The following is a 129757-nucleotide window of genomic DNA, read 5'->3' on the forward strand; positions in this document are numbered from 1 at the left end:
GTATGGGCATCTAATTTGTTTTGATTCTCGCCCCCCCCCCCCACGTGGGGGGGGGCAAAATGGCTGCATTGGGCTAAAATAAAAAATCCTGGATTTTTTTTTTTTTTACTTATAAAGTGACCTTAATTTGGTTTCTATTCAAAGATTTTTAAGGGTGAAGAAGTATATCGGGAAAAGTTACAAGGACCCAGAAATCCAAGATGGCTTCCAAAAATGGAGTTTAAAATGGCTGTTGATACTTTAAATGGACATAGCACATTTTATATACCTGAGATGGATGGAATCGGTGTCTAGATCACGGTTTCAACGATCATAATTGGGACAAGAATACCGTTTCCTTTCTTTATTTATTTAACTTTTGGAGGCCATCTTGGACTCAACATACCGGGACAGTCGGTGGTCCGGTATGTTAAAAAAATCCAAGATGGCTTCCAAAAATGGAGTTTGAAATTGCTGTTGCTGCTTGAAAAACCGATATAGTTTGTTCAATATCCGGGAATATGAATGTGTGTGACTACCATGGAAAAGTGAGTCTAATAATACATTAGAATAAGTTACAAGGAGAGTCGTTGGTCGAGTATGTTAAACAATAGAGTATAAAATAGCCACCGTTATTTACAAGTGGACATGTAATATCCTTTAAGAATATGGTTTCATGTTTAAACCATGATTTTTAAAGTCAGAAAATTAGTTAAAACCGTTCGAGTGTTGTGGCCCCTGTGGATTGGTCTTTTGACTTTGAAAGGGTCGTGGGTTCGAATCCCAGCCATGGCATAGTTTCATTCTGCAAGAAATTTATCAATATTGTGATGCACTCAACCCAGGTGAGGTAAATGGGTACCCGGTAGAAATTCCCTGAATGCGCGAAGGAATTCAATGAATGCTAAAGCGCCTAGGCAGCCCATCTAAGGCAGGGGTAATGATAATGGCAAGGCCCGCTGGGAGAACAGTTTTTAGAACTGAAGTGGCTTCCCTATGTAAATATACCTATATTATTAATATTACCATATCATAACAAGGACAGTCATTGGTCTATGTCGGAAAATCCAAGATATCGTGAAGAAATCTGAGTCTAAAGTGAATGCTGTTACTTAAATATGAACATCGTTCATTTAAAATTCACCAAGGACATATGATTTTGGTGTCCACTCAATGGTTTCATGATTATAATAATAATTTCGATTAGTTACAAAGATATGCACTTGTCCATTTTGCCTAAAAATCCAAGAAAGTTTTCAAAATGGCATCTAAAATGATTCTTAAAACTTATCAATAATGTTCAGAGTTTATACAATATTAATATGTGAGGAATAATTTGGATGTCTACATGGTGGTATAAAGGGTTAGATAATACATTCAACAAATAACAAGGATATTTAGTTTTCCATTTTGTCTAAAATCCATGGTATATTAAAAAAATTCATCAAGTGGGTGCTATTAAAATCTCATGAATCAATATGATGACTTATCCCATACATATAAGTGTAGGCACCAAAATATTTCTCACAGGTTGGTATTGTCTGAATAATGTCTCCACTTTTAAGTAACAGTAGTCATTTTGGAACACATTTTTTTAAAGCCCACTTGGATTTTAAGGCAAAATGGATAACTGCATAGTCATTGTAGCCAGTCCTTAATATGTATTTTTAATTTCAACTCTTGAAATACTAGTGTAGACACAAAAATAATATCCCCAGGTGTATGTTTAATGTTCTATATCCACTTTTAAAGTAATAGCAGTCATTAAGCAATCTTGGATTTTTGACATCCGACTGTTCTTTCAACTGTTCTTTCAACTTGAAACAATACTTGATCCTTTAAACTCTAGACACCAAAATCAAATCCACGATGTGCATTTCTAATGAACTATGTCTACTTTGAAGAACCACAGTCAATTTAGACCCTGCATTTTGGAGGCCATATCGCATTTTTTGACATAGCAGACCACTGACAGCCCTTATTTACTTATCCAAATGTTTTATTTGACCCTTGAAACCATTGGTTTAGACACCAAACTGGGGGCCGTTTCATAAAGCTGTTCGTAAGTTAAGAGTGACTTTAAGAACGATGGTGATCCTTTCTTACGCGCTAAACCATCCCCTATGGTGTATACCATTTACCAAAAGAAAGGATCACCAGTCGTTCTTAAAGTCGTCTTATCTTATAACAGCTTTATGAAACACCCACCTGTATCTCCTAGGCCGATATGAAATGAACTTTGTCCGCTTTAAGTATCGGCAGCCATTTTAAGATCATTTTTTGGAATTCATCTTTGATTTTTGGACATACCAGACCACTGACTGTCCTTGTAACTTATCCTATATTACACTCTAAAAATGAAGTGCTAATTTGGCTCTTAAAGAGTGTGTATAGTGGCTGCACTTCGGACTAGACAAATCGGCACTCCGAAGTGCAGTCACTATACACGCTCTTTAAGAGCTAACTTAGCACTTCATTTTTTAGAGTGTACTTAACCCATACTAGTGGTTTAAAATTGAACATCGAAATTACATTTCCATGGACGATATGAAATCAGCTATATCTACTTTAATTTTAGCAGCCATTTCAGAATAAATTTTTTGAAGCCATCATGGATTTTTGGACCAACCAGACCACTCACTGTCCTTGTAACTTTTTTCCAATTTACTACTTCACCCTTAAAATCATTGAATCAAAACCAAATTGCGGATTTTTAGCACACGGCAGGCTTTTTTGATGTCATCTTATATTTCCCAGGTATGCTGGGGTCCTCATATTCACTCTACCCTGTGTCAACAAATTATTTTAACTCCTCGACCATGGAGTATGAAACTAACTAGGATTCTAGGGTGGATAATGAGTGAGTCGTATTCATTAATTTTAAGTGAATGGTGGCCATCTTGGATACTATCTTGAAAATAACCACTTTCCCTGATGCAGATTTTGGTAGATTTTTAGTATATTATTCCTGAGGTCAATTAGTACTAACAACTGCTGAAAAACAATGTAAGTTCGGAAGTTCTCTAAACATCACATGTTATTTCAATAATGAATATGTGCATATGTGCGCGCGTGTGTGTGTGTGGGGGGGCTAAAATTATATTTTATGTATTTTTTTGTCTTTCAGTAATTGGAAATTAGCCGAGAAGTACATAATTGACAATTCGAATAGAAGTCCTTTAATCGTAAATTCTACTCTAGAACGAGTGGCCGAATGGTGAAAGTTGTATGCCAGTCAGTTGGGGGGGGAGTAGGGAATATGGTTGGTAGGATGCTCGTCCAACTTGAAGCCTTCAGATATAGGCATTTTAGCTGTCTAGGAATGATAAAATACCATAAAATAATTAATTGTTTAACCGGGCGCAAAATTACTAATACTCCTGATTTTAGTGGGTCTCGATATAGGTGACCCCACCCTCAGGCAGTGGGTGAGGGTGGGGAAAATTGGAACCCTATCATTTCGTGATAGATTGGACCCAAGTGAATAAAAAAAAAACTGTGTCATGATATACCGTACCACACTAATATCATCATGATAAGTTATGGCGCCCTCTAGTGTTGTAGTTAGGTTTTCACTGCATAAAATCCTGAAACGGGGGTGACTTTTATATTAATTTACCAATAATAATCATATAAATTACATGTGATGTATTCCTCTGTTATTGGACTGTACAACAAGACATATGCACTTCATTTTGTAATCTTTTTGTCCTAATTCTAGTGCCAAAAAGGGGGAAAATTACATTTTTGGGGTAATAGTTTACAATTTTGGGGCATTTTTCGCAAAATCCGCCCCCCGTATGGCAAAAGTGAAAAAATATTGACTTCACAACATCATCAAATATTCATTCTTGTACACCTCAGACAACTTAAAAATAAAATTGGCGAAGAAAAGTGAGAAATAAGGTTGAAAACAATGGATTATCCTATTGGGCTTTGTACAGGCCAATATGGCGCCAAAAAGGACCCCCCACAAAGGGAAGGAGGGGTCTGAAAATTTGACCCCCATCGTTTTTGGTCTAAGGGGACCCTATTGAAGCCAAAACAACCAAAAAATCAATTTTGGCACGCTAGTCCTACGGGATGACACACCATACCACACTAATACAGAAGAAAATACCGGTATGATATTTTCAACTTTTGGTATGACGGTATTTCGGTATTGAAATTTCAACGGCGGTATCCATACCGGTATGACTTTCATATCAAACGGTATTACTAATACCGGTATATGGAAAAAGCTTACTTACCATGATTATATGGATGAAGGTCTAACGAGTGGCAGTTTTTCTGACATCTGGGCACAGACTGGAACCTCAAAAAACGAAAAGTTCTCTCCTTCCCACGTAGCGGGCGGGAGTTCCCTGGGTTAGTGTGAATGCAGTTGGAAAAACACTCCTTCCATCGGAAAGGACACAAATGTTGGTCCCATGTAAAGGAGAGTCACAACTTGTGCACGTTAAAACCAATTGTAGACTTTATATACACTATTCGTCAAAGAGTGGGGTGTTCACCCGGTGTAACTATTGCACCGGCCGGTCCCGGCAAAATTCAGGTCAAGTCAATCTTGATGTTCATATGCGATAAAAATCAAATGTTTGTGGGCATAAACGGAAAGACAAGACAAAATCATGTTTTTCTAGTATGAAAAACACATGGCCCAAGTGGTAACACCGCGCAGGTGCAACCATAACCCCCATAGGCAGTGTTAGGGAGGAAGATAACACAAAATTTGGTATTCTGAAAATGGTGTTAGCTAAAATTTTGTTCAAAGATAACACTAAAATTTAACATTGCGTTAGGAGAGCTAGTTGGGGATGACGAACATTTACGGGCATATAGCCATCGTCTGGCAGAATTTACTCTAATTTTCTTTTATTTTTCCAGCTTTAGTATTTTCATACATACATGTATAACATAAGGTTACATAAGGTTCAGTTCTGGATGCAGGATATTCTGTTCCTCTATGTCCAGCTCCTGGTGATAAACAGTGACATCTGAAGAATTAGCACGGTCCAGGGGAGGAACCTTATAATCAAATTTTTTAATTTTCCATCTACCTTTCTCTCTATACTAACAATGATTAGAGTTTTTTATTCAAATTCAATTCGGTTTTATTAAACAATACTCATCAAAAAGTCCGAAGACTAACAATGTGAGTTTACATTTTCAAAAATACATAAAGAAATAAATAAATACACAACATGCAGTGACCATTAAAGAGGAAAAAATATATACATTATGTTTAAAATGCAATAATAGTATAAAAAATAGTATGAGCAGATGCATGTAATAAGACAGATTTAATTTAGGGCCTATATATAAAAAAAAAACAGCTGAGGAGCAAGAAAGGGGAGAAAGAATGGCAAGAGTAAGCATGTAAAAAGTGAAATACGGGACAATCGACAAAGTACGCTGCACCGTGGGGGACCTGCATGTTATGCTGCAGTCAGAGGTCACATGGTAAGGTCAAAGGTCATTTTAGGTCAACATTAAAGTTTACATGCAAGACTCTCTTATGACACCTAACACTTTTCAACCAAACTTGGATGGTAGATGAATTTGGGGTACCTGCATGTTATGCTGCAGTCAGAGGTCACATGTTAAGGTTAAAGGTCATTTTCAGGTCAACGTTAAAGTTCACATGTAAGACTTTCTTATGACACCTAACTCTGCAACCGTAAGTCACTTTTCAACCAAACTTTGATGGTAGATGGATTTGGGGTACCTGCATGTGGGTGATTCCATACGTGTCGTACGGGACATTTAGAGAGCATTTGACAGTTTTTGACAAGAAGAGACAAAAAATATTCCAGTAACTATAGGTTATCATCAAGTACTACCAGAGTGTTAGAAAAACCAAGACTTAACATGACTTGAATTCACATCCTGTATAATACAGATTTGAAATAGTAATGTGTCGTACGGACGCAGAAAAAGTGGCTTTTTTAGAAACCTCAAGTTTCACTCAAAAGTCTGTGAGTTGAGCAGATAAGTTTCATAGAAATTTAACTCAAATTGACACTCAATTACCCAAGAACAAACACATTTATAAAAGAAAGCAAAATAAACATTCATGAATGAATTAAGCAAATTGTAATTTTCGAGAACATTGTGGCGTACGGGACATTCAAAATGTGTCGTACGGGACATCTCTAAATTGAAGCCAAACTTTCTTACTTTATGTCTCTTTGACTTCTTCAATCACATTATTTGACTGATGATAATGATAATCCTATCAAACTAAGACATTCATTAGCTTAGAAACCACTATTAGATGAATATTTCTGTCAATATATCATAAACAAAATAATGTGTCGTACGGGACAATTGTGTGTCGTACGGGACACTTGTGTGTCGTACGGGACACTTGTGTGTTGTACAGGCACTTGCGTGTTGTACTGGGCAGCCTGAATAAAAAAAATGAACTTTTTATCAATCAGAAGGAGCATTGCCCCCAAATTTTTCCTTTTTTATCAAAAATCTTTTAATAAGTAGTCATTCAGGACAATATAGTTATAACCTCAGTATATACAATTTGGAGCAATATGTTATAAATTTTTTCATGATGGGAAATGTACAAGTGTTCACAGCATTTCTACGAGCTGAAAAACTTGAGGTTTTGTGTGAAGTTATATTTTAGGGAATTGATTGATGATTTCCAAACACTATCTAAACAATGAATGAATTAAACTTTATGTAATTTATGGGGCTAAGATGTTATATTTTTTATATAAAATGTATATCTACATGATATATGTCACAAATGTCACTTGTAATTCCCCATTTTTTTTTTTCTAAAGAAATGCGGTTCTACTTTTTCAAACCCATCTACATTTCATGAAACCATATGGTTTGTCTTATTTTCCAGATTTTTTTTACAACTTGAAAAAAGTAAGAAGTTTCAATACTGTATAAAAAAAAATAGTGATCATCAAGGGAAGTCCAAATAGATGATCATGATGATTGATATGTATTTTTTTTTACATCTTATAATAATTCCACATTAGCATGCAAGAGGAAGTCATCTTCCAGGCTAGGTTGAAATAATTATAAAAGTTTTCTTTTCATGCTCAATGAAAATAAATTAATCTGCTCTGATCAGTGAAAATCACCAGTTTAGCTGAAGGGATTCACAAAAGAATAAGCCTACATGAAATCAATTAAAATGTTTAGAATCACCTATTTCATGTTCTATGGAGATAAACAAAGTACTTTTTCAGTTCACTTTATGTTAAATCAATTAAATGAATTGAAATATGCCTACCATTTATATTTTCTGAATCCTACTCCTGCAATTAAATTCATTATTATATTGTGTGTCGTACGGGACATGTCCCGTACGACACGGCGTGTGTCGTACGGGACAACTTTCAATAGGACAATAATTGAAAAATGAAGGGCAGTAATTAAATCCTTATGGGATAAATCGATCACCCATGGGTCAAACAAAGAGAAACTGATTTTATGAAATTGCATCATCAAAAATAAAATTGTAGGAAAAACTTTTGCATTGTCATGTGTCGTACGGAACATTGCCAAAAATAGGTTTGGAAAAATAAAGGCTGCCCCTATTATGGATCATGAAAATTTTGTAGATATTATTTGGAACCATCAATGATATATTATTCTATTGACCTTCAATATTTTCAATCTTCTCTTGCTTTGCAAATAATTGTTTCAGGCAGTGTTTGTACTTGACTATTCAATGAGCAAAATTATTGAAAATTTAAAATTCCATTGTTCCCCCCAATTAAAACTATATCTGTCTTCACGTTTGGTTAAAACTCATAATTTTCATAAAATTTAGGTATCATAGTGAAATATTACACTACTTATGACTTATTGAAAGCATGTTGAAATTTATGATATTATTGAAGTTCTAGTGTGGAATCGCCCATGTTATGCTGCAGTCGGAGGTAACATGGTATGGTCAAAGGTCATTTTCTGGTCAACATTAAAGTTTACATGCAAAACTCTTTTATGACACCTAACTCCGTAACCGTATGTCACTTTTCAACCAAACTTGGATGATAGATGGACTTGGGGGACCTGCATGTTATGCTGCAGTCAGAGGTCACATGGTAAGATCAAAGGTCATTTTCAGGTCAACTTTAAAGTTTACATGCAAGACTCTCTTATGACACCTAACTCTGCAACCGCAAATCACTTTTCAACCAAACTTGGATGGTAGATGGATTTGGGGTACCTGCATGTTATGCTGCAGTCGGAGGTCACATGGTAAGGTCAAAGGTCATTTTTAGGTCAACGTTAAAGTTTACATGCAAGACTCTTATGACACCTAACTCTGCAACCGCAAATAACTTTTCAACCAAACTTGGATGGTAGATGGATTTGGGGTACCTGTATGTTATGCTGCAGTCGGAGGTCACATGGTAAGGTCAAAGGTCATTTTTATGTCAACGTTAAAGTTTACATGCAAGACTCTCTTATGACACCTAACTCTGCAACCGTTAAGTCACTTTTCAACCAAACTTAGATGGTAGATGGGTTTGGGGTACCTGCATGTTAAGCTGCAGTCAGAGGTCACATGGTAAGGTCAAAGGTCATTTTCAGGTCAACGTTAAAGTTAACATGTAAGACTCTCTTATGACACCTAACTCTGCAACCAAACGTCACTTTTCAACCAAACGTGGATAGTAGATGGATTTGGGGTACCTGCATGTTATGCTGCAGTCGAAGGTAACATGGTATGGTCAAAGGTCATTTTCTGGTCAACGTTACAGTTTACATGCAAGACTCGTATGACACCTAACTCTGCAACCGTAAGTCACTTTTCAACCAAACTTGAATGGTAGATGGACTTGGGAGACCTGCATGTTATGCTGCAGTCAGAGGTCACATGGTAAGGTCAAAGGCCATTTTCAGGTCAACTTTAAAGTTTACATGCAAGACTCTCTTATGACACCTAACTCTGCAACTGTTAAGTCACTTTTCAACCAAACTTGGATGGTAGATGGATTTGGGGTACCAGCATGTTATGCTGCAGTCAGAGGTCACATGGTAAGGTCAAAGGTAATTTTCTGGTCAACGTTAAAGTTTACATGCAAGACTCTCGTATGACACCTAACTCTGCAACCGTAAGTCACTTTTCAACCAAACTTGAATGGTGTAGATGGACTTGGGGGACCTTCATGTTATGCTGCTGTCAGAAGTCACATGGTAAGATCAAAGGTCATTTTCAGGTCAACATTGAAGTTAACATGCAAGACTCTCTTTAGAACTCCGCAACCACAAGTCGCTTTTCAACCATACTTGGATGGTAGATGCACTTGGGGGACCTGCATGCTAGGGTCATTGTCGCCATGATAATAGTATTTGGGGGTCAAATTTCTGTGTGAGCTCTATATTATTGCAATGACGGATGATGCCATGGGTTCGGGGGATACATGTGGTCGGCTGCGCGACCCGCTGAGCATCTCTAGTTATTTTGGTGGAAAAACTGTTTATCATGTAAGATTGTTTGCACCATTGAGAATCTGCTCCGATCCTACATGCCGAGCTAGTATAGCCTGCCACACACAGGCAGGATGCCAGTTCATTTGGTTAGCAAAAAAATCACAGCAGAACTTGCATAAGTTTACAGTTATCGATTTTATTGTTCTCTGCTTCTATCTGTTGGTGTTTTTATGAAAATTCTTCACTTTTAAAATAACTACATGTACATGTATATTTTGTTCAATATTCTGAAATACGGGACAAATAGTCCCGTGAAGGGCTTGTCGGGATGACGGGACAAAGGAGCAAAATACGGGACAATCCCGGGAAATACATGTACGGGACATCTGGTCACCCTGCCCTTGAGTGGTGGTGTCGCAATGTTATACCCCTGTCTCATGAGTTTGTATACATACATGTAGTTTTGTGAGGCTTGTCAGGCCTCCAAGAAAAAAGTAATAAAATTTTGCTTTGTTATCAATCATTGGGTGTTCTGGAAAATTTTATGATATGAGGTAGATGGCCATGATGTTGCACGTCCCCCAGTCTTCCCCAGCTGGAGCTCAGAATGAGTGGAACGTAAAATACAAAGGGAGATCTAGCAATTCATTATTACATGTAAGGTACACAAAAGTGAGAAGTTTTCTTCAAATAATCTTATCAAGTTACCATCCCCCAAAGAAAAGGTGCTTTAAAAACATAATAAAATTGTTAATGTTTCTCAAGAAGCCTTGTCATAAACTCTACCCATATGTGCAGATCACATGCACACATAATTTGCAGGGGTATGGGTTGTTGCAGCACACAATGATTGCTTGAGAAACTCCTTGAAACATATGTACTATTTAGTTTTTTGTCTCACCTGCGAAGCAAAGTGAGACTATAGGCGCCGCTTTTCCGACGGCGACGGCGGCGTCAACATCAAATCTTAACCTGAGGTTAAGTTTTTGAAATGACATCATAACTTAGAAAGTATATGGACCTAGTTAATAAAACTTGGCCATAAGGTTAATCAAGTATTACTGAACATCCTATTAGAGTTTCATGTCACATGACCAAGGTCAAAGGTCATTTAGGGTCAATGAACTTAGACCATGTTGGAGGAATCAACATCGAAATCTTAACCTGAGGTTAAGTTTTTGAAATGTCATCATAACTTAGAAAATATATGGACCTAGTTCATGAAACTTGGACATAAGGTTAATCAAGTATCACTGAACATCCTGCATGAGTTTCACGTCACATGACCAAGGTCAAAGGTCATTTAGGGTCAATGAACTTTGGCCGAATTGGGGATATCTGTTGAATTCCCATCATAACTTTGAAAGTTTATGGATCTGATTCATGAAACTTGGACATAATAGTAATCAAGCATCACTGAACATTTTGTGCAAGTTTCAGGTCTCATGATTAAGGTCAAAGGTCATTTAGGGTCAATGAACTTTGGCCGAATCGGGGGTATCTGTTGAATTACCATCATAACTTTGAAAGTTTATTGGTCTAGTTCATTAAACTTGGACATTAGAGTAATCAAGTATCACTGAACATCCTGTGCGTGTTTCAGGTCACATGTCCAAGGTCAAAGGTCAATGAACTTTAGCCGAATTGGGTGTATCTGTTGAATTACCATCATAACTTTGAAAGTTTATGGATCTGATTCATGAAACTTGTACATAAGAGTAATCAAGTATCACTGAACATCCTGTTCCAGTTTCAGGTCACATGATCAAGGTCAAAGGTCATGTAAGGTCAATGAACTTTGGCCATGTTGGGGTTTTTTGTTGAATAACCATCATATCTCTGTAAGTTTATTGGTCTAGTGCATAAAAAGAGGACATAAGAGTAACCATGTATCACTGAACATCTTGTGCGAGTTAGAGTAGTATGCAAAGTCAGCACTGCTGCTATATTGAACCGCGTGATGCAGGTGAGACGGCCAGAGGCATTCCACTTGTTGTAAATTCATGTTACTATTCCAATTCATTACTAAATTATATGAATGTGTCCTAAAACAGATATGATGTGAAGGATATTAAATTTGTATATTTTTGTTTACCAGATAAAACCGATTTTACATCATTTTTTTTTATGATTGGGTGCCCGATAAAAACCATTATTCTCAGCTCAAAATGATTACCCTGGACACAGATAGGCACACACTGGCATGATTATTGCTTGTATACACTTTGATCAGTATATACCATTATTTGATTTTCGTTCAAATTCATTTTTAGATTCTTTCAAATGTCATTTATGTTAGTCCCACAAATATCTTTTCAGTGTCTCTTGGTTTCAATATACAGTGTGTCTCAGAAAAAAGGAAATCGTTATTCAGTGTATATTTTTCTTATCATGATCATAAATTCACTTTTAAAATATTCATGAATGGAAAGATATACTTCTCTTCTTTCATTTGTGACCAATCTCAATGTTCATAATGCACATATGACTGAGTTAGAACAATGAAAAGTGGTGGTATCAAATTTCTATTTGCATGAGCAAATTATGTTTTTGAGTTAGTTTTGCTGGCTTTTACAATTACATGTATCTATTCGGAAAACAAATTTTACAACTTGAATATCCATCATTTTCTTTTCCATATGAGACCTTATGCGTAAAATATGAATGACTAATGGTCAAGAAAAAAAAAATCATGCTTGATTTCTACCTATTTGACGGATCGTTGAAAAATAAGCATTTAGTTTTCCCAAACAAAGCAGCAGACCATAGGCAATGCTGTTCAGGTCGGGGAAGGAAACTGGAGTCTATGCATGGCTGTGAGAATTCAATGTGACAATCGTAATAATTTTGATAAGTTTTATCTCAAACTTCTCTGTTGTTTCATTCGTGGATGGCAGAAAATGTTTGAAGGGGGCGGGGTGCAGAAGAAAAGGAGCAAGTCACTTTTTACAATTGTAGGAGAGAAAGCCATTATCTTGTTTTTCTTAAGTGTCTTACCCCCTCCCCATCCAATATTCCACCGCCCCTGCCTCATCGCATCATTTCAAGCAATTTTTTTACAAGCTTTACAAAAAGAATTCAAACATACATTCAAGGCAACCATAAAATCACACTCGCCTCACATTAACTGGTAGCCCATTTTCTGCCACTTTGTTAGAAATGCTTGTTTTTCAATGAATCATCAGATAGGTAGAAATCAAACATGTTTTCATCTGAACTTTTTCTCAACAATGTGTCAATCATATTTTATGCACAAGGTGTCATATGAAAGATGAAAAAATCAGTATTAAAGTTATGAACATTATTTCCTGAATACATAGCAGTAAAAGCCAGAAAAACTCACTCAAATTCGTAACTTTCTAGCACCACTTGCAACTATTCTAACTCAGTCATACGTGCATTATGAACGTTGAGATGTGCTTCAAATGATTATGAAAGAGGGGAATTGTATCTTTTCATTGATGTACATCTCATGAAGCAAATTCATAATTATGATGGCAAAAAATTACACTGAATTCGGTTTTTTTTTGTCTGGGATGTACTGTATAACCAACTTTCACTTATCTGTACCTTTAGCCTTAATTCTCATAAATCTTATTCTTAATTTGCCTTGCTGTTTCATTAATTACACACAATTATTCCCAAATACATGTAAAGCTGATGATATACATTTGTTAATCTATGTTTTCTTACACACATTGCACCTTATGATACCAAAGAAAATCATAGTGGGTAATTAATCATATTTTGTTCTTAAAAAAAATGTATGTTGCAAGTAAATTAGATTTACATTGAACATCTCTCTTCATTTTCAGAGGACTTTGCAAGGTGGCAATAGGAGGAGGAGCACTTTATATATCGGTAGAACAAGGCATCTGGGGATCTTCATTTGACGGTTCAAAAACAATGAATAAGTTGACAGGCACACTGCAGAGACAGGATGAATATCTTAGACAGGTATTAAACATTTTAATGTACTACTGAGGAGGACTTCTGAATACTGCGACTTCTATGAAAAGCCATCTTACTCTTGTAATTTGTTCATTATGTTTTATAATAATTTCCATGAACTTAAAAAATAACAATCATCAGCCATATATAATGGGTGCATTGATCAATATGTGAGATGAACTTTTGTATAAATAATAACTTGACCTGTATGTGCACACATTTTTGGAAGAGAGCACATCCTTTATGTGGATTATTTCAGTTAGAAAATTAGAAAGATGGCATATTGGAATGCAGATATTTTCCAAGTTCCTCTAAAATGAAAGCATCAATGCCAATTGATCAGCTTTGTGTATTTCCTATACATATATGAAATGAAAATATTGCTTCATAATAGATACAGTATGTTATTAATTATTTTTCAGATACCATCTACCGAGCAAGTAGCAAGTAGTACAAGGCAAAGCTGGAATTCAGGTACATACCGTTTATTAACCCATATTTTCATTCATTGATCACAAACAGGCCTACTTGTATGTAAAGCCCAACTTATTCATCTCCTCAAACGAGAATAAAAAGGCCTCAATACAAGATTTTCTAAAAGAATGATATGTATGAATGGCCAAGAAAGGTAATGATACATTTTGCACAGTTTATTATACTGGTGTTTGATACATGTATTATTGATTTAGAATTTGCATTAACCTGACTATGCTGATGAAAATCTTTCCTTTATATTGAATGCTTTGTTAGCAAGTAAATAGTGTGAATTATAATTCTAGTATCATCCAATATTGCAATTATAAGTGTAAGGGCCATTAGGTCTTTTTTCAACTGCTAGAATTCATATATGGCATTGTTGAATGTAGCGTTCTCTTTCGGTGTTATTTTTCTTTTAAAAAGGATCTTTAAGCGCTTATCTTACAAATCTAGTAAATAGATATCAATCAGAAAGTAAAAACAAAGAGTATATCCTGACATTTTCAGCTCATTTAAAAAAAACAGATCTGGCCTACATGTAAGTAGGCCAGAAAGAAACACCGGTATTAAGCGCCTTATAAATGTTAGGTATTTTTATTATCATAATTACTAATATATTTTGATCAGGCACCCAATTAAATCAAATTTCATGTAAAGTCACTGAATTTATCCCGTAAAACTCCTTCACATTATAACTGTTCTAGGGCATATACACATTCAAATAATGGAATAGTGAGATGCCTTTCTTTGCGGCAGTTTGTTTGATGATATTCAAGTATTTTTTATTATTATTGGTATTTTTTATTTGCTTCTTGCTCACTCAGGTGTAAAATGGACCTTTTCATCATTAGCAAGAGGACCAGAGAAAGTTAAAGAACTTGGCAGTCAAGCAACAAATTACATCAGCAGATCTACAAAGTGAAATGTGAATGTATTTCTTACAAACACTGTCCTGGTATTGCCTGAACTGGAAATGTTGTTGTATCAGCCTAATTTTGTTGCCATTAAGCAGGTTATATTGCACATCAAATGTATGGATTATGGACTGTATAAAGAACATCAGTTTGCAGCAATTTTTCTCACTTTATTGAAAAGCGTATTTATTCGTTTTTTATTTCTTGTGTATAGTCTATATATTCAAATTACTAAGCGTTTCTTCCATATCAGTTTTGCATAAATGCCTTGGTTGCCAAGAAGTCTTGTTGAAAGCAGAACTGCCTGAATTTGAACATGGGAACCATATTCAACCTGTTATGGTTTTGAGAGACATACATGTATAACTAACTCAATATACCAAATTTGTACACTTCTCTATTGAGACTGCATTATCTTAACAAGAGGATAATGTTTTATCGGTCCCATATTTCCTTTTTTGGGGGGGGGTATTCAATTAACCACAAGATCATTTCCTCCATTTTACCCATAAATTTTTCAAATTATTATGGGTGGGGTAATTTTTTTTTTTTTTGGGGGGGATGCAATCATTATGTAAATAAAAATGATCATATTTTGTTGTAAAATCCTACATGTAAGTTATAAAAGATTGGTAGCAGTACCTGACAGAACAAGTTACAAGAGCTATGCATTTCATTTGATTAAAATTACCTAATTCTCACAAAATAATTGGAGTTGCAAAATGTGAAATTGAATTCATGTAATTATATGTTGTCATGGTATGAATAAATAAACAAAATATATTGATACGGAAATGATGAACTGGGAAGAAATCTCATTGAAATATGATTGACCATTATACAAATGATCACAACAGTCGTATGGCTTCTCTTGAGATTGTTTGCACGAAAATTGGCATGCATATTTTTTCTTTGAAAGTTGCTATTTAATGAATTCCTTTTATTTGATAACAATACATTACATTTGAATTGAAGATCATGTGTCAGATGTTTTATGCATAGTTAGTTGGCAAAATTATACTTTTGCTTCAACTCACAAAATATAGCTCCTAAATGTTGTTTTCAACAAATGCTTGTGAAGAAAATTGTAATATCAGGGGAGCGTTTCATGAAAGTTGTCAGCACTGACAAGTTGGCTTTCTCCGACAGTTACCATAGAAACAGAGGCAAGTGCCTCACAGCCAATCAAAACCAAGGATATCACTGAAATTGTCAGCACCGACAATTTAGTCAGTGCTGACAACTTTCATTAAACACCCTCAGATTGTTATATGTTTGTTTTTAACTCACCTGCATAGGCTTAGCAGAGTGAGACTATAGTATATGGGCCAAGATTAGCATTAGGTTTAAAATGGAAATTTCTGGTACAAGCTGATTTTTTTTCAGGACAGGTCCAGGAATATTTCTACAATAACATACAAAAGTCCTCATAAATCCTACTTGAGGGTTTTCCGTAATTCATGATGGCACCAAAAATAGCCGCCATTTACAGAAAATGGACATACCTCATTCATCTACCCTCGACATCCAGTTTTGATGCATGTTTCATAGTTTAAAGGGATTTAAAAAAGCTATTGATACAGGTTAGAGTGAGTATAAGCAGACAAGTGTACCTAAAAATCCAAGATGGCGGCTAAAATGGCTGCCAAATAAAGCCTAAAAATCCACAATTCGATCATCTATTACTTATTTTAGTGTCCTGAATTTTGTTTCTATTCAATGGTTTTAAGGGTCAGGTAATACAGTGGAACAAGTTAAAAGGACAGTCAGTTGATCCTCTATGTCAACAAATTTAAGATGGCTTCCAAAACTGGAGTACTGCTCTTGACTAAAAAATTGATATACTTGAAAATTGATATATTGAAAATCCACCTGAGAGGTATGATTCAAGTGAGTCCAGTATGTGCTTCTGAAATGGAGTCTAAAATGTCTGTTTTTACATACATAAAAATGGACATAGACACCAATCTCTCTACCTTCCTAACACAAGTTTACTGGAATCTAGTTTAACGTGTAATGAGAAAGGTTGAAGTGATCTTGGAAGCAATGTTCCAAACCAGTTCATAAAACCACCTACAGTTTTTGTCTCACCTGCGAAGCAAAGTGAGACTATAGGCGCCGCTTTTCCGACGGCGGCGGCGGCGTCAACATCAAATCTTAACCTGAGGTTAAGTTTTTGAAATGACGTCATAACTTAGAAAGTATATGGACCTAGTTAATAAAACTTGGCCATATGGTTAATCAAGTAGAGTTTCATGTCACATGACCAAGGTCAAAGGTCATTTAGGGTCAATGAACTTAGACCATTTTGGAGGAATCAACATCGAAATCTTAACCTGAGGTTAAGTTTTTGAAATGTCATCATAACTTAGAAAATATATGGACCTAGTTCATGTAACTTGGACATAAGGTTAATCAAGTATCACTGAACATCCTGCATGAGTTTCACGTCACATGACCAAGGTCAAAGGTCATTTAGGGTCAATGAACTTTGGCCGAATTGGGGATATCTGTTGAATTCCCATCATAACTTTGAAAGTTTATGGATCTGATTCATGAAACTTGGACATAATAGTAATCAAGCATCACTGAAAATTTTGTGCAAGTTTCAGGTCTCATGATTAAGGTCAAAGGTCATTTAGGGTCAATGAACTTTGGCCGAATCGGGGGTATCTGTTGAATTACCATCATAACTTTGAAAGTTTATTGGTCTAGTTCATTAAACTGGGACATTAGAGTAATCAAGTATCACTGAACATCCTGTGCGCGTTTCAGGTCACATGACCAAGGTCAAAGGTCAATGAACTTTGGCCGAATTGGGTGCATCTGTTGAATTACCATCATAACTTTGAAAGTTTATGGATCTGATTCATGAAACTTGTACATAAGAGTAATCAAGTATCACTGAACATCCTGTTCGAGTTTCAGGTCACATGATCAAGGTCAAAGGTCATGTAAGGTCAATGAACTTTGGCCATGTTGGGGTTTTTTGTTGAATAACCATCATATCTCTGTAAGTTTATTGGTCTAGTTCATAAAAAGTGGACATAAGAGTAACCATGTATCACTGAACATCTTGTGTGAGTTAGAGTAGTATTCAAAGTCAGCACTGCTGCTATATTGAACTGCGTGATGCAGGTGAGACGGCCAGAGGCATTCCACTTGTTAGAGTAAGTGAGGACAACCGTTCTTCGGGAAGCGATCTTTGCACATTTTGAGCGCATTACTCCACACACTATGTAGAATGCGATTTTAAATTTGTTATGAAGTGTGTCGCCCCACAGAGCATTCCCATAGCAACAAGATCGCTATACGTTAGAAAACCACTTTCAGGTGATCAAAAGGGAACACTAGCAAAGCGATCTTTCGAACTGGTATCCTAAACCAATTTCCTAAACCAGTATTAACTAGTTTTAAAAAGTGCAATGAGAAAGGGGTCATAATTCATCTAATATCTACTTGGCAGATATGATTGTGGCGTTTAAACTAGTTTAAATTCCTGAATCGTCCAATAGTCATTTAGTCTAAAAGCTAATCGGTCCAATAGCCATTTTGTCGAAAACAAATTGTTGCGTTATCCGAGAGGGGGAGGGGCGAAATTATACCTTAAAATTATTGAAGCTGAAAAATTATTTTAAATAATCATGATGATAACTAGGCCTACTATCAGGAATGGAATGATACGGTACCGCTGTACAACACCACCCCCCACCCCCTGCTCGTGCTCTCTCTATCACAGCACGCACATAAAAGGGGGGATGGAGTGGTTAAAAATGATAAAATAGGTTCCTTTGTTTTGGAATTTACCCTCTTTTTTATAAACAAGTGCACACCTAAAATTGATAATTATTCATCATCATCATATAACAATGATAAAATAATAATAGTAATAATGGTAATATAATGGTATATGGTAATAATGATAACAACAGCCATTGGTGGCACAAAAAAAGGGGGGAAAGGGACGAGAAAAGTGGAAAAGAAGGGTGAGAAAAGGGAAAATGGGTGAAATAAGACGAGGAAGACCTGGAAAATATAACTTCTTCCATATATTTTTTTGCTAGATTGTGCTTTGCGCTGGCATTGCCTGTTCGATGAGAATGTGGGTGTAGTTTTAAAGTCAAAATTTACAAACATATTTGTGCTCGGGCACCAAGCTCTTATTGATTAACATGTGATTTTAAAGAATTAAAATGTCCCGTTTTAAGATTGTATAAAAAATTTCAGCTTGTGCTCGCATTATTTTATTTTTTGAAGTACCTAAACTACCTATATCCTCTTCATGATTGTATTCCACACTGTTCAGTTTTGAAACATTTTTTTTTTATCTAGCACTGCGTTCTTCCATTGTCATTGATGAGATATGTATAATTTCATATTAATTTTAACAATGATTTAAACCTGCTTCGCGCTCGCATCGATCGTTAAACTGATTCAACATGCATCATGTCTATTATTTCAAAAAGCTTCCAAAATATCCCATTACACATTGTTATAGGCCTATTTGATTAATGAGATACATATGCTGCTCAAAGTTGATTTTTTTTCCCTTATAAATCAACCTAAATATATGAAATAATCTAATAAGCCCTAATTAATTTGTGCGAGCGGAAGCGCCAGCTTAAATTTTTGGAAATTCTATGTATTTTCTCCTGAATTATGTTTCTGATCCTGAAGAAGATGTGTATGTGACTAAAATAAAAACAAACAGACTTTTTTAAATATACAGTCTGCCCGGGGGGGGGGGCACTTCCATTGACGAGTGGATATACCATGCGCGACCATGGGGTCTCGAAAAGCACCCTAAACACGTATTTTCAATATTTTGGAAATGCAGCCCTAAACAAGTATTTATGAAACCCTACCCTTAACAAGTATGGAATCAAAACGATACTCTTGGCAACTATTCCCTGAATCGACCCCCTAAACAAGTACCGGTACAGCGTTATATCAGTGACATCGGTCGTCGGTATATAGGCCTACCTACATCATTGGCCCGAATTCACAAAGGTGGACTCAACAAAATCCGTGGATTAATCCGTGGATTTTGCAGAATCCACCTTTGTGAATTCGGGCCATTGGGTTTAGTACAGCCCCACCTCCCACATATCGCGCAAATCGTACTCTAAACACGTAGCGTTGTCTCTTGGGGAAATTAGTACATCCCAGGCGCGTACGCAAGGGGGGAGGGTTTAGGGGGTTCAACCCCCCCCCCCCCTTTCGTTTCCTTTTTTTTTTTTTTTTTTTTTTTTTTTGCTTGTCCCCCCAGAGGTCGGTCTGGTCAAGGAGTTATCGGGCAAGAGCCTGATAACTCCTTGGTCTGGTTACGGACAGTTCCCCTACCCAATAATGTATATGACAGAAAAAATGAACAGAATCTCATGTTTCCGACGAAAAACACAGAAAAAATTTCCGCTCGCTTCGCTCGCTTCATTTTATTATATCTTTTATTTCCGCATGTCGCCGACATGATCACGGTATCGCCATTAACAAGGCCATACATGATTATCATGATGTATACTTATGAATACAAGTGAACCAAGACAAAGACATACGTTTTCTTACAAAATATGTTTACCAATATGAAAACCAAAATGACGGAAAACGCTAAAATGTCGGTTAGCTCGCTCCGCTCGCTCGTAATAATTTATGAAATTCCATAAGTATCTAGTCTCCTGTTCAAGGCCGTATTATGAGTGTTACGAATAGAAGGACATGTAGCATCGACTAATACTTGATTTACTAACAGACTAATTGACAAGAAATGTATGTTTTGACGGGAAAACGCGAAAATTTCGGCTCGCTCACTCCGCTCGCTCGTAATCATTTATGAAATTTCTTAAGTTTCTAGTCTCTTGATCAAGGCCATATCATGAAATCATTACCAACAAGCTCAGTGGCGTAACTACGGGGGGGCACGTGCCCCCCCCCCCCATCGGCTGGCCAAAAAAAAAACGGGGAAAAGGAGAAAAAGAGGGAAAAGGGAAGAGAAACGTAGTGGGGAAAGAATAAATTATTGTTCATTATAATGTTATATTATGTTATATGTTATGTAAAATAAGAAGCATTTTTTCATAGCTTTATAAAACATTATTTTCTTCATTGTGTCTTCATTGTTCATGTTGTTCCTGGTGTTCGCATAGACTGTTTAACTATATATAGAATCCCGTTGTACTAAAACCTCCCGTTTTCAAACCAATATATTTGTTGTATATTGGTTTGAAAACATGACTACTTAAAGTGATTGCCCTATTTTAAGGTCTTGATATAAAACATTTCCTGTCCGTGCTAACGTTCGCATAAGTAGATTGGTGAGATTTTTGCTCTTTGTTAACTTAAATCATTAAAACATCAATTTTTCTGATCTGAATATAAAAAATGTTCAGCTCGCGCTTTGCGCTTGCATCACTTGGTTAGTGAAATACGTAGGGTCTTAGTGAATTTCTACAAACAAGCCTTAGAATGCCCCTCTTCAGGTCTGAATTTCCTACATAATTTTCAGCTCGCGCTTCGGGCTCGCAGTATTTGATTAGTGAGATGCATATGATAATCATGATTACAATTACTTCAAAAAGTACTTCATGTGTTTAGATGTAATTCTAACAAAATCAGCAAGCGCTTGGCACTTGCATTAGATGGCTATGGTGAGATAATTATGTATACCCTTAATGAATTCCTAAAAAACATAGTCCTTAAAATATTTATGTTTGGGGTCAACATATACAAAAAAATTAGCTCGCGCTTCGCGCTCGCATCATTTGGTTAGTGAAATATTCACGGTCTTAGGGAATTCCTACAAACACGCCTTAGAAAACCTCTCTTCATGTCTGAATTTCTTAAATTTTCACCTAGCGCTTCGCGCTTGCAGTATTTGATTAGTAAGATGCGTTTGATAATCATGATTACAATGACTACCAAAGGTGCTTCATGACTGTGTTTAGATGTAATTCTGACAAAATCAGCAAAGAATGGCACTAGCATTAGATGACTATGGTGAGATATTTATACTCCTAATGGATTCTGAAATATAGTCCTTAAAATTTCCTTGTTTAGGGTCAATATATACAAAATTTTTAGCTCGCGCTTCGTGCTCGCATTGTTTGTTTAGCGAGACATTTACGTATCATGATTAAAACAAAATTGCTTATATGTCCCTTTTTAGCTCTGAATATCAAAAATTTTCAGCTCTCGCTTCGCGCTTGCATTATTCAATTAGTGAGATACAAATCCGTTTAATGGCACTGCATGTCCATAAAATATCTCTATTAGGTCAATATACCTGACAACTGAGCGCGCTTCGCGCGCTCCCTAAGTGACTCAAAATTTTTGCTGGTGCCCCCCCCCCCATGCCGTGACCCACGGTACGCCACTGAACAAGCTATTGAGAAGAATTGTATGTTTTGACGGAAAAACGCAAACATTTCGGCTCGCTCGCTCCGCTCGCTCGTAATTATTCATGACATTTCTCAAGTTTCTAGTGTTCTGATCAAGGCCATATCATGAGTGCTACGATCCGAAGGACATGTAGCATCGACTATGATACCAACAAACTATTGACAAAAAGGTTATGTTTTCAACGCAAAAACGAGAACATTTCTGCTCGCTCGCGGGTCATGACCGCACTGTTACATACCCCATCCCCACTTAAATGTTATTGTCTTATTTGCAGCGCTGAAAAAAAAAGAAAAAAAATCATAAAATCATCACCCCCCCCCCCCCGCTCTTCACTTTTTAGAGACTGGGCGGGAGATTAAAAAAAAAATCAGCTCGAAACCCCCCCCCCCCTTTCAAAAATCCTGCGTACGCGCCTGGTACATCCTTTATAAAACATTTTAGTCTTAATTTTTTACACCCTCGCAAATTAGACCCTAAATAGTTCCTAGTGAAAATAGATACCCCTTTTTCATTATTCTAGTGTTTGTGACACCTTTATTACGTTACGTACGTAACGTGCCCTATCTTGAAAAAGGCATCCTTTTAATGTGTTTTTTGGTCGTGCATGGTATCCACTCGTCAATGTAAGCGCCCCCCCCCCCCGGATGGTCTAATCTGGTCAAAAGGGACCTGTTAAGGACTGATTGCAGTGGGGACATCCCGATAGACCGCGGATCCTATAGTCCGCGGGTCCGATAGACCGCCAGCGCGCTGGTCCGATAGTCCGCAATGTGTGTATAATTATCAGATCAATGTCATCGAGAGGTCCAAAGGTCAAATGATACGAGACCATGGGGTTCTATCAGATGCGGATCCATGGGGGGCGAGGGGGGAACTGCCTCACACCCAGCTCAAAAAACAAGAGGAGGGAAGAGGGGAAAAGGGAGAGAATAAAGAGAGAGAGAAAGATGGGAAAGAAGAGAATAGAAAAGAGAGTAAGATGGAGAAAGGAAGAGAAGAAAAAAGGGGGAAGGAAAGAAAGAAAAAGGGAGAAGAAAAGGGGGAAAGAAGAGAAGAAAAGGGGGAAAGAAAAGAGAAAAAAGAGATTAGGGAAAAGGAAGAGAAGAAAGGAAAGAGAGGAAAAAGAAGGAAAAGAAAATATTCAAAGAGAGAGGAAGATGGGAAGAAAGAGAAGAAGAGAGAGAGAGAGGAAAAGATAAGAAAAAAGAGAGAGGGAGGGGGAAGGAAGGAAGAGAAGAAAAACGAGAAAACAAGGAAAAAAAGAGAAGGAAATGGGGGGAAAGAAATGATGGGGAAAAAGAGAAGAAAAGGGGGAAAGGAAGACAAGAAAAAAGAGAAGAAAAGGGGAAAATAAAGAGAGAGAGGAGGAAAGAGAAGAAGAAAATGGGAGAGGAAGAGGGGGAAAGAAAGAGGAAGGAAGGGGAATGAGGATAAGAGAAATAAAGAAAGAAAAGAAGATGACAAACGAAAGAGATGTTGACCCGGACGTCGATTTGATGTTCGAACTAGGCGGCGCCAAATTGATGTTCGAAATATGAGAGCGCCGAATTGATGTTCGATCTAGCGGGGCACAAAATTGATGTTAGAACTAGGGGAGCGCTAATTTGAATTTTGACCATAATGCAACAAATACATGTTTCAGAGGGGGGGGGTGGCAAAATTATATTTCACATGGGGGCACCAAGTTTATGTTCAACCGAGGGCGCCAAATTGACCTTGAACTTAGGGGGCTTCATGCAAATTCATTTTCGACCGGGGACGCAACATTGCTCGTATTGCCTGTTTATAGTGAAATATATGTCCTGCCAAAAAAGCTTAAATTAATGCGGCTGAATTAAAATATCCCATTTTTACAACAATAGACAAAAACAATGTTTTCTAGTTTTAAGTCTGTTTAGCGAAAAAGATATCCTGTTCAGGGTCACAAAAAGGGTTATCAAATTCAGCTCGCGCTACGTGCTCGCAATATTTGATTATTCATCCTCTGCATCAATCCCACATGTAAGTGATAGTGTTTTTCAAGTCAACGTATATAGGCCTATCCAATGGGCCAAAGATTTTGCCCCCCTCCATGGTGGCGCAAAAAAGGGGTAAGAAACAGAAAAAAGAAGAGTAAAAAGAAAAGCAATTAGAATAGGAATTATACCTTAAAAGAGTCCTTCTTAAGTCAGTATATAAAAAAAAATGAGCTCGCGCTTTGCGCTGGCATCAATGTTTAGTTATATACGAATCCCGACCTCACAGTTTTTTTATGCGAACGAGAAGCACAAGCTGAACATATTTTATATTCTAACCTGACAACTGAAAACGTATTTTTCATTTCGTCATCATAAAAGCTTTCAGCTAGCGCTTCGCGCTCGCATTCATTTCTTAATAGATATGCTTCGTGTTCATCATAACAACTACTAACATAGGCGGATCCCCCTATTGACAAAGCAAATAAATTGGGAAAAACGGGGGAAAAAAGGAAAGAAAGGAGAAAAAAGAAGACGAAACATAAAAGGAGGAAGACGATTGAATAAAATAAGGTCAGGAGAAGACTTGGAAAACAATTTTTGAAAATATTTAATGTCACTATATAAAAGTTTCGCTCGTGCATCGCGCTCGCATTGCCTGTTCGATGAGATCTTGCTCAATAGCACTAGCTTACCTACGGGGGGGGGGCAAGCTGCCCCCCTGACGAGCCACAACCCATGCAAAGGACGTATCCCTGCCCCCCTGACGAGCTTGAAGACTTTTCTTCCCCCCCTGACGAGCTTTTTTTTTTTGCTTGTCAATTTTTTGGGCGGACGTTTTTGCCCCCCCCCCCCTGTGGAAAATCCTAGGTACACCACTGCTCAATAGGCTGATATGTAGTTTGAAATATCAAGTTTAGATATCAATATACAAAACATAATTCAGCTCGGACATCGATCTTTCATTATTTTCTTCGATTTACCAATTGATTTTTTTTTAGTGCTCTGCAAAATGTCCGTTTTATGGTGTGAATCAACATTTTGTGCGCTCGCACTATTTGCCAAGTAGGCCTACCTTTTGTCTTTCTGTATTTCATATAAGATTCTCTAAATATCCCTTTTCAGGTGTCTCCATTGTAAAAAAATAAAATAAAGGCCTATGCGCTCGCATTTTGATTGGTGAGTTATGTATACCTATATATTAATTCCATAACAAACTACTTAACTTCCCCCATTAAAAAAAATCCGGATCGCGATTTGCGCTCGCATTATTTGCTAAAAATATATCAACCTATGAATCCTATTCATGAATACAAAAATACTTCAAATATCGAGTTTTCAGGGTTCATGCACTGTCAACAAATTTTACACACTCATTAGGCTTAATAGATTAATAAATGTGAAATAAATATTTGTATGAATTAATAATAACTAAATTGTCCCTTTTTCAGAAATGAATATCGACAAGTTTTAGGAAAAGAAATGGAAGATAGTCATCATTCTTATATGATGACAAAGTGTCCTTAGGCCTAAAATGTCTCGATCCTAGGTTAAAATAATAATAAGATATCAGCTCGCGCTTCGCGCTTGCATCATTTATATAGTGCCATCAAATTTCCCTATATACATGATATACACAATGCTGTAAACAGTGCTTAAATTGACCCTTTTCATATCGGAATTTCAAATATTATTTTCAGCTCGGAATCTGCGCTCGCATTATTGATTTTTATGATGAAAATGAAATGTATTCAGAATTCCAGGATTTTGTCTAACTCTAAAACACGCGCACGCATGTTTTTTGAGATACAAAGTTTGATCGTATTAAAAACGTGCTAAAATTATCCAGTTTCAGATCAGAATATCAAAAATATTCAGCTCGCGCTTCACGCTCGCATTATTTAATCGTTGAAATATGTATCGTCTTAATGGCTAACTGCAAAACATCCTTAACAGGTCCCTTTTCGACCAGGCCAGAACGAATATTGAATATTTCTGCTCGCGCTTCGCGCTCGCGGTAATTATCTAGTTACATACGCGTCCTGTTCAGGTTCACAAACGTTGCCCAGAATGTTTAATTTTCAGGACAAAATACATGAAATTTCATTTTCAGCGTTCATAGGGCTAATTAGATTATTACACATTTATGTTCCTTATAAAGTAATGCTAGGAAATGACTGTTAGGACATGGGCGTTTCCCCCCCCCCAAAAAAAAAAAAAACCCGAGAGAGAATCAAGACTAAGAAAAAATAGAGAGAAAAGGAAAGGGATTAGGATGAAATATAATATGTCAAAATCTATCACAACCTTGTATTTTTTGTAATAAAAATGTCAGCATATTTGCTTGCTCCCTTCGCTCACTGGCAACTTCTTCCCCCTGTGCCACCCCCTCCTGGATCCGCGCCTGTCATTTGATTTGTTTTACAGAGATGAACATAAAACATGTACTTGAATACTGACCAAAAAATATAACTTATTTATATATAAAGTCGAAGGAGCCCCCATCATCTCTTCCGGTTTGATATGTCCCACTTGGCCTCTGGTGGTCAGTCCAGTGGCCTCCGCAGCTGGTGATGTCTCAACCCCATTTTTTTTTCACCTAGTCACAAAAATGAGGGGAAATAATGGTAATGATGATCGGTTATAACATTGCAAACTTAGTAATAACAGTAATCTTACAGCAATCCCAGCGAAATTTTGAATACTGCTTATAGGCCTACCCAAATGAAATTTTACCGAGTTACAACATGGTGATGAAAGGCGATGTGGGTAATGTTGAATGGTTTCCATTGGTTATAACCTTGTAAACTTAATTGAGTAATAATAAATATCTTACAGCAATTCCTGCGAAATCTTCAATTTCAAAAAAGTTATGTAATCACCCTGATGAAACGAGTTATAACAGGTTGATAAGGGGCAATGGGTAGGGGAGATCGGGGTTAGTTGGAACGCGGGGTAAGTTGAAACCCGGGGTTGAAACATAAACATCGTAATTTTCTGGGGTATTTGGGTCCCACATGGGGCCCAGATGGAAACGAGACCTCCAACCCATGCGGAACTTGTTAATATTGGGTAAATGGAGTAATATCAGGTGGTAATATCAGTAAAATGCTGGGAATATTAGTTACCCATGAATATTGGTTTAAAATTTTAGCTAATATCGCTTAATAATTAATGTGTTTGTCTATGAAATGATTCCACGTAAAAAAAATCAGAAAAATATGTTGTTTATATATCATATTATTCATTATCATGACATTTAATTTTATAAAATTGTTTTTGAGGGGTAAACTCGCTCAATGACAGGATTCGGTGGATAGGTGTAGGATAGGATTGGGATGTAGGATTTTAAGATAGGATAAGATGATATGGCTTAGAGTATAAGGAGTTTTAAAAATGTGCTTAAACAACCTTAATAATCAGGTGGTAATAGGCCTACCATGAAAATGCTGGAAATAATAGTTATATCATACTGGTTAATATCAATGGACGGTCAAGTGGTAATATCATGAAAATGCTGGAAATATCAGTTACCTCATACTGATTAATTTTGGATAAATGGTGTAATATCAGGTGGTAGTCAGTCGGCAAGCCCTAAAAAAGTATAGCTTCTTGTATCCAAGTGATATGACTAGAGTGTTTTTGCATTTAATGAGCTTGGTGCGGACCAAAACACCTCTTTTCGTTCTGCCATTGCTGCTCTGAATTATTGACCAAATTTCATGTTTTTGGTATCTTAAGAAGAAAAATCATTCTTTCAGGTCATATCTTTGGAAATGTTGTAATAGGGAAAATTTTGATCTAAAACATGAAACAAAATAATTATTTTCATGCAAAAAAAGTTGTTGTTTTTACACTTAATTCTGTTTCAGCCCAAATGATGTTTAGATTATACGATAAAGCTGAAGATCTAAGCTTTGATTTTAGATGGATCAGCAGCCAGCTTTGCATATACTGAAAGTATACGCACGAATATGCTCATTAAACCATTCTATCTTTGAGTCGAGACAAGTAGTCACATCGCTTTCTTAAACTTTTGGTAGGTGAGGGCCTCGAAAAAAAATTGAGGGCCAAAGTGGTCCTCGAGTAAAAAAGGTTGAGAAGCGCTGCTCTCTAAATATATATATTTTGTTATTTATTTGTAAGTTCTTCACTTTTTTCTTTCTCTCGACATTAATATGCATTTTTTTTTCACTCGGTCCTCGCCGCTCCCGAAAGCCAAACCAGATTTTAATAAACAGACAAAACCTTTTAGATGAAGACTTCCCCTCTCCTGTTGACCACATATTTTTTATGATCTGAGAATCGAGCCGTAGCCCTGTAGATATGTCACTGCAGGATTGGGAAATAAAAAATAGCCTTAATTGATATAAGCCTAAAAGCCTTGATATAAGTCTAATTTCGCGCTCTGTGTGCATGACGTCCATCGTTAGCCTGTCTGGCCTGGTACGGTGAGCATACGTTTGCCACCCGATGCTACCCCGGGGACGTCCGGACGTACCATGCACCATTGATCCATACCTGCCCGGCCCGCATGTGCGTAATCTTCTTGTTTACGTTTTCATCATGAATGCTGTCGCACAGGTGCTGCTCGTGGCAAGAGACAAATTTTAACTTGAAGTTTGATGTTAAACAGATGAAATACTGGTTCCCAGACTGTTGGTGTAGTGATTGTGGATTAAATGAAATCGACAGAAAGCAAAACCTGGTGAGTTTTACTTTAATTCTTCGAGGTTTCGGAAACTTTCGGCATTTTATAATAGTTAATACGGTACGGAACCGGTACTCACTATTGCCTGGACCTGGTATTATTACCGTTTAGGGATAGGCCTAGTCCACTCATTCAATGAATACATCTCTATGTGTGGCAAAATAAGGTTGATGTTTGGATGATTTTCTCTTTTTCTTTTGGAAAAATGCTTGATTTTTTTTATACTGTCAGTTTCCATTACAGTTTTTCATTATATAACTTGGCTCTTATTACTAATACTAGTAAATTTGATTCTTTTAGACTTTAGTATTTTTTCTTTAAATTATTAAAAAAAGAGCTTGAAAAATGAAAATTTTCTTGCCATATTACCGTACTTTCTACCAATAGAGGGCTTACACAAAAATATGCCCAAAATTCAAGTTTTTGAGCGCTCTGGTCAATACAAAAATGAAAATTGAATTGCAACTGTATGGAAATTAATAATTTTGTATCGGGAGTTATTCACACAGTACGTAGACAGGAATAACCGTTGTTTCTGGGGATTTATTCAACAATTTCTGACATTTTACTATAATCCCCATTCACCGATGGTAATGTGTCAGTACGAGCCTGCATGTGTAATCTGGTCCGACAATTCGGCGGACGGGTTTTGTCCAGATTTTTTACTTCTTTTAGATTCTAAATGACATATTGTCTTGAACGAAGGCCCACTATTTTCGTTAGACTCTTATCTTTCTATTGATGCTATATAAAATTTATAATAATATTTCAAAAATGTACGTTACCGTCTTACCGATGAGTTATTCCCCGGGTTATTCCTTATTTTTTTATTTTCTGCCGGAGAGGAAAATATGGCAGCCGTCAACGAGTTGTGCTTTTATCAAGGCTTTCCGATTAAATTTTCGATATCTTGGCCAATCAATACGAGCGACACTCATCCTACGAACGAGGTCATAATATAACCTCGTTCTCGGCAGTATACAGTGCTATAGTGCAATTATACATTGCCCGTTTTTTCCACATTCCTAGCCCAAACCATCCCGAATCAATACATACTTTAATGTATGCATAATTAAAATTGTTATTTTGACGGGGAGGCCATCAAAATAAGCAGTATAATTTTAAAAAAATGAATAAAAACTCACCGATTTCTCTTCCGTGAACCTCGTCCAACTGCCTCCATTACGTCTATGGTGTTCGACAGTGACAAACCGAAAAAGAAAAAAGATCTCACGAAACCATAGAGGCTCATCAACCCGTTTGGACCACTGACCGTCGAGGTTACGACGGAACTTTGCTCGTAATGCATTCTGGTAGGGAAGTCTTGATAGCCTCAATCAAGACAAATTTGCAATTTTGTTTTGTATCGATACGAAGTCAAAATCGTTTAAATTCCCTAGGATATGTTTTCATTGATTTAAAATCCAAACCTAAAGGATTTTCATTAATAAATAAATAAAGTTAAAAATCTCTCACCACGAAGGCCTGGCAGCTCCAAATTTTCAAGGGGGAGGGAAGTTTTGAGTTAATTTAATTGATTTCAAATCCAAACGGATTACAATGATCAAATGAAATACAAAAATGTAGAAAAATTATCACACATAATGGATGCTCTGTTAGTGGCTTTCGAGGGGGTGGGCACGAGCCTGATGTGCTCCCCCGATCCTGGATAAATGAAATAAACTCATTAAAACTAATTGGAACGTAATTACATGTATGTTCTGTTTTATCACTTTATATTGAGTTCCTTTCCCCTTTCATTCTTTTCATATTTCACCCTTAGATTTATTTATCTATTTCCGTTCAACAATTTTTTTTTTCAAAATATAATCAAAGTAGCAATACATATTCAATATAATCGATAATACAGACAAATCAATGAAATTTTATAACAAATGTTGTATATAAATTAAACAAAACTACAATGTGTTGCAAATTTGTTTATATATGAAAGGAATGTAGAAATGAACGGACGGGACTTGCCAAGAAAAGAAAAGCTAGCTTGTAGAGAAGGCAAGCCCCTAAACTTACGGTTTCAATACTAAATATTAACAAACTATATACAAAAATCAAGATGGACATACATGCAGAAGACAAGCTTAAAACAAGTAATCCACAAATATCAAAATAAAACAAATAAGCGACAACAAAAATAAGAGAAAGTAGTCCAAATAATTACGCTTTACCCATATTAATTCCAGGACGGTACAAATTGTGGGCTTACAGAAGTGATATGATGATGAAAATGAATATTTAACAACAGTATGAAAAATAATAGATAACCAAAATAATAAGATTAATAATCATCCCTTACATTACAATGATAGCAATCAACAATTCTTGTGTATAAAATAACTTTAAATATAAAATAAAATATTGTGTGTCAGGGGAGAAAGAGACTACTATCGCTGGATCTGGAGATGTGAACATCAACTGACGTTGATGTTTACATCAACGGGACAGACGTATCCCCATACGAGTGACGAGCGACAAGTTCCGAACGCACGCACATCAATATGTACAAGCGCAAAGCAGCGGCACAAATCGTGATAGGTAGCGACTGGTAAATACGTCTGTAATGATGATGACGTCATCCAAGATGGCAACTTACGTTGACCAACGAAAGGATCGAAGATGACGATGTTTCGATCATCATTTCAAAAGAATTAGCGGTAACTGCGGTCTAATACCATGGTCACATTTGCTCTACGGCGGCCGTACGGCGAGTCGACAACAGCCGTTTCAACATTTTTTGTACCAACTACATATAGGTGGTTTGAATTGAAATTAATAAAACGGCTGTTGTCGACTCGCCGTACGGCCGCCGTAGATCAAATGTGACCAAGGTATTAGGTACGATATTTCTGAATTTTAAACATTTTTTCGTAAATATGGATGTGATTTCTTTTCCATAATGTGACATTTTATGGACAAAAAACGATCGGAAAATCGGGTTTCCGCTGTTAGATCTAACGTTACTGCTAAAATACGTTGTCTGTACGTACGGGCCTCCAAGCTCTTCAGTCTATGTATTGGTGGGTGAGCCAACGCAGTTCAGCGGAACAACCAAAATACAGAGACTGAAGCTTTTGGTCTACACAGTACAGTACTGTGACTCCAATGTAACCCGACACATGCTCCGGCGACGATTTCTCCGATGAAAAATGCTCCCCAAAATGCGACATTTGCTCAGCCGACATTTGCTCTGCTGATACTATAGTTGCTCTGCCGACAGTTGCTCCGCTGACTGTTGCTCCGCCGACAGTTGCTCCGCCGACAGTTGCTTCGCCGACAGTTGCTCCACCGACAATTGCTCCACATTTAGCGACAAATGCTACCCGAATGACACATGCTCCGGCAACAGTTGCTCCGCATGTAGGGACAAATACTCCGCTGATAATAGCTCCGCTGAAAATGTCATCCACCAAAAAATTATTGTTTTTCTTTGTAAAACTAGCAACTCTTCTTCTCCAAAGCTGTATGGTCATTATCATTCTATATACTTTTAACATTTCTATTTGAATTGCTCAGCGAAAAAAAATAGTTTAGCTCAAATTAAATTTACCATCAGCGCTTTTATCTCGATCATTTCTCCCTTTTTTCCTTGAAAACCACCTTCTCCCCCGTCCCTCTCTCCTGTTTTAAATCTTTTCTCTCGCTGCATTCCTAGTAACTTCTGTTCCTATTTCTTACCTCTCCCTTCTATCTCTTTTTTCTCACTCTAATGCTATTTTGGTCTGTTTTCACTGTTTATTCTTCTAACTTTTCCTACCCCCTCTAATGGAATTGAAAACTAGTAAAGTTTTACAATCTTGTTAAAAAGGTGTTTCCTGTCACTTTCACTCCATTTTCTTTTATTATTTTTTTCCCTTCAATTACGTGCAGTGTGAAAACAACTCTCCTCTTAAAGGACATGTCCACCACAAGAAAAAGTTTACTTGAATAAAGAGAGAAAAATCAAACAAGCGTAACACTGAAAATTTCATCGAAATCCGATGTAAAATAAGAAAGTTATGATATTTTTAAGTTTCACTTAATTTCACAAAATAGTTATATGCACATCCTGATCGGTATGCAAATGAGAGAACTGATGATATCACTGACTCACTCTTTCTTTTGTATTTTATTATAAGAAATATACAATATTCAAATTTTCTCCTCATTTTCCTGTGAAAAAAAGTTTTATTTCTCCCTGAACGTGTGGAATTATGATTGTTTAACATTTCTTTGAAGGGGTAGTCCTATAGTCACTTCTTAGCTTTATTCTTATAAATCAACATACACTGTAAGTATACGCAACAAAAAAGTAAGTCCCCCCCCTAAATCAAATTGCTTTAACTTTTGAACAGAATTATTGGGAGATATGATATTTTGTAGGTGGTTTTCTACATTCATTAAGCAACTCCTAGAGAAAAATGAGATTGATCGGTCAAGTCATGCATGAGTAATAAAAGATTGAATTAAAAATGACCATTTTTGAAAGTCACAAGAGTCGTTTTTCAGATTGTGCAAATACAAAGTTGGGCAAAAGGTGTTGTTAGGTGAATTTTATGGTGTTAATTGTGTTTACTATCTATCATTTAGCCACTCCACACACAATTCTGATATCGTATGTTCATGGTTGAGTGAGCACAATGTTGCAGGGGCCGCAGAAGCGCGGGGGGGGTTGCATGGTCAGCCCCCCCACACTTTTGGCTAAGCCCCTCCCCCACACTTAGAAAACCGTTCCGCGGCCCCTGTATTGTGATGTATCATCATAGGGTTTTTTTTGTAGCATCCTCTACAACTTGTTAGGTCATATTAAAATTTGAAAATGTTTGTGGCTCCCCCGATTATAGGCCCCTCCCCCATTTTTAAATTCTGGATCCACTCCTGATTTGTCCATAAATTAAACTGATCATGATAAATTGTTAAGGAAAAGAATACATTTATGCAGTATAAAGAGTATTCATTCCTAAATTTTCGAATGTGCTCGATCAACCATGAAAATGTTGAAAGTTTGGAAAGTGTGTGGTGATAGAAATGATGGATTCATAAAAACAACAGCAATTAAAGTCACATTTGAAACCGAAATTGCCCCCAATATTCACCTAATTAGCCTTAAAAATGAGTCTCTGACATTGAAAATACCCATTTTCCCACTTTGATGCATGCTCACTCATCCATAATAAACAAATCGATTTTATTTTTGCATTGAATTCTGCCCATAGGTTGATAAACATTACTGCCAAATGACATTGCTAAAGACAGCCTTGAAAAAAAGTTCCACCATATTGAATAAGAGGTTACTTATTCTTAAACACATGCACCCATGTACAGTGTACAAAAGTCTATGAGAGAGGAAGTAAAAATTTTAACAAATATGAAATAAGGGTTAGTTTCATGGACGGTTTTTGTTACTTCTGCCAACAGTTATTTCATGAAACTTCGCACATGGCTTCACAGTAACACTATCCAAAAGGCGCGCACACCAAAATAACAATTCGATACTACACAGAGTGTGGCCAAGGCCTTGAACTTTCTTCTAATTTGCATGATTTTCGAATATTGTGTGCTCACTGATGCATTAAACATCGGGATTTTCATAAAAAATCAAATCAAATGAACAATGCAAGGTGGTTTGTGACAGATATCCATAGTTACAAATTGCATTTTTTCCAATAACGTAAAAAAGAGCTAATCACATTCCCAGGCCTTGAAATAGGATTTTGGGGGGGCAAGGCCACTTTTTCACTCAGGCCAGGCAGCAGAGGGCACCAAGGCCATACAGAGGGGCACCAAGGCCACTTTTTAAGGGGCATGTAATAAATTATTTGTAGGTGTTACAGTTTCGCGGCGTGGGGGGGGCTTTCCATAGTCGATGTTGTACATCAGATTCATTACCAAACCACATTATTTACTTAAGAAAAAATGAACTTTACGCACGACTGGTGATACCTTCTTGAGCTACATGTAATTAAATGTGAATCTGATTAGCACCCAAGAAAGTATCACCGGTCGTTCGTAAGTTGCTCGTAACTGACGAACAGCTTTATGAAACACTCCCATTCAAAGTACTGTACTTACGCATCGCGCGCGGTCGCCAGGACAGTACAGCGCGCGCGACATTTGTGTAGTACACATACGGAGCTCGCGCTCGTCCATTCTTGTGCTGCAGCTTACATAGCATATGTAAAGCGCGCTAGCGGCCGGCTGGCCGGCCAACTGTGTATAGCTAGCTCATCGTTCGGCGCGGCTTCGGACTAGACTGCATACATGCACTGGACGTCGCTGGTAAAGCTAAGGTATTGAATACTTTTTGAGATCGGAGAAAAGTTTTCCTCGCTTAGAAAAAAAGGTGCAGACTTTCAAAAGGGGTACATTATATATCAGAAAAAGGGTACATTTATGAGAAAAAAAAGGGCACCACAGCCATATAAAAAAGGGCACATTTTTAGTGGCCTTAACTTTTAGCAAAAAGAAGAAGGGCATGACGGCCAGTAATGGGGGCATCGACGGCCATGGCTGTCGATTATTTCGAGGCCTGCATTCCACATGTTCATTCAAGATTCATGCGTGAATGTTTAATTAAACACCTTTAAATCATTGTAGCATGTTAATTGGTCATGAACATAACGAAAAAGTTGATAAAAGATCAGTTTCAGTTACCAAAATGAAACGATACTTGCCTATGATATTTGAAAGACGTATTTATTGTTTTCAATAAATGTTCATTGAACCGTGAAACAGTGAATATTGTTGAAGATACAGTCCGACTCTCTTATCCGGCCTCTCTATTATCCGGATGCACACTTGCCGAGATTTTTTATATTTTTCTATTCAATCTAGTACGTGAGGAAATGAGATTTCAATCTAAACTCAATCCTATACGTAATCTCACTTTGATTACATATATATCCCAATGTAGTCAACCTACAAAAAAATTAATTTTCATGAAATTATCTCACCCAAATCACAAAAAAAACTTAGGTATTTCCAGTAAATCAGGGTGCAGTGCAAACATTTCGTCACATTTCTCTTTTTGCTTCGCGGGAAATACAACACATGTCTCGCTAGCTAACGTTAGGCCTCAATGTGGACAGCGCCATCATGTTTGAGCCTACAGTCAATGTAACAATGGCTGACATTGCAAAGCTGCGATACCCGCCGCGATGATCCAATTGTAAAACTTGGTTTCATTGAGTCATTCTCTTTCGAGGTATGCTCGATGTATACCTCAGTCATTTTAGCAGGTAAATTATCCAAGAGTTTTGACCATTGATCCATTTAATTTCTGTAAAGACACTGCCTATAATTTGCAATGATACTGTAGTGAATACTGTCTGTACGCCCACTACAATAGTGTAGCTACCGCCGTTGGCCTAGGGAGGCAACCGGCAGCGCAGCTGCGTGTATTTGATATTGGGTCTCCCAGATCCGGATAAATCCCTTATCCGGATTGGTGCTGGTCCCAACGTGTCCGGATAAGAGAGGTCGGACTGTACTCTTCCCAAAAATAACTGTCATCATATTCTATCATTTTTATTGATAAAAGTGTGTAAAAACCAATTGTAGCAAATTAGGACTTGTGTTTATTCAACCGTTAAATTTAGGCAAAAAGTTGTATCGTCTTTTAGAAAGTACCTTTTAGAAGCCTTCTGACTATTTTTCATGATGAGAATGTGGAATCAGTTCCAATAAAATGGAATCAAAGTCATGATATTTGGCTTGTGACTTTTGAAAAGTGACATTTTTGCCTTCTGACGGTGCTCACTGAAGCATGATGTAAAATACGTCCATAGCATTTACTCAGATGGTAGCTTATAAAATTACCTACATGCTCATGTAAATTATTGATGTTTGTTCAAGGGGGACTTACTTTTTTTGTTGTGTATATATGATATCATAATCCTTATTTAAATAATGCAATCGCGAGCGCGAACTATTTTTTTTTTAATTTTATGTGTTTTGTCCTAAAATTTGAACATTCTGGACAATGTTATCATGAAAAGATGTGTATGCAACTGGATAAAAACTACAAATGCGAAGCACGAGCAGAAATTGTTAATACACACTTGAACTGATTAAAAAGGTACCTATTAAGGTTTGCCTGCAGTTAGCCATGAAGGAGTTACCAATAATGCGAGCGTGAAGCGCGAGCTGAATTTTTTGGACATTTCTAAAAAATAGAAATTCTTAGCACTTTTTGTGATTTCAACAGGATAGGTATACAACTAAACAATTGATGCGAGCGCGAAGCACGAGCGGAAATTTCAAGATTAAGACCTAAAACGAGATACTCTATTCACGTTTTGCAAATTATGTGAAGGATGAGTAATTGGGGATCTTCCTAACACTAATAATGCGAGCGCAAAGCGCAAGCAAATTTTTTTTTATATACGTTTTGAACTGATCGAAAAGGTACCTATTAAGGACTGCTTGCAGTTAGCCATGAAGACTCTACATATTTCAGTAATCGAATAATGCGAGCGCGAAGCGCGAGCTGAACATTTTTACCTTTCTACCTAGAGAATGAAAAAATTCAATAAATTTCTTTAATTGTGAACACAGGCCTTGAAATAGGATTTTGGGGAGGCAAGGCCACTTTTTTGAGGGGCACTTTTTCACTCAGGCCAGGCAGCAGGGGGCACCAAGGCCATACAGAGGGGCACCAAGGCCACTTTTTAAGGGGCATGTAATAAATTATTTGTAGGTGTTACAGTTTCGCGGCGTGGGGGGGGGGGCTTTTCATAGTCGATGTTATACATCAGATTCATTACCAAACCACATTATTTACTTAAGAAAAAATGAACTTTAATAGTCTGACAACACTCACTGTATGGTGTTTCATAAAGCTGTTCGTAAGTTACGAACAACTTTACGCACGACTGGTGATACCTTCTTGAGCTACATGTAATTAAATGTGAATCTGATAAGCACCCAAGAAAGTATCTCCGGTTGTTCGTAAGTTGCTCGTAACTGACGAACAGCTTTATGAAACACTCCCATTCAAAGTACTGTACTTACGCATCGCGCGCGGTCGCCAGGACAGTACAGCGCGCGCGACATTTGTGTAGTACACATACGGAGCATACGCGCTCGTCCATTCTTATGCTGCAGCTTACATAGCATATGTAAAGCGCGCTAGCGGCCGGCCGGCCGGCCGACCAGCTGTGTATAGCTAGCTCATCGTTCGGCGCAGTTTCGGACCAGACTGCATACATGCACTGGACGTCGCTGGTAAAGCTAAGGCATTGAATACTTTTTGAGATCGGAGAAAAGTTTTCCTCGCTCAGAAAAAAAGGTGCAGACTTTCAAAAGGGGCACATTATATATCAGAAAAAGGGCACATTTATGAAAAAAAGGGCACCACGGCCATATAAAAAAGGGCACATTTTTAGTGGCCGTAACTTTTAGCAAAAAGAAGAAGGGCATGACGGCCAGTAATGGGGGCATCAACGGCCATGGCCGTCGATTATTTCGAGGCTTGTGAACAGGATAGCTATATAACTAAACGATTGATGCAAGCGACAAAATTCGAAATTTAGTCCTAAAAACGAGACATTCATGTTTTGTAAATTATGAATAGGATGAGTAATAGGGGATGTTCCTATATTAAAAATGCAAGAACAGAGCACGAGAAGAAAATTGTTGATATTGTAATCTGAAACTGGATAATGATTTAAATAGAGAACAAGTTGCGTATCTGATGAAACATGCTCGCGTGTGTTTCATATTTAGACCTAGAAACTAGGCATTCTAAATCTATCTTTTATCATGAAAATCAATAAAAAAAGGGTGTACATGTATAGGGACAGTGATTTTCCGTTTCTAAAAATTGCCTTTTCCGTTTCAGAAAATCTCAAATTCCGTTTCAGCATGTCTGGAAACGGAAATTCCGTTTCCCCATAGACTTTGTGTACAAGAAAAATTGACAATTCCGTTTACGTAGAAAACCAATACGCAACGAGTAGCGATGTCAAAATGCTAGCGCTGCTCAAAATTTGCATCTACCAATGTACTAACATCGCTTTAAAATCCATTTTAATCGAAGAGATTCGAGCTAAAAAAGAAATTAGGGAATTTGGGGACTTTTCGGACATCGTTTTGAGCAGTCGATGACTTCCGAATATTTCATTTTGGATTTGATGAATCACCGTGATCATTATATTATGACCGAACGCAGAGGGCATCAACACACTGCAGGATTCTGCCTTCTATGCGGACGTAAGTATAAACTAATTTGGATACGCTCGAGTGATGGAGAGGCTCGACTGTAGTTACGATGTGTTGATTGTCATGATTGTTGTTGCAAAGTGAGATCGTGTTTTTTCAGTTGATATTAGTATTTTGTTGAGGATTTGGGATTAATTTCTGTTGCTTTTTTGTGCATTTTGAGAAAAAACGTGTTTTCCGTGATTTTCCGTTTGAAAAGCCACTTTCCGTTTCAAACAGCCGATTCCGTGAATTCCGTCCGTTTTCCGCGATCGCGGAAAATCACTGTCCCTACATGTATTTCAGCTCTATATATTTCAAGCAATTTGTAGGAAAATTGTGAGGTGGATATGGATCGTACTTAAAAAACAGCTTATATTTTTCATTATTATTACTTTAGGTTTTGACAAGAGACCGGGACAAGTCATCACATGATCTTCCTATTCCTCTTGCTAAGTGCGAGATGAAACAAAAGGGACAATTTAATTATGAAATTATTTATCTTATTTATTAAGCTAATAGCCCAAGTAGGGCACGAAATCATGGCCTGAAAACTGGACATTTAAAGAACTTTGGTAATTATGATAAAGATGCATGAGTAAATACATTTTTAACAATTAATGCAAGCGAAATCGCAAGCCGAAACTTTTAAAAGACTCTCACAAAATGTGGATTTTAAGAAGTTTGTTGTATAATCAATATTGAGACATACATTACTTGCAAATCAAAATGCGAGCGTGCAGCGCTAGCTGATACGTTTTGACAATCAGATCTGCAAAGGGATATTTTGAAAACTTTATGGAATACACAAAAATGATAAAGGTAACTGATAAGTTAACATTTGCAAGTGTGCAGCACGAGTAGAAAATATTAATGTTCAGATCGTAAAACTAACATTTTTAGGAATCACTCTAAAACAATCAATTTGTAAATTTATCAAACAAAAGAATGAAAGTTCGATTTCCGCGGTGAAATATCTTTTGCATATTGACTTCCAAACTTGATATTGAAGCTGAACAAGATATGTAAATCAACTAACAGGCAATGCGAGCACGAAGTGTGAGCGAAAATTTTATATAGTGAAATATGAAAGATTCTTTTTATTTTCCAAGTCTTTCACTTGTCTTCCTCTTCTTTTTTCTCTCTTTTCCCTGTTTTTCCCCCCTTTTTTCTCTTTTTTTTGCTCCACCAATAGGGGGGACCCGGGCCCCTCACCCCCCTGGATCCGCATATGATATAAAGTGGCACAACTTGAATGGTAAAACATAACAATACAAAAAAGTATGGAACGCAAAAGGATGTAAGAAATATTTTCGTCAGAACAAGTGTCTTGTCTTCCTTTAGGCCTAGTAACTGTTGGTAGAGCAGTCGTGAGTAGAGAAATTGTTATTCGAGGAGCATTTGTCGCAGGTATTTTATTTTGGTCTGATATTTATTTTTTTAAAGCAACATGCCGAGAAACTGTTGATGGAGCAATTGTGGACGGAGCATTTGTCCCTACATGCGGAGCAATTGTCGCCGGAGCATGTGTCGTTCAGGTAGCATTTGTCGCTAAATGTGTAGCAATTGTCGGTGGAGCAACTGTTGGCGGAGCAAATTTCAGCGGAGCAATAGTCGGCGGAGTAAATGTCAGCGGAGCAAATGTCGGCGGAGCAAATGTCAAATTTTGGGGAGCATTTGTCACCGGAGCAATCGTCGCTGGAGCATGTGTCATGGATTTGATTCCACACATGACGTACGGGACATTAATTAGAGGACATTTGACAGTTTTTTGATGAGAAAAACAAAAAATATTCCAGTAACTATGAGGTGATCATCAAGTACTACCACTGGTTCACTGCAACCATCCTGTCTGTGGGGAATGCTGTACATGTTCATAGCACACACTTTAAAATCATTAAAATATCACTTTTGTGACCAAAATTACTAATTTCCATATAGTTGCAATTTATTTTTCATCAGTTGGGAATAATTTTTGTATTCACCAGAGCGCTCAAAAACTTAGATTTTGGGTATATTTTTGTGTACGCCCTCTATTGGTGGAAAGTAATATGGCAAGAAAATTTTCATTTTTCAATCGCTATTTTTAATTAAGAAAAAATAATTCAAAGAAATTTACATAAGAGCCAAGTTATATGATTAATAGCTCTGTATTATGAAAACTGACAGTATAAGAAAATCAAGCATATGTCCCATAGAAAAAGAGAAAAAAAGCCAAACATTCCCACCCTTATTTAGCCACACATGGTGGAGATGTAACTGAGAACAAGGTTATGTCATAACCTCGTTTAATGAATGAGTGAGTACTACTACTACCAGTACCAGAGTGTTGGGAAAACCAAGACATAACATTACTTGAATTCACATCCTGTATAATATGAGATTTAAATAGTTAAGACTGTGTCGGACTCCGTCGTACGGATGCAGAAAAAGTGGCTTTTATAGAAACCTCAGCTCTCAAGTTTATACTCTAAAGTCTGTGAGTTGGACAGATCATTTTCATAGAAACTGAACTCAAGCTGATATTCAATTACCCAAGAACAAGCACATCTAATAAAGAAAGCAAAATAAACAATCATGAATAAAACCTCAAGCTACAAATTGTAAGTTCGTGCAGGCTCCACTTTACTACCGCTACACTTTACCTAACCAAATTTTGGGACCGTGAACTCGTCGGATACCCCTAGAGGCAAAGATGGGATAAAAAAGTTATTTGTTGTAAAAATTATAGAAAACAAATACGAGAAAGAAAATTAGTTCAATTCCTTACTCTACACCCGTATTTCATTCCTTGTCCATCCTCCGGTTATCCTCAAAGTTGGTGATTTTGGGCCAGAATCTAATTCCTCACACGTATTATTCACGGCCGATTTCAAAACATCGCATGTGATCGGTCGTCGCAGGTCAAACAGCATAAATATTTATATTATATTGGATGGCTCAGAAAATACCAGAAATATTCTAAGAGTTTGGAAAAATATTCCACTCTAGAGTCAATCCACGTCAAATCAACCAATTTTCAGACAATTTGTCACCCGACCCTGTACGATTTTCTTTAAATTCGCACCAAATGTTGCCCCAAGTGTCTGACGGAAAAATCTGAAAATATTGACCCAAGGGTGTGCGTCATTTTCTTGTAGGGCGCCCTCAAAGTTGGATTTTTTTTCAAAAGATCAAGGTTCAAGGTCACGGATTACCTCCCGTCCCATTTTCAAGTGTTACTTGAGAAATTTTGCTACCGGAATGTTTAGTGGCTGATTTACGCATTCCAAAATAGTCGTAAACACCCTAAACTTAAAGGTCAAGTCCACCCCAGAAAATTGTTGTTTGAATCGATAAAGAAAAATCAAACAAACATAACGCTGCAAATTTCATCAAAATCTGATGTAAAATAGGAAAGTAATGACATTTTTAAGTTTCGCTTATTTTTCACAAAACAATTAAATGCACAAATCAGCGATATGCAAATGAGAGAGTCGATGACGTCCATCACTCACTATTTCTTTTGTTTCTTATTGTTTGAATAATACAATATTTCAATTTTTACAGATTTGACAATAAGGACCAACTTAACTTAACCATAAACTGTTAAAATAATGGTAATTCCACATGTTCAGGGAGAAATAAAACTTTGTTTCACTTAACAAGGAGGAGAAAATTAGAATATTTCATACAATAAAAGTCATCAGTCTGCCAATTTGCATACCGACCAGGATCTGCATATAATTGTTTGGTGAAAGTAAGCGAAACTTTAAAATGTCATAACTTTCTTATTTTGCATCCGATTTTGATGAAATCTTCAATGTTTTTTTTTTTGTTGTAGAATTTTTCTTTTTTTTTTTCATTTAAATCAACTTTTTGTTGGGGTGGACTTGCCCTTTAACCCTAAATCTCCCGGGGTATTTTGATTCTTGTCATTCCGCCCCCCCTTAAGATCTCAGCCGCGGATTGCACGATCACAACGAAAATTTGCATGATGGTAGAGAAAGACGTAATCTACGCAGTTGCATTGGTAAATTTCACTGAATTCATATATTTTTATTTTATATCAATTAATTATGCTAATTTATTCATGAAATCATACTTTTTGCTCAGATTCACTAAATAAAGCTCCTAGAATGCTATCTTTTGGTGAAAATATTCTTTATAGCAGTCCTAACAATTGTGAATGAAAAAATTCCGGTACAAAGATCGATTTCTTATGTATTTTATTGGGTTTTTTTTTAATTTCTGATGTATTTCTTTGTTTTTTTACTTTTTGTTTTTTATTGTTTTTTCAATGGAAATCGTTCCAGACTTAATTCTGATCATAAACAAAGCAAAATTAATTATGTTAAATCAATAAAAGTAGAAATAATGATATATATATGAATTTCGGCTGAATACACAATTTGCATTGGATTTGTACATGAAATCACATTTTTGAGCAATTTTCGGTCTGACTTACATAATGTTGCGTAATGTCGTAACCGCGTACCCGGGCGTCACAAATTTGGTCTCAAAATTTGCGCGAGACTTTAAAGTAAATTGTCTATGAGCAGCGAGGTCAACAAATTTTGCGCAGCAGATATATCGCGAAAATTGTCGAGGCAGAATTTGGGTTAAAGGAGAATGAAACCTTTGGAAAAAGATAGCTCGTGTGAAAACAGAAAAATCAAAGAAACAGATCAACGAAAGTTTGAGAAAAATCAGAATATGAGCATTTGAATTTTGCGATCACTAAGGCTATGGAGAACCTCAAATTGACAATGCGACAAAGGTGTGTGATGTCACTTGTGAACAACTCTCCCCATTACTTTAGCATACATGTATATTTCACTTGAATTGCCTCTTTTATCACATCTATCAGTAGATCATGTGTTCTTCCTAGAGGAGGGCATCATGGATAAAGAGTTTGTATCACAATAAGTAAAAGCAAATAGAAATATTTTGAGGGTAATTTATAGTCCAAAGGGAAAGTTATGTGACATCACACATCCTTGTCGCATTGCCAATGGGAGGATCTCCATAGCATTATTGATTGCGATATTCAAATGCCCAGTAACTTTCTCATTATTTGTCCGATTTTTCTCAAACTTTCTTTGTTCTTTGATTTTTGTGTTTCGACACACGTCGACTTGTTCTAAAGGTTTCATTCCCTTTTAATGTTAAATGACACATACATGTAATGTTGTAAGTTAGAGCAATTACGGGATTGGAGTTTGGTTCAGAAGTTTTGCTCCTAAAATCGAAATCGGTTCGGATATCGGATCGGAAGATATTCAAAAACAAAAAGATACATCAAAATTTGTATGTGGCCGGAACGTGGACAAATGCTGCATGCTACACTGATGGCAGAATTTGTTTTGATCTCCGACAAAAGCGGAGGAAAAAGATAATGATTTGTTTTGATCTCCGACATATTCGGAGGAAGGAAAAGAAGATAATGACTTTCCAGCACGCGACACTACCGCCGATCATCGATAGGCCTCTTCTCTACAACATCGTGGTGATGGCGGAGTCCGTTGTGAACGTTTAGAGGTCGCATTACTTACCGAAAAGGACGCACTACTATCAGAAGTTGTTTCCGATGATATTCACCTTCTCTACAACATCGTAGTGATGGCAGAGGTAACCGTAAACTCTTAAAGGTCACATGACCTCCCGACAGCGTCGGAATTACACGGGGGCGACGGGCGATTTCGCCCCCATGACAGCCCAAATCGCCCCTAAAAATTCTCAAAACCCAATGGTTTGGGGCGACTAGTTATTTTAGAATCGCCCCAATAAAATACCATCGACAATGCAAAAAATACTTCACACAATTAAGTTCCCCGGCGGAGCAAGCGCATCTTTTATATCGCCCTTGCCAGCTTAGTTCAAGTTGCAATATCCGAGCCTTCCGCAACACCGAAAGCTTCGCGATCGTAAATAAACGCGCAATGCAATATGGGATGCGGAGTACGCATAGTCTTTAGCACAGGCTTTTTAGAATTGTTGACGCACTTGCCGCATGGCTTATGTATATGTATGCGTGCACGATTAGACTGCACAGCTGGTAACGAGACCGCATGCATCGTGCGGTATGTGTACTAGGCGGTGTAAGCAATCAGCTGGTGATTGTGACAGCTCTGCTTATCGACATCGTCCAGTCTGAGAGCGAGATGGATAAGCAGCGAAGCCATATCGTACATGTATGAATTTAAATATCTGGAAAGCTAAAATCAAGTAACTTTCAATTTACGATAAGTACAGTTTCAAATTGCCAAGTGCGTCTCTTTTTCAATAGCATGGTTTCTCCATACTTCACCATGTGCAATATCTAATGCACACATTTCCCATTTAGGATATCACAATTCTGTGATATCGTAATTTTAATTGCTCAGGAAATAAATCCCTGTTCACAGCACATACGATTTGCAAGTCTTTTATCCTCACGGTCGCTGTCTTTGCTTGTCAAAACGGAGCCTTAATAATCCAAAATCACTTCGCTTATAATTGTGAATTATAACTTTTTAATTTCTTTCTTGAGGAGGGGTAAATATCAGACAATAAATCATCAAAAAAGGCTCAATCTAAAAAAAAAAAATAGGACGCCGTGCGCTTGAGTGTGGTACTTGCATGCTGTTAGCTAGCCAGTTAGAGCTCATGTTCTGTGCCAGAGCTCTGGGTGAGAATTCTATCAGTAATGGCGTAAGTGATGGTGATTTTCTGTTTTAGATAGAGTTTATATTTCATGTTAATTTTTGAAAACTGTCCAAATACTTTATGATTTCTTCATTGTGATTAATATTTAAGTTACATGTATTAATGAATACATTTTCACCGATTTTAGACTCTCCCAGAATGAAAGGAATTTTCTGTGGAGATCTGCGTTTTCAAAATAACTTGCGAAAAACTTAAGGTACATGAACCTACAATATTATGTACATAGCCTGTGGCTATGTGTCGGAATTTGAATAGACTGAGTAAGATATTGATTTCATTTCTTTAACATAATTCATATGCAATCCAAGTGCACTTCATAGTCACAATCACACACAAACACTCACCCACACCCGTGATTTTTTTAAATGTATTATTTGATCTGAATTCTCTTTCCATCTCTCCCTCTCTCCTTTATGTTTGTTTTATTCATTAATTTTATTTAGATTTTTTTTTTTTTTGGGGGGGCGGCGGGTTCATTGTTCATGGTTCATTAAAGATGAAAAATAAATAAGCCCATGTGTGTGTGGTTGTAAAGGGGATGTGGAGTGAGGGTGTCAAAACATAATCATTTAAATCTGATTTCTTAAATGTTTGAATAAGCCATTTGGGGCCTCGATTGGCTCAAATCTGAAGTGTGTGAAGCTGATTATTGTAAGGCCTGTAGGGCATTCCCTCACCACCAAGAGATAAAAAAATAATGTTCTGAGCTGTTAGGCGTCACAGTGAGTCTCGTAATGTCAAAAGGTAATTGCTGATATGCGATAAAAAAAGTAGCCCCATGAATTTGAAAATAACCCCAAGATATTCAGTGGTAGCCCCAATGTAAAAAAAAAGTAGCCCCTAAAAAAAAAAAATTAATTCCTACCCTGCCTCCCGAAATAGACGTACTATTATCCAAAGTTGATATAGATGATATTCACCTTCTCTAAAACATCGTAGTGATGGCGGAGGTAATCCTAAACTCTTAAAGGTCGCATGACTTCCCGAAAAAGACGCATTATTATCCAGAGTTGTTTACCATGATTTTCACCTTCTCTACATTGTGGTGATGGCGGAGTCCGTCGTGAACTTTTAGAGGTCGCGTTACTTACAGAAAAAGACGCACTACTATCCAAAGTTGTTTCAGATGATATTCACCTCCTCTACAACATCGTAGAGATGGCGGAGGTAATAGTAAACACTTAAAGGTCACATGACCTCTAGAAAAAGATGCACTATTATCCAAAGTTGTTCTGATGATGTTCACCTTCTCTTCAACATCGTAGTGATGGCGGAGGTAATCGTAAACTCTTAAAGGTCGCGTGACCTCCCGAAAAAGACGCATTATTATCCAGAGTTGTTTACGATGATATTCACCTTCTCTACAACATCGTAGTGATGGCGGAGGTAATCGTAAACTCTTAAAGGTCGCGTGACCTCCCGAAAAAGACGCATTATTAGCCAGAGTTGTTTACCATGATATTCACCTTTTCTACAACATCGTAGTGATGGCGGAGGTAATCGTAAACTCTTAAAGGTCGCATGACCTCCCGAAAAAGACGCATTATTATCCAGAGTTGTTTACCATGATATTCACCTTCTCTACAACATCGTAGTGATGGCGGAGGTAATCGTAAACTCTTAGAGGTCGCATGACCTCCCGAAAAAGACGCACTATTATCCAAAGTTGTTAAAGATGATATTCATCTTCTCTACATCGTAGTGATGGTGGAGGTAATCGTAAACTCTTAGAGGACGCATAATCAGATGGTCGTAAATATTACCGTGCATGTCAGCGTGCTCAACTAAATCTTATTTTCCTCCGCTTAAGATCAAAACATCATCGCCTTCTTGTTGTTTTTCTTCTTCCTCCATTTTTATCGTAGATCAAAACAAATTATCACCAATTATCATCATCTTTTTGTTCTTCCCCGATTATGTCGGAGATCAAAACAAATCATCTTCTCCTCCACCTCCCTTTCCGCTAATATCGGAGATAAAAACAAATCATGATTTTCTTCTCTTTTAATTGTTAATTGTTTTAATTGTTTCATCAGTTACGTCTTTTATTCAAAGAAACGCTTTCCAACATTTTTCTGTTCAACGATTCTGTATTTTTATTTAATCAATTACATCGACTCGTTCATTCCAAGTACCAATAGATCCCCTTTCCATCATTTTTCTCTTCATCAATTATGTTTTTTCATCAGTTACGTCAAAGAACGAATAGATTCGCTTTCCATCATTTTTCTGTTCATCAAATCTTTTTTTTTTCATATTTAATCAATTCTGTATTTCTATTTTATCAGTTACATTGTTCATTCCAAGAAAAAATTTATTCCCTTTCCATCATTTTTTTAGTCCCCAAAATTCTGTTTTTTGTTTTAATTGTTTCATCAGTTACGTCTTTTATTCAAAGAAACGCTTTCCAACATTTTTCTGTTCAACAATTCTGTATTTTTATTTAATCAGTTACATGGACTCGTTCATTCCAAGTACCAATAGATCCCCTTTCCATCATTTTTCTCTTCATCAATTATGTTTTTTCATCAGTTACGTCAAAGAACGAATAGATTCGCTTTCCATCATTTTTCTGTTCATCAAATCTGTTTTTTTTTTTCATATTTAATCAGTTACTTTGTTTATCCAAAGGACTGGTGGATTCGCATTTTCTGTTCATCAGTTCTGTGTTTGTTTTTTTTTTTCATCTACGTCTTTCATTCAAAGAACATGTAGATTTGCCTACCATCATTTTCTGTTCATCAATTCTGTTTTTTTTTAATCACTTGTATCCGTGGTTCATTCAAAGAACGAGTAGTTTTACTTTCCATAATTTTTCTATTCATCAAGACAGACATTGTACCTTGCAGCACTTAAGAGGATTTGAATAGTAAATGGAAATGATCAAAACAAATTTTCAAAGCCTTCATTTTCTGAAAATAATAAATTGTTCAAAAATGACGTGATAAGTAATTTTCCTATATTTCCAAATTTTCACAACATAATAAAGCACCCTATCAGTAGATATCATTTTCAAGAGACCAAACATTTTTATGGAAAGAGGGGTGCGATATTCCAAAGCTGGTACATGTATCATGTCGTAAAAAATTGTAATAGGCCTATCTGTATTTTGGTGTATTTTTGGGGGGTGGAAGTCTGATTAATTTTAAAAATATTGTGTTTGATATGATGAGTGTTAAGTCATATCTATTGGCATGCATGAATACATGTAAACTGATCATTTTATCCTGCTTAATGTTGCGGCATAGACCCCAACCGCCCTTCAAATATCATATTTTGTGCGAATAAATCTTTCATCCACCCAACTAATGTATAGTGAGTGGAATATAATGTGTACAACTTGTTATAAAGTTTCGTATATTTTTCTAACAACTGCGGATCGAATGCTGAGAGAGAAGAATATTGGGGAAAATGGGAAATAAAATGCAGAATCGTGTGCAGGACACGGAGAAGATGACGAAAAGGACAACTCCATATTCCGTATATACGTCCGACCGGGACATTCATGAAATTTTCTGTCCTTGATTTCTTTTACTTTTGACAGTCTGTGCACTGCAAAAACTGTGGTGTTAATTCAACACCAGTCCGGAATCTATATATGACCACACTAGATAAGTGTTAAAAAAACATCTGTCTGGTTTTGGACTAATTCCAAATATGCGTTTATACAACACCAATTATTATTATTAAATCAATTTAAATTAAAGGCGGTGTTGTTTCAATACTTCTTTCGTGTGGTCATATATTCCAGACTGTTGTTCAATAAACACCGCAGTTTTTGCAGTGTGTTCAGTTTATGCAAATGAAGTAAAACTTGAGAAAAAAGGGAATCGGACATACAAAAAGGTTGATAATTTTTTTGGAATTGTCCAAAAGGAAGGGAAATCAGAAAGGACCAGGTTCAGGACATGGCTAAGAAGTCGAAGAAAATTATAAGGAAAATAAAAAAAGAATAAACTACAAAAGAGGAGGAAGAGAAGAGGAAGAAAATATTTCGCACTGTGCAATGGTCTCAATCAAAATGAACGTCTCTTTTATTGCAGTAAACATGGTAAATGCGTTTGTTTCAGAACAATTTTGTTTTGGTGCCTTCTTCAAGATCTCAATTCACAAGTCGTAACGAAACTTATTTGAAAAAAAAAAAATTTTAGAAAAGGCAAGTATAACTCGTATCTTTCAAATGTTAGGGATGATTTCACGTCGTATATCATATTTATGTGATTATATTTTTACCTCACAACTCTTTACGAATACGAACCTTCAACAATTCTTAGATTATCATTTCTTATACCTCTTTACCATGCCGTGTGCTCCAAGATCCAAGCGAATGTCGTATTATTTCAAAAGTGAAGTATCCGAGTTTACGTTATAAATGATATCGATATGATATGATTTATACTTCAATACATTTTACGAATCCATATGTTGAAAACCTTCAACAATATTTCTAGATTATTCATACTTTTTATCAAGCCAGGGCGCTCCAATATCCAAGCGAAACTCGTATCTTTCGAAAGCTAATAATGATTTTTTAACTCCAATTTAACTCCAAATTCTTTACGAATATGTTAAGAACCTTCAACAATTTTACATTATCATTTTGTCTCACCTGCATAGCAGAGTGAGACTATAGGCGCCGCTTTTCCGACGGCGGCGGCGGCGTCAACATCAAATCTTAACCTGAGGTTAAGTTTTTGAAATGACATAACTTAGAAAGTATATGGACCTAGTTCATGAAACTTGGCCATAAGGTTAATCAAGTATCACTGAACATCCTGCACGAGTTTTATGTCACATGACCAAGGTCAAAGGTCATTTAGGGTCAATGAACTTAGACCATGTTGGAGGAATCAACATCAAAATCTTAACCTGAGGTTAAGTTGTTTTTGTCTCACCTGTGAAGCAGAGTGAGACTATAGGCGCCGCTTTTCCGACGGCGACGGCGGCGGCGGCGTCAACATCAAATCTTAACCTGAGGTTAAGTTTTTGAAATGACGTCATAACTTAGAAAGTATATGGACCTAGTTAATAAAACTTGGCCATAAGGTTAATCAAGTATTACTGAACATCCTAATAGAGTTTCATGTCACATGACCAAGGTCAAAGGTCATTTAGGGTCAATGAACTTGGACCATGTTGGAGGAATCAACATCAAATCTTAACCTGAGGTTAAGTTTTTGAAATGTCATCATAACTTAGAAAATATATGGACCTAGTTAATGAAACTTGGACATAAGGTTAATCAAGTATCACTGAACATCCTGCATGAGTTTCACGTCACATGACCAAGGTCAAAGGTCATTTAGGGTCAATGAACTTTGGCCGAATTGGGGATATCTGTTGAATTCCCATCATAACTTTGAAAGTTTATGGATCTGATTCATGAAACTTAGACATAATAGTAATCAAGCATCACTGAACATTTTGTGCAAGTTTCAGGTCTCATGAATAAGGTCAAAGGTCATTTAGGGTCAATGAACTTTGGCTGAATCGGGGGTATCTGTTGAATTACCATCATAACTTTGAAAGTTTATTGGTCTAGTTAATTAAACTTGTACATTAGAGTAATCAAGTATCACTGAACATCCTGTGCGCATTTCAGGTCACATGACTAAGGTCAAAGGTCAATGAACTTTGGCCGAATTGGGTGTATCTGTTGAATATCCATCATAACTTTGAAGGTTTATAGATCTGATTTATTAAACTTGGACATAAGAGTAATCAAGTATCACTGAACATCCTGTGCGAGTTTCAGGTCACATGATCAAGGTCAAAGGTCATGTAAGGTCAATGAACTTTGGCCATGTTGGGGTTTTTTGTTGAATAACCATCATATCTCTGTAAGTTTATTGGTCTAGTTCATAAAAAGTGGACATAAGAGTAACCATGTATCACTGAACATCTTGTGTGAGTTAGAGTAGATTTCAAAGTCAGCACTGCTGCTATATTGAACTGCGTGATGCAGGTGAGACGGCCAGAGGCATTCCACTTGTCATATATTTTGATCGGGCTAAGGTGCTCCAATATCCAAGCGAAACTCGTAGCTTTCGAAAGCTAAGAAACATGATTTTACGTCATAGATCACATGGATATGATTACTTTCTTCCTTAAAACTTTTTATGAATAATTATGTCAAGAACCTTCAACAAAATTAATAGATTATCAATCATTTTCATACGCTTTAATCCGACCAAGGAGCTCCAATATCCAAGCGCAACTCGTATCTTTCAAATGCCGAGTATGATAATTTCATGTCATAAATCATAGCTGACATGATTACGTCATAACTCTTACGAAGAACCATCAACAATTTCTAGATTATTTTTGTACCTTTTTATCAGGGTCTGTGCTCCAAGATCGAAGCGAAACTCATATATTTCGGAAGTAAATTTGAGAGATTTTAATCATATCGATATGATTATATTTTAACCTCAAAACTCTTAATGAATTTGTTAAGAACCTACAATTATTTTTAGATCATCATTAGTTTCAAGTCGTAAATGGGTGATTTCAAGTTCGGTGTTGACCTTTTGGTGTTGGTGTAAGGTCAATTTTTACATGATTATAACACCAAACATAAAATGAAGATGGTCCCGAAAAGTCAATCACTAGTTGTTGAGATGACTATAATGTGATCTGAATCAGTTATGCAAACTTGAATATTTTTTGGAGTTAGGGGAAGCAATCAAAATTTCAACACCAACACCATCAGGGCCGACACCGGACTTGAAATAACTCAACCAGATGATTTCCATTTCATAACTTTTTACAAATATGTTAAGGAACTTAACCATTTTATATATTATCATTTTATACCCGTTTGTGTCACGCCGGGATGTCTCTATTGTTCCGAAAATGCGTCTTTAATATTTCTTATCAAGAACATAAATTCTGTTCAAAATGTAAATGGACATCTGAAATTATGAAAGCCTCAAGACAATCTTAAAACATGTCCCACCTTATAATCATGAATAAGATTAAGAAGGGTTTCCTCTTTACAAAAAAAAACACATTTCGGATATTCATTGAATGATCTGTGAACGAAACACGCAATATTCATGTCAGAGTAAAAATGAATTAGCAATGAAAGTCGTCAATACAGTTACATTTCCACTTCAATCCTTTTTGTTCAGTTTCGCAAGGGTGATCATTCCCTTTAAAATCATTTCCAGTTGTTGTCTCGCCTTTTAAAGGTGCGCGCGCGTGTCTTGAAACAAGCTTGCGCATACTTCCATTGTGCAAAAACGCGCATCAAACCAACGGGATCTCGATGGAAGCATGGAAATCACGTTAGAAGCGGGATGAAAATCACGACCGCGCGCACGATAAAATCATGACTGAGCACGCTAGAATTTGCGTCGCAGTTTTGAGTTTCCCGCTACAAATCCGTTCAAATCCCGTTAGACCATCCTGCACATTTGCTAGCGTGTTTCATGATCCCGAATGCCAAGTTTCTTTTTCCCCGTAGTGTACGTAGTTTTTCACTTTGCCTATCTCACAGTGCGCGCACATTGCAGAAGCGCGTGCAAACACAGCTAGAGCGACAACACATGCAAATACAATGCATGCTGCGTCGTTGCGAGCGCGAGTATACCTCGCTGCTAACCCAGGGAGCTTCGGCCTGTGCCGGGTTATACCGACGGGCCGGACCTCCGTGGGTTACCGCGCTGCAAGTGCATTTGGTGCAAACGTAAGATCCAGCTCAACGATCGTCGGATTAATGGCCAAAGGATATAGTTTTCCGTGAAATTTTAAAGCCAAAATTACAAATTTAGTGTGTGGAAACTAGATACTGTCGCCAATGCGTCGTTTGGATTGTGAATGTGAGTTGTGACTGTGATTCCAATTTTTATACAGACAGTGGGCAGTGACTGAGTACTGGTACCTAGCCCATTCACGGGTCGGAGCTCCCTGGGTTAGTGAGTACCGTACCGGTGCATTTGCAATTGCATAATTTAACTTCTAAGTTCATGTGTAAGTTACATATGCATTTAGACTGTTAGTCTGTTTTCGTGAAATAAAGCCAAAATTATTTAGAAATACAAGGAGTATTCTGAGAAATATCCAGTTGTTATTTTAATGGAAATACATGTTTTTTAAGTCAAATAATTTGGTACAATTTCATGAAATGAATCCTGTTTATTTTCCTGTTTCATGTTTCATTACACTGGGACAAAATTAAGATATTTTTCTTTGTGGACAGGCAAAAGGCACTTCAAAAGTGAAGGAAAGTCCCCCATTTCATGTTCTAAAATTCCAAAAATTTCTAACCGTGGCTGGGGGCTACCCCCAGTCCCCCACACCCTTCTCGCGCAAAATGTCACACGCTCGTTACTCTGCGTGAAAATTGGATTCCTCTTTTTTTTCCCTAAAGTTGGCAAGTATGGACTTGTGTTTCTGAAATTGCAAAACGCCCTTTGCACTGACAAGTATTCTTATGATGGATTCTTTTGCAGAGATATTTTAGACATCAGCTATTTTGGATGAGTATTCATATGAATTTCTAGTTAAAGTAAAATAGTAAAAGCTATAGCCTATTAACCTCAGGTTAAAGGTCACCAAAGGTCAACAAAATAAAAATGTTATAATGCTGTCTTTTAGTAGGAACATACATGCATACATTACATGTAATGTTTGCTAAAAATCAATATAAACTACTTTTTTTCTTTGTAGGTGTTCAATTGCTTTAAGTCACTCCATAGCATTCATGTGAAGTCTGTCCTGATGCTTGTCAAATGATATTGAATCCAACAAATTTCAGGTAGGTGTGTTTTCTTTTCTCAAATAAGATGTAATAATCAGGGCAATAATGAAGTAATGAAATAATTCACCAACTCTCTGTGTTTCAAATTGCAAGCAAATTGGCACGCATTCAAATTGTTCCAAATATTTTGCATAAATTACATATTATATGGCTGTACATGTAGGTTACAGTACCTAATGGTGCCTCTTTCCTTTAAAGAATCATATTTCCCTCATCTAAACCAGGTCCAATATATGGTTTTCCCCTCAAGGCCAGTCAATATTATAAAATTGTTACTCCTTTCATAGGCATGTTATGCGAATGGTTAGAACAGTATAAAGCCATTAATATGTATTTGCAAATTTATCATTCATGATATTTCATTAATTTTATTGACCACATTTTGTTTTATTATTTTCACTGCAGGTTGTATCAACATAATGAATGTATTGATGATCTCTAATGGAAGAAACTATAATGTAGCTGAATTCATAATGTGAAGTAAGTGTAAGATGACAAGAAGAATTGCTCTATGTGTCATGTCTAAATTTCTATTCTGCATCTTTCATATTTATTTCATTCTCCCGATCTATGCAATCCTTTTAGGAACTAAACCACTTGATTAATCACTGACATACAGATGGGGAGGGGGGATCTTATCCCCCCCCCAAAAAAAAAAAAATTCTTCATGACCAACTAAGAAATAGTTTTGCTCTTTTGCTTTGCTTCCTCACAACTTAATTAATTTTATGTAATCATCTACATGTAACCTCCTAAAATTTTTGTAGCTCATTATGCCACAAACCTTCAAAGATCAATAAAAAGCTTTATCCAATGAGTATCCAGAATTGTGTGAACAGAATTTGGTTCATTCGGTTATTCAAAGGTCATTTCAGGCCAATTCACTTGCATTAATTATTTAAACAGTATGAGATCAAATTTAAAGATAATGGTTTTAGTGACTGATGTTCAACCCCAGCTGGTCAAGTCCACTCCTCCCTCCCCTCCCCCCCTCCCCCCCGGCTGTTAAGCTCACTCAATGCGTTTAATATGTTTTTAACCCTATCTAGGCCGGGGTATTTTCGGAGTTCATATGGCCGGGGGCCCCCCCAGGCCCCCCTTGAGATCTCGACCGCGCGATCGCGCCGAAAATTGGCACGCAGGTTGTCTGGGATATAATCTACAAAATTGTATAGTTATTTATTTTCATGCGAATCGTTAGTATGTAATTATGCTAATTTATGTGTAATTAGTATGTGAAATCATACTTATTCCTGTAACTCCATAAATAAAGCTCCAAATGTTCTATTTTTTGGCATAGAAACTCTTTTTTTATGTTTTTAGCAAGTATATTTGAAAAAATTGTGATATCAGATCAATTTCTTATGTATTATATTGTTTTTTGCAATTTCTTATGTATTTCTTTGTTTTTTAGACCTTTTTTTCATTGTTTTTTCAATGAAATTCGGTGGGGACTCTTCTAAGATCATAAACAGCATAAAATACATACATTAAGCCAGCAAAACTAAAAATAATCATACATTTTAATATGATTTTTGGTTGAAAAGACAAATTACATTGACTTTGTACACGAAATCACGTTTTTGAGTAATTTTTGATCTGACATGCACTACATAACGTTGCGTAATTTCGGAACCGCGAACCTGGGTGACGCAAAATTGGTCTCAAAAGTTGCGCAAGACTTGAAAGTAAAAAGTCAGCGAGCAGCACAGTAAAAAAAAAATTCGCGGCAAAAATATCGCGCGGCCTCCCAGGCCCCCCCCTCCCCCTGGCCTAGATAGGGTTAATGGTGCTGCTAGAATGCAATTCAATTGCTTATCAAAAATCACTATTATTTTTAAAGGTCATACAAAATATCAATTGAGAGTCATATACAGTATAAAAGAATACACATTTCAAAGTTTATTTTCAGAAATGTAGGCCTGAGTCATTATGTTATTTTGAATTTTTTTCGTTATTTATAAATTAGGCTTAATTTAAGGTTTAAAAAAAAAACCTTCACCAAAAGTTGATAAAATTTCATATTTTGCATCGTTAAATCCACAAAATGGTTAAATGTTTGCCGTATTTCCTAAGAATTGTTTTGATTTATTTGGAAACTAAAGAAACCAGTGGAAAATATTCAGCTCTTTATTGACTCTGATAAAGATCGGTTTATGATGTTAAAAAAAAATCAAAAGTGGAGTGGCTAAAATTTCACATTTTGCATCTGTAAGTCCATGAAATGGTACCGTAATTTATTTTCCATATTTCCTTGAATTTTTTTTAATTAGTTGGAAGCTATCAAGAAAATTAAGAATATTCTCCTCTCTCTTGTCTTTTCTTCATCATTTTATGATACACTCGGTCAATATTTTTTATTGTAGTCCCGCACGTAGACTTACCTGGGTTTTTTTCATGGTGTTGCAGCATTGATGGTTGATCGTATCGTTTGATCGTTTTACACTTGGTCAACACCATGATTGTCTACATGTGGGCCACAATAATAAAAAACATTTAGCGAGTGAAACATGATAAATCAGAGTAAAGAAAGAGAGTCAAGAAAGAGCTGAATATTCTTCATTTTTTCAGTAGTTTCCAACTAAATCAAAACAATTTCAAGGTAATATGGAAAATAGATGGCCATTTCAAGGATTTTTGCAAGATGTGAAATTTCAGTCACTTTTGGTATTTTTTTTTTTTTGGGGTGCATCGACAAATTGCTCAAGTAGCGCATGTGCAGTCATTGCACACATAATATAATAATAATATAGGTGCTCAAGGCGCTCCTATATTACCCGGCTAAGCTAGAACGTAAGACGTGATGGCACAGTTTTTCGAACGAGGTAACTGGCGATAAATTATTGGTAATTGGCGCTGATTTTACATCAGTTTCCACTGTTTTTTTTTTTTACTGGTCTGACATAATATGAAAGATAGTTGTGATTAACTAAAAGATATTGAAATTTAGAGGTTCTATTGATATTTTATTTCCAAAACAACCACTTGCCCGATCGGGCAATGGACTTCTTGCCCTCACGTCATTTTCACTTGCCTTGTGCAAGCGGGTTTGTGGCGCCCTGACATGTATATTCATTATTGACGAAAACAAAGAGAATGTTCTATGTATAATGTTGCAAAATTACTGCTATTTTTAATTTTGTAATGCAAATATGGATAGTTACATACCTGGAGCATTCCTCTTGTATGCTTGATTTACATGTATTTTTGAAATAATTATTGTTTTAAAATGTAAATTGAAAATATTTATTTTTGTTTATTTTACCTTGCAGATTGACGGTTTTTTGCCTGTGTTGATAGTACAGGCTTCATGCCAAAATGGATGGTTCAGAGTTATCAAGCTGCTTTCAAGCAAGTGAACCTCATCCTAGAAGCCCAATATCTCTGCCAGTGTCTTCTGAAAGTCTTGACAATTCGGCAAATCCTCCCATTAATATGGAAAAAATAAAGCCAGATGAGGACCAAACAGAATCAACTCACTCACTCACAGCAACTGCTCAGATGCAATCAAAACCAGGTCAACAGATGGAATTTAATACAGACACATCTGCACGTGACCAAATGGGTTCTAATGAAACAGTTACTCCAGTTGATTGGAAAGCAAAATCCAGTGAAACCCACCATGCAAATGATCAGATTGTCAATGTCACAGCACATGCTTCAGATAGAGAGACCAAATCTGATCAACCAGACATTGTTGCTGACAAAGGAACTCGTAGTGAAGCTCTTACTTCTGTGGTCAGTGATATAGCACAAAATGCAGATAGAGAGATTGTTTATCACACAAAGGTTGCAGATAACATGAATACTGATGCTTGTGACTTGATAGATGAACAGATGGCCCATGATGATATTGCAGATGAATTAACCAAGGCTGATCAACCAAAGATTGTTGATGAGAAAGCAAATTCAGATGAAGCTAACAAAAGAGATGAAAAAATAGTCCATGATAGAGAACAAATAGCAGATGAACCCACCAAATCTGATGAATCTGTCATTGCCCTTGAGACAACAAAGCATGATGAAGCTCAAGTTCTTGATGAGAACACTTTGTCTGATGACTTACTTATTGCTGATGAGGAAAAAAGATGTAATGAAGATAACACTGATATGGTCCATGATACAACACATCAAGATGATGCTGGAAAGACTAACTGTCAAGTAAAAGATGGCCATAATACAGCACATATTGCAAACAAGGAGACAATTTCCGATCAAGCATGTATTGTGAAGAATGCAGACTTATTACATGTAGCAACTAATCATGATCATTTAAATACCCAGAATTCCAGTGATGTAGCACAGATTGCAGTAGAAGAGACCAGATCTGATGAGCCAAACATTGCTGAGAATAGAGACTATGCAGCTGTTGTCATGGAAGATGATCAGATGGTCCGTGATGCAACATATGATGCAGATGAAGAGACAAGGTCAGATCAATTACACATTGATGAGAAAACAGATGATAGATTAGCAGGCTTTAAAGATTACCAGATAATCAAAGATACAGTGCAGAAATCTGAGACAAGCAGAACAGAAATGACTCATTCTATGGATAACTGCATTGCATATGAGACACTACAGAAAGCAGATGAAAAAATGGAGTCAGTTGAATCATCTATTGAAGATCACCAAATAGAGTCAAATACAGCACCCATCAGGTGTGAGAGAATGGATTTGAAATGTTCACAAAGTTTATGCAACAAGATGAAATCCAACCCAACCTCCTTTATAGAAGAGAAAATGGGATCTGATAAACATCTCAATGCACTAGAACCAATGGAGTGTGATTTACCTTTCATTACGAATGATAATAGAGAAGCTGAGAACAATTACCAAGTAATCCATGATAGCACTATAATTTCTAAGGTAGAAGGAACATCTGTGAGACCGTGTGTTACAGATGACCAACCTGAATGTACAAAGTCACTTTCTCCAGATTCTGAGACAGAATCATGTGGCATATTGCAAGTTTTGGATGATGAACTAGAAATCGATAAAAAGGTCAGTCATGCTGTAGTAGCAACTAATACAAATGGTGAGCGTGAACTTGATATTAATGCACCCTTAGATAGAGAATCTGTTGGAGGAGGCATTGTTGATGATTGCATGGAATGTGATACAGCATCTGTTGCAGAAGAGCATGAAGAAGCATACAAACCTGGAATTATAAATGAGACTCAATTTGCAATGAATGACTCAGAGTCTGCTGTGCCATGCCACTCTGATGAGCGGGCCAAATTTGATTTCAGAGGAGGGACAGCTTCAGATAAAATCCAAGCTACAACTGAGATGGAATTAAATACGGTTCCTCTTTCTGACTTGAATTCAGAAGAGGAGGCTTTTAGGGCAATTGCAGATGCGATACCTACCAAAGAATCTGATGACGTGCCTAGCATGGATGATCAATGTGAACTGAAATCTGGAAATAAACTTTTGGTAGCAGAGCCAAAAAATTTAGTCAGTGTTAGTGTCACTAAAGATAATCTGATGCCATCATATGCAGATGAATGCTCTGAATCCAATTCTTTACGAATTCCAATTGAACAAGTGGAAATGGAAAGTACACTTGGTTTAGTCGAGCAGATCAAATGTGGTATATCTCAAATACCAGTTTTACATTCAGACTCTGGTACAGCATTTATGACTCCACAAAGGAAATCAGAGGTACAAATAGACACACAAGGAGAATCTGATGGACCAGTAAAAGACTCACAAGCAGAATCTGATGACCCAGTGATAGACATACAAACAGAGTCTGAAGGACTAGTGAAAGATACAAAAACAAAGTCTTGTGAACTAGTGATAGACATGCAACCAAAATCTGATGGACAAGTGAAAGACACACAAGCAAAATCTGAGAAATTGGCGATGGGCACACAACCAGAATTGGATGGAGTAGTGAAAGACAAAACAGCAGAATCTGGTGGACAGGTGATAGACGCAGAATGTGAATCTGATGGACTGGTGATAGACACAGAATATGAATCTGATGGACTGGTGATAGATACACATGAAGAACCAGATAGACTAATGATAGATCCACAAGCAGAATCTGATCGACCAGTGAGAGACACACAGACAGAATCGGATGAACAAGGGAAGGATACACAGGCGAAACCTGATGAACTAGTGATAGACACACAAGCAGAATCTGATCGACAAGTGAGAGACACACAATCAGAATCTGATGGACTATTAAAAGATACACAGGCAGAACCTGATGAATTGATGATAGACAATCAAGCAGAATATCATGGAAGAATGATAGACACGCAATCAGAATGGGATGGACTAGTGATAGACAGAGGGTATGAATCTGCTGGACTGGTGATAAATACACAAGAAGAATCTGGTGGGATATTAATGAACCTACAAGCAAAATCTGATCGACCAGTGGGAGACAGACAAACAGAATCTGATGAACTCCTGAAAGACCCACCAGCAGAACCTGATCAACTAGTCAAAGACACACAAGTAGAATCTGATGGACCATCAAAAAATTCACAAACAGAATCTGATGGACCAGTAAAAGACACACAAGCAGAATCTGATGGACCAGTGAAAGACACACAAGCTTCATCTGTTGGATCCTTAAAAGTCCCACAAACAGAATCTGATGGACAAGTAAAAGACTCACAAGCAGATTCTGATGTACAAGTGAAAGACACACAAACAGAATCTGATGACCTAGTGATAGACATACAAACAGAATCCGATGGACCAGTGAAAGATACAAAAACAAAGTCTTGTGATCCAGTGATAGACATGCAACCAAAATCTGATGGACTCTCGAAAGACCCACATGATGGTTATCAAAGATTAGCAACTCACAAAGAAGGTGTTTTACTAGAAAGTACACAGATTGAAGGTAATGAAGATGAGTCTGCAATAGTAATACAGGAACAACGCTCTGTAAGACAAGTGGCTGCTTCTCAGATTGTAGACTCCATTTTAGATAGGCCTATGATGGAAGTATGTGACAGAAAAAAAGCAAATAGTGATATCAGCAGTAAAAAATATTCTCCTGTCTCTATCGTGGATTTGAAAGGTGGTTCTGCTGTTATAGATCTTATTCCCAATCCAAGATTTGGGTTTGAAGGTGCTGATTCAGCGAAAGCTCTTATGAATTATTGTCATCAGAATTCGAAAAGACCATCACCAGAAAATGTAAGAAGTAACGCAAAGAAAAAGCTAAGACTCTCAGAAAATCATGGAACACTTTTTGGAACCCAGGATAGCTCAAGTGAGAATAGAAATGTGGATAAACAGTGTTGTGACCAGATACTGCCAACCACAAAGTCTAATGGTACAGATAGAGTTACAACAATTGCCAGAATTCAAACTTTTGAAACTCATCCAAAATTCATCAAAATGGTGGTTGATACTAAATATCAAGGATCAACTTCTTCACAATCCTCTGGTTCACTAGTGCAGAAGACATCTGCCAGTGTACCCAACATGTCAAGTTCAACAAGGCAATTGTGTCCTCAATATATTGATGAAATGGCTGTACCAAATATATCAACAGAATCTGTTCTTCCACGTACCAATGTGAGCACAGTCCAAAATCCAGTACCACCATTGCCACTACCGACTGGTTTTAACATTGTTCCAGTGGCAACAACACCCTTTCTTCCCACTCTGCAATATAATCTTCCAATGACACAAGTCCAAACAGGTATTAGCAATGTGCCAGTTGTGTCAATGCCTCCACTCACCAGTTTAAGCACTGTACCAACCAATTCCACTCAAATGAGTTCTGCATTTTCAAAACTAGGAATGGCTCTCTCCTCGACACCCCAGAATATTGATACAGTTGCCCCACTGCCATCAATTTCTGTTCAGGCTAGCACAAGAACTGTTTCAGCATCGTTGGACTGTAATTCTGCAAGAACGCAAACTGCATACAGTTCTATGAAGGTGCCATTACAGACATCAGGAGATACAGTTCAACCGCTTAATAAGCATCAGGTTGCACCAATCAGTGTATATCATATTGAGCCAGCAGTTAATCCAATTGCATCTATGCCCCCACTTGGCAGTTCAAGAATTCCACCAACCAATTTGACACAACCAAAATCCTCATTTTCAACTGTAAGATTGGTCCTTCCTCCAAAACTCCAAAATGCTGTTTCAGTGGCACCAGTACAGTCAATCCCTGTACAGACTAGCACAAACACTGTTTCAACAGTATCATCAGAATGGAAATCTTCAGGTCGGCCTTATGCATACAGTGCAGTGAATGTACCGCCACCAACTCCAGGAAAGGCAGTTGAACCACACTTGGAGTTTCCAATAGAACCAATCAATGGAATTGAAGCTGGGGCAGCAGTTAATCCACATTGTCCTGGAATTGTCCATCTAGGGTATAATCAATTACCCCCTAGTCAAAGGGATCAGGTTTTAACACCCTCCTTCTCTACGTTGCAGAATTGCCAAAGGCATGAAGGAAAGCAATGCATTCAACATGCATCAGCTTTAAAGCCCTGCATTCCATCAACCATCTCAAATCCTCAGTCATCTGTTCAAAATGCATTCTCGCTATACCAACAAGTAGCAAACGCCACAGTCCTTCGTCAAGTAAAAAGTAAGCCTAACGATCCCTCTCCTGTAACCAGAAAGAACCAAGTTCAAGAATGCTCACCAAGTATTAATAAGAGAGCAAAATCTACAGTGACTTCTGACCATACTCCCAAGTCTTCTTCACATCCTACTGCATCCTCTAAGATTTCAGCACCAACTACCCAGGGTTCCATGAAAGTTGAATTTACTACAGTCAAAATAGCGGTGCCAACCACTATGCCTGCATGGGTACTTGTGAATCCACATAACTTCAACACAACTTCATCTTCACATACTCCAATACTTGCTTCATCTCACACTCCCCCTTCGTATGTTGAAGCACATGTTCCAAGAGCAATTAGTACTCCTCATACTGTTGAAGACCATACCACTATGACCAGAGTTCAATCGCATATATCCCCTGCTCCTCGTGAACAAGCCATTGTTAACAAAGCTAGTATGAAACGACCTTGTGAGAATGTTGGAGGAGATCAAAGCAAGAAGCCACGACAAATGAGTGAGGGGGAAATCCTTGTGGAGAGACTGCAAAAAGTATCAGCTCATATGCTCTATGTAGTCTTGGAATTATTGCAGTTTGTTACTGCTAATCGGTATAGTCCATTGCACAATCCAGCAGTCTGTGATCTGACGTCTGAGGAGCTGAGTGCGCATGGTGTGTTGTTAGCAGCAGTATATGGTCAAAAGTTTCATGATACGTTAATGGTCAAGAAAATCATTAGTGAAATAGCTGATTTACCAATCCACAATATTGGTGAAGATGAACCCAGGAGAGTGCAAGAAGCAGTTGATTCTTTGAGTGATATAGGATTGGCTAAGACAGAGAAATTGAATAGGCTCTCTCAGGTACTGTTCTCTGACTATGAACGGGCTTTCTGCAGTGCCACTGGAAAAGCAGGCTTCCCACCATTCTGCAAGTCAAGGATGTTTGTCCTACAGCATGCATACTTACTTACAATTGGAGGAAATGCATCCAAACAGATTTCAGAAGGAGAAAGGATGAAGCAAGTTCTTGATTCAACAGCCAACCTTTTGAGGATGCAAATGACACAAGAAGGAGGGTACACAGATCTACAGCGAGTCAAAGATTGGATGAATAAAGAGCAAGAACGAGTGAAAACCATTCTCTGTGAACAGCAGAGGGAACTTGCTGAACAAAGGAGAAATGCTGGTAAGTTGATAAGTTATTCTTGGTTGTAAAATGTATATTGATAAGTGTGTGATGGGTAATGGTAGAAGACTTTCTACTGCTTCTACTACCATTAACCCTTTAACCCCAAAACGGGGAGGGGGGGAGCACGGAATCCACCCCCTCGACATTTTTTTATCAATAAACGCCGGTCACCGACTTTTTACTTTCATGTCTCGTACAACTTTTGAAACCAAATTTGTGATGCTCGGGTATGCGTTTACAAAATTATGCAACATCATGTAAGTGCATGTCAGACCCAAAATTGCTCAAAATGGAATTCATGTACAAATCCAATACAAATTGTGTATTTAGCCAAAATTCATAAATGTATCATTATTTCTTCTTTACTGATTAAAATTAATTGATTTTGTCTTGTTTATGATCAGAATAAGTCTGCAACAATTTCCATCAAAAAATAGTAAAAATCAAAAAGTAAAAAACATAGAAATAAGAAATCTAAGAAAACAATAAAATAAAAAGAAAAATTGCAATACCAATTTTTTTTATGTACATTTGATCAGAATCCTACAAAGAGTCTGAATGAAAAAAAATTAGCAATTTTGGGGCCATAATAATTTAATTAGAGCAAATGTTTTATTTCATGCATGAATTTGCATAATTCATTCATTGAAAAGTCTTTATTTTTTTCAAAAAAATTAATCACATAGCCTTGTAGATTTTATCGCACACTACTACTATGCAAATTTTTGCGACGTTCGTGCGATCGCAAGCAGAGATCTCAGGGGGGGCGGATTAAAATCATGACCCTCACCCTGAATTATGAGCAGATATCAAGCTTACCAAGGAGTACATGTCATATGAAATAATGATCACTTACTGTTATGATTCAAGCCAATCCATGTCAGCTGTACATTACTCTGCTGATACCCTTTCTGGCGTGGCTGATGTTGTTTAGCTACCCATACTCAAGATAATCTCGAATCCTGTCTCAGAATCACTAATTTGATGGCAGAAACCTCAACAATACCTTACGTGTAGTATGTATACGACTCGCCCTGCTTTATCGCATGAGCCGATTTGGTAGGGTAGGATATTTTGGTCAGACTAGAGGCGCCGCTTTTCTGATGGCAGCGTCAACATTAAATTTAAACAGAAGGTTAAGTTTTTGTTTTGCCCACCAGAGGTGAAGGTGATACTTAGGAATCCAAATGTTGTCCGCCGACTGTCCCTCACAAATCTTATGATACATACCTCCGCAACCGTAAGTCACATTTTAACCAAACTTGTATGGTAGATGGACTTGGGGGACCTGCATGTTATGCTGCAGTCGGAGGTCACATGGTAAAGTCAGAGGTCATTTTCAGGTTGACGTTAAAGTTTACTTGCAAGACTCTCTTATGATGCCTAACTCTGCAACCGTAAGTCGCTTTTCAACCAAACGTGGATGGTAGATGAACTTTTGGGACGTGCATCTTATGCTGCAGTTGGAGGTCACATGGTTAGTTCAAAGGTCATTTTCAGATCAACGTTAAAGTTTAAATGCAAGACTCTCTTATGACACCTTATTCCGCAACCATATGGGTCATTCCATGCCAATTCACCCAATGAAAGTACAATTTTGCACCCGACCCTCTCGGAATTCGTTGTAAATTGGTATACATAAAATTCACCATGGCCCAAGCACAAAACAAAAAAAAATAGTCAAATCGGTCCATCGGTTCTCGCGCTACAGCCCGCCCTTTTCTCCTTGTTTTGACAAAAATGGGTGTGACCTTCAACTTTCAATGGCCATTGTGTCGTAACGTGTTGACCAATTTTCACGAAACTGGTACCATTTAATAGGAAATTCACAGAGGAATCCAAAACATGCATCAAATAATGTATTGGAGCGATTTATAAGGTTGTGACCCTTGACCTATTCTTTGACCTTGAATTTGACCCCCGGACAAATAATATTTTGACTTGATTTTCGTGTATGTTAATTATTTGTATGATATTGACAAAATATGTTAAAACCAATGATGATATTTTATTTCTTCACCTTTAAAAACTCTTCCAAAGATATCATGAAATTTCACTCTAGTCCCACATATTGATATTCATGTTAGTAAAGTGTTCACCAGTTACATGATTTCTTCCAATCTTTAAGTCACAGTATGCAAACACATGATAAGAAATTAAGCTCATCAGTTCACAAATGAAACATAAAACATTTATGCTCATGAATAGGTATCTGTTTAGGCATTTTTATGTTCAGCAATATATATCATATATGTATATTAGGGATCCTTAAATAAGCATATACTCAACAATTTGATGATAAAAGTACCGGGTAAACACTTTACTAAGAAGAATATATACATATATGATATATATTGCTGAACATCAAAATGCCTAAACAGATACCTACTCATGAGCATAAATGTTTAATGTTTCATTTGTGAACTGATGAGCTTAATTTCTTTTAATGTGTTTGCATACTGTGACTTAAGATTAGAAGAAATCATGTAACTTTTGAACACTTTACTAACATGAATATCAGTATGTGGGACTAGAGTGAAATTTCATGGTATCTTTGGAAGTTTTTAAAGGTGAAGAAATAAAATATCATCATTGGTTTTAACATATTTTGTCAATATCATACAAATAATTAACATACACGAAAATCAAGTCAAAAAATTATTTGTCCGGGGGTCAAATTCAAGGTCAAAGAATAGGTCAAGGGTCACGACCTTATAAATCGCTTCAATACATTATTTGATGCATGTTTTGGATTCCTCTCTGAATTTCCTATTAAATAGTACCACTTTCTTGAAAATTGGTCAACACGTTATGACGCAATGGCCATTGAAAGTTGAAGGTCACGCCCATTTTTGTCAAAACAAGGAGAAAAGGGCGGGCTGTAGCGCGAGAACCGACGGACCGATTTGAATAATTTTTATGTTTTGTGCTTTGGCCATGTTGAATTTTATGTTTACCAATTTACAACGAATTCTGAGACGGTCGGGTGCAACCACTGGGTGAATCCAGATGGAATGACCCTTATGTCACTTTTCAACCAAACTTGGATGGTAGATGGACTCGGGGGACCTGCATGTTATGCTGTAGTCAGAGGTCACATGGTAAGGTTAAAGGTCATTTTCAGGTTGATGGTAAAGTTTACATGCAAGACTCTCTTATGACACCTAACTCCGCAACCGTAAGTGACTTTTCAACCAAACTTGGATGGTAGATAGACTTTGGGGACGTGCATCTTATGCTGCAGTTGGAGGTCACATGGTTAGGTCAAAGGTGATTTTCAGGTCAATGTTAAAGTTTACGTGCAAGGCTTTTATGACAAGTGTTATTCCGTCCCAGTCATTTCACAATGAAGTTTCGATACAATTCTGTTGCGTGCCCTTGCAAATCACAATATTTCTGGTTATTTCCATAACTGGGCGTGACACAAAATCGCTTTTGCCTTGTTAATGAACATTTGACCTGGAAATACAGTATCAGTGAAAAAAAAGGAAACCCTAAAATAAAGTTTTGTTAATTTTTCCTTTCTTACTTTCAGAAAAAGCTTCAGCCTGCCGGAATTACTTAATGGAGATCCACTTAGGCGCTTATGTGATGACTGCTTCTGAGAACAGAATGTTGGAAGAGTTCTGCATCTCTTATGACCAAGCTTTGTCAAGAGAGATACAACTGGCACATCTTCTTGAGGCAATCCTGTCTTATGATGAACTCTTGATCATCGCCAAAACAAAAGAAATGCCAGAAATTCCAGGACTTGGTGTGAAGTTTGCGTTCGTGCGACAAGCATATTTTGCAGTTTTCCACGATGGGTCTAGTACCTTGACTTCTCCAATTACAAAAGTGGATAGTTTGAAGAAATGGCTTTTAGGTCATGTACTCCTCAATGATATTCTTGCTAGAATTGAAGCAGAATCTGCAACTCTCAGGTGTCTGCTGCTTGAGACCAAGGTGAGGATCAAATCCCTTGCAAAGCAAAATGAGTCAAAAGGGAATATAAAGCAAGAATCATCATCTACCAACATGCCCCTCAAACAAGAAGACTTAAAACAAGCACAAGGTATCAAGAAAAGCAATGGTTTTGAAAATATGCTCCCTGGAAATCTAGGTGCCTATGTCATGAGTAAGGTAATTGCAGTTCATCTTGAGGTTGTGAAAGACATCACTGATACAAGCAAGAAAGAATCTATCCTGCAGCACATACTCAACAAGATTATCACAGAAGATGGCAATGTTCAGAATCCTCACCCAGAATATGAAGGGATATATCTTGCTTTTCTTAGACAATGCATGTTTACTGTATTTCCACATGACACTCAAGAAGTACAGTGTGAAATTTGGAAAAGATGTACGAAGTATATGATGTCCCTGCTTGGCAAGTGTTTGGTGGAAACACCCAGCAGCACATTATCAGTTGTGCAAGAGAAAATGGAGAAGAACCATGTGAGCAATATCAGAATCAAAGAAGAATATAGTAAGGAAGGTGCAAAATTATTCCTGAGATGTCCGTGCTACAAGGAGAAACTAGGCTCAACAGTGCTTTCTGCTGATGAAGTTGCAGAAATTCATCATATTAAAGACAACATCCATGGAAATTCTGATTTTCAAGCAAGAGAATTAGCTGTGAATGAGCTTATCAAGATTATATTTAGTGAGGATGATCTTGCATCTATTCCTGTTTGCCTGTCCATTAGAAAGCTTCCCTTCAAGATTCTCAAGCTTACAAAATTCAGATTGGCCTACTTCACCTTATTTCCATCTTGCAACTTAGTAACAGAAGAAAGAGAATGGGCTTGCTGTTGGTCTTTGTTAGCAAGAAGCGTTCACAGTTTGATGCAAAGTAACAGAAGGTTTATGTCTCTGATATATGTTCCTCGAACATCTCTTTGTCAGATGGACACACAACAACAGAATGAAAGAGATGATTCTGATGATGAAAACATGTTGGCTGGAGAAATGTCAAACTCCTCATCTTCTTGTTCTTCTTCAGAAGATGAAAGTGAAGGAAATGATGACTACGTTCCTTTTTTCATTCGTACTGGATCAGTATGGTCTGAACGTCCAAAGAACTGGAAATTGCTTAAGAATCACACTAATCGATTGCCATCTATGTTAACAGCAGAAACTGAGACTGGAAAGAAGGTACCACTACCGCTAGGTTGTCGTATGTCACTTGAAAAAATAGGATCTTATGTCATGACACAAAATGAAGAGAAATGGGAGGAGAAATTGAAACACACTTGCTATATGAAAAAACTGTCAAGGGAACAAGCAGTGCAGCTTATTGTAAAGGAACTGTACACTCAAGATGATGTCATGTATGCACATAGCAGAAAAACAAACAAGCAGATCGTTTTCTGCCCATTGAAGATGGCCATACTGCGACATGTTTACTTTGACTTATACTTTGATGGTAAAGTAGATCATGTGAAATTATGGAATCAGTGTTGGGCTCATCTTGCACAGGTCTTTGACAAGACGAGACAGCTAGCAAGGAACACATTGCTTGGTAAAGTTGTTGTGACTGATAAATACAAACAGCTAAAGGAGCTACAAATGCGCAAGGAAAAACTACGAAAGCATTACGAGAAGGAGCACTTGAGAACAGAGGAATCAGAACAGAATACTGGAAAGTCTTTGACAGATAGTCCCGGTATTTCAACACCAAATGCAAACCTCTCACCTGATCAATTGTCTCAAAAAGCCAGTGCCAGCAATACTAGCTCCACCAATAAAGGCCATGAACCATTCTTTGTCAAGTCAAGAAGTATTGATCCAGGTTCTACAAGGACAGATGTTGTCACATTACAGAGACCTGTGAGTAGTGATACAGAGAACAAACTATCTCATACTCTGCTAACAGAAGAGGGAGAGACAGTGGTGCTGATTCATGGGAAACCAGTTAATGAGTCAAATCTTGGATCACATGTAATGACAGAAGAAGAAGCTATCTGGACACAATCTCTGAAAGACATCTGTATCAAGAGAAATGTTGGAAAGGGGGATGCTGCCGAGTTTATTACACAGAATGTATACACTGTATCTGAAATCATCAACTTTCATGAAAGGAGGAGACAAAAGAAATTGCTGTTTGACAAGTCAAAAATTGCCATCATACGACAAGTCTTCTACACAATCTTCCCTCCTGAAGGTGATGAAGCACCCAGTGAACTATGGTGTTTCTTCTGGGCATACTTCACCAAAGCATGCCAAAGACTGGAAAAGAATGGAAGAACTCTGCCTAATGAAATATCAGAGCTTCGTCCTAGTGAAAGAGGTAAATCTGTAGGGAAAAGACCCATCCAGACGCAGTTTGTTGAATGTAAGAGACTGAAGCAAGGCAGCGAAGAAGGAAATGAAGATACAACTTACCAAACAAATACTCTGCATGGGAAGAGTATCTCACGGAAGGATGCATCATCTCGACCTACAGCTAAAAGAAGTGAAGCACTATTCACTTTACGTCCTCAATTTATGAGATTGCTCCAGTGCTATTCATGGAATCCTGTAATTCTTGTAAGATTTCTGGCTGCAAACATCTTCACTGAAGAAGAACTCCTTGGATGTTCTAACAACTTGAAATCATTGGATCCATCCAAAATGAAAGCTTACGAAACTGCATTTTCTCAGTTTTATGATCCTGCTGACTCTGCCGCATCTTGCTGTTTGATCAAACACATCAAAGATCTTTATCAAGCAACAACCTCTGAGTATTGGGGCAGACAAACAGCTGATAAATTACAATTGGAAGTAGAGAAATGTGCCAAACAGTGTGGATACATATCAAGATCTGGAGACCCCATTCAGGAAGAGAGTTTGAAAGTACCTACTAGTGCTACTATAGAGAAATCAGTATTTTCAGTGGCTGAGAGATCCAAGATGTGCAAAGATCTTCTGGATGATGATATAAAGAATCTCCCACAGTATAAATTTGAGAGATGTGTGTATATAGCCTCTAGGTTAATGGAGAAACTATTTTCTAGGGAAGAACTTTTGACAGGTAATACCTCTGGTACCAGAGGAATGTGTGCCCTTGACCCTAAGAGGCTTAATGTTCTTAAACACACTACATTCGCTATTGCTGGTGTTGCTCAATCATCACATCAGAGAACATGGGATAGAATTCATCTTGAAATTGACCAAGCCCTCAAATCAAAAGCTTTCCAATTTGTTACCGAGGATAGAAGAGTGGAGAAGGAACTAGAATGTGCAACAGTCCTCATCAGCCCAAAATTCAGAAGTCAGACGCAAAGAAAAGAATCTGAAACAGGATTTCATATGATCTCTTGTACAAGTCTTATCCCTGGTGGGCTCCGTAGAGATCTATTGCTATGTGCGAAAGATCACACAGAAGTTCTGAAGAAATTGTTGAACCATTTCATGCGCAAAGATGAAGATTTCAGCCAATTTCTCTTCCGGTCTCCAAGCAAGATGAAGTTGATCAGAGCTGTATATTGGAGCATATGCTCAATATCAATAGATGAGCTAGGCGATCGTTGGATCAAGGCATTGGAGACAATATATTCCCTTGTAGAAAGCGGGAAACTGTATGAAAAGTCAACAACTAGAATCGATGTAGAAGAGGAAGAAGGTGCTGAGACTACAGATATCAAGTCCAAAGTTGAGTCTACCCAGCTGCAAGACAAGACTAATTTGTCTCAGGATATGTCTGATGAAGCAGAAGCTGATAGCATGCTAAAGAGGCAAAGAAACAAGGGAGACATTAAAGACCCAACTATTAGCTTGATGAAGTGCTACAAGTGGAGCAAGGAGGTTGTGATGAGATTGTTGATTCAACGTATCTTGACTGAAGCAGATATTGATAGTACAGCAAGAACCATGGTTCTGAACAAGAAAAAAAGGAAAGAAATAGAAATTTTATTCTCTCAGGTTTATGATGAAGATGAAAAGGACCATTGTTGGACACTGATCAAGCAAATCATTAAAGATGTGTCATCAGAGGATAGGAGCTTGTTGTATAATGTATGGACAAGGAAGTCAAAGAAAATTGCTGTTGAAGAAGCTGCTGGTGCAACTCTGTATCAGGAGAGCAAATCAAAATCTCAAAATCCAGGAAATCTTGATGCATTCATTCAAGAAGAATTTCCATGGCTTCCATCTGGTGAGGTGGGCAAGTGCTTGTTCATATCTGATCATATGAGAAAATGCTTTTTTAGCACAGAAGAACTTGCCTTTGGTAGTTGCTCTGGCTCTCCTGGATGGCTGCTGCTTGATCCAAAACGGATGGATGTCCTGAAGCATGTTGTCTTTACAGTAGCATCTGTCCCAGCACACAAGAAAGAAAAGATGTGGCAGATTTGTAGGAACACAATGGACAGGAAGAATAGGAAGCTTAGACAACAACTTCTAGAGGAAGATGAGAAAGTAGAAACATTGATCCAGACCAATCCCAGTGCTCTTTCTGAGCAAATTCCAGATGATGTCAGAAGTCCAGTCATGCAGAGTAAGGATAATGCTGTAACTGTGATAAGAGTCTTAGTTCAGCAGCTCTTCAAACCAGAGGATCTTATGGGAGATGCAGATGAAATGATACCTTCCCAGATGAAATTGCTTCAAGAGCTCTTCTTCAAAATTCATGAGGTATTACCCTTAGAGAAAGAGGATGCTTGGATACAGGCAATGAGGACAATCAATTATCTGAATAAGATATCAGGTTATACCTTCAAAAGTGGGGATGATGGGGATAGTTCTGGTTCTTTTGTAAGTGACAATGAAGAAGACTGGATAGATAGTATGGAAAATTATCCAGAAGGTGGAGAATCATCAGATGAAGATGCCACTCCTAGAACTCAAGATGGAAGTGTCATCCAAGAGATGATGAAACCTTCTGAACCAGCAAGTGAAAAAAATACAACAGTTGAGACAAGATCTGCGTCAGGAGGACCCACTTCTGCATTAGCAGAATCTGTCAGATCAAGAAACTCAAATATCCGTGAAAATCAGCCTACAGGGACAAGGAGCTCTGAAGAACAAGTTAAACTAGTTGATTCTGTCAGGTCACAAGCCTTCAATTATGTTGAGGATCAGGGTAATAGAATAGGCAGCAGTAAAAAACAGAAGAAACCAGCCGATACTGTGAGATCAAGAATGTTAGGTACAAGATTTGGTCAGCATAGAAGTTCAAGCAGCACAGAAGAAAATATGAAACCAGCTGATTCTGTCAAGTCACCAGCTTTCAATAATGATGATGAACAGGGTAAAAGGAAAAACAACAATGAAGGAAAGATAAAAGCAGTTGATACTGTGGGATCAAAAACGTTAGGTACAAGAGTTCGCCAGCAGAAAAGTACACGCAGCACAGAAGAAAAATTCAAACCTGCTGATTCTGTAAAGTCACAAGCCTTCAATGTGACAAGTGGCACTGAAGAAAAGGTGAAGCCAGTTGATTCTGTAAGATCAAGAACCTTTTCTAATAGTGTTGGACAGCATAAAAGGGCTAGCAATACTGATAAGAAAAGGACACAAGTAGACACTGCGATGTCAAGGTCGAGCGATAGCGATGTTAGCCAGCATAATACTACAACTAACACTGAAGAAAAAATGAAAGCGGTTGATTCTGCAAGATATAGAAACTCTATTAATGGAGATGGCCAGTGTAACAGATCAAGCAGTTCAGAAGACAAAATAAAACCAGTTGATGACACCACAGGAGACTCGTTGGATTGGTATATCCTAAGACCAGTTTTAATGCAACTGTACAAACATCTGAAGGCATATAAGCTGGAAGAAGATGAAATAATCGATGAACTGATAATGCACATTTTTGGAGCCAAACTGCTTGACGGTCAGAGTGTAGCATTGTCTCTTGATGACAGCATTGAGATGCTGAAGAGTGCATTCTTTCTCTTGTACAATGTGCCAAGTAGTGAACAAGTAGCTGCCTATGATCGTCTTGAGGAAAGGTTAATGCACACTCTGATGATTTTAGGACAACAGTTAACCCAGAATATGGATGAAAAATTAGTTGAAGATGAGGCAGCAGTGAAGGTTCTCAACAAACCAAAGCCATACCCACCAATGCCCAACTTGGACGAAAAAGTTAGGAAAATGAGATCTCTCTTGATGGAGGCATTCAGAGCTGATGAAAGAATTGAAATGGACACTTCAAAATTGAAGAAACTGAAAGGAAGCAAAGTAGATGCGGTAATAGCTGCTTTTCAGAAATCATTCCCTTCAAAGGGAAACACTGACAGGAAAGAAGTGATGACTTTGATCTACAATCTAACAGTGGAATTGCAAGAACTTGTCACAGAGAAGCTGAGGTTCAAAGTGGACAGTTTAGCTGATGCATTTGTTCAAAGGGCTGTGTCTGCATTGGAGGCAAAAGCAAAGCAGCAAGCATCCTCCACCTCACCAGCAACACCTCTATTTCAAGCTGTGATACAGGAGTTAGCTTGTGTCAAAAGAGCTGTTGGTTTAGTTCCAATGGTCAGGGTTCTTTTGAGATATCTCTTTACCTCAGAAGAGCTCGTAGTACTTCAGCAGTCAGACATGAATCACCTTCCTCCAACATTACAAGTTCAAATGGACCTAATGCAGAGAACAGTGTATAAAGTTACAAAGACTCCTTCAAATGAGAGAGAAAATATGTGGTCATGCATTCAGTGGATAGTCACCAAAGAAATCCAGGATCTGAAGTCAGTAGATGATGAAAGCAACAAGAAAAAGGTCAAGAATGAGATATTCATACCTGTGTACAATCGATGTGCTGCTCTGAAATGTGTTATGGGGGTGGTTCTCCCCCTAGAAGAACAATCCCAATTCCATGCCAATCCACAAGTGTTCGAGACAAGCCATCCAGAAAAAGTCAAGGAAATGAAAAATCTGTACTTCCAAATCAGAAACATACAGGAACTGGCTAAAGATGAAGAGTGGGAGCTTGTATGTTCTCCTAGGAAGAATTATGAGATAGCACAGCAGTTATCATTCCCAAAGAAGGGTACCAGAGAACACAAATCAGTAAGGGTTGAGATACCAAAGGAAGCTTTGATGTCACCAACTTCTGAACATGAAAATGTCAAAACACTATCAGATGAAAGAAACAAACAAGAACAGGATTCTAAGCATGATAAAAAGCAAAACCAGAAGCCAAAAGAAAAAACAGATGTCTTGCCTGTTGAAAGTCGTAAACCTGCAGATATTGGGCAGTCTCACATATCAACAAGAAGTAAATTGAAAGAGGCATCAAAGGAAAGTAACATAGTTACTACAAGAAGTAAATCTAAGGAGGCATCAAAGAAGAGTAAGAATATAATTACAACAAGAAGTAGATCGAAAGAGGCATCAAAGGAAGGTGTAAGGAGAATTGAAGATAAGAAAAAAGTTTCATCAAATAGTAAATCGCAAGAAGTGTCAAAGGATCAGATCCATAATCTCCATGATAAGGACAAGTCTCTGTTGAAACAAAGTGATAGAAAAACAGTCTCAACCAATCCAGTTCCCGCAATTTCTCAGGCGACAAGTCTGTCAGTCCCACATAAGAAAACAATTGTTGTTCTTGTCGATTACAACATTTGTGACAGTGTCTGTAAAATAATGGCTGATGAGGAGTCTAAGAGGAATGAAATTGACATAAAGAAAGACTCTGAGACTAGTCCTAGCGGTGGATCCCCTCAAAATCTCGGCCGGACAGAAGATAGAGATGGTGATGCAAATGCCAAATTAGATAACATTGTCAAAGACCCATTAGAGAGAGATAAGAGAGTTACAACTGATTCTTCCCCTGAAAAGAAAAAAAATGAGATTGGAGACAATAGTACTGTAAATTCTGTTAAGCACAAAGAAGACAGTGGCCAAGATATTTCAATGACAGAAGTGACACAGCAAGAGTTAAACCTAACCAGGTCTCCAAGAGGGATCACTTTTGCTGAGGAGGACACAGAAACAAAGAAAAGCAATAATGTTGACCAGATTGAAGTAGCAGTCAGCCTCCTTAAAAGTGCTGTAGAAAATATTCCATGTGGATCTGATATTGACAAAAGTACATCTTGTCAGCCAATAGAAGCTGAAGAGTTAGCTGCAAATAAGGAAGTAAAGACTGAAGAAAGCTTACCGTCTGTTGAAGAAGAAAAGGTCACTATTAACAACCTTAATCATTTGTCCACTCCTGCTGATAGTAAAGATGCTAATGCCAAGAAGGTTATTAGTCCTACAAGTACAGATGAAATGCACAAAAATGACGATTCAGTCACAGAAAATGCACCCTCTGCTGCCTTTCCTGTCCCTGATGATGACGGTAACATTTTGGGGAAAGTGAATAACAGTGAGACTTTCTCTGATTTAGATGATGATATGCTTGAAGATGATTTCGAAAAAGAACGTCTTCTTGATGAAAGCTTGGATGCTAAAGCTGTGTCTTCTATTGACTCTCGGACGAATGATCTGTCAGTTGTAGACAACAGGGATAACCCTCAAGTTAGGGGTGAGGATTCTTCTGCTGTTACAGCACATTGTCAAACTATTTCCTCTAACAATACTCCAAGTAGATTTGATCAATCCTCAGAAGATTCTCATAATTCTGCAACTGATGGCCAGAATACTGAAGCAACAACCATGGAAGTGAATTCCCAATTGTGTGATGTTGAATCAAAGGATGACAGAGAAACTGCATTGAATGATACTTCAAGAAGTAATAGATCTCAAGGTGTTTGGGAATCAAATGAAGTCCTGGAGACTAATAATGTACGTTCTCATGACTCTAAGAAAAATGGACAGCCTTTGGTGTACTCTGGAAAAGAAACTCAAGATACAGGTGAGAGTTTGTGTGATGTTGCAGCACCTTCCAAAGCTTTGCCCCCTGCTCATATTTCAAGTACTAGTAGTATACATTATATTTCGTCAGAATTTACTCAGAATTCTGCTATTGGCAACCAGAACAGTGACGAAGGAATAACCATGGAAAGGAATTCCCTAGTAGCAGATGGTGAATCAAAGAATTACAGAGATAGAATATTGAAGGATTCTTCAAGATGTGAAACACCTGAAGATGCCCCAGAGACTGATATTGTACATTCTGATGACTCTCACAAAACTGAACAGTCATTAGTGGAATCTGGAAAAGAAACCCAAGACAGAAATGAGAGTTCTTACCAAACTCAATCCTCTATCAACACTTTGGGTGGATGTGATTTTTCTTCAGATTTAATGGAGAAGTACGATATTAGTAGCCAGAAGAGTGCAGAAAAGGTAACCATTGAAGCAAATACCCAAGTAACAGATAGTGAATCAATTATTGAAGGAGAAACCTTGTCAAATAATGTCTGGAAGTGAAACTCGAGAAAGAGTGAGTTATCCTGATGCCACAGCACCTTGCCAAGCTTTGCCCTCTACTGACGTTCCAGGTAGATTTGATATTTCCTCAGAATTTTCTCAAAATTCTGCTATTGATAGCCAGAATATTGAAGAAACAACCAAAGGAAGAAATTCCAAGGTGAATGATGTTGAAGAAACCACACAAATTGATACTTCAAGAAGTCATACACCTCATGATGACCTTGAACCAAATAAATGCCCAGAGACGCAAATTTTACCTTCACATGACTCTGAGAGAAGTGGTTGACACTGGGAAAATTGTGACTGTTAATCCTTTTTCTGATAATACAATTGAACGGAATCCAACCAATGTCAAGCAGATATAAGCTATGAAGCTACAAGTAGTACACTGAATTAAAATTGTACTAAAGCAGTTGTAAGTGATGATTCTTTACTTCAAACACACTTGTTCAGGATTTTGCTATCAGTAATCAGATGTTTGAACAAAGTAGTGAATCTCCAAGTAGTTGATGATGCAAGAGAACCTGTGGTGATGAATGAGCAGTAGTCCTCAAGACAGTCCTAAGTCAAATGAAGACAAACTTCATAGGGCTTCTGAGGTTGAGGATAGACCCAAAGTGAAATCAAATGAAGGAAATATGGAATATAACTATTTCTTCCTCGATTGACTCCCAACCACTTAAGAAGAATAAACTCTTGTAGATAGTAAAACATCAAACATTGTTCTTTTATGGGCAGCTCAAGTTAAGCAATCATCTGATTCTTCAACCTAAATAACCTTTAATGACAATGACAAAGCTATCTTTTTAACACAAAGAAAACTTGTGAGAAATTTAAAAACAAACACTCCCAGTCTCCATGTTATAAGGTCATGCAACTTTCCTTAACTGGATTTGATGATAGAGTTTTAATATAGTTGTTATGATTTTTATTTTTGCTGTCTATATTTGAAATTTTCAGGATGTTTGGGCTAAAATGGGTATATCTACATTCTTTTTCAAAAAAATGTTACATATGCCCTAGATCAATTTGTGATGTATTTACATTTCAGTCTTGTTCTGTTCTTTCGGAAATAATGGGAGTGATATTTGTGATCAACATTCATGATAATCTTCACTTTGTGTTGATAAAATCTTAACATGTGATATCCCTTGTTTTATTAGCATTTATATAGTGCTTCATGCTATGTGTTTCTACATTGTTAATACCATGGTCATTTGATCCATCACCGTTCCACGTATTTAGGGCACCATCCACTCCTGAGGGAGTATCCTTATCAAGAAACAGGTTTTTACTGGATCACAAAGATGTGACTCAATTACTCATCATTCTTGATGCATCAGTGTCACCACTGCACAAATATATATTTTTAATTTGTTATTGCTTTTTATTTAGTTCAAACTTCTTATTGTATGACGTTGATGATGAACTAATTCTCCTTTTAAATCAATGTTATATACAAAGGTTTCAATGGGGCTGTGGTTTTACTGAGTTTATGTTGGTATGTATATGATATATTTCATGTGATGTACAGTATATTCTCCATATAAGTGGAGTTCCTAAGATGTTTTCTATTTGTCATGATTATATGGTTTTAATGCAAGTTCTCACATTGTTGCTTGCATGAAGTGTCACTTGTTCATGAGTTCCATTGAATATTCACATTTGTTTGATGATCATATTGATTCTCTGCTTCATTTTACAATGATACAATGAAAAATATTCTAAATGTATTGTCATAAAAAATTGAAATAAGTAAAGAAAAGTGTCAGAGTTGAAGAGTTGAAATTTTAAGGTCTGGAATATTTAAATTTGTCAGCTGGAATTTATACATGTATATTTACTTGGTTGAATTTCAAAACCCACTCGCATGTAGAACTTACAGGATTTGCGTTTATAACTGAGTGAAGCATTGGAGGGAAAGTGATATTTTAAAGTACATAACCTGTAACTTCTGTTTAAATTCTGCAGAAAACCATGAGTGGAAGATCAAATGATCTCTTGCTTGGATATTTTAATAGAAGTTGTCAATGAATCTATTATAATTAATCATGTGAACTTGTATATTACTATCAGGACTGAACATTCTCATACTGTTTCATGAGTGTATTAATATCAAGTAGGTTTAATGAAGTCTCACTATGACTCCCATTGTTGGTGATATGATTGTCAAATTGTGCCAAAGATATGAATATGATTCTAGTGTAAATTTGCAGCAGTTGATAGATTTCATTAAATTGTATGCATTGTACTTTGTTCAAAGGTATATCCTGATAGGGTTTAGTTGTTTTGCAGTTTTTTTTTTTTAGAATTTTCAATTTGAAGTATTGATTTACTAGTATTATAAAATGATAAAGCTTTAGTATTTTATACAAAATGATGATTAAGATCCTAATAAAATGATTGGCTGAAATCTTTCACCTGACCAGTCATTATTCGATTACATGTATGTGAAAACTTTGCCAATGACTCCTCATGGTTTGTATACAAGGTTGGTTTATCAAATAACATCACTATCCACAAAAGACATGTAATATAAACATTTTGATTGGGCATTTGAATGATTCTGCACACCTTTTAACTTTGTACTGTTCCAAAGGTACATCGTGAGTTCTATTTTTACTTATCTCCTTGACAAGGTGTATTATTTTGTATGATGTGATACTTCTTTGTTTTGACATAGAAGTCAAAACAAATCTTGTATTGGTTGTATTTAATGTGTTATGTGTTAGATGAATGTTTGCATTGAAACTTTTTTTATCTGGATGCAGTGTTGATGAATTCATATTCATCATTGCATTTTTGATCACTGTACTTGTGAATCCTAATATAATTTAGGTATATTGTGTAAGTGGGGCTGAGGGGCTTTAGCCCCCCCCCCCCCACTTTTTCCAAAACCGTGTACAAAAATGTAAAATGACCACAGGATTGTAATTTTTTTTGCATGGTCAGCCCCCCCCCCACATTGAAAAACGTTCCACGGCCCCTGTAATTATATACATATCACCATTATTCTGCTATATTGCATGAACTATTTTTAGTTCTGGAATTCAAGAAATGCAACCTATCAGTTTCTTTAATTAGTCAGCTCATAATATGTATGCATTCTATTTTTATTATGTATTTTCATTCATTCTTCAAGTTAACAGAGTGTAATTAAGGTATGAGTTTTGTGTTATATTTCATGTACTTCTATTATCCTGAAAGTGTTTGAATGTAGATCAAAGGAAGTGACTGATATGTAATGCATTATTTTCTTTGACTCGTATAACAGTATGTATATCTTACCCCTACATGTATATATGGGACCTTCATCAATTTGTATGCTTTTCAAGTTCTTAGAAAAATTGATATGACCATGCCTTGTGTATTGTTAAAGTTCAGTAAATATGTGATGAAATGAATGTCTTGCATTCAATAAGGTTGATTATTTTACGGAATTACTCAGCTGTGTTGTTTTTTGCCCTCTGTATGAAAGGTGAAGCTATGAATATCAATTTTCTGAATGATGGTTGATTTGGAAAAAAAAAATGTTGTACATATTATGTTTACTGATGTCTTGTCTAAATACTAGTAACTATTTTGAGAAGGTGGAAGAGACATTGCACTTAAGAGAGAATTTCTAACATAGTATAGTGCTTTTTATTGCACATGGATTTGTCATATGCTGCCATCTGCTGCTCACAATGTTGTGATAATGTTGAGAGTCACTCATCGACTGCTTGAGTGCCCTCTCCATTCAACATATCATTAATCAAGAGTATACATTTGCTATACTGTTATGTTGTTTGTATACCTCATTGTATAGATGGATAAGCAACAAAGACGTCTACTGCCAAATAGTGGAATGCAATTTGATCTTGGACATAATTTAAACAATTATTGATTTAATGTCACTGTGTTGTTTTTCTTGAATGTACTATACATTTCCATCTACATGTATATTTGAACAAATCTTTTTTCTAAAATGATGAGTTATAACTGTTGCCAAATTTTGATGATTTCATCTGTAGAGTAATAAGTTGTACATACATAAACATGTTCGTATCTCAGTGATGTCACAATCTTTGGATGCATTTGCCATAGGTATTTTTTTTATTACATGTGAATCATATCTGATAATGGTGATGGCAGAATGCTATGAAATATAATTAAACAAGTTTCATCATTGAGAATGGATATTTTTTTCCTTTCCTTTTGCCCATTACATTATTTCTGGTATGCATTGCATGACTAAATGAAAGAGTAAAATTTCAATTTGATCCATTCATATGAAAAGGTAATGTTCATAACAGTGATTACTCATTAGGTTATGGTTCTTGTAGATGAACATTATTTTACATTCATTTAGATTTGTAAAAGTGTTGTATTTAAGTTGTATACTTGCATTTTTCACGCATAATGAGGCCATGTGTACATTTACTTGTATTTTTTTGTTTTTTAGTCTCAAGTGTTTACTAGTTTTTGTGTACATTTATACAATTAATGTGATATCTATTTAAAGGACTAATGACTGATAATGAGGTATCATACGATGAATTAAAAAGACATAAGTATACTCTCTGAGCACTAATGTTTTTTTTTTAATTTTAACATTTTTGGGGGTACTGTGTAAACCATAGCCGGGGGGGGGGGGGGAATCCATGTCATAAGCATATTTGTTGTAAATAGAGGCTTCATTTTAAGGAAATTATTAAAATCCCATTACCTGATTTATTTTCCCTACATTGATGTTACTACATACTTGTTAGTGTAACAAATATATCTTGTGTACATATACAACATGTTTTTTGGGTCTAGTATGCCATTGTATATATTACATCATTCCAACAGGCCCCTAACATAAAAGGATTAATTGAAAAATGTAAAATAGATTCAATGAACCTGTATGTCTTGGGACCCCTGAATGAAGGAAACTACATGAAAAGTTTTCAACTGTGAGTATATGTTCAAATGTAATCCATCCATATTGTAAATGGTTTATTTTCATTCACATGCACAAAGATTTTGTGTTACAACATTGCATCATATTCTGTAATGTATACATAGAAAAGAAAGGAAGATATTTTGTTTATGTTGTGTTACTGTTTTTATTATCATAGTTCTGGAAGTGAGAAAATGTACATGCGATGAATTTTAAAGTCAAATTATTATTATTTTTATTTGTTCTGATCTCCAGAATGTAATGCTTTTTGTTATTTAACTGAAGTGGGGTTTTTATTGATTTTGATATGCTCTGTTGAATGATTATGACAAAATTAAGTCACACGGCAATTATGTGATACTCTGGTATTATGTTTCGCCAGAAAATAAAAAGCCTCCATGTATATAGATTGTAAAGTTACATGCATCTTGTATCAATTGTTCACCTTATTTTGGATATTATAAACATTTGCCATGAAACAGGTGACTGTTTTCCTGTTATTATTGTGAAACAACTGATTTTGAAAATGCAAGAGTGAAAAGAATTTGTTCCTATATATATAGGCCTATGTCTGTGGGTGGGTTGGTGAGTTTGTGTGATCGAGTGCCTGGAAAGTTGATTCAAGATTTTGGGCCCCCCCCTCTAATCTGAAAAATGGATCGATGCCCCTGCATGTGAGAATGGTTTTGAGTGATCTAGGGCAAGGTTTTATAGGCGCTGTTCATAAGTTAAACATGACCTAAAACATACCTGTCAAGCGTTCCTGTTATATAGGAATATCCGGGGGGGGGGAGGAGAAAATTGTCATTTCAATTTCAATGTTTGTAATTCTGTAAAAAAAATAAATAAATAGTGAAATGTTAAATAGGAAGTTAAAGAATGATCGTATTTCCTAGCCAAGTTTTGGGGTGTCGGGGTAAAGGCATGGTATGACTGGTGACGCGATCTACGGTGCAAATCAGGTGGGTTTTTTTCCCCAACATGTGACATCCGAACTTAAACAACAGGGGCCAAGAAGCAGGGGCGGGGGGCTTCAGCCCCCCTCCCCACTTTTTTCCAAAAATGTAAAAATCACCATATGATTGTGATCTTTTGCATGGTCAGCCCCCACCCCTCTGAAAACCGTTCCGCGGCCCCTGAACAACAATTATTAAAAAGCATCTGCATGGATGCAAAGTTCATCAATTTTATTTTAAAAGAATTTCACTCTCCACTTAAAAATGAGACAAAATTGGGGTCGAAACACGAACAAGTATATATGAAGAGCTTGTGGTTATATAGGTTGAATCTACTTCCCCGGGGGCAGTCAAATGCATTGCTGTACATATCGTGACCAAATTATTTCCAAACACCCCCTAATTAAACAAGATTTTCTCTGTGTGTAAATAACCCCCTAAAGTTTTTCGCGGGCTTTAATTACACATTTTGGCCCCTAAACGAGTTGTGGCCAGACATGACCCCGGGGAAAAAGTTTGGGGAAAAAATACCCTAAATACGTTTGGATAGTCTTAAAAGAAAAAAAAGTAAGCTTTGGAAAAAAAACACCCTAAAACGTTTGACCCTAGGCTGACCAGTCTTTCAAAACCAATTCTTTTTTTTGGGGGGGGGGGAACAGCGTTTTTGATGCACTTATGCGCGGCCCGCGTCCAAAACTAAAAAAAAGCCCTTTAAAGGACAAGTCTACCCCATCAAAAAGATTATTCGAATAAAAAACATAACACTGAAAATTTCATCAAAATTGGATGTAAAATAAGAAAGTTATGACATTTTGAATTTTCGCTTAATTTCACAAAACATTTATATGCACATCCTGATCGGTATGCAAATGAGGAGACTGATGAGATCATCCACTAACTATTTCTTTTGTATTTTATTATATGAAATATTCTATTTTTTCCCCTCATTTTGTCAAGTGAAACAACCATAATTCCTCCCTGATATGGATTTAGCATCGTTTCATACTGTATGGTTCAGTCAGGTTGGTCTATATATTGTCAAATTTGTAAAAAATGAAATATTGTATAATTCAAACAATGAAAAACAAAAGAAATAGTGAGCGAGGGACGTCATCGACTGTCTCATTTGCATGTCACCGAGTTGTGCATATCACTTTTTTTTTTACATAAGCGAAACTTTAAAATGTAATAACTTTCTTATTTTACATCCGATTTTGATTAAATTTTCAGCGGTTAGTTTGATTGTTCACTATTTATTCAAATCAACATTTTCCTGTGGTGGACTTGACCTTTAAACGCGTTTTTTTGTTCACGCATTTGTACAGCAATATATTTGACTGCCCCCCCCCGGTCTAATTCCTTGATGTAATAAAAAAAAATGAAAAACGGGCGGCGACATAAGGCAGATCCAGCCCCCCCCCATTGTCAATGACGTCATAATCCTTCAAGGAATATAAGAGAGGTAAAGGAAATGAAAAAAAAGGCAAATGGAATTATAATTTGTAAAACTTCGTGTATAGAGTATATACATGAATATTTTTATTCAAATAAAAGAGACCAGTACTGTTTTTTTTTACCCATTTCAAAACACCTTTTCAATAATTTACTTTATTGTAACTATCGGCTTCAGTATCGGCTCTAAAGTTTATATCATTGAATAAAAAGAATGTGCAAATACTGTATGTATCATGGTCATCAATTGATTCATTCATTGCAGTCATGCGCCCTTATACCTTGGCCACATTTGTTCTACGGCGGCCGTACGGCGCGTCGAAAACAGTCGTTTTATTCATTTTTATTCAAACCACCTACCGTATATGAAGCTGGTACAAAAAAAATGTTAAAACGGCAGAATCCGACTCGCCGTACGGCCGCCGTAAATGTGACCAAGGTATTACTGATTACTGGCACAAATCAAAATTTAATCTCTGACAGGACCGGATCCATTATTTTCCAGGGGGGGGGCACATTTTACTGATGAAATTTTGACAGAAAAAACGAGGTTTTCACCAAAAAATTTAAGGTCATTCGTCCACAAATTTGACAAGCAAAAAGAAAGAAGACGTCCTCACTTGTGTATGAACGATACACTCCCGTTAAAATCCCGATTAAAATATGATGTGCTCTATCTCAAGGGGGGGGGCACACTTGCATGTGCAAGATTTTACATCACAAATTTGGCCCCCTGGATCCGTCAGTGCCTAGCCTACTGATTATCCAAGCGTGAAGACATGCACAAATATAGTAATTATTGGGAGACGGTACAGTTTCCGATATATATGCGCAGCAAGAGCTCTGGCGCCATCTGTGGCTTTATACGACACAGCTTATTATATCTGATCAGCGCACGTGGCCGGCCTCATACAAGTAACGCCTGCATCGCCGATTTTGCGCTGTCCTAAGCTTAAGTTTAGCGTAACTTCAGGCATTATGCTCAGGTGAGACTGCCAGAGGCTCTCCACTTGTTTGATTATTTAAGGCGTTCCTTTATTTGATTTTAGCCTTCACTTCAGGTAGGCCTAGAAAATTTCATGATTTTTTTTAGACCAAAACTCTGTAATTTTGCCTTTTTGGTTGTTCCGCTGAACTACGTTGGCTCCACTCCCAATGAATGGGATGATCATGATGATAGTAAAAATAAAATGTCAGAAATTGTTGAATAAATCCCCAGGAACGACGGTTATTCCTGCCTAGATTTTTTTCTTTGTTTACAACTCCCTCTCCTGACATGCCTGATGATGTTCATGTTTTATTATTATCAATGATTATTATTTAACTTAGGCCTAGATCTAACCCAGGGGGCTCCCGGCCGCGTAGCGGTCGGGAGCCCAGGATCGTACGTGCAATTTGGCATACCGGTACTCACCTGACAAGCGTGAAGTATGGTCAAAATAATTCTCCGAATAAATAGTTAAAACAGAACTCAAGCACTTACCACGATAGATGATCATGATGATGGTCTAACGAGTGGCAGTTTTTCTGACACCTGGGCACAGACTGGAACCTCAAAAAACAAAAAGTTCTCTCCTACCCCCGTCTTGATCGGCCATTTTGTTACAATTCATAACAAAAACGGCCGATCGAGACGGGGGTAGGAGAGAACTTTTCGTTTTTTGAGGTTCCAGTCTGTGCCCAGATGTCAGAAAAACTGCCACTCGTTAGACCATCATCCATAAATTGTGGTAAGTGCTTGATTTCTGTTTTTTAACTATTCGGAGAATTATTTTGACCATACTTCACGCTTGTCAGGTGAGTATGCCAAATTGCAAGTACGATCGATCCTGGGCTCCCGACCGCTACGCGGCCGGTAGCCCCCTGGGTTAGCCTAGATCTAGTAGGGCCCACTTGTTCACTGCTACCATCTGGCCTGAGGAGAATCTACAGGTAGGACTATGGTATGCCAATGCTGTATAGAGCACCCACTTTAAAAAATCATTAAAATATCACTTTTGTGACCAAAATTACTAATTTCAATATAGTTGCAATTTATTTTTCATTAGTAACTTGGGAATAATTTTTGTATTCACCAGAGCGCTCAAAAACTTGAATTTTGGGCATATTTTTGTGTAAGCCCTCTATTGGTGGAAAGTAATATGGTAAGAAAATTTTCATTTTTTTTACCTCTATTTTTAATTAAGAAAAAAATGATTTAAAGAATCAAATTTAAATAAGAGCCAAGTTGTATGAATAATAGGTGTAATGAAAACTGTCAGTGTAAAAAAATCAAGCATTTGCCCCAAAGGAAAAGGGAAAATAAGCCAAACATTGCCACCCTTATTTTGCCACACATGGAGATATAACTGAGAACAAGGTTATATCATAACCTTGTTCATTGAATGAGTGGTAGGGCCTAGATCTAACTTAAAATAAAGTTAGGGCCTAACGTTAGTCCCGTCACTCTAGGCGACACCGCAATACTTACCCGTGTTAAGAAACTGGGACTCCACTCACGCGCATTTGGGCAGCCCTAGCTTAGAACTAAGCTTTCTTTCCGTAAAAAATCTTTATTCTTATGATTCAATAAACGTTAATGAGTATATAATTACTCTTAAATCGGTACTCACCGGTTCTTTTCTTGAATTTTCTGCCAAATTCCCACGCTTCTGGCAACAATTCTGCCTACGATTCTGTCGCCATAGACAGCTGTTCATGCAACTCTATTTATAAATGGAGCGCCCCTTACGAGAGTTGTTAATGCCGCGGAGAAATCGTTAGGCATTTTGGCCTGTGATCAAGGCTTAGCTGTTCTATTTTTTTTCATATGTGTGAGATCGAAATCACAGAGAGTAAACACTCTTCCATATGGAAGAGTGTATACTCGCTGTGATATGATCCCGATAGGGAGGCGCAACACCCCCACCCACATGGGCGCAAATCCCAGGGCCGGGGGACATGTACCCCTCACCCAAAATAGTAGGGGGCACATTATGAAATATCCCCCTACTATTTTTGGTCATTTCATTCAAAATCGAAATAAAACATTTGGAAGAGACGATCTTACTTTTGGGATGCCCCCCTTTTTTTGCTTGTTTGCTTGTCAAATTTCTTTTGGTTAAGATGACCTTCTTTAGGGGGTGATAAACCTTCTTTTTTTGTTTGTTTGTTTGTCAAATTTTCCAGCCCCTGGTCCCCCTACCTTTGGGGAGAGATTTCCGCCCTTGCAAGTAGACATACTCTTGATATTGTTTGCGAATCTGCACGGGCGTCGGAGGCTGGGGGATGAGGAAAAGCGGTGAGACGAGAACAAAAATAGAAGCGGAAGAGGACAGAAAAAAGTGAAAGAAAGAAAAATTAATGGAAAATAAAAGGGAAGAGAAAATAGGGAGAAATGTGATGGGTAAAAAAAATTGGGGAAAGAAGACAGAAAAAAGTGAACGAAAGAAAAATTAATGGAAAATAAAAGGGAGGAGAAAATAGGGAGAAATGTGATGGGTTACGTCGAGATTTATGTGCCCGTGCAAAAAGAAATGAGCAGAGGTTGAGATGTTGTCCGTTTGGGCAAATGCCTGTCTGTTTCTCGGACTGGCGCCCGTGTTGCAAAAATTATTACCGTAAGCTGATGGAATCACTGCTTCATACCGACAGTGACAGGATTTAGCGGTTGTAGGTATAAATCGCGCTCTAACACTCTAAAACTGTGTTCTTTATCAAAAAGCTGTCCTTCATATTCATTTTCGCAAAAGAATATAAAGTTAATTTAAATCATTGTCTGTAGTTATCCTGTTTATGTTTAAAATACTTAGAAATTGGGTTAGGTTATAAGGTTACCAAATTATCAGGGCAGAAAATATATATTTTTTCTGATTTTGCGCGTCGAGCTGGCATTATTTGATCTGTGAGATTATGTTTTTGATGACATTCATTGTGTTCACAGCAATAATTATTAAACATTGCGCACGCGCCGTGCGCCGCATGAATTATGTAGATCAGTGAATAACTTACCGCTACACACGAGCAGTTGCATAATATATACAGAGCAACTGCCCATGTTTAATGGTCCATAATATACCGACTTTTTTCTTTTTTGGAAAGAGTATGAAGTTATCTACTGATATACTGAATGTACAATAAAAGTCATTATCATGTATTTCTTGACATTTCATTTACTTTTTTTCCCATCCCATAGCTGCTCGCATAGACCTACGCCGTCACAAATAACAAAACAAAATCTCACTTTTTTTTCTTTTTTGGTGGGGGATGGATTTTCCACTGGATACGCAACGGTACAATTTTTCAAATTATTTTTTTCTGCTATTTTCATAATAAACTTTAAATGATTTCGCCTGTGCACTATTATTTTTTTTAAGACAACTTAACAAAATTACATCTCAAGATAATTTTCATCATCATCATCATTGCCATCATCGTCTTTCTTTTTTTCTTATTTTTTCCCCTTCCCTTCTTTTTTTCCTTTCTATTTTCCTCCTTTTTTAGAGGGGCATACCACCACGCCCCCTCACTGGATATCGGCCTCTAAATATGTTTGTTGTTGTATATAAGTTGGCGGATGCCTCATGAAATGAAATAAGAGAAAATAAGGAAAAGGAAACTAAGAAGAAAAAAAAACAAGAAATGAGGAGAAGAAAAAAGAAAGCCAAACAAACAAGAAAAAACAATATCAAAATTTTGTTGTAAAGTCTTCTACGTCAGTTTAATAATTATGTTTTCAGTGAAATGAGAACATAAAAGAATTGAAACAAGTAAGAAGGGCTATACATCGTAGCAAAGAAATAGAGGGAAGCTCCGAGACAATAAAAAGGGTGAGAAAAAGAAGACTTTGAAAACCTCACAACACGTACGAGCATAATAAAAAAAACTGGAATAAGCGAGGACAAGTAGCTGAGGGACCCTCCCCCTCTCTCTCTATTTATCTATCAAACTCGCATATACAAGAACTTCTTACTAATCAAAATATTGCGAGCAAAAAGCACGAGCTGACATTTTTTTTTAAATATTCAAAACTTATAGAGAGACGCATTTTAAACATTATTCATGAAACTTATTAATCATTCATTTCCAATCATTCGATTGCGACAAATGATCTGAGAATTTAGTGTTTTTAGGAATTCATTAAAAGCATAAAGTTGTATCTCAACATTAAAATATTGCAGGCGCAACGCATGAGCTAAAGCTTTATACAAAGATTTTAAAAAATGACATTCTAAGTATTTTTGGTAATCACGAAAAAGATTGATATTTCATGAAAGAAAGCTCAAATCCCGAGGAGGAATATTTTTATGAATTTACTTTTAAAGCCGGGGGCCACTTCCATTCACGAGTGGATACCATGCGCGATCATGGGGTCTCAAAAAGCATCCTAAACACGTAATTTCCTGATTCTGAAAATGCACCCCTTAACAAGTATTGACGTGTACCGTACCCTTGACAAGAATTGGAAACAAAACGATTCTCTTTAAATATTCCCTGAAATGCACAAGTACAGGAATGTTTATTGTTACGGGTCCTTCGGTCTTCGGCTTTTTTACCTTTAATTGGCTTAGTACGACCCCACCTATAGCTTCTACACCTTGCGCAAATTGGACTCTAAACACGAGGTGTTGGGGAAAACAAGGACATCCTTTATAAAACATTTTAATCTTGTTTTATCATCCCCTCAAATTCGACCCTAAACACGTAATTTTCCTAGCGAAATAGATATACCCCTTTTTCATTATTTTTGTGTTTGAGAAAAAAAAAATCATAATTTCTGGCTATAGTCGTTGAAGTGGTAAGGACACCCCCCCCCCCCCCGTTGTTATGCATTACGCCAATATGGGACCAAATGATCCTTCATGTCCGGCGCGAAACTTATGCAATAAATTAAACTTTATTTTTTGAAAGATTTAAAGCTTGCGCTGTTAACTCCAATCGCTTTCACCTGAATTTGCGATGAATGCTAGCGTTATGAAATATATCATTATCAACGTCTGGCGAAAAGAATAACCAACCGATCACCTGACGAGAAAGCGTATCACGTGATCTGCATAACAGCTTCGATCGCGAGTCAGAAGTGAAGAGCAACTGCCAAGAAAATCAGGAAAAAGTCGTCAAAATGTAAGTTTCCCTTAATATCTTTCATTTTATTTTTGTTGCTTACAATGAATTTACGATCCTTAATTATAATATTGGCCAAAAAAAGAAATAGAGAGCGTACTTGTGAAATAATATCGAAATATCCTGTACTCAAAGATTTCTAACCCCGCAATTCCACTGATGTCGCCTATGAGGTCCATACATGTAATGTTTGGACCTCATTGGTACTAGGAGTGAGTCCCGTATACTTTTGTGAATTAATAAATAATTACCTTCTTCTGGAAACAGTACAGTCCACCGTCTGGTGTATTGTCGTACTGGTGAAGTGCTGCGTGCAAGTGTATGTACATTATCTGATAAAAAATTGCTTACAGCGTGCAAGTAAAAACAATACCATTATTAATTAAAGGAGAATGAAACAGTTGGAACATTCTCCTCGGCAACTTTCCCAGCTCTAACAACCCTAGGAAGTGGCTAAGGGTAGGGTTTTACACGCCAGGCAATACTTGTTATAAGGGGTTCATTTTCAGTATATGGAAAATACATGTTTAGGGTGCTTTTCGAGACCCCATGGTCGCGCATGGTATCCGCTCGTGAATGGAAGTGGCCCCCCCCCCCCCCGGGCCCATGATACAAACTACTTGTGATATTCTTTTAGTACTAATTACAGACTATCGTCACAGAAGATATCATTGTGTCTTGGCTCTTCATCTTTGGGAAATCACAATTTGTAATATGTTGATAAGCTTGTAATTGTATGTATCATTTTACATCAGTTTGTGGTGTTTACAACCATTTTTGAATGCGTAAATAAGCCGCTTAACATTTCGGTAGCAAAATTTCTTATACCCCCTTCAGACTGGCTTCTTCATTTTTCCCAGGCGAACTTCTCTGGCACGCATTCGTCACTTCCCCGGCGAAGAAAAAAATGTACCCTTTCACACTGACATCTCTTCCCGGCGAAAGTTGACGGGTGATTTGCTTGGGCGGAAGTAAGTGCAGACCTGGTTTCAATGAAAGTGCCGGCTTTTTGAAATTTTAATTTTAAATTTAATCATACTCTTTCCTTAATTGCAGATACCTAATTAATTTTAACATTAAACTTTCAGTTTTGGAGATGACGGCAGGTAAACACTTCGCATCTGCTGCTGCTGATCAGTTCACTCGGCACGTGATATGCAGAATTAGAACAAAAAAAATTGTAAACATTGCTTCTTACCGATTACAAAAGGTGTAAAAAAAAATTACAACATATTCTCGAAATATTAGAGGCAAAAAAAGTATTTTGATATTTAAGCGCATTTTCAGCACGTAAAATAATGCTTTTATGATAAATATCGTAAGTGAAAAAAACAAACTGTATGTTTGAGGGTATTTAAATTAACTCTATTGAATGATCGAATAGCTCATAAAGCGTGGCCATAGATATGTAGCGTTATTATTAGTATATATCTGTATGAGCGTGGCCTCTTACATTTAGCCACGGAAATAATAGCTAGCAAGCACGCGGAATCTCTGTTCAGGGGATTTTGGGGAAAAAAAATTACCTCTGACGTCAAAGAGGAGAGGTTCTCCGGTTACCTGTCATACTAGACACTTTCCCTTCGCTGGCTGGCAAACTTCGCCGGCGAAGTTCAGCGGGGAAAAGCGCACTATGAAAGGGGTATTAGGTAACCCTTGAAAATATGGGTAAATGTCCATCAAAGCACAGATATTGGTGTCGTTACTTGATGGGACAAGGGGTGATTCATGACCTTGAACTTGGCATCTTTTTGAAAAAAATCCAACTTTGAGGGCGCCCTACAGGAAAACAACGAACACAGTCGAGCCAATATTTTGTAATTCTGTTAGGCATGTTGTCTATAAATGTACATAATAAATTAATATTGGGTTCTTAACTAAATGATTTTTAAATTTATAAGCCTCCAAACATGCACCCCAAAACGTTGACTTGGGTTCTTAACACCATTTTCGGTGACCTCGTGTGCGATAATGGGTTGTCAGATCCACGCCATGATATGCTCTTCCAATTTACTGAAAATGAGCACTGTAACTAATCAAACTTTACTGCAGCAGTCAATAAAAAATATCATTTTTTTTTAAAAGTCAGTTGTTTGACCACGCATTGGTTGCAAAGGAAGGCTGTATCTTAGCAACCATTTGACCTTTTGGAATTTCCCGTCAGACACTTTAGGGAGCATTTGGTGTGAGTTTAAAGAAAATCGGAGGGAGTCGGGTGACAAATTGTTTGAAAATTGGTTGATTTGATATGGATTGACCCTATTATTTCACTGTGTAAACATATCTGTATTAGTTTGCTTTTTCCTTTCATTGAGAGTCTACAAGAGACCTTTTCCATAATTTATTTTTTCAGAATAATCTGTTATGCTTATATAAATAATTTATTAGATATTTTCCTTGAATACATGCCGGGGGGGGGGGGCCACTTACATTGACGAGTGGATACCATGCGCGACCAAAAAAACACGTAAAAAGGATGTCTTTTTCACGATAGGGCACGTTACGTACGTAACGTGATAAGGGTGTCAGAAACACAAAAATAATGAAAAAAGGGTATCTATTTCACTAGGAAAATTACGCGTTTAGGGTCGAATTTGCGAGGATGATCGATATAACAAAATTAAAATGTTTTAAAAAGGATGTCCTTTTTTGCCTCAGCACTTCGTGTTTAGAGTCCGATTTGCGCGAGGTGTAGAAGGTGGGGGTTGTACTAAACCAAATAGGTAAAGCCGACGACCGAAGGACCCGTAACAAAACATTCCTGTACTTGTTTAGGGGTTCATTTCAGGGAATATTTGCCAAGAGTATCGTGTTGTTTCCAACACTTGTTAAGGGTAGGGTTTCAAACGCCAATACTTGTTAAGGGGTGCATTTTCAGAATATGGAAATTACGTGTTTAGGGTGCTTTTCAAGACCCCATGGTCGCGCATGGTATCCACTCGTGAATGGAAGTGCCCCCCCCCCCCCGGAATACATGTGTATTCCTAAGCTGGATAAAAGAGACCTGGAAACACAGATCCTTGCTCTTTTACACATCCAGTAATAAAATTGGTGTTAATGAACAAAATTATACTTAATCGTTAGAGGGTATTCATTTGTCTCGCAATCTACTATGGCCAACAATGAAATTCGTGATCACTCTCGCAAAAAGTGTTCACTAGCTTACAAGTTCACGAGCTTTCGAGTGCTGCTGCAACTCTTTATCAAGTGACGAAAATTGTCTGATATCGTACTCTATTTATACTAATCTCCAGGACCGTACGCACGAACGCGAGAACAATAGGTGGGCACTGATCCGTTGTGTGATTGGTCAGGCGTTTCACCAACCGGTGCGTCGGTGTTCGGTGCGGCCGGTAATCCCTATATGCAAATAAGCCGTGGTATATGCAAATACGCGGTGGGTCAGCAATATGCAAATGAGACCAAAATTGGCGGGCTCGCTAGTTTCCCGTGGGCGGGGGTTGACTAGCCTCGTTTGGGGCCGGGAACGATCGGGTCTGCGTGCACTGCCAGGTAGGGGGTATTGTGCTGTCGGATGGTTCCTTGTGCCTTTTTTCTTTTTCTCCATTTTCGCTGAAATTTAGAAAAAGTAGTGGTTTGTATGTGAAAAAAGTCACCTTGCCACCACAATATAAAAGATTATGGCCTTTGGTAAAATTCAGGCATGCTCCTTTTGTTTTTAGTTTATTGAAACCAATAATAGTTGTCAGATCTTGACATTTACCACAAGAAAGGATCACCAGTCACCCATACAAACAGCTTTATGAAACACCCATCAAAACTGACAACTTTTTAGATGAAAAACATTGATGAAGCCTGCTCATTGCAGAGATATCAATTGAGGTGTTTATGTTCAGTATATGATGATTATCCGTTAGACTCTTGAGGAGGATTGGTCCAAAAATACCTCATTAACCATGCTGTTAACAAATAATCTGATACTGAATAACAATTCAACAAAAGAAATGCATGCCTGTATTTTATCTGTCTTTGATCTTTAATAAATATAATTTCTGAAATGCATGGTAAGTATGTGTAACGTCTTTTTGTTTTCTTATTCATTAAATGCAGTCTTTTCATCCATGATGAAACAGAGATGGGTCAAGAAAATAAGGTGAGCCATATTTCTGTACAAATACTGAAAGAATATAAGGAATAAAGGAATAAATTTCTTTTTTCAGTCTTTTCATAATTTCGTTACTTCTTACAAATATATTTATTGTAGGAAGGGAATGCATATATAGGCATTTTAGAAGCAAAGTTTTGGTTTCTTAACTGAGCCATTTACTTGCACTCAGTATATGATGATTATCCGTTAGACTCTTGAGGAGGATTGGTCCAAAAATACCTCATAAACCATGCTGTTAACATATATTCTGATACTGAATGACAAAGATTGTAATTTGCTTTAATTTTCATTTTAAATTCAAGGTAATATTTAATCTTGTTTTCTTGTTATCATTTTCTATTTTCTACACTTAACCATTATTTTCATTTGGTCTACTTAGATGGAAACGGTGGTGGAAGTTACCAGAGAAACAAAGGTAAGAAAGCAGCACCTATTTTTATTTGATTTTTCATATGATAATGTACTTCAATATCGTAAAACATTTTGAGTCTTCAATATGATGATTCAAGTTTCCCTATTGGTCTGATCAGGCTTGATGTGAAATATGATGAATCTGATGTTGGCTCGTGATACAACTTTACAGTCCAAATTCTTTATAACATATTAATTTTTGTGTTAGATTACTCCTTGTTTATTATCTTTGATGTTTATGTTTTCATTCTATTTCAAGATACATGAGTCCTTTTCTTTAGTGAAGTGGAAGCTGTTGTAGACTCAATCCATTTACTTGGGTTATTCAACCAATTCTGAGAGGTAAGTAAAATTTGAATTTGTAATTCTGTAATGGAAAACATTACTTAGAAAATGGACCTAGTTCATAAAACTTAGACATAAGGGTAAAAGTGTATAAATGAAGATCCTGCCCGAGTTTCAGGTCACATGATTAAGGTTAAAGGTCACTTAGGGTCAACAAACTTTTCCCATGTTGGGGTTATTTGAGGAATTGTCATAACTTTGTAAGTTTATGGATTTCGCTCATGAAACATTGACATAAGGGTATTCAAGTACAAATGATTGTTTTGCACATGTCTTGGGTCACATGATCATGGTCAAAGTCATTTTGGGTCAATGGAATATTTTATTATTATGTAACATTTCATGTTAGTTATTTTTTCTGTGAATAATTATTCATTAGCTGATTTCGAAGGCAGCTATGCTGCTAAATCCAATTGCGTAATGCAGGCGATACTGCCAGAGGCGTTCCACTTGTTGGTTTTTTGTCTCACCTGCGAAGCAAAGTGAGACTATAGGCGCCGCTTTTCTGACGGCGGCGGCGACGTCAACATCAAATCTTAACCTGAGGTTAAGTTTTTGAAATGACGTCATAACTTAGAAAGTATATGGACCTAGTAAATAAAACTTGGCCATAAGGTTAATCAAGTATTACTGAACATCCTATTAGAGTTTCATGTCACATGACCAAGGTCAAAGGTCATTTAGGGTCAATGAACTTAGACCATGTTGGAGGAATCAACCTCGAAATCTTAACCTGAGGTTAAGTTTTTGAAATGTCATCATAACTTAGAAAATATATGGACCTAGTTCATGAAACTTGGACATAAGGTTAATCAAGTATCACTTAACATCCTGCATGAGTTTCACGTCACATGACCAAGGTCAAAGGTCATTTAGGGTCAATGAACTTTGGCCGAATTGGGGATATCTGTTGAATTCCCATCATAACTTTGAAAGTTTATGGATCTGATTCATGAAACTTGGACATAATAGTAATCGAGCATCACTGAAAATTTTTGTGCAAGTTTCAGGTCTCATGATTAAGGTCAAAGGTCATTTAGGGTCAATGAACTTTGGCCGAATCGGGGGTATCTGTTGAATTACCATCATAACTTTGAAAGTTTATTGGTCTAGTTCATTAAACTTGGACATTAGAGTAATCAAGTATCACTGAACATCCTGTACGCGTTTCAGGTCACATGACCAAGGTCAAAGGTCAATGAACTTTGGCCGAATTGGGTGTATCTGTTGAATTACCATCATAACTTTGAAAGTTTATGGATCTGATTCATGAAACTTGTACATAAGAGTAATCAAGTATCACTGAACATCCTGTTCGAGTTTCAGGTCACATGATCAAGGTCAAAGGTCATGTAAGGTCAATGAACTTTGGCCATGTTGGGTTTTTTTGTTGAATAACCGTCATATCTCTGTAAGTTTATTGGTCTAGTTCATAAAAAGTGGACATAAGAGTAACCATGTATCACTGAACATCTTGTGCGAGTTAGAGTAGTATTCAAAGTCAGCACTGCTGCTATATTGAACCGCGTGATGCAGGTGAGACGGCCAGAGGCATTCCACTTGTTTATTTTATCAAACTCTTTATTACCGGTAAATTGTTTTTTTTTTTATTTATAGTCGAGACATTAAATCATTAAAGAAAGAAATCAGCCATTATTGTCCAAACTTTTGCAATAAAATGATAGTATGTATATATTTTGAGAACTATTTAGAATGAATATATTTCCAGTTTCTTTTATTAGGGTAACCAGATATCCTTATCTGCTAAAAAAAAGAAGCTGTCACTGAGGGGCCTGCTTAATAGAAATAAAACATAGAATGGGAGATTGATAATACAAGCATCGTGTTTCTGACTTTTTATATTTTTTCAAACTTTACTCATGGATGTCTACTTGGGCAGAAGTGACACTTTATTATCCTGTGCAAATAGTGCAATAAATGATCCCTATGTTGAAGCTATTTAATTGGGTACTGGTATTTAAGAATTATATAAATATTCATAAGTATTATACACAGACATGCTTAGTTGAATTTATTCAAAGAGACTACATGTAGATCACTTCTAAGAGCTTGGCGGGTTTTATAAAGTCTTTTTTTATATTTTATTTTACATGGGGGGGGACTTTTTTATGAACTTTTATAATGTGTAACGTCAGTTTGTCAATACTGACAAGTTGTTATCTGATAGTTAACCATAAAAGAGCGTGAATCAAACCAAGGCCATGACCAGTCATGCTCCAATGCATGTACTTTTCTCATTGGCTGGTCCTTGGATATTCCTTTTGCCTTTTCTTTTTCAGATTTTCGCTGAAATTCAGAAAAATTAGTTGTTTGTATTTGAAAAAAGTAACCTTGCCACCACAATATTAAGGATTATGGCCTTTGGTAAAATTCAGGCATGCTCCTTTTGTTTTTAGTTTATTGAAACCAATAATAGTTGTCAGGTCTTGACATTTACCACAAGAAAGGATCACCAGTCGCTCTTAAAGTCGCCCATACAAATAGCTTTATGAAACACCCACCTGGAGCCTGTTGCATAAAACTTTTTACCTGTGAAAACTCTGGTAAAAACTGAAAACTAAGGTTAGTCTGATTTCTGCCATTGAGTTTAACACAGGGCAAAAACTCCGGTAAAAACAACCTGAGTTTTCTCAGGTTAAAAGTTTTATGCAACGGGCCCCAGAACTGACAACGTTTTAGATGAAAAACATTGATGAAGCCTGCTCATTGCAGAGATATCAATTGAGGTGTTTATGTTCAGTATATGATGATTATCCGTTAGACTCTTGAGGAGGATTGGTCCAAAAATACCTCATTAACCATGCTGTTAACAAATAATCTGATACTGAATAACAATTCAACAAAAGAAATGCATGCCTGTATTTTATCTGTCTTTGATCTTTAATAAATATAATTTCTGAAATGCATGGTAAGTATGTGTAACGTCTTTTTGTTTTCTTATTCATTAAATGCAGTCTTTTCATCCATGATGAAACAGAGATGGGTCAAGAAAATAAGGTGAGCCATATTTCTGTACAAATACTGAAAGAATATAAGGAATAAAGGAATAAATTTCTTTTTTCAGTCTTTTCATAATTTCGTTACTTCTTACAAATATATTTATTGTAGGAAGGGAATGCATATATAGGCATTTTAGAAGCAAAGTTTTGGTTTCTTAACTGAGCCATTTACTTGCACTCAGTATGTGATGATTATCCGTTAGACTCTTGAGGAGGATTGGTCCAAAAATACCTCATAAACCATGCTGTTAAAATATATTCTGATACTGAATGACAAAGATTGTAATTTGCTTTATTTTTCATTTTAAATTCTAGGTAATAGTTAATCTTGTTTTCTTGTTATCATTTTCTATTTTCTACACTTAACCATTATTTTCATTTGGTCTACTTAGATGGAAACGGTGGTGGAAGTTACCAGAGAAACAAAGGTAAGAAAGCATTACCTATTTTCATTTGATTTTTCATATGATAATGTACTTCAATATAGTAAAACATTTTGAGTCTTCAATATGATGATTCAAGTTTCCCTATTGGTCTGATCAGCCTTGATGTGAAATATGATGAATCTGATGTTGGCTCATGATACAACTTTTAGACTGTGGGATGGTCGCTAAAATTGTGACTTTCCGTGGGGCGGCAGATGCAACCACGATTCTTGGACATGATAATATGTAAAATATTATGAGTGAATACATGCAACATGTTGCCATCGTTCAATTCTGCTCCTGACCTCAAAATTAAAATAATAATATGTGAAATCGTACCATTGATTCGACTGGAAATTCCGCCATTCACCCCGTGTGTTAAGGACTTCCGCGAACGCGCGCAAGCATGTACAATGCATGTAACCTCGTTCGCGTTTATTTTTTATTCGTTGTAGAATCTACGATGGCGGATAAGATGTCGTCGTCTTCGTCATGTTTTGACAGCGAAAATGACGATTTACCAATAGCAAATATATGCTACATGCTACATTCGTTGGTGTAGACTACCTGGGACTTCAGAATAAAAATAGCTATGCGTGCAGCAGAGAAGTTTGCGATTGACTTGCATGCAGCCCGGCCAGCATTTCAGCAAGATCTGAATGGATCAAAATAGATATAGATGTTACTTTCAAAAGAGGGGGCACACCTCTGTTTTAATGGCATTTGTATATTACAAATTTTATTATTTTTGCTTGTCAAAAGGGGGGGGGGGCAGGCAATGGCGTCATGAGGCAAGATTTTGAGGGGCGATATGGTGTATCCATTAAAAAAATGCGAGTGAGCAAACAATTTTACATTTTTATTACAAAAATCCCATTTTAGATTTTGACATAATGTTAAAGAAAATAACATATTTTTCACCCTTCTCTCTTTCCACCGTCACTCCACCGAGCCCTCCTACCCAACACAGCAGTCTGATTGCATCACCAACTCAACCAGGGACTCCGCCGACACACACACCACCGCCACCGACACCTCGCTACAACCTCCGCCGACGACCCAACACCTCATCCGTACACCAGGCCACCCACTCACTCCCGCCGAAGCTCACCCGACGAGTCCGCCGACCAACACGCACAGAACGCCACCATTGATGTACACACCGCCGACACACACACACGCCGCCATAACTCACGCCGCCGTCTACTCACCACGTCCGCATACGACGCCCACTCGTTCCCGCCAAAAACCGCCGACCCACACACAGAGCGCCACCTACGACGTCAACCCGCCGTGACCGCCGGCCTAGAGCTTTCCCCCACGTCCGCACGCACGCCATAAGTACCGCCGCACGCCGAGCGAACACTCACTCCTGAAGACGGACAGTCAACCTGTCCGAAACGTCGAGTCTCTCTACTACTCATCATCTCTACTCGCCGACGCAAGCCAGCATCTCCTCATCAGCTCTACTACTCAAGCTGTTCTCACTCAACATTCCTTCTGGTTTACAGTCCTTTTCAGGACTATTCTCAAGAAAGAATACTCTATTCTCAAATCTCCACTTTCTCGCCTATCCACTTCCTCTCTTCTTCTATCCACTGCTTCTATAACACTCCACATGGTGTACCGTAAACCACATCAGCAATTGTATTTTTTCTTGGTCTGTACACCACGGTAAACAAGATTTTGTTCATGATTTTGCATGCTCGAGTCGATTTTTAAAAAATAAAATCACTTTTTCATGACAATCTAACTGTTCTTCTTTCTTTCCTTTTTCCAGTTTTCACTTTTTATGTTTTTTCTTAGTTCCCTTTCCCCCTTTCCTCTTTTTCCCTTTCTTTCTCCCCCTTTTCTTCTTTTCCCTTTTTTTTTATTTCCCGGTGAACTCCGCCAGGGGGGACAGCTTGCCCCCCCCCTATAAGCCTCTGCTCCCTGGGCCGGGCTGCATGCAAGTCAATCGCAAACTTCTCTGCTGCATGAATAGCTATTTTTATTCCGAAGTCCCAGGTAGTCTACACCAACGAATGCAGCAAAGGCTAAATTTGTTCTAGCTCTTTACTTGAAAGAAATTTACTGGCCCTCTTTCCTTGGGTAAGACGTGCATGTAGCACATATTTGCTAGTGGCAAATCGTCATTTTCGCTGTCAAAACACGATGAAGACGATGACATCTTATCCGCCATCGTAGATTCTACAACGAATAAAAAATAAACGCGAACGAGGTTACATGCATTGTACACGCTTGCGCGCGTTCGCGTAAGTCCTGAACACACGGGGTGAATGGCGGAATTTCCAGTCGAATCAATGGTACGATTTCAAATATTATTATTTTGGTTTTGAGGTCAGGAGCAGAATTTAGCGATGGCAACATGTTGCATGTATTCACTCATAATATTTTACATATTATCATGTCCAAGAACCGTGGTTGCATTTGCCGCCCCACGGAAATGAAAAACTAGAGACATTTTCCTTGTCCATCCCACATTCTATTTACATTCCAAATTCTTTATAACGTATTAATTTTTGTGTTAGATTACTCCTTGTTTATTATCTTTGATGTTTATGTTTTCATTCTATTTCAAGATACATGAGTCCTTTTCTTTAGTGAAATGGAAGCTGCTGTAGACTCAATCCATTTACTTAAGTTATTCAACCAATTCTGAGAGGTAAGTAAAATTTGAATTTGTAAATCTGTAATGGAAAACATTACGTAGAAACGTAGAAAATGGACCTTGTTCATAAAACTTAGACATAAGGGTAATGGTGTATAACTGAAGATCCTGCCTGAGTTCAGGTCACATGATTGAGGTTAAAGATCATTTAGGGCAGCGCTTCTCAAAAAGTGGGCCGCGAAAAGCTCCAGAGAAGAAAAAGAAATAGGAAAATTCTAGTATATTTAACATGTTCTATTTAATGTCTGAAAATGGTAGGTTTGATCGGTCTCCGTGATGGGTCAAACAAAGCTAAAGGCACTCCGAGAGGTAGCATGTTGTGATATACATACACATTCATTGTATGATAGTTTCGATCTAACTTTTAGAAGCAAAGTTTAGGTTTCTTAACTGACAATATTGTAGCCATTTACTTGCATTCAGTATATGATGATTATCCGTTAGACTCTTGAGGAGGATTGGTCCAAAAATACCTCATTAACCATGCTGTTAACAAATAATCTGATACTGAATAACAATTCAACAAAAGAAATGCATGCCTGTATTTTATCTGTCTTTGATCTTTAATAAATATAATTTCTGAAATGCATGGTAAGTATGTGTAACGTCTTTTTGTTTTCTTATTCATTAAATGCAGTCTTTTCATCCATGATGAAACAGAGATGGGTCAAGAAAATAAGGTGAGCCATATTTCTGTACAAATACTGAAAGAATATAAGGAATAAAGGAATAAAAATCTTTTTTCAGTCTTTTCATAATTTCCTTACTTCTTACAAATGTATTTGTTGTAGGAAGGGAATGCATATATAGGCATTTTAGAAGCAAAGTTTAGGTTTCTTAACTGACAATATTGTAGCCATTTACTTGCACTCAGTATATGATGATTATCCGTTAGACTCTTGAGGAGGATTGGTCCAAAAATACCTCATAAACCATGCTGTTAACATATATTCTGATACTGAATGACAAAGATTGTAATTTGCTTTAATTTTCATTTTAAATTCAAGGTAATAGTTAATCTTGTTTTCTTATCATTTTCCTTGTTTCTAGTGTTGCTGTTGGATGTTTGTGGTCTATATCATGGTTGTTCCACTTTATATGTTTGTCATTTTGCCTCCAACGAAGATTCTGCTAGGATCGAAAGCTTAGGCCCCTTTTGACTCTCTCATTTTCTATTTTCTACACTTAACCATTATTTTCATTTGGTCTACTTAGATGGAAACGGTGGTGGAAGTTACCAGAGAAACAGAAGTAAGAAAGCAGTACCTATTTTCATTTGATTTTTCATATGATAATGTACTTCAATATCGTAAAACATTTTGAGTCTTCAATATGATGATTCAAGTTTCCCTATTGGTCTGATCAGCCTTGATGTGAAATATGATGAATCTGATGTTGGCTCGTGATACAACTTTACAGTCCAAATTCTTTATAACATATTAATTTTTGTGTTAGATTACTCCTTGTTTATTATCTTTGATGTTTATGTTTTCATTCTATTTCAAGATACATGAGTCCTTTTCTTTAGTGAAGTGGAAGCTGTTGTAGACTCAATCCATTTACTTGGGTTATTCAACCAATTCTGAGAGGTAAGTAAAATTTGAATTTGTAATTCTGTAATGGAAAACATTACTTAGAAAATGGACCTAGTTCATAAAACTTAGACATAAGGGTAAAAGTGTATAAATGAAGATCCTGCCCGAGTTTCAGGTCACATGATTAAGGTTAAAGGTCACTTAGGGTCAACAAACTTTTCCCATGTTGGGGTTATTTGAGGAATTGTCATAACTTTGTAAGTTTATGGATTTCGCTCATGAAACATTGACATAAGGGTATTCAAGTACAAATGATTGTTTTGCACATGTCTTGGGTCACATGATCATGGTCAAAGTAATTTTGGGTCAATTGAATATTTTATTATTATGTAACATTTCATGTTAGTTATTTTTTCTGTGAATAATTATTCATTAGCTGATTTCGAAGGCAGCTATGCTGCTAAATCCAATTGCGTAATGCAGGCGATACTGCCAGAGGCGTTCCACTTGTTGGTTTTTTGTCTCACCTGCGAAGCAAAGTGAGACTATAGGCGCCGCTTTTCTGACGGCGACGTCAACATCAAATCTTAACCTGAGGTTAAGTTTTTGAAATGACGTCATAACTTAGAAAGTATATGGACCTAGTAAATAAAACTTGGCCATAAGGTTAATCAAGTATTACTGAACATCCTATTAGAGTTTCATGTCACATGACCAAGGTCAAAGGTCATTTAGGGTCAATGAACTTAGACCATGTTGGAGGAATCAACCTCGAAATCTTAACCTGAGGTTAAGTTTTTGAAATGTCATCATAACTTAGAAAATATATGGACCTAGTTCATGAAACTTGGACATAAGGTTAATCAAGTATCACTTAACATCCTGCATGAGTTTCACGTCACATGACCAAGGTCAAAGGTCATTTAGGGTCAATGAACTTTGGCCAGTTTTCACTTTTTATGTTTTTTCTTAGTTCCCTTTCCCCCTTTCCTCTTTTTCCCTTTCTTTCTCCCCCTTTTCTTCTTTTCCCTTTTTTTTTATTTCCCGGTGAACTCCGCCAGGGGGGACAGCTTGCCCCCCCCCTCTTAAGCCTCTGCTCCCTGGGCCGGGCTGCATGCAAGTCAATCGCAAACTTCTCTGCTGCATGAATAGCTATTTTTATTCCGAAGTCCCAGGTAGTCTACACCAACGAATGCAGCAAAGGCTAAATTTGTTCTAGCTCTTTACTTGAAAGAAATTTACTGGCCCTCTTTCCTTGGGTAAGACGTGCATGTAGCACATATTTGCTAGTGGCAAATCGTCATTTTCGCTGTCAAAACACGATGAAGACGATGACATCTTATCCGCCATCGTAGATTCTACAACGAATAAAAAATAAACGCGAACGAGGTTACATGCATTGTACACGCTTGCGCGCGTTCGCGTAAGTCCTTAACACACGGGGTGAATGGCGGAATTTCCAGTCGAATCAATGGTACGATTTCAAATATTATTATTTTGGTTTTGAGGTCAGGAGCAGAATTTAGCGATGGCAACATGTTGCATGTATTCACTCATAATATTTTACATATTATCATGTCCAAGAACCGTGGTTGCATTTGCCGCCCCACGGAAATGAAAAACTAGAGACATTTTCCTTGTCCATCCCACATTCTATTTACATTCCAAATTCTTTATAACGTATTAATTTTTGTGTTAGATTACTCCTTGTTTATTATCTTTGATGTTTATGTTTTCATTCTATTTCAAGATACATGAGTCCTTTTCTTTAGTGAAATGGAAGCTGCTGTAGACTCAATCCATTTACTTAAGTTATTCAACCAATTCTGAGAGGTAAGTAAAATTTGAATTTGTAAATCTGTAATGGAAAACATTACGTAGAAACGTAGAAAATGGACCTTGTTCATAAAACTTAGACATAAGGGTAATGGTGTATAACTGAAGATCCTGCCTGAGTTTCAGGTCACATGATTGAGGTTAAAGGTCATTTAGGGCAGCGCTTCTCAAAAAGTGGGCCGCGAAAAGCTCCAGAGAAGAAAAAGAAATAGGAGGAAAATTCTAGTATATTTAACATGTTCTATTTAATGTCTGAAAATGGTAGGTTTGATCGGTCTCCGTGATGGGTCAAACAAAGCTAAAGGCACTCCGAGAGGTAGCATGTTGTGATATACATACACATTCATTGTATGATAGTTTCGATCTAACTTAAAGAAGCAAAGTTTAGGTTTCTTAACTGACAATATTGTAGCCATTTACTTGCATTCAGTATATGATGATTATCCGTTAGACTCTTGAGGAGGATTGGTCCAAAAATACCTCATTAACCATGCTGTTAACAAATAATCTGATACTGAATAACAATTCAACAAAAGAAATGCATGCCTGTATTTTATCTGTCTTTGATCTTTAATAAATATAATTTCTGAAATGCATGGTAAGTATGTGTAACGTCTTTTTGTTTTCTTATTCATTAAATGCAGTCTTTTCATCCATGACAGAGATGGGTCAAGAAAATAAGGTGAGCCATATTTCTGTACAAATACTGAAAGAATATAAGGAATAAAGGAAGAAAAATCTTTTTTCAGTCTTTTCATAATTTCCTTACTTCTTACAAATGTATTTGTTGTAGGAAGGGAATGCATATATAGGCATTTTAGAAGCAAAGTTTAGGTTTCTTAACTGACAATATTGTAGCCATTTACTTGCACTCAGTATATGATGATTATCCGTTAGACTCTTGAGGAGGATTGGTCCAAAAATACCTCATAAACCATGCTGTTAACATATATTCTGATACTGAATGACAAAAATGGTAATTTGCTTTAATTTTCATTTTAAATTCAAGGTAATAGTTAATCTTGTTTTCTTGTTATCATTTTCTATTTTCTACACTTAACCATTATTTTCATTTGGTCTACTTAGATGGAAACGGTGGTGGAAGTTACCAGAGAAACAAAGGTAAGAAAGCATTACCTATTTTCATTTGATTTTTCATATGATAATGTACTTCAATATCGTAAAACATTTTGAGTCTTCAATATGATGATTCAAGTTTCCCTATTGGTCTGATCAGCCTTGATGTGAAATATGATGAATCTGATGTTGGCTCGTGATACAACTTTACAGTCCAAATTCTTTATAACGTATTAATTTTTGTGTTAGATTACTCCTTGTTTATTATCTTTGATGTTTATGTTTTCATTCTATTTCAAGATACATGAGTCCTTTTCTTTAGTGAAGTGGAAGCTGTTGTAGACTCAATCCATTTACTTGGGTTATTCAACCAATTCTGAGAGGTAAGTAAAATTTGAATTTGTAATTCTGTAATGGAATACATTACTTAGAAAATGGACCTAGTTTATAAAACTTAGACATAAGGGTGATGGTGTATAACTGAAGATCCTGCCTGAGTTTCAGGTCACATGATTGAGGTTAAAGGTCATTTAGGGCAGCGCTTCTCAAAAAGTGGGCCGCGAAAAGCTCCAGAGAAGAAAAAGAAATAGGAGGAAAATTCTAGTATATTTAACATGTTCTATTTAATGTCTGAAAATGGTAGGTTTGATCGGTCTCCGTGATGGGTCAAACAAAGCTAAAGGCACTCCGAGAGGTAGCATGTTGTGATATACATACACATTCATTGTATGATAGTTTCGATCTAACTTTTAGAAGCAAAGTTTAGGTTTCTTAACTGACAATATTGTAGCCATTTACTTGCACTCAGTATATGATGATTATCCGTTAGACTCTTGAGGAGGATTGGTCCAAAAATACCTCATAAACCATGCTGTTAACATATATTCTGATACTGAATGACAAAGATTGTAATTTGCTTTAATTATCATTTTAAATTCAAGGTAATATTTAATCTTGTTTTCTTGTTATCATTTTCTATTTTCTACACTTAACCATTATTTTCATTTGGTCTACTTAGATGGAAACGGTGGTGGAAGTTACCAGAGAAACAAAGGTAAGAAAGCAGTACCTATTTTCATTTGATTTTTCATATGATAATGTACTTCAATATAGTAAAACATTTTGAGTCTTCAATATGATGATTCAAGTTTCCCTATTGGTCTGATCAGGCTTGATGTGAAATATGATGAATCTGATGTTGGCTCGTGATACAACTTTACATTCCAAATTTTTCATAACATATTACTTTTTGTTAGATGTTTATTGAATTCAAGCTTTTTTGGTTGATATAGGAAACACTGGTACTGCACTAGCATAAATTACCCTTTGAGCTGTTAACGCTAATAAGACGGGGGGGGGGGGGCTGATTCAGCCCCCCCCCCCCTCGACAGTCATTGCGATAATAAAGCTGCCACGCAAATTTTTTTACTGCGTCAGTCGCTGACTTTTTTACTTTCAAGTCTCGCTCAACTTTTAAGACCACAATTAGATTCCCAGAGTACGCGGTTCAGAAATAACGCAACATTTTGTAAGTGCATGCAGACCCAATATTGTGTACAAATCCAATGCAAATAGTGTTTTAGCCAAATTCCTAAATGTATCATTATCTTTCCTTTAACAAATTTAAATCAATTGATTTCATCTTGTTTATGGTAAAAAATAGGTCCCCGACAATTTCCATTGAAAAAGCACAATAAAAACAAAAAGTTGAAAATCATGAATTCATGTACATTAGAATTTTAGAAAACAATAAAATACATAAAATAAATGTGATGTTGAATTTTTTTAAAAGTACATTTGATCAGATTCCTATTAAGAGTCTGTGAACCCAAAATTAGAATTTTAGGGGCATTATTTAATTAAAGCAAATTTTTTATTTTACACATTTTTTTAGCATAATTATTTGGCAATGACATCTTTTGCAGAATTTGATGTTTTTCTGTAGATTATGCCATGGATAAGCGTGTGCCAATTTTCATCACGATTGACAGCCGAGATCATAAGGGGAACCAAATCAGCCACCCACCCCGCGGGTCCTCTAAGGCCACGAAATAGCCCAGTCTATTTAGGGATAAGTTTGAACAATTTAAGACATTGTTGAGGGTCTGCAATATGATGATACAATTTCCCTATTGTTCTAATAAGCCTTGATGTAAAATCTAAATCTGATGTTGACTTTTGATATTACCAACTTCCATGTACAGCCAAACTTCTGTTATTTGTAATATGAAGATTTTGTTGTATTAAACATGAAGTATTAAAAGGCTTTCTAGTTCAGATGTATCTTGAACTGCATACATTTTTTTTTTTGTTCTCTGCTTTAGCCGAACATGTCTCTGATGGAAACATACTTAAAGGCAACATTCTTCATTACTAACTGAACAGGAGTCATGGTTGTAGATATGTCTTTGGGTGACACTTATGGAACCAAAGCCTGTGCATTCTTTGGTAAGGAATCATTTCCTATCTATTTTTTGTCTGTCGGGTCAGGAGCAACTCATGGATGGCCAAATTGTATAAGTTGATTGTTAGGCCGCACAAAATATATTAGTGTTTGCTTGTAATACATTTTTTTTTAATGTTAAACAAATCAGAGTTTTTTTTTAAATCAGAGTTTTTCTTTCCATCAGAGTTTTTCTTTAAATCAGAGTTTTTCTTTCCAAATGCAAGCACTATATAATTGATGAGCACCAGTGGGAACCAGCATTTCTCTGATGAATAAATTATTGAAGAAGAAAAGGAAAATTCAAGAATGAAAGAAAATGTTTAGTAATTTATTTAATGCAAATTGCTATTAAGCAATTATGCTAATTTGTAATTAGTATGCAAAATCATACTTTTCCCTCTAACTCCCTAAATAAAGCTCCACATGTTCTGATTTTTGTCTCACCTGCATAGCAGAGTGAGACTAAAGGCGCCGCTTTTCCGATGGAGGCGGCAATGGTAGCGGCCTAAACACCAAATCTTAACCAAAGGTTAAGTTTTTAATATGACAGCATAACTTAAAATGTATATGGACCTAGTTCATGAAACTTATACATGAGGTCAATCAAGTATTACTGAGCATCCTGCCTGAGTTTCAAGTCACATGACCAAGGTCAAAGGTCATTTAGGGTCAGTGAACTTTGGCCAAGTTGGAGGCATCTGTTGAATTACTATCATAACTCTGTAAGTTGAGGGGAGGCAATGCGCATTTAGCAAGTAAGACCTACATGTATTGCACCTGCTGGAATCATAACTTACGTCACCTTGTTCCTAACCGTGTAACATTTTGGACCGGTAAGTGTGCAACAGAATGAATGTTTGACATTCAGACTCTCATTTGCTTTGGTATGACAAGATAAGTAGGCATTGTACAGAATGCATTGGAGCCTCGGTGTAAGATGTATCATCATCTTTAGTATCAATGTCAGTGCAGTGCTTCAAGTTGTTAGCAAACATTTCAAGATTATTTCCAGTCTCTTGGAAAAGTGACAAGCCTATACTGTAGCTAATGTTGTTTCCAAAGAATGATGTATACACACATGGGGTTTGAAGAGGAATGTAAATTCCTATGAATTCACCCTCTTGCTAGATAGTATCTGACTTGGAAACCATTTTTGTCTCGCCCACCAGAGGTGAAGGTGAGACTTAGGGATCCAAATTCTTTTCGCCCATCACAGACATTATGACACATAACTCCACAACAGTAATAGTAATTCACTTTTCAACCAAACTTGGATGGTGGGGTTTGAAGAGGAATGTAAATTCCTATGAATTCACCCTCTTGCTAGATAGTATCTGACTTGGAAACCATTTTTGTCTCGCCCACCAGAGGTGAAGGTGAGACTTAGGGATCCAAATTCTTTTCGCCCATCACAGACATTATGACACATAACTCCACAACAGTAATTCACTTTTCAACCAAACTTGGATGGTAGATGTACTTAGAGGACCTGCATGTTATGCTGCATTCAGAGGTCACATATTAAGGTCAAAGATCATTTTCAGGACAATGTTTAAAGTTTACATGGAAGACTCTCTTATGACACATAACTCTGCAACCTAAGTCACTTTTCAACTAAACTAAAAGGTAGATGTTCTTAGGGGACCTGCATGTTATGTTTTAGTTGGAGGTCACATGGGGCGGTCATGGGGGGCTTTGTGCTCGTAATGTTTGATTAGTGATACACGATAACAACACCCTATCCTTTTATTGTCTGGCAAAAAAAAACAGGAAAAGAGAAAGAAAAACGTAGTGGGGAATGAAGAATTGATGTATAGTACAGTATGTTATACTATGTTATATTATATATCACATATTATATAACAAATATTTTTCACAACTTTATGAAACAAAATTTGCTTAGGGCCTGTTCATCATTCGTGGTGCTCGCATTGTCTGTATAATTCATGTTGTACTAAAACATCCTGTTTTCAAGTCAATATACACCAAATAAGCCTTAGTTCCAGTTATTATTCTTTTATGTAGTGGCATAATATTATGCTTGTTTATCATGATTACCTAAAATGATTGCCCCATTTTTAAGGTCTGATTGTAAAACATTTCCAATCCGTAATTACGTTTGCATTAGTGGATTGGTGAGATAACTTAGCTCTTCATGAATTCCTAAAAACAATTCTTGAAATGTCCCTTTTTTCTATTCTGAATATTAACAAATTTTCAGCTCACACTTAGCGCTCGCATCATTTGTATAGTGAAATACTTATGGTCTTTAAGTGAATTCCTACGAACAAGCATTAAATACACCTTTTCAGGTTTGAATTTCAAAAATTTTGAGCTCACGCTTCGCTCTCGGAATAGTTGATTGGTGATATACGTATCACGTTCATGATTTCAATGACTACAAATAGTGTTTTATGTGTTTAAATGTAATTCTAATAATATAAGCAAGCGCTTGGTGCTCACATTAGATGGCTATGGTGAGATATGTATGCTCTTCATGAATTTCTATAAAAAAAATCCTAAATTATCCATGTTTGGGGTCAATTATGCAAAAAAATTCAGCTCGTGCTCGTATTGTTTAGTGAGACAGGTATGTATTATGATTGTAAAAATTTGCTTATAGTGTCCATTTTTTAGGTCTGAATATAAAAGAATTTCAGCTCACGCTTCACGTTTGCATTGATTGATCAGTGAGATACATCCGTTTAATTGCACAATCCTTAAAATTTCTCTTTCTGGTTTGTATTGGCCTACCTGGCAATTGAGCGCGCTTTGTGCGCCAACTATAAGTGACTCACTAAATTTGACCCACGGTACGCCACTGTTCAGAGGTCACATTGTAAGGTCAAAGTTCATTTTTAGGTCAACATTAAAGTTTACATGCAAGACTCTTATGACAAATATTATTCCATCCTAGTTATTTCACAATTAAGTTTTGATACAATTCTGTTGCGTGTCCTTATTTCTGTGTATTTTCATAAGTGGGCGAGACACAAAATCGCTAATGCCTTGCTATGTTATTGGATTTAAATTGATTTGCTGAAACTCCTTGGTGATAAAAACATGTTTTTCTGTTATTTCTTTTAGGATGAGGATTCATTGAGTTTATCTAGGTTTATGAGACTTAGCTGAGAGTGGGACCAGGAGAGGTATGTAGTCAAGTTTCCTTTATATACCTTCAGAACAGTTCCACTTGTTACGAGATATATAATCAGATATCCTTCATTGTCCTGAATACCAAATCTTATGAAATAAAAGCTTATTCAAACATGAATCATAATGCATGCTTTATTTCAGTAAACACTGTTGTTCTCTGAGATTGCTCAATTTTTGACAATGCTGTTTATTTTGAAATACATGTACCACAATAAAGAAGTAAATTTTTGGAATGAGAGAGTCCAAGGGAAAGAACAGACATTTAATATTCTTAGAATTTAATGATAAAAGACAAAAGCAATATACAGGTACACAAACTCTGAAAATGTTTGAAATTGAATTTGAATTGAATTTCCTTTCTGGAAATGCCCTTCATCACAGTATTTCTTACCTAAAGAAAATGATCCAACACTATATTGCATATAACAGTTTTATAAGAATCCATACTAAGTTGAATTATTTTTACTTAAAGTTTTCATGGAATGATGTAGACAACATTGGGGTTTAGAGAGGAATTTATTTCGATGAAATCACCCTCTTGATAGATAGTATCTGACCTGAAAACTATCCAGGAAATATTAATAATTAGTATTGTAAACACAGGGAAAATACAATTAGTTGTTAAATCCTTATTCCTTGGGTTTTTGTCTCACCTGCATAGCAGAGTGAGACTATAGGCGCCGCTTTTCTGACTGCGGCAGCGGCGTCAACATCAAATCTTAACCTGAGGTTAAGTTTTTGAAATGACATCATAACTTAGATGTGACTTAGTATATGGACCTAGTTCATGCAACTTGGCCATAAGGTTAATCAAGTATTACTGAACGTCCTATTAGAGTTTCATGTCACATGACCAAGGTCAAAGGTCATTTAGGGTCAATGAACTTAGACCATGTTGGAGGAATCAACATCAAAATCTTAACCTGAGGTTAAGTTTTTGAAATGTCATCATAACTTAGAAAATATATGGACCTAGTTCATGAAACTTGGACATAAGGTTAATCAAGTATCACTGAACATCCTGCATGAGTTTTATGTCACATGACCTAGGTCAAAGGTCGTTTAGGGTCAATGAACTTTGGCCGAATTGGGGGTATCTGTTTAGTTCCCATCATAACTTTGAAAGTTTATGGATCTGATTCATGAAACTTGGACATAATAGTAATCAAGCATCACTGAACATTTTGTGCAAGTTTCAGGTCTCATGATTAAGGTCAAAGGTCATTTTGGGTCAATGAGCTTTGGCCGAATTGGGGGTATCTGTTGAATTACCATCATAACTTTGAAAGTTTATTGGTCTAGTTCGTTAAACTTGGACATAAGAGTAATCAAGTATCACTGAACATCCTGTGTGCATTTCAGGTCACATGACCAAGGTCAAAGGTCAATGAACTTTGGCCGAATTGGGTGTATCTGTTGAATTACCATCATAACTTTGAAAGTTTATGGATCTGATTCATGAAACTTGTGCGAGTTTCAGGTCACATGATCAAGGTCAAAGGTCATGTAAGGTCAATGAACTTTGGCCATGTTGGGTTTTTTTATTGAATAACCATCATATCTCTGTAAGTTTATTGGTCTAGTTCATAAAAAGTGGACATAAGAGTAACCATGTATCACTGAACATCTTGTGCGAGTTAGAGTAGTGTTCAAAGTCAGCACTGCTGCTATATTGAACTGCGTGATGCAGGTGAGACGGCCAGAGGCATTCCACTTTTTATTTTTATTTTTTATTTTTATTGCAGGTCGAATCTGCTGTAATTCATGAAGAGAAAAATGTACTTGGATCGAGAGGACATGAATGAAAACTGGTATGCTTCATTCTATATTTAAAGATAATGGCTCCATATCTAGCTTGATGGAATAATACTTTTTAGAATATGATGAAGTGGATCCTAATGATTTGATTGGTTGCATTTAGTGCATAATCTTACTTTACTTTACATGGGTAAACTATAACGACTGGTTATGTTTTGGAAATGACCATGGTTTATCAAATAACAAGGATGCATACCTTATAAAATAACATATGTTTGGGAGTTCTTTGAAACAAATGAAGTGGAGGAGCCGTGGTGTAGTGGTTCTGACTCTCGCCTTGTAAACAGAGGGTTGTGTGTTCGAATCCAACCACAGTCTGGCGTCCTCTGGCAACGCATCAATCCACACTTAGCCACTCTCGACCTAAGTGCTAAATGGGTACCAGGTAGGATGTGAAAGCCATTGTAGCTTGTTCAGTACTGGGTGCGCCTCATTGGCGACTGACTGGAATACTCCCCAGGGAGTGGAGGATGTGCACACATTGTGTGCTGGAATGACTGATTGAATCTGATGACGGGTAATTATGTATCTGTAAAGCGCTTAGACACGTTCTGATGTATTAAGCGCTATATAAAAGCAGAGTACTATTATAATTATTATAATATTATAATTCCTAAGGTATCTTGTGTATATAATTCTTTCTGAGGCCATTGATGATAATTTGTTAATCTTTAATTGTAACCTAAAGATAATTACAATGATGATATGTTATGAGTCAAGAAATGGATTATGTTTCTGATAGTACTGTTTCCAAAGAATGATGTATGCACACATGGGGTTTGAAGAGGAATGTAAGTTCCTATGAATTCACCCTCTTGCTAGATAGTATCTGACTTGGAATCTTTTTAAGGTAGTTATATCATTAGTGCAAGGCTCCACAATAACTTTTTTTTGGTGGCTGACCAACCCACCAAAATCATCAATGTCATATTTTTGGTGGCCCGCAAAGAAAATTTGGTGGCCCTAAAACAATAGAAAACATTACAATTTATCAAAACTTGTAGCCCAACTGTGTCACCAAGTGTGGGCTTTTACAAAATTTTGGTGGCCCCACTCTTATTTTTGGTTCCTTCGGGCCACTGCTAGTGTCGAGCCCTGATTTAGTGAAAGAAGTTAGTTTTTAAAACATGGCCAAACGTTGTGTTAGCAACAATTCTCTGCATCTGTAACTATCCTTACTTTCACCAATATTTATTTAAGCCTTTCAGTCACATTTCTTCATATTCTTATCTGTATCATTTAAATGTTTCAAACTATTTTTACTGCTTGTGCCCTGGTCAGATATGATGAGTCAAAGCTCAGCAACATTTTTATACGCCCGTCTCGTTGGGACGTATTGTGGTATCATGCTTGGTGTCCGTCCGTCTGTCCGTCCGTTAACTTTTCCTTGTAAACTTCAGTTTAACTCTATCTAGGCTCATATAATTTGGCGTGTATGATACTAGCATGGATCCCAGGAAGCCCATTCAATATTGAGGTCAAAAGGTCAGGTCAAGGTCACAGTGACATGTTTTCATCTTCCCTTCTGTAGACCTTGTAAACGTGATAAATTAAGTTTAACTTAACCTAGGCTCATATAATTTGGTGTGTATGATACCTGCATGGCTCCTTGTTAACGCGATAACTTTAGTTTGACTTAACCTAGGCTCATATAATTTGGTGTGTATGATACTAGCATGGATCCCAGAGTCTATGAGGTCAAAGGTCAAAGGTCAAGGTCACTGACATGTTTTCATCTTACCCCTCTGAAGTCATTGTTAATGCTATAACTTCAGTTTAACTTAACCTAGGCTCATGTAATTAGGTGTGAATGATACAAGCATAGATCCTACGAATTCTATCTACCGGTATTTTCAGTCAGTCGGCAAGCCCCTGTGTTAATGAGCAAATGGGCAAGATTTATCCAAGTCCTCTCGTGGCTGAATTCATGTCCGTGCAAAATCTCGTGAATTGTGAGACTTTCTTTCTCAAAGAATTTAACCACTTTCTCCTGGAGTAAAATTGATTATTTTTGTACCATTGGGAAGAGTAAATGTTACTCTTTCATATTGGTTATTTCTTTTGAATAGAATATTTTGATAAATAAGTGAATTTTTTGCCAGAAAAGATGCATCAAACAGAATTTTCTTCCTCTGTTTTCACTTGCAAATTGTGCAACATTTTGTGTTTTAGGCACCAACATTATTTATATCATCAGAAAGCTCAAACTCTATACTTTCTTACAATGTCACTCTTGATATGTGGCATCTTTTAGATGGGTCAGCAGCCAGCTTTTTCCATCAAGATGCAAGACAAGATTTCTACAATTTCTGAGTAACATAAAATCCAGAGTTCTGATTGGCTGAATAATGTTTTCACAACATTAGGCGCGGGTTATTTGAAGAGATTACCACATGGTGGGTGTCCTTGCAGAGGCCAAGTGTGGGGAACATTGGAATTTGCGTGGGTGTGTGGTCTCTGTGACCAATCAGAGTGCAGTATTCTTGTTTTTGAGCTGCTAAATGTACTTGGCCTATGAAAAGCTGGCTGCTGACCCATCTAAGATACATCTTCTTATACAAATTATATCATATTAAAGCATAGATCTTCAGCTTTATTATGATCTAAGAATCATTTGTGCTCAAACAGAAATCAAGTGTGAAAACAACATTTGTTGCATGAAAAAAATCATTTTGTTTCATGTTTTATATAAAAAAAATTCCCTATATTACATTTTTTAAAAATTCCAAACACATGACCTGAAAGAATGATTCTTCTTCTTTACAAAGATACCAAAAACATGAAATTTGGTTAATATTTAGAGCAGCAATGGCAGAATAAAAAGAGGTGTTTTGGTTCGCACCAAGCTCATTAATAATGCAAAAACCCTATAGTCATGAATATCACTTGGATAAAAGAAGCTACTTTTTCAGGGCTTGCCGACTGATTGTTTAGGTCAGACAGTCAAAGGTGAAGTCGCCACCTTCCACTTTTCTTGCTTGTCCAATAAGTCCATCTTCCGCTTTACAGGTGTGTGCAGAGATGCTCAGAAAGATGCCATCAGTATTGGTATATGTTATGATATTATTACATTATGTTTAATACTTTGGGAATGATGTCAGATTGTCTATGCAGATGGTCAGGTTTATTTTGCCTTCATATTAAGTTGCACCAATTCTTTTGAAAAATTAATCTCTTCAGTTTTTCCTGCAACAGTTTCTTTCTTCTACAACATGTTATTGACACATTTCATGTTTCCCTTGTACAAAAAAAATGTTGCTGAGGTTTATGGAGCCATGTCTTAATCAGCCTTAAATGATTAATTTATTTTATTTTTTATCCTGTCAAATAGGTTATTGATCTATAGAGAGACATCAAGACAATGATTCTGCTGCTTGCCAAGTGACAATGTGCCATTTGAAATTGTTCACAGGATGTAGAAATTGCTGCCTTCTTAACCTCTTCAGCAGGGATTTAGTCTAGTCAACATTTTGCAGGCCCTTGGCCTCAGCCCGAGTCACTTGTACAAAGTCTATGGAAGCATTTATCACCAGCAACCTTGTTACGTGGAACTACCAGACTCGATTACATCCCTACTCTTCAGTTATAACCAACTCATGAAAGTAATTCTTATTTACCAGGAATATTCTGAATTCACTGTTGGGTCAAGTATTTTTTATGCCAATATGATGAATCCAAAAAATCAGGCTTCTATCAGGAATTAGATATGAAGTAGTTCTCACCATGGAAATTAATACAAATATCATTTTAGTTATATTTTTTAATGCCCCCGCAGACAAAATCCAGAGGGGGCATTAAGCGTTGCCCTTGTCTGTCGTCAAAGGTCACAGCTCATTAAATATGCAAGTTGGGCTCCGCATGATAACTTATGAAATGTTCAACGGACTTACAAAATTTTTGGTGTGTTGGTAGATGACACCAAAATACAGGCTAAGGTAGAATTTGGAGTCCACATGTCAAAGGTCACCGTTCATTACATATGCCAGTTGGTTTCCGCATGATAACTTATGAAATATTCAACGGATTTAAAAAAATTGGGGTGTATAGGTAGATGACATGAAAATACAGGCAAAGTTCGAATTTGGAGTCCGCAGGTCAAAGGTCACAGCTCATTATATATGTGAGTTGGTTTCCGCATCATAATTTTGGAAATATTCCCCAGATTTTAAAAATGTTTGGTGTCTGGGGCTCTGGGTAGATGACACCAAAATACAGTCAGGTCACATCAAATGACCAGACTGTCATATCTTCTGTTAGGGATTATTATGGAAAGTGTGAGTCTTTAGGTCAAAGGTCTAAATTTGTTCATTGTATAAATGCATATTGGTTTCTGCGATATTAAGTTCAATCATATTGAATGAATTTCTGATTGCGTTGAGCGGGGACACGTCAAATTTCTAGTTGTATTTTGTTCAAGATTTCACTTTTACTGACACAGTAACTTTGTACATAAATTTGTTGTTTCAAAAAGTGTATTAGGTAGATAACGGGATTATTTTATTCTTTAACCCTTTGAACCCTAAATAATTGGGGGCGGCCATGACCCATACCCTGAATTATTTGCACATATCGACCAAATTCACAAACTCCCATGATTTGAACCCCAATGGCATCTTCCCCCTGCTGGTACCCCGCCCCTGCCCGGCTGAAGTTGTTTAACTTCTTACAGACCTTGTCTACCAACAGAAATATCTTTAGTGTCTGTTTTAAGCTCAAAATCACTGCTTTGACTCGAGTCAGATTTATCAGTAGCTCCCCATAGTCAGTAGGTGACTTGCAGTGTATTAGGCAGTGTAATTTCTACACATGCCAGACGAGTCTCCGTAGTAGAGTAACATATTTTGGCCATTTCGGTTGCTAAAACCTTCCAAAATCAATACCAATCTTGACTGAAATTATTGATTAAATATCCTTGTGTGTACTAGAAAAATGATGTCATTTTTAAAAGATCACCTAACAATTAGAATTCATGTTTTTTCCAGCCTATCGGGTATTGGCAAGTTCACTGCTATAAACTGGTTCAAAGGGTTAAATGTTAAAACAAAATTCGATAAAACAGTTGAAATATTTGGAAATGTTTGCATCTAAAAAGTGGAGAATGATACATTTGAAATAATATAACAAGGCCACTTTTCACTTTGTATTTAGTAACATTATATGAACTTTACAAAGCCCTGACTATTTTGAAATCACATGGGGGGGCTTTGAAAACGGCAAAACTAAATTATCACTATATCATTATAAGTGTTTGTATAATTGAAGAAATATCTTCCAAATTATGGTTAAGTTTTTAGTGCTGACAAATTGTCAAAATAATTATCAAAGTTAAACAAGACACTTTACCAGAGTGGTTATTAGAGTAATATACCATATCACTTTTTCATATACAGTACGATTGTAGTTCCTAATCTTTGAATTGTGTTTTCACAAATTTGTTATGACAATTAGAACAAATAAAGAATACACTTCTATCCATTTTATACAAGTACATGTATGTGTGTGACTTGCCTCCTGTAACTGGATGGTCCATTTATGAATTTTACATGTATATGTACAGTGCGTATCAAAAAAAAGTTTACACTTAGAAAAAATCCTGTAAAATTATACATTTGTAATATCTTGAAGATTTTTACACATTTTAACATTGGTACAGATCTATTTAAGCAAATGAGGATATAACTGTCGAAAAATATTTCCGCTTGAGTGAGCACCACTTACTTTAGAAAAGTTAGTGAAAAATGATTTGCGCAGAACTTTGAAATAGTTGTGTGAATAAAAGTAGACCTTAATCATGAAGAACACGTTGAATTTAGCTAGTAAAAGTGATTTTAAGATATCTTTTATCGTTTTAACTTGTTTCCTTGCCCAAAACACTTCGAAGAGTGCATTTCGCCCTACCCCAATCCCCCACACTCCGAGGCCATCGTGACGATACTTGCTTTACACTGAGCTGTGATACATGACATGGCTTAGGCTTGATTTTCATTTTGTTAATTATTGTCAAGCTTGGAAAAAGTGTTGGAGAAACAAGTATTAAATGAAAAATGAAATGTAAACCCACTTAAAATGATAAAAACTTGGTGAAAAAATGCTGGAGATGTCTGATATAAACTTTTGTTAAGATTTAGTTACCGTATGTCCTCAGATCCAGCTGGCACAAAAAGGGTAAAGGTTGTGCTTACTAAGTGTTGAAATTTCAATTTGGGAGGCAAAATTGTTACAAATTGCTTGAATGCATCCATTTATTACAATTGACAAAAAGTGCAATGGGAAATGTATGAGTAATGTTTCGCAGGGTAAGTTTGATTTCGCCCTTTCCCCTTGACACAGCGTGAAAACAAGCATTTCTGCGCAAACAGATTTCTGCGAGCTTTACAAAAATGGACAGTGCTCAATCAAGTGTAACATTCTGTCAAAACTTTCAATTTCATTGCGTAGATGAGACCCACACCCAATATTATATGTGAAAAAATTACCCATATGTTGTATATTTTTTAATTCCCAGGGCTTTTTCAAAGTGTAAACTTTTTTTTGATACGCACTGTATTACAGATTTTAGTAGTCAATGGGTTAAAGTCTATCTTTAATTTTTATTTTGCTAAATTCCACAAAAGTTCATGTCACCATTCCATTTCAATACTAGGTTTTATTGATGCATGTGCCCTCCATTTGTATTGATATGCATTGAGCCAACCCCCAATGCACCCTCCCATTTTAGGCTTGAAGTCCCTGACCGGGGTAAAAACAACCATACATCAACAGAAAGGTAATGATTCATAGAATACAAATATACCGAAAATATTACATATATCTCCTTCCATTAGTTAAGAATGAATAGAAATCAAAGAAAATTTCTCATCCCAAACTCGTTTCGATTGAGCACCCCCACGTCGCTAAAAAATGATGACGTCATGTTGTGTGTGGAGGGTCGTGATTCCATAGGTTTGTGTACAAAAACACTGGGTGATTTTTATGATTTCCAGATTATGAATTCTTTTTTTTTTCATTTTCAGATGAAAATGGCACTCACAATTATACAGTGTTCAAATGGAGGGAAACTTACAACAATTCACTACCTTTTTTTTATTTCTTGGTCTGGGTCTTTAAGAATAGATGATACATGGTGCTATATAACTACCTGTTATTATTTTTTAGCAGTATTTAAAAGTATTATCGAAATTAAAACGGAAAAGTATAAAGCTGGAACTTAGAAGTACGAAAATGTTAAAGGTCAAGTCCACCCCAGGAAAATGTTGATTTGAATAGAGAAAAATCACACTAGCTTAACGCTGACACTTTCATCAAAATCGGATGTAAAATAGAAAGTTATGACATTGTTAAAATTCACTTATCTTGCACAAAACAGTTGTATGTAAAACTCAGTGATATGTAAATGAGAAAGTCGATGATGTTCCTCACTATTTCTTTTGCTGTTTTTTTTTTTTTTAATTACCGGTATACAATATTTCATTTTTTTACAAATTTGACAAAAAGTACCAACTTGATTGAACCATTTAGAATTAAACAATGCTAATTCCACATGTTCAGGGAAGAATTAATGTTTCATCTGACAATGAGGAGAAAGTTTGAATATTTCGTATTTCATATAGTAAAATACAAAAGAAATAGTGAGTGGATGATGTCATCAGTCTCCTTATTTACATATCGACCAGGATGTGCATATAATTATTTTGTGAAATTAAGACAAACTTTAAAATGTCATAACTTTCTTATTTCACATCCGATTTTTATGAAATTTTCAGTGTTGTGCTTGTTGGATATTTCTCTTTTTGTCTCGCCCACCAGAGGTGAAGGCGAGACTTAGGGATCCAAATGTCGTCCGTCTTTCACAAACCTTATGACACATAACTCCACAACCGTAAGTCGCTTTTCAACCAAACTAGGATGGTAGATGGACTTTGGGACCTGCATGTTATGCTGCAGTCGGAGGTCACATTGTAAGGTCAAAGGTAATTTTCAGGTCAACATTAATGTTTACATGCAAGACTCTTTCTTATGACACATAACTCCACAACCATAAGTCTCTTTTCAACCAAACTTGGATGGTAGATTGACTTGGGGGACGTGCATGTTATCTGCAGTCTGAGGTCACATGGTAAGGTCAAAGGTCAACGTTAAAGTTTACATGCAAGACTCTCTTATGACGCCTAACTCCGCAACCATAAGTCACTTTTCAACCAAACTTGGATGGTAGATGTACTTAGGCGACCTTCATGTTATGCTGCAGTCGGAGGTCACATGGTAAGGTCATTTTCAGGTCAACATTAAAGTTTACGTGCGAGGCTCTTATGACAAGTGTTATTCCATCCAAGTCATTTCACAATGAAGTTTCGATACAATTCTGTTGTGTGCCCTCGCAAATCATGATAGTTCTGGTTACTTTCATAAGTGGGTGAGACACAAAATCACTTTTGCCCTGTAATTCAAACCAACTTAATATTGGGGTGGACTTGTCCGTTAAAGAGTGGATAATAACTTGTACAGACTAATATCCAGTGAATGTGCCATAGGCTACAGATAAAGAATAGAATATGGATGTAGAAAGTCAATACAATGGCTATTAAGAAGTATGACATTCTCAGATTTTAAACAAAGGAAAGTTCACCCTTACAATTACAAGAAAAATATATATTTTGTTTTATTTGTTTTGTCATAAGCGAGGAGCTTCCCTATATAAAATGTATAGAAAGAAAAATTACAAGTCATTTTCTCAATAAAATGAAAATATTTTTTATTGTACCTTTAGTTTATTAACAGGACAATTATTTCATATCCACTTCCAAAAGAAATAATTAGTAATGATTATGAACCATTAAATAATCGAAATTTATGCATTTTATATTACATGAAACACTGGCAGCTGCTAGTATATGTTTGATGTCACAAAGTCAAAAACTTAAGATTCTAATACCTTTCAGTCTTTATCTTTTGTGGATTTTTCTCAAACCTCCATTATTATTTTTTTTTCTGGTACTGTTACAATAAACTTACTTTCTTCTTGGAGAAAAAATGTTTAAATTGCTGATCATGGACATCATTTACAAGATGGTTCCATGACTTGGAAAATATGCATGTTATTAAAGCCAAACATGAAATCTAACTGCCAAAAAATTAAATCTCTTTACCTTATTCTGAACTCAAAACTCAATTGCAATTGTAACTTTAACCCTATGCCCTCTGACATATTAGACCGGAGCAAATGTCCCAGGAGCAGACGTTGTCTCCTTACAATATAGCTGGAAGATGTACAGAGGTGGGAGAGTTGAATTCAATCTGACAGTGGGAAATAGATGTGCCTTTAATTTGAACTCCTAAAAGCTAAAAGTACAATGATAATAATAATTATACTTGCTTATATAGCGCTTAACACTTATTTGTCAGAAGTCTCTAAGCGCTCTACAGTATATGCAGCATAATTACCCTGGCTTTAGCAGTGCAGCTGTTATGCGTGCTGCGTTTCAAGGAATAAATTCCTGCCAGGTACCCATTTACCTCGCCTCAACACATTTACAAGCAGTTATATCAAAACACATATTTATATACTGAGGTATAGTATGGATATGTATGTAGTAGTATAACTTATTCTGAAGCATGAAAATATGTACTGGTGGATGTTTCATAAAGCTGTTCGTACGTATACAAATGCACATTTAATGGTGACTACAAGAAAGGATCACCAGTCATTCTTAAAGTCACTCTTTATACGAACAGCTTTATGAACCGACCCCTGGTAACTTTTTTTCTTGTCAATAGACAGCCTTCCAAGTTCAACCCCCCCCCCCCCAAAAAAAAAAAAAACACATCTTCACCAAAGAGTTTGTGTTTGGACATTTTATAATTGTCTTTAGAAGAGGAACTTATATTCGCTTTTTAGGTTTACACCAGTGTAGAGTAACAAATTATTACTCTTTAAATTCTAGTGCAGAATTATTTTATTTTTTTTACCATTGGCCCCTGATTTTTAACCTTGAGAAAATATTTCTCCTGGATATTTCACTGAGTCTTGGTACATGTATATCCAAACTTCAAATTGAATGCACGTTAATACCAGATAGCACTATTTATATTTAAAGGACAAGTCCACAAGTTGGTTTGTTTTAAAAGAGAAAAAGCAAACGATCATACCGCCGAAATTTTCATCAAAATCGGATGTAAAATAAGAAATTTAGGACATTTTCAAGTTTCACTTGATTTCACAAAATAGTTGTATTCACATCCTGGTTGGTTTGCAAAATAGGGGACTGATGAGATCATCCACTCACTATTTCTCTCGTATTTCATATCATGGAATGTGAAAAAATTGTGGCCCAAACAAAAGGGTCTGTTTTGTCAAATCTGTAAAAATTGAATTATTGTATAATTCCAACAATAAAAAAAAGATGGGTGAGAGACATTGACTTTCATTTGTATTTCACTGAGTTGTGCATATAACCAAGGAGTTGCTGGTAACTCCTAGATATAGTTTTGTGAATACCAAGCAAAACTTAATGTCAAAACTTCCTTATTTTACATCTGATTTTGATGAAATTTTCGCCATTATGCTTAATTTTTTTTCTTTTTATTCAAATCAGTCTGTTTTTTCTGCAATGGACTTGACCTTTACATATAAGAAAGAATGCCCTATTCTTATATTAAAACATGTCAACTACTCGATGGTATGATTATGACTTAATTACATTGATTTTCAAAATCAGCAGAAAAAGGTTCCAAAGGTTGGATTGGGGCTTAGGGCAAAAGAGGCATGTTCTCCCCAATCCCCTTTTATGATTTTTTTTTAATGTCTTTTTTATTTTATTGACTTGAAAGTACTGCTAAGGGTTTTACCCATTTTCTTTTGTCTGTCAGAACTATTTTTTTGAGGGGGGGGGGGGTATAGTCCCTATTACTTTTTTTTTCTTTTCTCAATTTTGCCTAAAAATGTTTGCCATCTGCCCCTGAATATGATCAACAGGATTTTTTTAATGATTAAATAATAATATCACAATATGTTAGCATTTAACTTGTTAGATATGTATTCTAAAGACAGTTATCTCGCCATATTTAGAGGAATGGGGACTCGGGACTGTGCCGCTGATAGATATATACGAATCCTACTGATTATTTTTTTTTAAGAACCAATGATATTAAAAGAGGTTTTTTGCGTATTGTTTTTTTAACAAAGCCTAGCAGCTGAATAATATCCCTAGAGCAGATGTTGGACAGGAATACTCAGAGTACCATTGACAAGAATTAAAGCACTTTGCCTTTATTTTGCCCTACATCCAATCGGATATCGGATAATGCCATTTTGCCCTGTTATATTGCAATATTCAAATACTTTGCCATATCATGTTTCCAAATCTAAATTGATAATATCAACATATTTAAAAATTCTTTTTGTAATGAGCAAGAATTTTATCTTTGGCGATATTATATACCGGTACCGTACCGTAGTACAGTCACAGCAGACGAATTAATTAACGACACTAAAGTAAAAGATACCGTATTCCCAGTATAGTAGACTTGTTAACTGCAAAAAAAAGGGCTTACGGCTGCATTTTTGAGTACAAATGTCCCACTTGGCACAAATGTTCCTTGAGTCAAAAGAAAAAGATTCATCCAAAGAGACACGCTGTATCTATGAAAATAAGCAAGTAATTTGCATAAATTTGCATATTATGTCGAAATAGTAAAAACAAGTAATTCAGAATAAATATTTCAACAGAACTGCCCTAAAATTGGAAATAAAGACTTAGGGTAAGACAGGGAAGAAAACTGTTATAAAATAATTGGGATATCCTTGTTTATTATTACCTAATTTACATAAATTATGCAAATTATAATTTAAAACAGAGTATTCTTTCAAGAATCCTGAACTGTGCATATAAATAACAGCAATTAATACAAAATGTCAACATTCTACATGAAAGAGAATATATTAGCGAAAACATCGATATGCTTCATGACAGTATTAGTGTCTTAATTTGCTTAGAAAGAGGGCAAATATGTCAAAATGTATGACGTGATATTGCGCTAAAACGAGACCAAAACAACCTCTATGTCACAGTCACACTCACGAATCGGACAATAAAGCGATCAATGGTATGTCATTCGAGATAACACAATCTCAACACAATAGCTTCCATCGGCTTCTCGTATCGCTTTTGTTGGTGTGTCTGCCACACCGTAATCTGTGATACATACGGGCAAAATGCATTTCGGTATCGGTAAAACACTATTAATTTTGTTTTATTTGTTTCTAATTGGTTTCTCTTGGAAAATTTACAGGAGACATTGCTTTGCTGGTTACTGCTTAAATGAAGCTCTGGCACATGAATCATGACGAATGTACCCCACATCAATCCATATTTTAACTTTGTTAAAATATATGTCTTTTGGAGACCCCGAAGTGGCAAAACTGCATTTCCCCGCGGCATTCTCGCTACTTTACAAAACCAGTTTGACTTGTATTATCGACTTGGAAAAGACAGATGTATGAGACATCAGTGAACATGTTTCCTGAAGATAGTTTTTGTTTTATTATTTAAGCCTATACGTCCACGGGAGCCCTCCGAATTTACTCCATCCTCTCTCTGTATTTCGACACTAAATAAAAAAATATCGTGTTTAAAAACCACCGGCAAGGCAAGTTGCGTTTTTGGTATAATAAAGCAACTTTTATATCTATATTTCATATTTATCTATATTAATAATATTATTAATGTTATCATTATTATTATTATTGTTCTGCAGTTTGTAATAATGTTCTAGCACAGTAAAGGCTATAACCGAACAGGAGCATGCCTAGGATACCCTTTTCCCTTTTGGTTTTATGTATTAAAAAATAGTTTGTCTTTAGAACTCTTAAAAGATTACTTTTGTTTGTATCAGGGGCGGAAATTTCTCCCAAAAGGTAGGGGGGACAAGGGTCTGGAAAATTTGACAAGCAAAAAAATAAAACGCTATTACCTAAAATTAAAGGTCATTTTGACGAAAATATATTTGACAAGCAAAAAAAAAAATTAATAAAAAAAGGTCATCTCGTCCCAAAACGTACGTTTTATTCCCATTTTGAGTGATATATTTCTTAGCATCACCAAAGACCCAAAAAAGTAGGGGGACATTTGATATTGTGTCCCCCCTACTATTTTGAGTAGGGGGCCACGTCCCCCCTGTCCCCCCTGGGATTTCCGCCCATGGTTTGTATTGATATCTTGGAATAGATTGAGGAGAAAATACTCTACAATTGACATGTAGAAGAGCTGTAGTACATTGAAAAAAAAAGCCACACGTAAGCTCTAAAATACTCAAACCCCTTTATTGCTTCCACTCTATGTTCAGAGCCCATTAGGGAGAAAGATACATTTCTACTACACACAGTAAAGCCTCTTTACTTTCTCCTCTTGAAAAAAACAAACATAGAAGGCATTGTTTTATATCTCATAAAATAAGTTCGTGTACATGACGGTGGCCTGTCAAAGTTGCCCAACCCTTTATTTTGTTTTAACAATATATATTTAGAATATCGTCTAAATGAAGCCCTCATCTGGAAAAGGGCACTTATTAAAGGCAGCATCTACATTACATAGAGGAGGCCCTGGTACTTGGAAGCGTGGGCTGAAGCACAACGCAAGATTTTCCGGACGAGGGGGGGGGGGGTACTGCGCGTGTTATTCTCGATAGATAGCACCCCCTGGAATTCCGGCAGATGTGACAAAACGAAAAAAAAGAAACGTTACCCAAAAAAAAATCATTTTGTAATGCAATCCTTTTTGTTTATTTCCTGTAAAATTTATTGATGTAAATTTGAAAAACGAAAAAGGTTCAATGTAAAATTTTGGTCCCAAGAAATCAAACAAGCTTCAGCCCCCTCTTCCAAGTGCCAAGGCCTCCTCTATATAATGTAGATGCTGCCTTTAATAAGTGCCCTTTTCCAGATGAAGGCTTCATTTAGACGATATTCTAAATATATATTGTCAAAACAAAATAAACGGTTTTTGGCAACTTCGACAGGCCACCGTCACGTACACGAACTTATATTATGAGAAATAAAACAATGCCTTCTATGTTTTTTTTTCAAGAGGAGAACGCAAAGAGGCTTTACTGTGTGTAGTAGAAACAGTGGCGTAACTACGGGGGGGGGGGGGGCATGGGGGGACACGTGCCCCCCAATCGGCTGGCCAAAAAAAAAAGGGGAAAGGGAGAAAAAGCGGAAGAAAGAGAAACGTAGTGGGGAAAGAAGAAATTATGCTCATTATAAATGTTATATTATATTATAATTATGTTATATTACATGAAAAAGCATTTTTTTCAAACTTTATGAAACATTTGCTCACAGGGCCTATGACTCTATTGTTCCTGGTGCTCGCATAGACCGTTTAAAGAGATAAATAATCCTGATGTACTAAACCTCCTGTTTTCAAATCAATACTGTACACCAATTACATTACCTCGCAATTCGAGTCATAATTTTTTCATGTAGTGACATTTGCTCTTTTTTATGACTACTTAAATTGATTGCCCTATTTAAGGTCTAATATAAAACATTTCCTGTCCGTGCTAACGTTCGCATTAGTTGTTTGGTGAGATGTCTACTCTTCAATGAATTTCTAAAATCAGTCCTTAAAATGTCTAGTTTTCTGATCTCAATATAAAAAATTTTCAGCTCGCGCTTCGCGCTCGCATCATTTGGTTAATGAAATACGTACAGTCTTAGTGAATTCCTGCAAACAAACATGACTTAGAATGCCCCTCTTTAGGTCTGAATTTCCGAAATTTTCAGCTCGCGCTTCGCGCTCGCAGTATTTGATTAGTGAAATGCGTATGATAATCATGATTACCATGTCTTCAAAAAATGCTTAATGTGTTTATATGTAATTCTAACAAAATCAGCAAAGATTGGTACTAGCATTAGATGACTTTGCTGAGATATGTATAATCTTAATGGATTCCTAAAATATATTCCCAATTTGGGTCAATATATACAAAAATTTCAGCTCGCGCTTCGCATTGTATAGCGAGGCAGGTACATATCATGATTACAAAAAAAAATTGCTTATAATGTCCCTTTTTAGGTCTAAATATCAATACAAATAAAAATAATCTTTTAAGAGTTCTAAAGACAAACTATTTTTTAATACATAAAACCAAAAAGGGAAAGGGTATCCTAGGCATGTTCCTGTTGGGTTATAGCCTTTACTGTGCTAGAGCACTATTACAAACGGCCGAACAATAATAGTAATAATAATAATAACCATAATAATATTAATAATAATTATAATAACAATATTAATAATAATCATAATAATATCAATAATGATGAATGTAAATATAAAGATATAGATATAAAAGTTGCTTTATTATAACAAAAAAAACGCAATTTGCCTTGCCGATGGCTTTAAAACAAGATATTTTTTGTATTTAAAGTCGAAATACGAAGAGGGGATGGGGTAAATTTGAAAGGCTCCCGTTGGCTTAAATAAACAAAAATATTTTTTTCAGGAATCATGTTGTCTGATGTCTCATACATCTGTGTTTTCCAAGTAGATAATACAAGTCAAACTGGTTTTGTAAAGTAGCGGGAATGCCGGGGAGATGCAGTTTTGCCACTTTGGGGTCTCCAAAAGATATATATTTTAACAAAGTTAAAATATGGATTGAGGTAGGGTACATTCGTCATGATTCATGTGCCAGAGCTTCATTTAAGCAGTAACCTGCAAAGCAATGTCTCCTGTAAATTTTCCAAGAGAAACAAATAAAACAAAATTAATAGTGTTTTACCGATACCGAAATGCATTTTGCCCGTATGTATCACAGATTACGATGTGGCAGACACACCAACAAAAGCGATACGAGAAGCCGATGGAAGCTATTGTGTTGAGATTGTGTTATCTCGAATGACATACCATTGATCGCTTTATTGTCCGATTCGTGAGTGTGACTGTGACATAGAGGTTGTTTTGG

At 36.7% G+C, this 129757-nt stretch overlaps 2 protein-coding genes and 1 long non-coding RNA gene across 9 annotated transcripts in view; all 3 read left to right on the forward strand.

Moving 5' to 3' along the window:
• LOC121410228 overlaps window positions 1-16404 on the forward strand; it is a 19802-nt gene extending 3398 nt beyond the window's left edge. Inside the window, exons 2-4 of the mRNA XM_041602167.1 lie at window positions 13215-13356; window positions 13773-13824; window positions 14652-16404. Coding sequence (XP_041458101.1) covers window positions 13215-13356; window positions 13773-13824; window positions 14652-14749 — 292 coding nt within the window. The 3' untranslated portion in view covers window positions 14750-16404. The remainder of the gene's footprint in view (window positions 1-13214; window positions 13357-13772; window positions 13825-14651) is intronic.
• Window positions 16405-28495: 12091 nt separating this feature from the next.
• On the forward strand, window positions 28496-82889 carry LOC121410229. Its single transcript, XM_041602169.1, has 5 exons — window positions 28496-28799; window positions 54357-54444; window positions 54853-54927; window positions 57720-64201; window positions 67740-82889. Exons 4-5 carry the CDS (start codon window positions 57766-57768, stop codon window positions 77486-77488), a joined length of 16185 nt encoding a protein of 5394 aa, XP_041458103.1. The 5' UTR covers window positions 28496-28799; window positions 54357-54444; window positions 54853-54927; window positions 57720-57765; the 3' UTR covers window positions 77489-82889.
• Window positions 82890-85651: 2762 nt separating this feature from the next.
• On the forward strand, window positions 85652-119279 carry LOC121410230. 7 transcript variants are annotated; one of them, XR_005969291.1, is made up of 18 exons: window positions 85652-85884; window positions 91763-91896; window positions 94997-95039; window positions 95434-95469; window positions 95725-95807; window positions 98786-98828; window positions 99223-99258; window positions 101838-101920; window positions 102564-102606; window positions 103142-103177; window positions 103433-103515; window positions 106384-106419; window positions 106675-106757; window positions 107393-107428; window positions 108699-108822; window positions 111908-111969; window positions 113722-113787; window positions 117126-119279. It is a non-coding gene; the product is annotated as an uncharacterized LOC121410230 (long non-coding RNA). The 7 variants fall into 7 exon arrangements; XR_005969292.1 differs by lacking the exon at window positions 91763-91896 and having other exon boundaries at window positions 85665-85809; XR_005969290.1 differs by lacking the exon at window positions 91763-91896 and having other exon boundaries at window positions 85696-85884.
• Window positions 119280-129757: the final 10478 nt, after the last annotated feature.

Source organism: Lytechinus variegatus, chromosome 3 (genome assembly GCF_018143015.1).
Source record: "Lytechinus variegatus isolate NC3 chromosome 3, Lvar_3.0, whole genome shotgun sequence".
NCBI classification, from domain to species: domain Eukaryota; kingdom Metazoa; phylum Echinodermata; class Echinoidea; order Temnopleuroida; family Toxopneustidae; genus Lytechinus; species Lytechinus variegatus.

What these genes read in the sequence shown, in the direction of transcription:
- LOC121410229 (XM_041602169.1), top strand. Translation starts at nt 57,766, where the DNA reads ATGGATGGTTCAGAGTTATCAAGCTGCTTTCAAGCAAGTGAACCTCAT. An exon ending in TGAACAAAGGAGAAATGCTG is followed by an intron (nt 64,202 to 67,739) that starts GTAAGTTGATAA and finishes TCTTACTTTCAG; the next exon opens with AAAAAGCTTCAGCCTGCCGG.